At 33.2% G+C, this 117,123-nt stretch overlaps 7 protein-coding genes across 9 annotated transcripts; 3 read left to right on the top strand and 4 right to left on the bottom strand.

Annotated features, from left to right (window-relative positions):
* Nucleotides 1–1,805: 1,805 nt before the first annotated feature.
* On the top strand, nt 1,806–22,699 carry LOC130445671 (putative inorganic phosphate cotransporter). Of its 2 annotated transcripts, none has more exons than XM_056781437.1 (8): nt 1,806–1,942; nt 10,186–10,328; nt 13,221–13,533; nt 13,681–13,898; nt 15,307–15,456; nt 15,533–15,665; nt 18,639–18,883; nt 20,663–22,699. In XM_056781437.1, exons 1-8 carry the CDS (start codon nt 1,888–1,890, stop codon nt 20,795–20,797), a joined length of 1,392 nt encoding a protein of 463 aa, XP_056637415.1. In that variant the 5' UTR covers nt 1,806–1,887; the 3' UTR covers nt 20,798–22,699. The 2 variants fall into 2 exon arrangements, with proteins under 2 accessions (XP_056637415.1, XP_056637414.1); XM_056781436.1 differs by lacking the exon at nt 1,806–1,942 and adding an exon at nt 6,569–6,826.
* A 777-nt stretch (nt 22,700–23,476) lies between these two features.
* On the bottom strand, nt 23,477–24,355 carry LOC130445668 (fibrinogen silencer-binding protein-like). Of its 2 annotated transcripts, none has more exons than XM_056781432.1 (3): nt 24,179–24,355; nt 23,853–24,116; nt 23,477–23,802 (listed from the first exon to the last, which is right to left on the bottom strand). In XM_056781432.1, the coding sequence occupies exons 1-3, from the start codon at nt 24,332–24,334 to the stop codon at nt 23,515–23,517; spliced, it is 708 nt and encodes a 235-aa protein (XP_056637410.1). In that variant the 5' UTR covers nt 24,335–24,355; the 3' UTR covers nt 23,477–23,514. The 2 variants fall into 2 exon arrangements, with proteins under 2 accessions (XP_056637410.1, XP_056637411.1); XM_056781433.1 differs by having other exon boundaries at nt 24,230–24,355.
* Nucleotides 24,356–24,827: 472 nt separating this feature from the next.
* On the top strand, nt 24,828–28,822 carry LOC130445667 (protein wntless). Its single transcript, XM_056781431.1, has 2 exons — nt 24,828–25,293; nt 26,240–28,822. The coding sequence occupies exons 1-2, from the start codon at nt 25,036–25,038 to the stop codon at nt 27,608–27,610; spliced, it is 1,629 nt and encodes a 542-aa protein (XP_056637409.1). The 5' UTR covers nt 24,828–25,035; the 3' UTR covers nt 27,611–28,822.
* A 6,374-nt stretch (nt 28,823–35,196) lies between these two features.
* On the top strand, nt 35,197–37,329 carry LOC130445211 (putative ankyrin repeat protein RF_0381). Its single transcript, XM_056780760.1, has 2 exons — nt 35,197–35,340; nt 35,743–37,329. Exons 1-2 carry the CDS (start codon nt 35,197–35,199, stop codon nt 37,327–37,329), a joined length of 1,731 nt encoding a protein of 576 aa, XP_056636738.1.
* Nucleotides 37,330–43,100: 5,771 nt separating this feature from the next.
* On the bottom strand, nt 43,101–44,800 carry LOC130445666 (dolichol-phosphate mannosyltransferase subunit 3). Its single transcript, XM_056781430.1, has 3 exons — nt 44,504–44,800; nt 44,357–44,434; nt 43,101–43,242 (listed from the first exon to the last, which is right to left on the bottom strand). Exons 1-3 carry the CDS (start codon nt 44,642–44,644, stop codon nt 43,171–43,173), a joined length of 291 nt encoding a protein of 96 aa, XP_056637408.1. The 5' UTR covers nt 44,645–44,800; the 3' UTR covers nt 43,101–43,170.
* A 2,546-nt stretch (nt 44,801–47,346) lies between these two features.
* LOC130445665 (uncharacterized) lies at nt 47,347–74,784 on the bottom strand. The gene is made up of 12 exons (XM_056781429.1): nt 74,337–74,784; nt 73,470–74,273; nt 68,946–69,252; nt 68,556–68,801; nt 66,141–66,275; nt 64,612–65,892; nt 62,479–62,764; nt 62,119–62,417; nt 60,852–61,028; nt 56,853–57,376; nt 54,809–55,052; nt 47,347–52,080 (listed from the first exon to the last, which is right to left on the bottom strand). Exons 2-12 carry the CDS (start codon nt 73,901–73,903, stop codon nt 51,415–51,417), a joined length of 4,599 nt encoding a protein of 1,532 aa, XP_056637407.1. The 5' UTR covers nt 73,904–74,273; nt 74,337–74,784; the 3' UTR covers nt 47,347–51,414.
* Nucleotides 74,785–77,343: 2,559 nt separating this feature from the next.
* Nucleotides 77,344–115,104, bottom strand: LOC130445663 (neural/ectodermal development factor IMP-L2). Its single transcript, XM_056781428.1, has 5 exons — nt 115,067–115,104; nt 86,393–86,704; nt 83,279–83,498; nt 78,431–78,657; nt 77,344–77,512 (listed from the first exon to the last, which is right to left on the bottom strand). Exons 1-5 carry the CDS (start codon nt 115,067–115,069, stop codon nt 77,501–77,503), a joined length of 774 nt encoding a protein of 257 aa, XP_056637406.1. The 5' UTR covers nt 115,070–115,104; the 3' UTR covers nt 77,344–77,500.
* Between the last annotated feature and the right edge of the window lie 2,019 nt (nt 115,105–117,123).

The following is a 117,123-nucleotide window of genomic DNA, read 5'->3' as shown; positions in this document are numbered from 1 at the left end:
TTATTGTTCAAAGTTTGACATAAACGTTAGTCGTTTACGTTTGTATTTTTTATTTCTTGAAAGTAACAGAATAATGATTTGCTTGCATCCAAAGTTTATCGTCAATTTAAAGATGTCTTTCTCTATCTCCCTAAAATGTTATCGTCTTTTATTGCAAAAAAATTCTAACGATCTTGAAAATAAATAAAACAGCTGAAAGTGAAAAGGCTTTATTTTTTTTAATGTTTCATTTTTCACAAGATATGAAGAAACATTGTGTGATTATGTAGGTATAAGGGTCGACTTTTAAATAAGACAATCCAATTTTGTTGATTGATTTCCCCTGAAAGTGTTTTCGTAGCGCCTGTCATATCCGCAACCCGTTCTACGACTTGCATAGATAAAATAAAAATTGTATTTTTCAAAATGAAACCTCAATACTTTTACTTATTCTATGATATCACGACTTTATTTTAGTTATTCTATGATTTTACGATTTTACCGCCGTCTACCGAGCGATACCCGAAACTATAAATAGTCTTCTCCATATAATTCGACAACCACTTCTACTATATAGTGTATGATTGGTTGCCTCTCCTTAAGGGTAAGACTAAAAATTTATAATCAATTAAATTCAAATTTGATATTTGATAAAACAGCCATCTAATCAAATCAGTAATAAGGAAGTATCCAAAAAACAACACCGTATCATGTATTTTCTTATGGACATACCGAAAATCACATCAGTTTTTGAGCAATGGTTTTCGTAAAAATGCAATTTTCATGACTTTTCTCCTCTTGATTAACCCACCGCTATCTGTTCGTCAAGACACAAATTTTACGAATTATTGTACATGGTGTTTCTATATACGACCGACAACGCTCTAACAAAGAGAGATCTCAATAAATGATTCATTTTGATATAAGAATACGAACGAGATATAGGGTGTTCATAATTTTAAATCATATATTTGCCATAAATCAAAAACGCCTTTAAATTTTTTTTTCAAATGTCGTGACATATATGCTCCTTTATAAAGTAGTATTTTGACATGAGTAAACTTTGAGAAAATTTTACCAGCGGCGCGCTGTCAGGGTAAGTTGTCACTTTTATCCCCCTATTTCTTACGCCACTGGAGCAAATTCTTTTTTTAATTTTGATTAAAATTGCTTCAATATTCTTAGTTAAAAAACTAATACGCTTTTATGGAGCTAAAATGAACGGTGTTGTAGACATTTGCGTCTAAACAAAACTCTGCAAGTAAGTAATTTACTAATTAATTAATTATTCATTTAATTTCGAATAATGATTAAACGTAAGTAGTTCAAAACAAAAACTATTAATAATCTCAATTTCAAACAAAAATGTATTACAATAATAACAAAATTGGCAATGACAACTAACCCTGACAACGCGCCACTGGTTGAATTTTTCCAATTTTTGTTTATGTCAAAATATTATTTTATTAAGGAGCATATTGATCTCCAAATTTGAAAAAAAAATTTAAAGGCGTTCTTGATTTATGGCAAATTTTTTAATTAAAACACCCTATATTTCAGCAACTATATTTCTATATCAAAATGAATCATTTATTGAGATCTCTCTGTGGTAGAGTATTGTCTATAGAATATAGAAACACCCTGTATAAGTAATTAATAACTCATCCTGTTAGTTACTTTAAAAAAAAACAGTGAAAGCAATTAAATAATATCATGCATATTGTTAATAAAATTTTCTGAATAATGGTTAAACTATTTAATCAAATAGTTGGATAATAACAGTCACGTTTAGAGCAAAGCTTTCATTCTTTAAAAACGAATAAAACAATCATCACCTGAATGTCATTTCGATAGTAAGTTACGAGTTTCAACAATTTTTTGTGTTACGAAAAAAAAATATTATATAAAATGGTGATTAGGTCAGTTTCGATTGCTGTAAAAGAAATTCCAATTCTAAAAAATGGTGAGTAGCTTTTTAGTTTTTCATATTGTATGTACATATTGAATGTGAATATTTTTTGGTTTCCTGGAAATTTATCGTAATAGCAAATCATCTTTCACGCATGAGAAAGCGACTATTATCAATTTTCTAAAAACTTGACAATGATATTTTTTTAACGAAACAAAATTACACTAATTTTCTAATTTACCTATACTAGTTAATCTTTCTACATTTTTTTCATGTTTCGTTGCGTAACATTGATCAGTATTTTCCGTGTATACAGAGAGTCTATAATTTGGATTGAATTCGAATGCTATTAACACAAGGTGATCATTTTTTTACATTCAAGTCTTCTTTTGACTGTCCAGCTATTCACAACCACTCCTCGCTTTTTTCTGAGCTCTTGTCGGACCAGTGAGGTCCCGATGTCTCAGCGATGCGCTGACAATGAATCGCTCATCTCTCTCGAATGTGCACATTTTTCTTACGGAATCGCGGCTTCGATTAAAGTTACCAGTACCTTGGTAACAACGCTAAACTATGGAAACAGCAGACTGACTCATGTTCAGTGCACTCGCTACTTCTTGCTGACTCTGGCCTTGTCGCAATAGAATTATAGCTTGGGCAGCTTCATCAATATTGTTCTGTTCATTTTCAGATATATTCTTATTTGGTAATCACTTGGGAAAACAGGACGTTTTTGCCTTCTTTTTTCCTATTCCCACTATCATTTTGTATATACAGGTTGTCTCGCCTAAGAGACGAAATATATTTTACCTACTACCAATATGTAATATCAAACATTACGATACTAATATGAATACAATTGAAGAATTGTAGTTTTCAATTTTAGTTGAATTTTTTGTAGAAACGATTTCTCCTCCCATTATTTTAGTAGCTATATTTTTGTTGTTTTCTAAGGATGTTTCTATATATCCTTCAGCGACACTACTGGATTTCCATCCAGAATGTCTCTTCAAAATGTGCATATCAATACCAGCATCAGTAAGTAGAGATGCTGTTGACCTTCTAAAACCGTGACCTGTATATTGTGATGGATTTGGTAGCTCCAGAAACGTTGCTGTTTCTTTTGGAATGCGCCCAAAAGCATTGATACCAATTGGTTGGGAAAAACATTTTCCACTTTTATATAAAATAAAAAACCGGTCATGGACTATATTTTGAGGTCGAAGTCGTTATTCAAGCAGTCAAAACCAGCGATGTTTCCTCTAGTAATAGCAAATTCTCTTTGAATTTTAGTTTTAGTATTCAGTATTTTGATCGTTATGAACGTTACTTCGTCAACTACATCACCAATTTTTAACTTCATCAATTCTTCTCTTCGGCAGGCGCCAAACACACCCACGATTAAGGAAACCTATAAAAATAATATGCTACATGGAAATGTCACCATATTTATCTATAATCTTACCTTCATCATCAAGAATTGATCATCATAGCTGTGAATATTTACTTATGTCCACATTTTTCTTCACAGATATCATTGTTCTCGGCATACTATGATGTGTCCATAATGATGATCCCTTTTCATTTTCAGCTTTCCCAGCAAAAAAATCTAATAACATTTTCTCCGATATATCACGGACTTTTTTTGAACTGCACCAATCTTCGAATCGCTTATATTCTATTTCGTATCTATTACGGGATTTAGCGGGTACCAGGGTTTGTATTACGTTATTTGCAGCAAGTTCTATATCAGAATCCACACTTTCATAGTCGGAACTAGTTCGCAAAATAAATCAACAATCAACGCTTTCTTGTTACATGATTCTGATATTATTAATTTCAGGAATATTGACTAATTTTGAGTAAATAATTTGCAATATTGGTAGTAGGTGAAATAATGAACTATATTCGTATCGTAAATTCATTTTACAATATTCAATGGACAAATTTCCAATCTCATTTCGTAATATGAATCTTTACGACACTTATATCGTAAATATCTATTTTTATGTAAAAAGCAAGAACAAGATTGTAAACCTTTTTACATTCGAGTAATTCGAGTGTATGAATATTTATCTTGAACTTCTGTAGGTTATAGTGTCTTGATAACTGATTCCACAGGCTTGCACTTCCTCAAAGAAAACAGGATAAATTGACGTTCTGAGCATCTGCATGTGAACTCGATGCTCATGAGCTAAGTCTGACTGTCGAGTAGATCTTACAAAATCTGCTCTAGGTGGAATTAAGTTGGACAGCTCGGAAGAGCATTTGGTGTGGTAGTATCGGTCAAATATAGTCAGATTGGCGACTTTTCTCCTAGGAACCAAGCTGTCCAAGTTTCTGTACAATTCTAGATCGTCTACAAACTAAATTGCTCTATTCTATGCTTGGGAGCCTAAATCAAAATGAACGAATTTGGACCTTATAGGGGACTAGAAGTTGTTGGGGAGTATATGGCTCCAAGGGCCACTATGCCAGGACATATTACTCCGAACCTCAACACCCAACAAGCGAATTTGCGGTGTGGTGATATTTTATGTCCAGACAAGACCAAATCCTTAGCTGCTGTGCTAGTTTTCTTTGTAAAAACAGTAGCCTTTGCTCTATTAAACTCCATTAGATTGCTTCAACAGTTTTGTTGCCTTTGCTCTTCTTTCTCAATTTCGATGTTATATCTATTTACTTTCATTATAACCTCTAATATTCCAACTTCCAATTCGTATTTTTTACGATTTCTCCATCTAGTTTCCTAGGCTCTATTAGTAATACTTTGAGCATCTCTTTTACTGTGGATAGGTTGCTAGCCCTGTCCACCAACTCTCCTTCTTTCTCCGGGATTGAGATCGACTATAGGGCCCTTGAAGCTACTCAATCTACCTCAGGACACTGCAGGCGGAGTTTGGTTAAATTCTAAGGATATTAATTTCAGAAGGAGTGAAAATATGTAGGAAGTAGCTTTATTTATACTGTTGGGTTTTAAGAATTCGGGCATTATCCGAACATTCAATCCTTATCAAACTTATTCCATTTGCTTGGAAAGCAATAGATTGGATTTTGGGGGCCACGATGAAAGTTCCAGCTCATGCAACCGTGGCAATTATATTTTTTTCTACACTAAATGAACGTGTAGCAATTTTTAGTACTTCAACTAAAAAAACCAGTTTGTTGGATACTGGATACTTTATTTGAACATATTTTGGATGATGATGCAAACAATTGGGATCAAATAACATTACTCGATTCTGTAGGTTGTTTGTTAAGTTTATTTTTCTTCTGAGACTGTTTTTTTAAGGATTTGTAGAATTCGCTAAATTTTTTCATGACAATCTGCTAAACGGTCTGAAATTAGTTTATCCGAAGCATTTTGATTTTGTCCGCTATAAATCAGAATTAAATTTATTGATATATTGAATTAAAATCATCAAATCTAATGAGTTTTCCGAGCATTTGGAGGAACTAGGAGAAGGTTATAAAACAAGTTTTATTATTTTTATCTATTGCTGAGTTTTGTAAAAAAAAAACTAGAAGAATGGATTTTAATTTAAAATAAATCATATTTTTATAGAGGGCTGTTTGTTTTTTGGACGATTTTAAGCGATATTTATGCGAAAATTGAACCCAATGCGGAAAAAAAAACGCCTCCTGTGCGCTCGCGTTTTAATATATTATTACCCCGTAATGCATGCCCAAAGCAAATATCCACGCAACGCCACTGATTAAAACTATCATTTATGGACTTAGTGTTGTTTAAAATTCAAAACTTAAACCAGGAGCGCACGTGCATCGAGCGGACAGGTACATTAGCGCATACTACCTGCGTCGAATCCGAAAGATCGTTCGACGAGCGCACAAGAAAATTTGAGTTCTAGATATAGGGAAACTTACGAACTTTTGAATAATTATTATCTTCAAGACAAAACGAAAAACCATCAGCAACATCTAAGAATGAACAAAACGTGCAAATGTTCAATATTACGTATATAAAATATCGAACATAAATTGATTTTTTCTAATAATTAATGTATTTTTAGTATTAGGTCCAATATAATTAGAAAATTATGTATTTTGATTATGTATTTTGATTTTTCCACAAAAAGGCCTTTTAATTTGAGAATGGTTACGTTAAATTAGGTTAGGTTAGATTAAGTTAGGAAACCATGTCGAAAATCACATTGATGAGAAAGTATTAACTCTTTTAAAATTTTTTCTTCTTTTATTTACGATAATAGACATTTCAAGCTATGTGTGCTGTTTAGAAGTTATAAACAGATTAATTAAGTGAAAAAATAAATATATACCTGATATATTTATTAGTTATATTTATATAATTGTAATTGTAATTAATAATTGTAATTATTTTATTATTTTATTACTCTCGCATTCATAAAAATAGAAAAAAAAATTGTGGAAAACATGAATACACTTTTTAGTTCACTCTGTATATAGACAAAATTCGTTAACTTACTACATACGATATATAATCATTTATTATTTCGTAGTTATTCATATAAAGTCTCATTGCAATTGATTTAATTATGGTTAGTAATACTAAAAATATTTGAAAATCGATTTTTCGTACAATTTGTTTACATAATTTTCAATCTTATCTATTCCTTCTATTTTTAACCGATCAATTAGCTTATTATAACAGTTTTGAAAATAAAAGAAAAGTTTATTGTTAGTTTAGTTCCAAATGTTCGAGAAATTTGTTGATAAATTATTTACATTAAACCAAATTAACATTTTCTATGAGACAGATAAACAATATACTCTATTAAACAAAATTATTGTTATTGTTATCATTAAGTGGGTAATTTAATAAATTTTATTTATTAAATTATTATTTAACAGTGATATCCGTACTCATGGGTGAAGATCTAGATTATTTAATTCATCCTACAAGTTCCAATGTTGATAAAAGTAACGTTAACACATATCGTAAGTTTTTTTAATAATTTCACCGGATTTTTTTCCAAAAACAATATTTTTTCATACTTACAAATTTCAAATTTTAGATTATATTTAGTATTAACATTTCAAAAACGTATTTAAAGCGGGCTTAGCACCAACACTAACAAAGCATACGAGGGTGCTCCCGGAAATACCATAAAGAAAACACAAAAATGATTATTTTTAGTTCGATACACTTTTTATAATAAGAATCGTTAAGTTCCTCAAAATAACTGACATCACCTCTTCATTGTTGGATAATCGAGCCATTTTTTTCAAAGAAATAATCCGAATGAGCTGAATCTGGCGAATTGAGGTATCAATTCAAACTTTAATTCAATTATTTTGGTCATTGCGTAAGGGTTGTGTGACCTGGTGAATTATCTTGATGAAACAACAGTTTTTTCTTCCCTCAAACGCTACAATAAGTTTGCATAATACTCGTCGTTTATAGTTTTTCCTTTTTCAAGATAGTCAATGAAAATTATCCCACGCGTAACCCACGTCATGACCTTGCCTGTAGATGAAACGTTCTTTGCCTTCTTTGGAGCCGGTTATCCCTTTTCAGTCCATTGTTTCGATGGTTCTTTTGTGTCTGATGTGAAGTGATGGACGCAAAAATTTGGTTTTATTTCTGTGAAACATCTTCACGACGCTGGTTTTGTTCCATTCTGAGTAAACGCAGCACCCATCTTGCGCACAGCTTTCTCATTTCCAAATTTTCAGTTAATACTCACCCAGAGTAGAATCTAGTTCAACTTTTATATTACTTAGGCCAAAGCCCTCCAAATAAATGTATTGAATCAGATAGCAATGATCAATTTTTTCCATGTTTACACTGAAAACGTTCACTTTTAATGGCCGCCAAACAAATACTAAACAACGTGGCGTCTTCAAGCAACTACCGCCATCTCTATATCAGGCCAGGTACTTCTGATATCATACTAGTATTTCATCTATTCTTATTTGAAGGAAGTCTCAAAAAATTCCGCCCACAAAAATGATATAACGGGACGAGTTTTAAAGAAGCGCTAGTATGCCAATTCTTTCAACAAAAGTAGTAAACGAATAATGAAACAACAACGTCTCCTTTGTTTAGCCTTCTTTTTGGTAATGAGGTGATTTTTATTTAATTCTAATTTAACCATTAGGTGTAATACCAAACTTGGAAATCTCATTTGATACAAAAGTGAAGTTCCTTCACGAATTTTCGTGATGGCAGTTAGTACATCCACTAGGTGCCGCAAATCCTTTGAAAATCGTTGAAAAACCGATAATTTTTGCCGAATGCTACGCTATACAAAAATTTATAAGAGACGTAAACCCGGCTTTAGAAGCGTTCACATTTTTCCAACGAATTCGTCCCATTATTTATCTTAAATAAAAAATCTAGTACCGACCATTGACAGGGTTCACAATATTGTATTTAATGCATCTACTAATGATTTTGATTTGTTTTTATTATCCCTTAAACAACCACTCACGTTCGCTGCTGAAAATAGGCCTCCCATAATATTTGCCACTGTACACGGATCCTAGAAACCGCCATCTTCTTAATATCGTCAGATCACCATCTCAGTGATCATCCTCTACATCTTAAGGCATCTTCTCTCGGTATCCGCTCAGTTCCATTCTTCGTTCTATTACCTGGATTTTCTTTATGAAAGATTTTGTTAATGTTACAGTTTCAGCATCGTATGCTTCGAATCTGGTGACCTGATTAAGCTTACCAAAGGCAGCTCAAGTTGAACCTATCGTTTTGCTTATTTCATGGGTCTAGTTATTTCTGTCAATGAGAATTTCGAGTCCCAGAAGAGCTTACTTGCTTAATTCTGTCACTTTCTATACTTAGTGTTTCACTTGACACCAATTTTGTTATGTATTCAATCATCAATTATAATTCTGACTGATTGTTGTCGGCGAATCTGAGATGCTTAATTTTTTCGCCGACTATATCAATTTGTTATAAAATTTAAAATGCAGCCAAACATTCTTTAACAAATCAAAAATATAGTTTCAAAATTGGCAAAACTAAGGAACTATCGGCTGGAGCACGTCCACAAATCGCAAGTCTTCATCGTCTAAGCAAAAGTGGACTACATCTTCAAAAAATCCACTAGGAGCTATAAAGATAATCACGGCGGCCTTGAAAAACTAACACCACATAAACTAAACGTATTATATTGATAAGTAAACGTGGCCGAGGACTCACTGGCCCAGAGATAGCAGCTCAAATCAATGAGTCTGCCTTCGACTATTTCTACAGTGAAAAAGAGATTGAGAGAAGCTGGTCGTCTTGGAAGGGTGGCAGTAAGTAACCCCTTTAAGGACGTCAGAATAAAATTAAGAGGTTGTAGTGAGCTAAAGAATATACAAAGAGTTTTATGAAGTGTTGAGTCAAAGTTTGAGATTTTTGTGTCTAAGACAAGAGAAGTCAAGCGCAGGTCAAAGAAAGAACGGACGTTAGATCCATGAGTAAAAAACGACGGAGGATTGGTGAATATTTTGGGGTGTTTTGAAGAAAGAAAAGAAAAGGTTATGAAAAAATATTGAAGGAAAATCTAGTACGAGTAATCAGCATAACGATCCCAAGCATTCTTCGAAAATGCGCCAAGATTATTTGAAAGAATGTACTGGAAGTAATTATTTGGCCCTCTTAGTCACCCGACCTTAACCTGATTGAGTTATTGTGGAACAATTGGACAGAGAAGTCAGAAGGTAGCGTCTTTTTTTACTTTACATATTTGGAATATCCTGAAAAAGGATTGGAACCAAATAAGATATGTCAATAAAACCAAAAGGAGGTTTACATCGATATATTAAAAATTTAAACAATTACAGACTGAAGTATTTTTGCTATATTTTTATCTATATATATTCTTTAAAATATAGATATCACAATCGATCGTATTTTTTTTTATTTGTTGTGTATCACTCAAACTATAGTGTGGGCAAAAACTTTTGACCGGTAGTGTATATTCCAACATAGTAATAAACAACTCCGCTGAAATTTTTCCGTACTCCTCGTTCTATATTAAAGTAGGTTGTATTTTCGTGAAGTCTCATACACACTTTTGTCTATTCTACAGTCGGTCAAAGCTGTAAGAATTTTGTATAAATGCCTTTTCATAATCTACAATGAGGGGATTATTACATTCTACGTTACTCTTTATGAGCATTTTGATAATTTGGTATCTAAACCTAGCTTGTTCTTGGGGCTGATTCAATTTAAACCTGTTCGATAATAAGTTTAAACAACTTATATGAACATTGATTTGAATTCTATGTGTTTTTAATGATAATTTCAAAGCGCGAAAATTTATTATAATAAATTTATTCTTTTTTAGCACAACCTTTTCTTGGAATTCGACATGTTCAGGTGATGTTCTACTTCCTACTCATGACGTACACTTATTGCATGAGAACAGTTTTGTCCTTAGCAATTGTTGCTATGAACGATAGATCAGTTACTATTAATCCCAACGTAGAAGTAAGTACCGCATTTCTTTTCACTTTAAGTTCAAATATAAGATAGACAGAATAGACAAGAACTTCACTCACTCACTAGGAAGAACAACCGAATACATCCCGACCACCTACAAGATGGTATGAAAGCTGGTCTTCATCATCCCAGCTGCAGCTAGTCAACCATTGATGCAAACACAGGATTAGGTCCTAACGTACGATGAAGAAGAAGAAGTAGAATAGACAAGAACTTCACTCACTCACTAGGAAGAACAACCCAACCACCTAAAAGATGGTATGAAAGCTGGTATTCATCATCCCAGCTGCAACTAGGCAACCAATGATGCAAACACAGGACTAGGACCTAACGTACGACGAAGAAAAAGAAGAAGAAGAATAGACTAGAACTTCACTCACTCACTAGGAAGAAAAACCGAATACATCCCGACCACCTAAAAGATGGTATGAAAGCTGGTCTTCATCATTCCAGCTGCAGCTAGGCAACCAATGATGCAAACACAGGACTAGAACCTAATGTACGATGAAGATAAAGAAGAAGAAGGAGAATAGACACGAAATTCACTCACTCACTAGGAAGAAAAACCGAATACATCCCGACCACCTAAAAGATGGTATGAAAGCTGGTATTCATCATCCCAGCTGCAACTAGGCAACCAATGATGCAAACACAGGACTAGGACCTAACGTACGACGAAGAAAAAGAAGAAGAAGAATAGACTAGAACTTCACTCACTCACTAGGAAGAAAAACCGAATACATCCCGACCACCTAAAAGATGGTATGAAAGCTGGTCTTCATCATTCCAGCTGCAGCTAGGCAACCAATGATGCAAACACAGGACTAGAACCTAATGTACGATGAAGATAAAGAAGAAGAAGGAGAATAGACACGAAATTCACTCACTCACTAGGAAGAAAAACCGAATACATCCCGACCACCTAAAAGATGGTATGAAAGCTGGTATTCATCATCCCAGCTGCAGCTAGGCAACCAATGATGCAAACACTGGACTAGGACCTAACGTACGACGAAGAAAAAGAAGAATAGACAAGAACTTCACTTACTTACTAGGAAGAACAACCCAACCACCTAAAAGATGGTATGAAAGCTGGTATTCATCATCCCAGCTGCAACTAGGCAACCAATGATGCAAACACAGGACTAGGACCTAACGTACGACGAAGAAAAAGAAGAAGAAGAATAGACTAGAACTTCACTTACTTACTAGGAAGAACAACCCAACCACCTAAAAGATGGTATGAAAGCTGGTCTTCATCATTCCAGCTGCAGAACTAAGTCCTATCGTACGATGAAGAATAGACAAGAGCTTTACTTGGGACTACAACCAAAACAATCATAAGGCCTATTATGATATTCCGTTAATTAGAATGATGGAAATGTTTGAAGAAATAAACAAACAAAAATAATACCACGAAAATGCAGACAATAGCAGCACTGGGAATCACGGGAGGCATGAGAAGCCTATAGAATTATTCATAAGAAGTATAGCCTCATTAGATGCTCTCTGGTTGAGAGAGTGTAACCCTTGAAGGCAAAAGAATTAAGGATAATACAACTATCCTGCAGAAAATGGGTAAAATATAATAGAGGATCTATTAGCTCAGAAGATATGATCATAGAAACGGATTTTAATAATAGGATTGTCACAGATGGATCAGTAACGAAAAATGTAACAGTTGCTGGTGTGTTTTCCAAAGAACTGAACATCCAAAAGTCGTACAGATAAAAAACTGGATGTAATATCCTTCAAGCCAAAATTTGCGCAATAGATACGACTGCCAGACTGTGAAGAATCAAATAGAAACCTCACATCTACTTAAATACGAGGCTTGTGCATATAGTAACGTTCCTAACGATTTTTCATCGTGAACAACAGTGAATAATACATGTTTGGCAAGCTCAGACTTCCCCTTTATTTTTCGACTTGATCTCCGTTTAGATCAATGCATTTTGGCATGCAGTTTACCATCTCCTTTCAGCTCTTCGTCGATGAAATGCGTCCCTCCCAAGATGGTAATCACTGAAGGCTAAGTCTGGGCTGTAAGACAGTATTCCATCCAAATCTGTACGTCCGTATTTGAATTATCCACACCATGTTGCACTCATACACTTTTCCCCATACACCTCACACACTTGGAAATGAATGTCCATCGGAGGAGCTCCATCTTTCACGGCTACCAAGACGAGAATAAACTTTGTAGACAGGGAGAACCAGAAGAAAGTGGGACGAGCTACACCCCAGTCTCACTGAAAACCTTATTTTGTGGACAAAGCAATCGTATCAAAAATGATTCAAAAGTGATAATGAACAGTCTCGAGACAATGTCCTGAATTCATGACACTTAATAGGCGTCTCTTGGATACTTGCACTCAATAAAGTGGAAGGGAACTCGAAAAGCAAAGAAGCTTGCAAAAAGTAGGACAAGGAGATAGGATTCCGAAGAGAAAGAGAGGTGTAAATGGAATTATTAAATGTTGGTATTAAGATAAGAATGCAGTCAAACAGAAATGATTGGACCATTTCCAGAATAATTTGGACATGTTGGAACAAAAGTCTAGAAATGGTGACTGACAGCTGACTATTAGAATTACTAAGAGTGTAACGGAGAAGAAGAGATGGTGGAGCAACTGCTATGCTGATGGGGTCAAATACTGGGAAACGACACAGTAGATTGTCTTGAAGAAATAGTAGAATTCGAATAGGATGGAAAATGTTAATAAAGGGAAAAAATGGAAGAGTGATTATGTAGTACACTAAATTTATAAATTTTATAATATACAAGGTAACACAAAGGCACTCAGGCGTTAGAGGGAATCCAAGTTATTTTGCAATTATTGAAATGAGTTGTAAGAACTTTCTTTTAACATTTTTTAGACATATAACTGGACCAACCAAAGCGTCATCTTATCGGCTTTCTATTGGGGTTACGTGGTACTCCAAATCCCCATTGCGCAGTCGGCAAAAAAGTTTGGTGTAAAATGGATATTGGTGGTGTGCGTTTTAGTAGATTCCGGTTCTTGTATGGCGATACCAACAATGGCAAATATTTTTGGTTCGGGAGGTGTAATGGCGTGCAGAGTTCTTCAAGGTTTAGCTCAAGGAGGAATAGCACCTCTAACTCACACTCTATTGGGATGTTGGGCACCACCATCAGAGAGATCTGTTTTAGGCACCATCACCTATGCAGGTAAATTCGCCATTTTAATAACAAAAGATCTACCTAGTGAAGATGAAAATCTACTTATTTATAAGTGGGAAGTCCTCACCAAAAGCACTTCTTTTTTCAGTCTGTATAATATAACAACCTTCCAGTATCTAATTGTATTTTTTTTAGGTTCAATATTTGGTTTTATCTTATCGTTGCCATTAACTGGTTTAATATGCTCGAGTTGGATAGGATGGCCTGCAGCTTTTTATCTCTTCGGAGCTTTGGGGTTAAAATGGGTAGTACTGTGGTTATTATTTGGTGCTAATAAACCAAGTGAACACAAGACAATCACTACGGCAGAAAAAGACTATATTCAGCACAGCTTAGGATACGATGAACATATGGTTTGTTTATTACATTTAATAGCTTCTTCAAATTATTCAAAAATTAGTCAGTTATTAAAATTTTCATACGAGTTTCATCGAGTTTCACCCTGAAGAGTAGTCAATAATAAAAAACTTTCCCAAAAGAAAAATCGATCAATAAACGTGGAGGGTAGAGTAAGAAACCTATGTGGACAATTCTCTATCTCGTGCGCGTGTTTTTGAGTAGCCGAGAGAGCACTTGAGATTGCCAGCGCCCAGGTCGCCCTGCGACTGTTTCAATTCCGGAAACAGCGACCAAAATCAACCAAATTGTACTACAGATCGTCGAATGAGCATCCGGATTATTGCCGAGGCTGTAAACGCCGATAAAGAAACGGTTACAAAAATTTTACACCAGCAATTACACATGACAAAAGTTGGTGCCAAAAAAACTGACTCCTGACCAAAAGCTCTTGCGTCAACAGGTCTGCTGAGATTTCCTTGAAAGGTTAGAAAAAGATCTCCTTTGAAAACGACTCGATTTGAGTCGATGGAAGCGGTAAAGCAAAAACGGCAGAGCTCCTAAAGACGCTCACCAAAGAAGACTTCCAGAACTGCTTCGATCAATGAAAAATGTATGGAAAGGTTTTTGGCGAGGGGAGGGGAGTATATTGAAGGGAAGCATTCGAATGTAGAATAATTTTTATAATAAAACCTTTTTTCGTAACTAGTCTTGTTATTTAATAGCCAGATTAGTAAAGCTTTTTGAGTGCGGTTTTTCCTTGTTTTTATTCAAGGTATACACAACGTTAAAAAATATCGGTCGTTGTAGCTTAGCGAAAACAGGTCTTCAAAGCGTGGGAAACGACTGACATCACTGTCTCTTCTTTGTTGTTCTGAAATGGTCATAAAATGACAGATGGGTTCTTCGTTTAGTTCAAATTTCCGACATATTTTCTGAGTATGCTCTCCAATATGTCAATTACAGACAGAACAACTCAGATTTCTATATATTAAATATAAGACTGGGACTTATCTATAGAAATCCGGGATGGTTGCAGCCCTCAACTAAATTCCCAATTGATGGAGTTGAGTTTGTTTTTGATGTACCGGTTGAGTCCTTTATATGGTTGATCTACAACCTGGCAGCTGTAGAGCTGCGGAAGAAAAAAATAAAATAATAAAGGGAACGGATATTACTAGAAAAGGAACGAGTAGGTAGAATAGATTTGAATAAAAAAGAGATCCGACATATAAAAAAAACTGAATTTATATTTTTTTAAAAGATAACCAAACGAGAAGGATAGAATGAAATAATCAAATATAGATTTTTGTGATTGTAACCGAGTAAGAGACTACATTTTCTTCACGACAAGAAAATATGAATAGATTATCACATTAGCTAAAGGTTAACAAGATACTTATTGTATTTATTTTCAATTTGTAGGTTTACAAAACACCATGGAAGAAAATATTAACTTCTCCGCCTTTTTGGGCTGTAACTTTAGCGTTTGTTGGAGCGAACTGGAATAGTTCTGTAATATCAACTGAAACTCCGACGTATTTGTATAAAATTTTGGAATTTGACATAAAATCGGTTAGTATTGACCCATAATTTAAAAAAAAAATCAAAGGATGATGATGAAAATGGATATTTTCATCTTCTGTTTTAGAACAGTTTATTATCAGCTGCACCTTACGTTGCAATGGGTCTGTGTTCCGTAATTTTTAGCCCAACTTGCGACTGGCTGATTAACAAGAATATTGTTAGAAGAGGACACGCCAGGAAAATATTCAATAGTATAGGTATGTAGTTGAATTTCATTGTTTTGTTACAAAAAGGCGTACTGAACACACTGTTTACACTACCACTACACCCACACTCATAATTACACCGTGTAACGCGCGTTTCGATAACAAAGTTATCGTCTTCAGGGACTGAAGGTAAACTGAAATCTAATGTCTTCACTTACCTGTTTTGTCATAAATTTTCCCACCAATAAACCTTCTCCCGCGAAAATAAAATCCAGCGGGAAAAAACTCCTTGGCGGGAATCCAGAAATTCCAGCTTAGAACAAGATCATTTTCCAAAACGTCAAATCAAATCAATCTACCAAGAAAGGAGAGAAAATCATTTTTGTTCATATAATAAATCATTGCAGCCCTTGCAAGATCAAATACAGGATGATTCATCCAAATACTAAAGGGTGAGCTATCAATTTCTGCACTTTTGGAATTGTATTCAAAGAAATGTTTATTAATATCATTGAAATATATATAATCTAGTCCCTTTTCACCTTATGTGGGTATTAATTTTACTATTTAACTGATTCCTTATAAAAATTGTCCAGTCTTTTCTATACTGCGACAAATTTTCCACTTCAGTCCATAACGTTACTTAATTATTCCTAGTCATCCTTTGTTCCTTTCACATGGCATTTCACTTTACCAAATTTTCTTAACGGGCACTGAGCTATCCATCTTTGCAGATGGCACAACCATCCTAGTGACTATATGACTTGTATGGAATCAACCTTTAGATCTTCTCTTATATGCAAGTCTATCATTCCTTATTAATCATTTCGCTTTACTAAAGTATTTTATCTCTGCTGCTTCAATAACCTCTAAAATGCTATGTACAATGAACAATTTCATTTTGGTTTCCTTTTTCAACTCTAAATACTTCTTCTAGCATGATCCCTAGGTATTGAAAGCTACTAACTTGTTCTATAAGTCACTCTCAGCCCTGATTTCAATTCTATCTTGTACATTTGTGTATATTTACCACGACCATAGCTTTGGTTTTCTCGTTGTTCATTTCCATTCCTTTTTCTGTCAATATTTGGTTTTGTTTTCTGCTATGATCCTTATTTCATCTGCATTTTACTTGTCGATACCCAATATCCCTTCTAGCACTCTTCCTCTGATTTTGCTCATTATCTTATTTCTCATTTCTTGTTTGTAGGTTCTTTATCCTTCGTAGGACTTTATCGAAAACTTTTCACATATCTACAGTCCTTCCTGTTTTCGTTTGTGTACACTGGTGGTATCAAACCCAGTTTCCAATATTTTCTTCTATCCATACTCTATTGAAAATTCCTAACAGCAACTAGGTCGATTTTTCTCCCATGTTCTTTATCATCTCTGCGACGGGAACAGATGGAAATTACTAGAAAAGGAACGAGTAGGTAGAATAGATTTGAGTAAAAAAGAGATCTGACATATAAAAAAATTGAATTTATATTTTTTTAAAAGATGACCAAACGGGAAAGATAGAATGAAGAAATCGAATATAGATTTTTGTGATTCTAACCGAGTAACAGTCTACATTTTCTTTACGATAAGAAAATATGAATATACTATTAAATTCGCTAAAGGTTAACAAGATCAGCGTTGTGAACAGCCAAAATCTGCGCCAACTAGTGATATCTTCAAAAAATTTCATCAAATGGTTTTATACGATGGTCAGATTAAGGTTAGATAGATGGAAGAGGCTATCAAAAGAGCGCATTTGCTAAATGCGAATTGAAGGATTATGCGTAAGCTATCTGCAAACTAGATGCCGTGTTTGGTCAATGTGGTAGATTCGAAGGAACCTTTAACAAGCCTTATTGACGTAGTTTAAGCAAAATGAATGAGATACATAACTGTAGATAGAACCATCCACCAAAACATGAAACAAGAAAAACAGTCGATTGCATAGGGAGAATTTGCTTCGCCAAAGGCAAAGATGGTTGGATGGATAGGAAAGTTATAGGATAGTCTATTTCTAGTTTCTTAGCCTTAAACATTTAGTTACAGGAGAGGGATTTTCATCAGACGAAAACGTTACCGTGTATTTTGAAGAGACTTGGAAGGAGATTGTTAAAACATTAAAATAATAATGAAAAAAAGTGTTCTCATTTCATTCCTAGTGAGATATCCAATTTTTTTCAATTTTATATATTTATGAACCAAGGGGATCCTCAGAACGGATTTTTTATCGATCATCTTTTCGATTATTATCGATTATCTTTTCGATTATTATCGATCATCTTTTCGATTATTATCGATAATTACCTCTACCTTGAACCTACTTGATTAGAAAACGTGTTTCTGTGATCGATGACGATGCCGTGAACGTAAAAAGTTTATTTAATATTTTCCCGTATATACCAACTTGCCAGATCAGTTCTCACCTTATCATTAACGTATCCTTCAAATTTTTCAAAAGGGACGATACGAAAATGGGTTGTCAAATATACATTGTGTTCATCGATATTTTTTATTATAATAAATCGATTATTGGGGAACGATAATCGATACGCAAATATTAACGCAAATTGTTTGATGGTTGAGAAAGAAATCAAATAAAAAGTTTCTAGCAGGGGCGTTTGACGACATTTGACGAGCGCTGATCGCGCAGACGACGTTACGTTCCAGAGCATGCGCAAAGCGAGCAAGGAGGATTTACCAGTTTGTCATGTCTTAATAACCTACTAAATATTATTATTTTTTCCTCAATTTATGTGTGAAGCGAGATTCATTTATGATAATTTTATTTATTTTATTTTATTTTTGTAATCAGTTTTATACTTTCAGAACCAAAAATAAAATATTTCGAGAGAACATCTCATTAATTTATTTATCCAAAAAAATTTATATTTAAATAAAAAAAGGAGTAACTTCCTTTATAATAGGACCTTTGTTAGAGAACCCTTATATTAAAAAACCAATAATGAAATATTCTGAAGTTATTATTTAAAAATATGATAAGCATAGAACACGATCATTTTTCAGGTACTCTATTACCGGCTATTTGTTTAAGTTTACTGGGTTTCATTCCGAAAGGGCACGCAAAATGGTCGCTGGCTATATTAATTTTTAACGGTGGTGTTACTGCCGGAGGATTTTGTGGATTTCAAGTTAATCACGTGGATCTGTCTCCAAATCATTCGGGCATTTTAATGGGGATTACCAATAGCTGGACGAGTGTATTTGCAATAATGTCTCCACTTATTGTACAATTCATCGTTACTGAACAAGTAAGTTGTTTCATACCCTTAATGTTACATCTTAAGATGGTATACTTAGATTATTCTTTTGTTTTCTTCTTTCTTTTCGCGGAAGATATCGGAGAAATGTTAAACTTGTATTTTTTATTGAACAAATTGGACAAGCCAGGCAATGTCTACTTCATACTCTTAAAGGATTTGATCATATCTCTGCGTCGGTTCTTCATCCGAGATTGGTACAACTGTTTTAGATGTTCGTGATCATACGAGGGGGTTACCCAAAAGTAACCGGAATAACATTGCCATGAGTAGAGCTTTTGTAGTACTGATTTCTGCCGCTAGGGCAACTCGTCGCCAGTTCAGTGCCGCGCGGATTGTTGACCTGCCACGTTCTGTTCGTCACTAGTGACCGTTTTTGGTAGTGCTATTTCACTCATGCTTCGTTTTTTTATGATAGCAAATTTAAGTGAACAGCGTGCCGCTGTGAAATTTTGTTTTCTACTCGGTAAAAACGCTGCTGAAACTATTTCAATGTTGAAAACTGCTTATGAAGATGATGCTATGGGGAAAACTCAAGTGTATGAGTGGTATTCTCGATTTAAAAATGGCGACATGTCGATTGATAACAAATCTCGCTCTGGACATCCATCAACTGCCCAAATCGATGAAAAGGTTGAAAGAATTCGAGAGCTTGTGCGCACAGACCATCGACAGACAACTGATCAACTGTCTGAAATCAATGGAATATCTTGGAGCTCGGTTCGGCATACAGGTGACTGGTTCTTCCACAATGACGATGCACCTGCACACTCAGCCATCACTGTTGGCCAATTTTTGGTTAAAAATAACTGCCCCACGCACCTTACTCGATTGACCTGCGACTCCGTGCGACTTTTTCTTATTTCCATGCATGAAAAGGGGCATGAAAGGACGGCGATTTGAATACATTGAGGACATCAAGAAAAAAAGAACGAGACTGAAGCTTGCAGCCATCTCTAAAGATGTTTCGAACAGTAGAAGCACCGCTGGGACAAATGTATTACTTGTAATGGAGAGTATTTTGAAGGGGATAAGGTTGTTTTGTAAATATATAGCATTCAAAAAATAATTTTGGTTATTTTTGGATACTCTCTCGTATAGTTACTTTTAGTCATCAGGTTCTTCAAGAAGTATAGTCTAAAGTACTTCTAAAGCATTTTCTCGTATTGTAATAGTTCAGTGCACTGCTTTCTCCTTAACGGACCAATTACAAACTGTTCCACGACACCTTACAGTCAAGGGTTAGAAACTTGGTCAGGCAAAACTGCCAATGTCTTCAGTGTTGTATTTGTGATATGTTCGATCTCATTTTCTTCTGCTGGAGTGTCTTGTATTCTTAGATCTATCATTTTTTCTCAATTCCTCAATTTTCTCGTCCATTTTAGATATTATATTTTATTTTCAAAGTTAGCAGCAATGTCAATTTTCAAAGAAAAAATATCTTCCTTCTTGATCGAAATATTCTCATGTATATTAGCAGAAATATCATTTTTTATAGTAGAAATCTCTTCCTTCATGCTAGAAATTGTCTCCATAAAGAAATAGTGTCAAAAATGTGAGCAGGCACTTTAACTATAACGATAACATATTAGAACAGGCTTCACGGTCTATATCAGTGGACGAATTTGTATTGTTTTTAATAATTTTTTTCCTCGCTCGTGTCTTAAAACACCTGTACGTTTAATAAAGTATTACGTTTTACATTTATGCCTTAAATGAATAGTTATTATTAAATATTATCATTTTTGGAAACTAATCCGATTTTTCCAGACTAACCAAACGCAATGGAGAACAATCTTCTTAATTTCCGCTTGCGTGAATTTATTCACCGATTTATTCTTCATAATATTCGCGTCTGGAGATATACAGGATTGGAATGAACTTGCGTCAAGCAGAACAGACTGAGTGGTAAAAAAAAAAATTGAAGAAATCGGTCAGGAATGGTCGAGAAGTTCATTTTTGTATTTTTTTGTACATACCTAGGACCATACCCTTTTGCTCATAAGAAAAGAAACCCAAATATGCAAATGGAAAACTCGAAATATGCACAAAAATGACCTCCTTCTAAAATCCACAATTTTGTCCAATTACATTTTTGAAAAATTATGCCTTCCGATTTGCTTGTGACATTTTGAAAAGCTGCTTCATAATTGATTGTTTAAAATATGATTAAAAGTAAAATTTGAAAGTTCCATATTTTTCCCGTGTATGGAAGAAATTTTATTCAATGTCAAATGTTAAAAAAAATGAGTTTTTCGCGATTTTCAGCAAAACGGTGAGTTTTAACATAAAAATACCTCAAACAAAAATTGTAGATCATTAAATTGTCTACAAAAAACATGTTAATACTTTTTTTTCTACGAGCCACCGTTTCTGAGATATAACGATTCAAAAATATATAAATACCTATGTAATAATTTCTAGTTTAAAATTGAATCGAATCGAAGATGAAACACCCTGTACATTGTTTATTTATTTTTGTAATTCTCAAAAAAATAACATCTCGCACCAACCCACCCTTTTTATTAAATATAAATAAATTATACTTACCATTTTAACGTACGCAGAACTGTACACTTTTCCTATATCTACAGAGTGTTTAAAAAAAGTGATCCCGTCTCTAGGATAGATAGAAAACTGAAAAATATTTGGGGCTTGCTCAGTAAAAATTTTACTATACACATTTTGCCGCAACTACTGGCAACAATGTATTGGTTTTGTCTCACTCTCATAGAGGGCGCTAGTTATACGGTTCGTACCAACATAACTTTTTCAATATTAGATTTATTAAGTAAAATTTCTAGTAACATTCAATTTTACAGCAAAAACATACTCTTGAGACAACTCGATACTGTTTTCGGAATATTTTGATTTGAAAATTATAAAGTAAAAACTGATGCTGGTTATTTGATATTTTTGATTCGACGCCCTTTATCTTGAATACGGATGACGATACGAAAAATTTTTACTAAGTAAACCCGAAATATTTTTCAGTTTTCTATTTACGTTGGAGACTTTTTTGAAACACCCTGTATACGTAATTCTTTGTATTGCTTAATCTATACTGACGCCGAACTCACTTCAGGCAAAAATAACTTAATGTCAAACATTTTCTTCGGACCGTTTGAGGTTAGTTTCTTAGAAACTGCAATAAAATTAATTGCTACAAGATTGTTTTTGTCTTGAAATGCCAAAATATGTGATATATGCAGTTTGCATATTTGGGTTACCTTACGCAGTCAAAAAAATTATTTTCACTTCATATTTAGACGAAAACTATGATCCGGGATCAAGTAGATTATAGTTCTTCCAATATCAATTGCAGATTATGCGACGCCACTGCTTATCGCAGACTATCTAGCAGGTATATTTCAAAGAAATAATGTACATACGCCTTCCGACAGCTCCCACCAATATAAATGCGTTTACGTTTCCACGTTTTCATAGGTAAACAGTGGAGTTCACGTGGACTGACGGTTCGTTATATGTTTACCGAATTTTATATGGAGAGTAAACATTATTTTTCATTTGTTAATTTGGTATATGTGCATATTTATGAAATATTTATCATTCCTCGCATAACTGTCTTCTGTAATTGATTTTGAAAGAAATATACCTACATCTGATTGCGGATTCTAACCCAGACCAAGTTTTTTATTTCCATTTCGCTGGAAATTTCAAATTTAAAACATATAAAAATCTATTATTTTTATTACTTCAATTTTGTTCAGTTAATTTATAACTTTATAGTTTTTATGTGTTTATATACTTTCACACAATTATGTAATAAATGTTTAATTATTGTTACTGAGTGTTGAATTTATATTTAAAACTATAAAATTTGGTTATTTGCTCGTGAGATAGACAACCAACAATACGTTCTAAATCAATTTTTTTTATATTCGCGTTTGGCAGAGACTTTACCTTTAATTGTCGAACAAGCTGGAAACTCTTAAATCAGAATCAATCAGTAGATTTCGCACCTTAATTAAGAAAACTTTTATATATAAAAAACTATTTGGCATTTTATTAATTACCAACCAATTTCAAATATATTTTAGGGTAAATTCTTTAATCCTAAAGCTTAACTCTCCTCATACCCTAGGTAGAGATCCTTAACACCAGATCCTACACTGAGTAGTTATCAGCGATTTACCAACACACATTCTAACAGGATTTTCCAGGACTTTATGCAAAACATTCAGAAATGAGTAGATGACGTGGAAATAATGCTGTGACAAAAAAATTCCTCATTTCTGAGATATAGGCCTTTAAAGATGTGCAATCAGAACTTATATTCAAGTATATTTTCTTAATTAAGCATACAAACATTATGAATTTTTGATGGATGATTAAGTATGTCCATGTAGGGTTTTTGTCAGAATTTCTATAATTTTGGGTACTTTTTTTCAGTAAACAATTTTTTGAAAGTTTGTGCCAATTGTCAGCATGTTAGAAGATTTTTTCACCACATAATTTAATTATACTGTAATACAGAGAAAGATCAATGCTTTCTGAATGGTATATGAACCGGGCCTGAAAAATTAACCCCCTCTCTCGAAGCTAATAGTTAATAATTCAGAATATCTTTTATATTATTTATTTTATACAAGTTTTACCGGTCATTTTTGTAACCTTTGTTTAATTTCTTGAATTTCTAACATTAATTTTTCCTCTTGTAAGAGGAACAGTCTACGTTGCTGTTCAGATGCGTCTTTGACTTTTTGTATTTCTGTTTCTACTAATTGAATCCTTTTTTTGTGATATTCTTCTATGAAACTAGTTTTTTTGTAACTTTCTTGAAAAACATGTGGGTTGTCTCTTAATAGTATCTTTGCTTGATTAGTCAATATATCAGATTGTATTATTTTTTCAGTTTGATTTCCTGAAACGTCTATATTTTCACCACTCTGAAAAGTCAAGTGTAGATACATAATCAAAGTAATAACAATTTACTAACCTCTGCTTCTTTATACATTTTTTTTCTCTTTTTCTTCAAGTTTTCATAAAATGTTCTCAACTGTAGAGCAGTTCTATACTCGTCTTTTGTATTATCATTAAACTTTTGGGTAATTTCAGTCCAAGCTTTGTTTTTTAAAAAATTTGTTTTATGATCATTTCGTTTATTTTCAATTATTTCATAGTACTCTTCCAAAATGGCACATATTAAATTACATTCATTTTGTGAAAAATTCCTTGTCCTCTTGCGATGATAGTTTTTCATCTGAAATGAACAATAGATACTTTTATATTATATTGAATGGTTATGGGTTTAGATATTCTAACCAAGGTGAATGATGAATGTTCATAGTTCTCTTTAGTATAAACATCACCTACTTCTTCGTATTCTACATTTTCAAAATCTGAATACTGAATTCCGTCTTCTTCAGTAACTAAAATTGTATCATTTGATTCATTTTTCAATGAAGTCTCCATTTCCATATTTATATTTATATTGTTTGAAAACTGTGACATAGAAATGACAATTGACATTGGCATACGTCAAAATATAAGGCTGGGGTGTCCCCTGCATCTGAAAATATTTTACATTTCCCTTGTATTTTTCTTTCGTAGCCTTTTCACTCTAGCTCTTTTCTGTTAATATTTTTGTAAAGATAACACGACATACGAAAATAATCCATTATTTCCATAACGTATACAGTTTTAACGCAACTGCAGCTGTCGATAATCCATATTTATTTTAACATGTCAATTTTAACCACTAGTATCCCTACTCTGACAAATCCCAAACTAAACAAAAATATCAAAGATATGTTAAAAATTGGATCCAAAACTATACAATATTGTAAAAAGTCATCTAATAGATTGTTTAAAATATTGGAATGAAAATTAATGCTAAAATTTTCAACCAATAGAATCGCCGCTGGATCATCGAACCACCAAAAAATTGTTGCATGGGACATCGGCCTAAGGCGTACTCACTTTGATATCGGCTGCTGTCTTTGTATTAATGAATTTGGTGTAAATCCACTATAAAAAAAACCATACTTTGTACACTATCTCGGTTCGGTGTAGTCGCGAACAAAAGTTGAACATAGGAATGTAACTTGTTTGTTTACAATATACCGACAATAGACATCGACATTGTAGAAGGCAAGTCAAAGAAGAAAAACCTAGACGAAATGCCGGGCACGATTATAGAGAATTTAAGTGGTAGAAAATTGAGTGTTTTGATCACAGTTTTCCTGATATGCCAATTGGCATGCTTCTTATTGGGATTAATAGCTCCAAGTCCAGCTAAAACTCAAACAATCCTTTCAACAGTGTGTGCCGATCCGAATCCTGGATCAACTGATATAGACCGGTGGATTACAATACCTTGTTTAAAAGTTGAATTGTCTGATAAAAAAGCAACATCTAATCTAGACGCAAATGGATTGGTAAGTACCTACTTCATAAAATTAATAAGTTAATATACAGAAATCCATTTTATTATAACAATAATTCATCAGATGCTTAATAACATACACATTCATATATAATAACTGATCAGTAGTGGGTAGATGACTATTTCGTTAGTTATAATTTTTGGAAGTTGTGAAGAATCTTTTGGCAGATTACCCATAATTAGTAACACAGTTTCTAATTGTTTCCATCAAATAACTGTTTATAATATTCATTTAATAGGATTAATCATCTAGTATCTTAGAGTAATAAGAAAAGAATTTCTCAAATTTTCAACTAAACTTTTTATTTGAACTATTTGTTTAATTTTAAAAGCCAATTCACTATCAGTTTTGATATTTTTCGTAAATATGAAGACAAGGAAAGTTAAATATTTAAGTATATATTACAAAACTAATAAATACCCAATTGAATTAAATACGAGGGTTGTCCATAAAATAAAGTTCACAAGTAGCTGCAGACGCTAGGAACGCTGTTAGGAAGGATTTGGCGAGACTGACGTGTTGCTTGGGTTCCTGTCTCCTAGTTCTCGCCCCGGTAAACTTTCATTTTTCCATTCCATTCAAATCTTCTCGACCATTTTTATTAAAGAATATTCAAATTAAACAAGTTTTTTCAATCGTAGCTATCTAAATGTACAATATTTATTATAACTTTGGTGGAAATACTCTAAATGTAGCTATAACTCCGAAATTATAGTAATTAGGTAAATGAAAACTAATCAGTGTTTTTTAAAACACAAAATATATAGGGTGATCTATTTGAAATGACAAAGTTTATTATATTTCTGAAAAAAAAAAGATCTGACAACAATGAGGCGTTCCATACATAAAACTCACTCTGTATATATATATATATATATATATATATATATATATATATATATATATATATATATATATATATATATTCTTTTTGTAGGTGTTTGTTATGGAGATGCCTTTACAGAAATTGGATTATTCCCGTTGGCAACAGAACTTAGTCGGGATATTACAAATCGACGTGGTTTATCAAAATGAACGAAGAATTTTGAACCCTCTAATAGAATTAACTTTGGATTCCCGTTTGGCATATAGTGACAAAACACCTAACGGCGGACGAACTCCATGGAAATATTATTCGCACGCCGAAGAAAAGAGATACATGAATTGTACTTTCGACGACGATTCTATCAGAGAAAAACACGGTTATCCTTATAATTGTACAATGGTACCTCTATTCGAATTAGGATCTTTATATCACGATTATTATTTACTTAATTTACGATTACCTTATAATTATACGACTAAAAAGAATGTCGGTTTGGGTAAAGTTGAAGACATATACCTTCACACTATTTACATGAACGGCGGTTTTACTAAAATTTGGGTAAGTTTGAAGACGTTCTTCTTCCCCATTCTCTTGGCAATCATGATGTGGTTCTGGCAGAGGGTACATAAATTGAATCGCACCCCTGTTTTGTTAGAGTACATGCTCATTACTTTAGGTGGTACATTGGCGTTTCTAAATCTCCCAATCGAATTTTTCAGTTTATATTTTGACATGCCGTATATGTTGTTATTGAGCGATATACGTCAGGGTGTTTTTTACGCCGCTCTATTATCTTTTTGGTTGATTTTCGCTGGAGAACACATGCTGATTCAGGAAAACTTGGAAAAGAATTCGATAAAAAGATATTGGAAACATTTGAGTACGATTATCGTCGGTTGTACTTGTTTGTTGATATTCGATTTATGTGAAAGGGGTACCCAATTGATTAATCCGTTTTATTCCATATGGGTGACGCCTATCGGTACGAATCTGGCTTTGGGTTTCATCATTTTAGCCGGAATATCCGCGGGGCTTTACTTTTTCTTCCTTTGCTACATGGTGTGGAAGGTTTTCAAAAATATAAGTATAAAAAAGACCGTTCTTCCGAGTATGTCACAGGCGAGACGGTTACATTACGAAGGCATCATCTACCGGTTCAATTTCCTAATGTTGGCGACTTTAATTTGTGCCGCTATCACCATTATATCCTTCATATTATCCCAAGTCGACGAAGGGCAAAGCAAATGGGACGAAACTATGGATTTGGAATTATCTTCGGTATTACATACCGGGGTATACGGTATGTGGAACATATACATATGCGCCATGTTGATTTTATATGCACCAAGCCATAAACAATGGCCTGCAGATCCGATGTCTATCGATGGTGAAGAAATCGAATTTAATCGTTTACCAGTCGAATGTAGTTCTAACGAAATATCAGCGCTAACCAGTTTCGCAACAAAATCTAATATCGAGTAATTCATCTAATTACTTCAATTATATTTGTTATGTGGGTATAGGAAATGAATCTTCACATATTCACTTCTACGCGTTGAAAGTTTTTTAATAAATCGTCCATAACATCTTCATCATTTTCACTTTTTTTATTTTTTACAAAAACTTCTTCCAAGCAGCTTTTTTGTTGACATCTAAGAGACTTCCAAACTGAGGATCTCTTATAACTCAATGGATCTGTGGGCCTCTCTCCTCCATAATATTTGAGACTCCAAATAGCCTGAATGGACACGGATAGTTGGGTGAAAGGATCCTTACTAAGTGGAGAAAAAAATATAGGCCTATGAATAGGCCTATAAGACCAGTTGAGATGTTTATTTGGTTGCATTGTTGTCTATCAGGTTTCCAAGTCTGTTACTGTTATTTGAAAGCATCAGAATGCATCTCTATTCTTGTTTAGAGTTTTCACAGAGTCCCAGTTAAATGTTTTGTAGGATGTTACTTATCCTCAGAGTCATATCTATTTCTCTATTCATCTCGCACTTTCCCGCCTCCAAATATTTTCCTGATGACTTTTCTTTTGAATCTTCTTAATCTTTGTTTGTCCTACTCCATCAGCACCAAGAGTCTATTGGACGAAGAAGAAGTTTGTTCTTTAGTATTAGTTGGCACCAGCTTTTATTCACTTCTTGATGGCTATTGAGCAGGTTGCATTGTTGTCTATCAGATATCCAAAGTGAGACTTTGACCCAACGTTCATCCTAGATATTTGGCCTCTTTTTGTCCAATGGATTTCTTCTTTGATTTTTAAGTTCCGGGTTGGTGGATGGTTCTACATACTTCTTCAATTTCAGTTTAAATATTTTTTTGCAATAAAAATGATTTTGGTTAATATTGAAAGTGAACTGACTGCGCACACACAGATTGACGAGGCATTCATTATTATTTACATTATGTAGCTTTTATTTGAAGTGAATTGGACAACTATTTATATTTAATTAATATTAAAACCTTGCCAGTATTTATATTATTTGGTACTTAACTTTGTTCGCCGTTTAGGGTCAATATGTTGATGAGACTCGAACTTTATATAACTGCACAGGAGTCTCCCTCTTAACACATATCGCAGCGAATGAAAATAGTTTACTCAAGTATATTATATTTTTTTATTATTTATGTGTAATTTAACTTTTCTAACCGCAATTATTTAAATAAATGTAATGTCATAATGTGTCATTTTTCTATTTTTTCTTTAAACTTCAAAATATGCTAACAAACGAACAATTTTATCGAAGTTACTTCTACTTTTCAACGACGTCCACACATTTTTTACCAAAAATAGATTTTATTCTCCTTCAAGAGCAATAATATTATTCCAACGCTTCTCTAACTTCTTTTTGTCTTTCGCCTCAAAATAGATTTCAGTTTCATCAATTCCTTCTTCATTTGAGCTGAATTTTTGAAATCAGCGAATAGTCAGTAGTCACTGGTGGCCAGATCTGGACTATACGGTGGATGAGAAGGCGATTCGAAATGTAATTCGTTCAATTTAACTTTCGTTGCCATCGACTTGTGAATCGGTGTATTGTCTTGGTGAAATAGTGGTTTTTTTCTTCGACATATGAGACCTGTTCTCTGTTAATTGCCTTTTGAAGATAGTCGATTAACAAAATCCATGCACATCCCAAACTACTGAAGCCATAACCTTCCCAGCTGACGTGGTTCACCGACTGCAGTCCACTCAGATGATGATCGTTTTGATTCCTAAGTGAAGTGATGGATCCATTGTCACATATCGATGCAAAAAATTTGATGTATTACGTGTAAACGTGGCCAAACTCTGCTTTGAATCATCAACACGTTGTTGTTTTTGATCGACCGTGAGTAAACGCGAGCCCCACTTTGTAAAAAGCTTTCTTATGGTCAATAATTGTAAACACACTGCCTTGTGATTTCTTTACGGCCTTAGCTATCTCACGTAATTTCAATTTACGATTAGATATAACCAATTTGAGGAGTTTCTTGGAGTAACCAACTCAATTGGACGACCAGGACGTTTACCATCATATTTAAATTCAGCAAACCATTGGTTCTTTTCGAAAGAGAAGACATTTTTGGAGCCATGTGATGTATTAGCGATGCTATAACTTTTTTAATCCTCTCAAGATCGAAATTTTATGGCAGGAAAAAAAGAGAATCATTGTGAACAAGATTTGGACAATACCAAAGTATGGTTCTATGATTCAAAGAGTAGCTATTGATTTTTAGACATGGCGATAGCTGAAGTATGCTCAAGCACAGTTTCCAAATGGAAAAGCACTTTTTTAATACCATTAAACTAAAGTAGAAACGGCGGAAACCTTCCATCCATACGTAAGTACTAATATTCATACGAAAGATGGTTGTCTATGTTCAGGTGCAATAATTTTGATCTTTCTGACTCCAGGACAACGACACGGTAAAGGCAGAAGTGGAAGAAAATCAAAGCCAAACGATTGAGAAACTCTTAGTGACTCTTAACCAATTTTGGTGGGCCAACGAATAATATTTACAGCAGTTTGGGAAATTGAGTAGTGCTGGTGATCTAGTCTCCCAAATTTTTCCCGACCAACCAATATATTACTTCTACGGCACCTTACGGAACCGTTTTTTGATCGTTCAATCACTGAAGACGAAAAATGGGTCCTATATGAAAATCCAGATAAATCCGGGTTTATGTCCCAAAAAGACATTTCTGTAAGTTTGGTGGATCCAAAATCTAGATAATCTGTTGATTTAGATCTCTATTTTGAAAAGATTGGATCGAGTTACCCATTCTTTAATCGAAATCCAGAGACTGTGAGGCCGTTAGTCGGCCTTATACCATTTGTTTGTTGGAGTAGGTCATGATATAGGAGTTACTCCTCTGCAGGGTTGAGATTTTGGTGGTTGCGTGTTTATTAAAAGGGGCGGTCGGGTATAGCTGCGTTATTCCCTATCGTCGGCAATTTGGATGGAGAGTTCACCAGGTTGCAAGGAAACCGCAAAAAACATGCAACATCGATGAAAAATGTGAAGGGTGGGGTGTGGTAGGTAGAGTTTTATCCGATATGGGAGAATTATCAATGAAGTTAAAGTAGATTTCACGGAGGTCATCGTACGCTGTTGCTTGCAGCCGAAGGGGCGGATAGCGGAGTTTCCTCTTAGGTTTTGAGCTGAGGGGCCGTATATTGTTGACTCAGGGGATAAGAAGTGTTTCTTTGGCAGCGAAATGCTGCTTGCAGCCGAAGGGTCGCAAAACGGAGTTTCCTCTTGGGTTTTGAGCTGAGGGGCCGTATATTGTTGACCCAGGGAATGAAAAGGTTTTCTTTGGCAGCTTAGTTATGGTACGAATCAGTTAGATATCAGTAGATGTTTCCTCTCGCGGTAGATCGACACCTAATAAAAAAGATAAACAGTCTAGATAACACCATCTTGTTCTTTGGGAACTGTCCACTTCGACAAGTTGCTTTTGTGAGTGGTTTATGTTCTAGATGTATGAGAAAGTTCTTTATTGTTTGTCGCTTCACTTTTTCCTGTTATTCTTGCAAAATCGCAACTGGCGATTGACCATTCCCTGACTACGTTAAGGGTCAAAAATATACGTTTGAAATTTTATGATTAGTTACTCTTTTTCCGCTTTGTTGTGGACCGGCAGCAATAGGTCGTAACCGGAAATGTTTTGTGGCCAGATAGCATTAATCGATGGAAATACATGTGGTATGCGATGACGTCGGATGCTACATGTTGTCAATTGTTACATTTGTGGAAGGTCGGCAACTGAGAGGTACTGCTTCACCCACAATACTCTCCAGATATCGCACCATAGGATTTCCATGTATCCTGATAGTTAAAATATTTTCTTAGTGGAAAATAAAATTGAAACTTGAACATTTATTGAATTTACGATTGGTTTTTTGTTTATAAATTAATTAATCTTAATAATATAACTCACTAGATTAATATATAGTATTTTGAAATTAATAAGGTAAATAATTAGTAAACAAATGATACGTTCAAATACTTATCAGAAACTATTCAATTAAATATTATTGTTTACTTTTCTTTGCTATAAATCGATAAACAACATTATGGCAAATAGTTTGTAATACCTAGAAATTGGGTACCAATTCATCTTAACTTAAAATCTATTTACTATTGTCAGGTAGCAGAAAAATATATAAAACTGGTTTGGAAATGAGGAATTATAGTATTCAAAATTTGAAAGTTGATCGAGCTTCATGCTCAAATTTCGTGATTAAATTCGTCAAGTACATATTTAACTGAAAACGGTGTTTGAAGTGACTATAGTTGGTGAGATTTAGTTTTGTGTTGAATTTTTCGAGAGGTGAGTTTTTTCTTAATATATTTCCACTGATATTTTATAATTAATTAAACACCAATAATTATAACATGAATGGTTTATTTGAAAATGTATAATAGTACGATTTTTATTTTTTAGCATTAATCCTTCTTGAAAAAATACTAATTATTCCTTCTCCATACTTTTTTGCCCTTTCGAGCGTCAAATTTTCAACCATTTTTTCCACTTATCCAGATCGTTTGCTACTTCCTTCATCTACTGTATTCCTTTCCCTTGTTTGTTGCAGCCACGTTTTCGTGGGTCATCATTTCCTTCTTATTCTTTCTTATTAAGCTTTGTGGTGTTCCTCTCTTTTAACTATTTCGTTTCCTATTGATTCCTATTTGAGCTATTATACAAATACCTTAATCTTATTCTATCCACCCTCGTTTTCTCTGCAATTTTCACTTGTTGCTTCATCTTCATTACTAATATTCTACTCTGTATCTTTTTGTCCATTACCCAAGTTTCACTTTTCATCATTCATTAATCTACAATTATTGAGTTGTATACTTTTGTTTTTACGTTTTCTCCTACTTCTCTTTTTCTCCCGAAAATTGTGTTGTTCTACTTCTCTTCCTCTGTTTACTATGTCTATATCTATCTTCCCGTTTTCTGTGAATTCCAGATATTCAAAGGTAGTCATTCAATCTATTCGTTGTTCTTCCATTATTAAATCTTCCCCATGTCCTCTTTTTTTAATTTAGTACAATTCTTTTTTTATTGTTTTTATTATTCTATCCATGACAAGTATACCGAAATAGAAGAAGACTAAATATATCGGTCTATTTGAACTTTCGCATACCACTTATGTATCTTTTGGGTCGAATGCAGCTTTCAAATCCATAAATGTCATATTTAATTCTTCCCCCTGTTCTATTTTTCTTTATGTCAAGCTTCGTTTTCTTTTTCTTGCTCCATTTCCTTATCTTTGTTTTGATGGTTCTCGTACGTTTTAAGCCAACTAACGATGAACAGGTTGCTTTGTAGTTTTCGCATATTAGATCATCTCTATGTAGTGCTATTAATTGATTTTTTTCTAGTCTCTGGTTTTATTTGTATTCCATTTTGTATTGAATATCTTTAATATCCATCCCTTTCATGTTTGTCCTAAATATTTTATCAGTACCGCTTCTATGTTGTCTCCTTCACACGTTTTTCATTTTTTTATTTTCCCTATCGCTTCATCCATTTCCTCTTCGCGATTTCCTCTTTTGTCCTTTCCCTTTCTGTATCTTGTTGAGTTTTTCTTCGAAAAATATCTTCTTTCATGTTTCAAATATGTCTGCTATCTTGTTATCTTGTTCTTTTACATCTAATTCTTCGTATTTCCTTTGTTTTTCTTTCTACGGCTGCCTCTAATATATCATCCGTGTTTACTTTTATATTGTTTCTTTAATCTCTTAATTCTTTCTATCTCTTTCTCACGCTAGTCTGGTTTTATTCCAAAAGCTTCTGTTATTGTCTTAGTTATTTGATAATTAAAGTTTTGACAATTTAAGTATTCCTCAGAAATTTTTCAAAAAAACTTCGCCGACTTTAATCAAATTGAAAATATTTTTGTAGATATTATTAAAACTAACACTAATACAAAAAAAAACATATTTTTCTAATGTATATGATAAATACGGACATTTGAAATATTATTACAGAATAATCTAGATATTTCCAAAAATTTTAATATATCTACCTGGGCGAATACGGAGTTTTCGGACTTTTATTGGTCTTTTATAACCAGAACAATAGAAAGAGGTTTTGACACAACAAATAACCTCTATATTAAAGATAAAGATTATGTAGCCGTATCGTAAGATCTGTGAATACCTATTTGCTAATAAAATTTGGAAATTTTGTTTTATTTCAATTCCAAGAATCACTTTTTGACCAATTTCACCAAAAATACAATTTTGGGTTTTTCCATTTAGTAAAGAGCACAGAACAAACCCATACATTGTGTATGTTTCTTGATCAAAAGCGTGCTCAGATGAAGTCTAGCTGATAGTTTCATGCGAAATCTCGCACTTGCAACATTATCGTTATGGTGCAATTGTTATTGCGCGCAAGTTGCAATTCTAGGGATAAATTAGCTTCTGATCTGCTGATATTATGTCTCTCGCCAAGGAAATCTCAGTTATCTCATGTTTTATGCTTCCTTGCCTAATTCTATAGCTAAACTCATGTTTCCCATTGTTTTATCTAGTTAGGATCTGGTCAACTAACGCCTGGGTGTCCTTTTCTGACCATCAAACTTCAAAAGCAAGGCAGAAGCAGATATAATTAATATTATTAGTATTACCACTAACCAAACAAGATACAATGTCAGGCGTCAACCAATATTTTGATCTTGAAAGAAATTGAATGCAATTCTGTGATTATGTCAGTGACAAGTCTTAAAAAGCCTCACAGGAAGTTTCAAACTTGCTGCCTCGTTTAATTTTATTATAGTAGATGGACCAGTCAAGTTGCTTTGAAAAATGTCTCAATTGTGGCAGTTAACGATGATTTGTGTCGATCATTTTCAAAAAAATAATTGGCCGAAGTTGTTTTTCAGAGGACGAGAATCATTAGAAGATGGGGACGGTTATGTGGCGGTGACTACTCCAGAAAATATTAAATTAGTGAAAGAAATAGTTCTAAATGAACAGAACCTTAAAACAAAAGAGATTGCGGAACCTTATAAGGATCCTACATGAATATTTAATTATGACAAAAAATAACAAACATTTCTTGGAACATTAAAGAATATCTCATTCACCAGATTTTGAAGGGCTACCTTACACTCCAGCATTAGCCAAGAGCATACCTTTTCGGCTGTTATAGCTTGTATGGCAGCTGTGCTGTCTGAGCAGATCGAGATTTGCTGTGTTCCTATTGCGTCGATTGTGTATCGAGCGTCCGCATTCAATCACAGCGAATACCTCGGCTTGGAAGACAGTAGCGTGTTCCCCAAGCGAAATTATTTTGGGGTGTCCCCCACAGAAACCTGTACCGGCCAAGCCATTTCTCTTAGAACCGTCTGTCTACCAGGTTCAATACATCGGGCTTGGAGTCACCATTCTACTGCTCACGGTCGGTAATGTGTGCCTGCAAGCCCTTATTATCAATGGTAGCTGCCCATCGAAATGATTGGGTATCCACCTATGGCCTGCGCTCAGATTTTTGCATGGCCGATTGGACTAGTGGTGGGAGTTCTAGTAAGACCTAAAGAGCCCTAGTTGGGGCCGTACGCATGGATTCTGTGATGCCGAGGCATGCAAGACGTTGTCTGTCCAATCGCGATTTGGTGCTCGCTTTCTCCATGCAGGACCACAAAACGATTGCCCCATATGTGAGAAGAGATAAAAATCCAGTCGAGGGTCGTAGGTGGAGACTTGTACAGCCAAAGGCACTTATGCATGCCCAGAGAGCGCGCATGTTGCCTTTTTTGTTGTCCACATGTTCGTGCCAGAGCAGCTTTGTATCCAGAGCTATTCTCAGATATTTTACAGCTCTAGACTTTCTATAGATATTTGGGGGCGTCTGATTCGATAACTATGTACTATTTCTAAATGAACAATAATATATTGTATAGAATATTTGTTAGAATAAAATAATAGTGTTTCTAATAATGCTAAAAAAATTTCCAACACAAAAATATCGAGTAGTCATGGATAAAGTATAGTATTCTACTCGCGCATAATGAGTTATTGATTCGATCATTCATTCACTCGTGACAGCAAACTTCAACTCGTGTATAATAACCTCCATTATACACTATATTTTTTTTTATTTTCAGGAATCCTTATTAAAAGAAATGAAGGCGTGTAAATGTTTTCTACTTTATAAAGCAATAGAAAAGGATGACGAAAAACTAGTTTTGAATTTACTCAAGTCCTTCAACGTCAACCGAAAAAACTGCAAGGACTATTCTCTATTATCTTGGGCAGTTATAATGAATAATATAAAAATGGTTAATTTACTTTTAGACCAAGGAGCCAGTCCTGAAAATCCGGATAAAGAGTTTTATCCCATCCATCACGCCGTGTGTATCGGAGCATTAGACATTTTCAAGCTATTCGTGAGATATGGTGTTGATATAAACCAAAAAACAGTTTTCGGAAGTCATTCTATCCATTTAGCAGCTCGATATGGTCGGATTGAATTCTTGGAATTTCTAATAAAACATAAAGTAGATGTTAATCTTAAAGATAGATGCGAATCCACTCCTCTATTTTGCGCCATTATCAATAGACAAATAAACGCCGTTGAATTCCTCATTAAACACAATGCTGATGTTAATAAAATAGATAGATACGGTAATACCCATCTATATTTTTCGGTTGGTTTCGGTTTTAAAACAATCACGAAACTGTTAATTTCTAATGGTGCTCGATTAAACCGAAGAAATTTTTCTGGTTGGACGCCTCTTCATTTAGCCGCTCGTTTGGGCGTCTTAGAAATGTTAAAACTTCTATATGAAGCTGGCGCTGAATGTAAATTAACTGGAAAATGCAGACATTACAGCCCATTACATCTAGCGGCTGATTCAGGAAATATTGAAATACTAGATTATTTTATAAGCAAAGGGGCGGATGTGAATTTCCAAACTGAACAAGGGTATAGTCTTCTGCATGCTGCAGTTCGAAATAATCATCCTAAATTAGCGCTCTATTTGATCGATCATGGAGCTGACGTGAATGCTACTACTACAAATAAGAATTATAGCGTTTTGGATTTTGCCGCGCGCTCTGCAAATCCTTGTACTTTAAATATTCTAATACAAAATCTGGCGAAATTTGATGTGAAATCCAATGGGGATTGTCGTCTTTTGGATTTATTAGCAAAAGATTTTTCTTACTACGCTTCTACTTCCAATATGAAAAAGTGTAAAGCAGCTGCGGAGATTATTATTAGATTTCATACTTTACGGAATCGTTATGTACCGCTTTCCGTTCCGAAAACATTTCCTTTTTCGAAGGAACTGATTCAGTTTGGGTATCGATGCAAACGAGATTTGGAAGAAATGGATAAAAATTATTTGGGCGCTACATCGATTTCCCAATATAAACTTTTGAATGCTTTATTCGATGATACAAAACTCGCTAAATATTTATGTAATAGAGAAATATCAAATTTATGTCGAGATCTTGAAGCTTATATTGAAATACCTTCAAATTGTGAGAATATTAAGAGGTTGATAAAAAATGGAGTATCTAGGGGTAAGCTCAGACAAAAATTATTAGATCGAGTCTCTTCTATGTCAGCCGATAAACCACTTATAGTTTTACCTCCAGAAATTATAATGAAAATCTGTGATTATCTTAGTATAAAAGACTTAATTTCTTTTGTGAATTCGAATACTAGGTGTCTCGTTCAAAAATAGTTTATCAATAACACAAAATTTGACATTAAAGTATTAAATTTAGATTTTTTAGTATGTTTGTATACATCGCTCAATAAGTCGTATGACTGATACATAGATATCGCTGTCATTGTCAAGTCCATAAGACGTTCACGAAGTACCAACTTGAAATAACTTTGTGTCAAATGTCATGACATTTTGATTTGTCAGAAAAAAAGGACAACCATTTAAGTGAAGCTACTTTTGTTATTTTCAAAACAATTACGTGTGTTAATTTTATCATTGCTACTTGATGAAAAAAATACTCTACAATAGCTTCAAAAGTGTTATCCGGACTCTTTTCCATCGAAAAGAACTATCTTATATATTAAGAAAATTGATGATTTCCATTCCGAGTCCGTTCAGGCTTTCTACCCGATTTGCTTAATTTTTTTTTCAATGAAAGGTATTGATGCACAGATCAGCCATCAACCATCGGATTTCATCTAATTTTCACCATTCTCAAGTTATACTCAAATGCGATTTCCCCCTGTACATTACTTATGGGAGTTTTTCACATACACACGTTCTATTCTCAATATCTCAGGTTCAAGATAGAGACTTCGTTTTGGTTTAAGAACACTCGCTGAAACACCTTCTTTCTTTTGAGTTTTTGAACACTTAAATCGGTTGAGTTGGAGAGGAGCTAGGTGCGGACATTCAATGAGGAGTTATGGATTTTTGTAGGTTTTTGTAGATCGAGTCTCTTCTATGTCAGCCGATAAACCACTTATAGTTTTACCTCCAGAAATTATAATGAAAATCTGTGATTATCTTAGTATAAAAGACTTAATTTCTTTTGTGAATTCGAATACTAGGTGTCTCGTTCAAAAATAGTTTATCAATAACACAAAATTTGACATTAAAGTATTAAATTTAGATTTTTTAGTATGTTTGTATACATCGCTCAATAAGTCGTATGACTGATACATAGATATCGCTGTCATTGTCAAGTCCATAAGACGTTCACGAAGTACCAACTTGAAATAACTTTGTGTCAAATGTCATGACATTTTGATTTGTCAGAAAAAAAGGACAACCATTTAAGTGAAGCTACTTTTGTTATTTTCAAAACAATTACGTGTGTTAATTTTATCATTGCTACTTGATGAAAAAAATACTCTACAATAGCTTCAAAAGTGTTATCCGGACTCTTTTCCATCGAAAAGAACTATCTTATATATTAAGAAAATTGATGATTTCCATTCCGAGTCCGTTCAGGCTTTCTACCCGATTTGCTTAATTTTTTTTTTCAATGAAAGGTATTGATGCACAGATCAGCCATCAACCATCGGATTTCATCTAATTTTCACCATTCTCAAGTTATACTCAAATGCGATTTCCCCCTGTACATTACTTATGGGAGTTTTTCACATACACACGTTCTATTCTCAATATCTCAGGTTCAAGATAGAGACTTCGTTTTGGTTTAAGAACACTCGCTGAAACACCTTCTTTCTTTTGAGTTTTTGAACACTTAAATCGGTTGAGTTGGAGAGGAGCTAGGTGCGGACATTCAATGAGGAGTTATGGATTTTTGTAGGTTTTTGGCAATTTTTCTACATTCAAAGATCTATATCTCAGGTTCTAATATAGCTACAGAGTTCGTTTTAGTTTAAGAACACTCGCTGAAACATCCTCTTTCTTTTGAGTTTTTGAACACTTAAATCGGTTGAGTTAGAGAGGAGCTAAGCGCGGACATTCAATGAGGAGTTATGGATTTTTGTAGGTTTTTGGCAATTTTTCTACATTCAAAGATCTATATCTCAGGTTCTAATATAGCTACAGAGTTCGTTTTGGTTTAAGAACACTCGCTGAAACATCCTCTTTCTTTTGAGTTTTTTAACACTTAAATCGGTTGAGTTGGAGAGGAGCTAAGCGCGGACATTCAATGTGGAGTTATGGATTTTTGTAGGTTTTTGGCAATTTTTCTACATTCAAAGATCTATATCTCAGGTTCTAATATAGCTACAGAGTTCGTTTTGGTTTAAGAACACTCGCTGAAACATCCTCTTTCTTTTGAGTTTTTGAACACTTAAATAGGTTGAGTTGGAGAGGAGCTAGGCGCAGACATTCAATGAGGAGTTATGGATTTTTGTAGGTTTTTGGCAATTTTTCTACATTCAAAGATCTATATCTCAGGTTCTAATATAGCTACAGAGTTCGTTTTGGTTTAAGAACACTCGCTGAAACATCCTCTTTCTTTTGAGTTTTTGAACACTTAAATCGGTTGAGCTGGAGAGGAGCTAGGTGCGGACATTCAATGAGGAGTTATGGATTTTTGTAGGTTTTTGGCAATTTTTCTACATTCAAAGATCTATATCTCAGGTTCTAATATAGCTACAGAGTTCGTTTTGGTTTAAGAACACTCGCTGAAACACCTTCTTTCTTTTGAGTTTTTGAACACTTAAATCGGTTGAGTTAGAGAGGAGCTAAGCGCGGACATTCAATGAGGAGTTATGGATTTTTGTAGGTTTTTGGCAATTTTTCTACATTCAAAGATCTATATCTCAGGTTCTAATATAGCTACAGAGTTCGTTTTGGTTTAAGAACACTCGCTGAAACATCCTCTTTCTTTTGAGTTTTTTAACACTTAAATCGGTTGAGTTAGAGAGGAGCTAGGTGCGGACATTCAATGAGGAGTTATGGATTTTTGTAGGTTTTTGGCAATTTTTCTACATTCAAAGATCTATATCTCAGGTTCTAATATAGCTACAGAGTTCGTTTTGGTTTAAGAACACTCGCTGAAACATCCTCTTTCTTTTGAGTTTTTGAACACTTAAATAGGTTGAGTTGGAGAGGAGCTAGGCGCAGACATTCAATGAGGAGTTATGGATTTTTGTAGGTTTTTGGCAATTTTTCTACATTCAAAGATCTATATCTCAGGTTCTAATATAGCTACAGAGTTCGTTTTGGTTTAAGAACACTCGCTGAAACATCCTCTTTCTTTTGAGTTTTTGAACACTTAAATAGGTTCAGTTGGAGAGGAGCTAGGCGCGGACATTCAATGAGGAATTATGGATTTTTGTAAGTTTTTGGCAATTTTTCTACATTCAAAGATCTATATCTCAGGTTCTAATCTAGCTACAGAGTTCGTTCTTATCTATTATAATGATTTTTGATACTTACTTAATAGATTCGATGCGAGCGAAGCCGCGGGTAAAAGCTAGTTATGTTATTAGTTTACTGAATATAAACGATGATGGTGAACGTCCTGGTGGTCTAATTGGGTTGGTTACTCCAAAAAACTCCTCAAATTGGTTATATCTAATCGTATATTGAAATTGCGGCAGTAAATATATCAGAAGGCAGTGTGTTTACAATTATTGACCATGAGAAAGCTTTTAACAAAGTAGATGCGGCGTTTACTCACAGTCGATCAAAACCAACAATGTGTTGATGATTCAAAGCAGTCTTTGACCATGTTCACATGTGATAAATCAGATTTTTTCCGTCGATATGTGACAATGGATAAAACATCACTTTATGTCCGAAAAACTGACACGGAGGTCCACACTCTCGCATTCGCGTTCCCTCGTGGAGAATATGGATCGGGCATCTGAGAAGCAATTTGTATGTACTCAATCTTAATACTAGTCTACCACAGGCATTCGAATTATTTAACAAACCTTGTAAACATGTGTAATTCCAAAAATACTTGAAAACGATCTTTAATAGTTTCACCTACGCCCCTTTTTGACTCCGCTTTTGGTAGATATTAATAACAACCCCTAAAGATCACTAGATTATCAACTACGATCATCATCTGAGTGGACTACAGCCGGTGAACCACGTCCAAATGCACAACAATCACCTGGAAAGGTTATGGCTTCAGTAGTTTAGGATGTGCAAGGAATATTCTTCATCGACTACCTCCAAACCAATAGCCAATACTACATAGAGTTGTTGGATCGTTTCAATGCAAAAATCAAGGAAAAACTGCCTTATATGTAGAAGAAGAAACCACTGTTTCAACAAGACAATACACCGATTCACAAGTCGATGGCAACGATGGTTAAATTGAACGAATTACCTTCTCATCCACCGTATAATCCAGATCTGGCTGCTAGTGACTAACTGATCTCAAAAAAATGCTCGCCAAGCAGAAATATTTCTACAAGTACGGTAACGAGAAGTTAGAGAAGCGTTGAAATGATTGTATTGGTTTTGAAGGAAAATAAAATCGATTTTTGGCAAAAAATATGTTTTTTGGCTAGTTAGTCACACGACTTATGTATATAAAAAAATTAGATAACTGATTGAACGGTATGTTTTTACATTTTTGTTTTATTTACTTTATATACTAATAAATAATGTTGATTTTTGATGGTCACTTTATTTATTAAATAATCAAAATTTCACGATGCTATTAGTTTTTGACTGACTGACTGAAAAAAGACAAAAAACCTTTGCCAGAGAAGAAGTCAATTGAATTGGCAATAGAAGACAGAAGACCTAGAGAAAAATTCACTTAGTATTGCATAAAAGAAAACGTGGCTTTTGGAGGTTCCTAGATAGTTTGGGTGGGCATTTCAATAGAAGCAAAAACCTCATAAAAGAAAACTTGTCCATTGGAGGTTCCTAGATAGTTTTGGTGGGCATTTCAATGGAAGCCAAAACCAGGTTGGTTGAAAATGGCAGGGAAGCGGGAGATTAACGGCAAACAGATACAAGATATTTAGAGGATGTCGAAATTCTCGCTAAGGATTGGCCAGGTCTTTAATCCAATCAAACATTTTTGGAATGAACTTGCGGGAAAATTTCGGGTTAGAAATCCTGCACCTGCCACGAAATTGGATAACAAAACGGCCATCACTAAAGAATGGGACCAGAGGAGGAAACACTGAATATTAATAGTTTACTTTTAAATAAATTATAATTTCAAGTGAATTAAAATTGTATTTTCTTTACTGTTAATTGTTTAAGATTCCTTTCCGTTTGATATTTTTTCTTCATCAAAAAAATAACATGGACCACTCATTATAAAGCTAAGACTATGAGATGCTCAATCAGAAAAATAATTGAGATAAGGTCGACGGCCATTATTAGTTGCCCACCTGGTACTGTTTACCTCAATCATTCAATACCTAATAATGAATAGTTGAAACATTTGCAGATTTTATGAAAACTTTTCCAATTATAACTATTAACTGAAATATTTTGAAACTACAAAACAATTAAGAAAATTCTCTTCTAACAATTTCATGAAATGTTATGTTCTTTAAATATAAACAAATAGAATTGCTACGAAATGAGGAAATATTAATTTCCACTACCGTGCGTAAAGTACGAACTTTAGACACATTTTTGGGTGCGTAAAGAAACAGTTGTACTGTTAAAAAACGTATTATTAAGGTCTCCGTGGTGTAATGGCTAGAGTACGAAACTCACTTGCGGGAGGTCCCAGGTTTAAGTCGCGCTAATGCCAATTTTTATTTTCCTACTTATATAGCAACAATTATTTTTAGGTTGCATTTATACATGCCGAAGGCAAATTTAATCACACAAATTCGTCTGTTATTTTGTTTTAATCTTTAATCCAAATGTTTAAAATATCAAATATCAATAAACATGAATTTTATAAGCAAAATTACCATTAAAATTATTTATTTTGGCTAGTAAAAAAAATATTGTATGCAATTCGTGTGTAAATACAAATGTGATTGTGAGGCAATATTTAAGTTCGAGGAAAAAACACTTGTTAGTGATAAGATATACTTAGGGATGAATTAGAAGGAATAATGGAACTGTCATAAAATTTTGAATTTATTATAACATGCATTTATATAAAAACAAATTATGTATAAAGATTTACATAAATAATTACTTTTTATCAGGATTTTCTTGAGATTTGAATCCAAGTTTACTTAATTCAATGTTGGCCTCCTGTATTTCCTGTAATGAATCACCAAATACATTCACGAAGAAAATATTCCTTTTATCAATAGAAGGGTTGCAATTCATATTTTTGACCTCTATAACACTGTGATATAAACTATACAATGTCGAACATAACCTCAACAACAATAATTAGTCATTTTACTACGATTACTGTTTGCAGTTAATTGAAAAGTGCAATTTCTTGTTAACAATGAAATTATCCTGTTAATACATTATATACATAGCGATGTAAAACATTGTACTGTTGAAAACTGTTGAAATGAATTCAAACGAGGCCGATGTTCATTGCCCCATGTTTTTTGCTGAAAATAAAACATCGAAACGAGTTTTTATCGAGCCTGTAGGTGAAGTTGATAGTCCATTCATTATACAGCCCTGATTTGGCACCCATTGGTTTATTTTTCTTCCCGTACTTAAAGAATAAACTGTTTGGTCAACTATTTTCAAAGCAGAACATGTCGTATTCACCGCTGGGGGCGAAAATAAAGATGCTGTGCTTGGTTAAGACATCTTTGGGCGTTGGTATACCTGATATAAACTAGCGTTGGATCCCACATAACTTAACTATTAGTCTAAAGAAGACTATTAAGACTGTTAATTGGTGTAACATTCTAAACATGACAATGCTGCTCAAAAATTTAATTGTCATCAAGCCTGAAGGTGAAGTTGATGTCTATCCATTATACAGCCCTGATTTGGCACCCATTGACTTTTTTGTTCCCGCATTTCAAGAATAAACTAGACGATGATTTTCTTAACCAGAACAAGTCATTTTTATGTTCAAAATTCATATTTTGGAGCTACATCAATTGAAATGGAAAAGTTTTTTAAAACATTGGTTCAAATGCTTTATAAAGTGTATTAGTATTATCGGAAACTATTTGTGAAGCTCTACAAAATTCTAAAAAATAATTATTGTTCACATAGAGAAGACGAGTTTTGAATTGTTTACAAAAATTAAGGTAATTTAATAAAAATTGAAATATAAAACCATGTGCAGTATACTAAACATTTAAGTCTATACATTGTCTCTAATTTTGAAGTAAGATATCGAATTTCAAAGGTCAACTAAAGACAAATAAATTAAAATTTAAAAATAGTAACTTACTTTTTGCAATTCATGTGCTGCTTCCTCGCAATTATTGAAGGTATAAACTCTATATAAAATCACAAAAGCTGTGTAAACCTATACAAATATTAAAATCATAAAAATATTTCAATATTTTCCTAGCTTAAGAAGCAAAACGATTCTTACCCCAAAAATACCTGCCAATATAACTGGCGAAAATAATATTAATTGATATTCTTGAGATGTTTGATTTTTAGATGTAAGTAAATAAAACCAAACACCGATGAACATAAATAATCCACAAAGCCATTCCATAAGTTTAGTCATTGTCTTTTACTCTTAATCTTACAAAGGAAAATTAATATCAGTATCTATTATAAGTAAGTATTAAGAAAAAAATCAGAAAATATCTATTGAAATTAATATAAGTGAGGTTAAATCGACTTATTGATCGTTTAATAAGTCAATGGATAGATAGATACAACAGGGCTGCTAACTGTAAAAATTTAAAAATACAAACTACTCATTGTGTGTCAACATAGATAAACAAAGAGTATAGATTAAAATAACTTATTGAATCTCATAATCATGACGGGGTTCAGTGGTGTAGTGATTAGATTAGTTTTGAGGGATGGGGGTACATGGATTGGACATAATCTATATGCAAAAGATTGTGAATCACAACACCTGCGGTACAGGATGATTTGTGAACCCGCAGGCAGGTACTGAAACCCAAACCATTGAAGACAGCTGGAAGAATTTTAAATATGACCTGACTGATAGGGGCTACTACACGAAACGTAAAACGAAGAGAGGCCGACCCATTCGTCCAGCTATTTATATTAATATGATAAGTGAGTTTAGATCCACTTATGGAGGGTTCAATAAGTCAATGGATGGGTTACATGCAACAGGGTTGCTAACTGTAAAAATCTTAAAAAACAAACTACTCAACATGTCAACATAGATAAACAAAGAGCATAGATTAAACTAATTGAATCCTAATAATTATGACAACCGCTAAAAAAATTTTTAACGAGTTAGCTCTTGAGGGGTTTAGTGGTGTAGTGATTAGAGGGGGTGACTAGTTTTAAGGGATGGGGTACATACATTGTGAATTAGACATGATCCTGGAGATGAGCTATGTGCACAAGACTGTGAATCACAAATTGGAAATAGGAGATGTGACTATTGATTACAAGCCTGGTTATATAAAATATGTTAATTTTGATATTTTGTATATTTAATTAATAACAGTGTAGAAAATCTTTTTATGTAATTTCCTTTAGGGAGCGCGCCGCTTTTTCTTTTACAGTTTCAATAGAATCAAGTCTTGTTCGTTTTAATGGAGATTTGACCTTAGGAAAAAGGTAGAAGTCGCATGGTGCACAATCCGGGCGAATAATGAGGGTGGTCTAACCTGGGATATTGTATTTGGTTAGAAACCTTTGTTTGTTGACAGTGCGGAATTAGGCATTAGTTTAGCACACATTTTTCGAATGTTACAATTTGCTTGACACATTCTTTGTCAATTCTTATAGATTCAGCAATCGCACGAATACATAGGTGACGGTCAGTTCGAACAAGATTACTGACTTTTTCTTCCGTTTCTGACGTGAAAGTGCGTCCCGAACGTGAATCGTCCTCAAAATTTTCTTGAAAACGCTTAAACCACTTAAAAAACGTTACAGTGTAACTGCATCACAATTCGTTACTATAATTCGTCGATCATTTTATGGCAAAACCTATACGATGGAACGGCTACACTGATTTGTCTACAAGAACTCTAGACACCGCATTCGAAAGTGTAGATTTCAAACTAATCAACTGACAGTCATTGACGTTTGGCGCATGCGTACTTTTTCTCTAGCAGAGCTAGTCTCTTACCTAACAGCCACAACTAGTATGGTATAAATTTCATTATATTTACAAAATTTTTTCGAAAAGCTGAGAACCAATGGGCCATATATATGGACAGTTGCTAAACTGCAGAAAAGAAATTTTTTTTTCTAAATAAATCAACTGTAGATTATCACTTAATCCACCGTTCATTGAACATTACTTAATAGCATTAAACGCGTACGTACCAAAAATTGTTCGAAAATATTACATTCAAAAAATTTCGAGTTGATTTTGATTTCCTTAAGTCGGACCTGGGTCGATTTTAGCCCCAGTTCATACTAAGTGTAGAGATGGGAAAATCCCCTCCTTTTTTCAATTGATAATGGTAGAGATTGAAAAATCTCAACCAGTTCATTGTATTGAAAAGAGATGGAAAACTTGTTCATTTTGTAAATGTAGGGATGGGAAAACTTATTCATTTTTAATTGTAGAGTCGGGAAGGAACCTGTTCATACATGTAGAGATGGGAAACTTGATTATTTTATACAATAGAGATGGGCAAATCTGTTCTTCAATAGTAGAATTTGAAAGAAACCTATTCGTTTATAAGTGTAGAGATGAACAAACTTGTTCATTTCTACGTAGAAAATATTGTTCACTCTTCAAGTGTAGAGATGGAAAAACCTGCTCTTTTAGAAATTTGAAAAGAACAAAAAAACTTTCCAGTCTGTAACAGTAAAGATGAAAAACCTGTTCATTAATATATGAAGAAATAGAAAAACCTGTTCATTTTTTAATTGTACAGTTGGAAAGAAACCTGTTCATTGATAAGTGTGAGGATTAAAAAACTTGTTCATTCTTTAAATTTAGAGATGGAGAAATCTGTTCATTTGAAAGTGTAGATCAAAAATCTGTAACGGTAAAGATGGAAAAACTTGTTCATTTGTAGTTGTAAGACATGGAAAACTTGTTCATTTTCCAAATCTGTGATTGGATTAACCCGATCATAATCTGATTGTTTGGAAACTAACCCGAATCACGTTTATTTTTGTTATAAATGTAGAGATGGGAATTTTGTTAATTTTGAATTATAGAGATGGATCTAAGGATTTGAGCACTGCCTGTTACTATAGAAAATTCTATGAAGATCGCAAAAGGAAAAAATAGATTTATGATATTGAAATAAATTTGTTTTAGGTTTACTTGCCTCTTAGATGTCAATTTAATATAAATATACATACAGATATATACACAAATTGTTTTTTCGGTTCATTCTACTATAATAAGCTAATCAGCTTTATATTACAAAGTTTTATCGCATTGTTAAAACTATTTACACTTTTGTAGTATACTATTCACAAATATTAATTACATCGTTCTTCATAAATTATATCTAGTGTATTCCTCCAACACTCAAGGGAGTGCATAGGGGGGAAGTAGAAACAATTAACGCAACACAAATTTAATCCCAATACTTTAGGCCTCGAGTCATAAAATTATTGTCATATAAATGATCGAAATCCCCTTATTTGAGGATTAAAAGTAGAGGGCTGTAGCGAAATTTGATAAAAACAAAAATAGTTGTCGAAAAATCTTGCAAAAACAACAAGGTGATTGGAATTGAAAAAAAAAAAAGAACAGTTTTCCTAATTAAAAAAATAACAACTTCCGGATTTCATAAGCTAGAGTTTTAATGACCAAAACTTGAAATTTTTTCGATTTTTGATGTAGTTTAAAGATGATCCATTAAGCAAACATCATAATCAAGTCCGCAATAAATCAGAACCAGCGGATTTAACACATGCTGTTATATATAAAGTTACTGGATTATACAGGAAAAAAAACAAGAAAGAGGAAGCTCAAACAAATAATGTACAGATTTCGCAGACTATTTAGAACCTAATTTTCCGGCTCTGACTTATTAGTTGTGGGATATAAAAGACATTAGCTATAATGAAGCTTGATATTAAGATATATTCCAATCATGTACGAGAATTCAGAGATAATAATATCTACACTAAGAAAAAGATAATTAAGGGAACGAAGGATTTGCAAATAAGAAGAATAAACAATATAAGTGTACAAAAAAACATAATTCAGCTAGAACATTCCACCACAGATAACATCCATTCAATAATTGAAATAGATCAATTGAAAGACAATAAACTTATGATATAGCTAAAGCGTTTGACAAAGTATGATATCAATACCTGACAAATAAACCAAACAAACTATTTCCTGGATGAAATATTACACCAGAGAGTTAAAATAGAAAATTAGTACTTTGGACTCAACTAGATAATGTTATAGGGACAGTTGTACTATTAGTTTGTGAGTTATAGCCATAGACAAAGTAAAACTAGACTGCGAATTCAAAAAATTTGTCTTCACATATTAGAATGAGAAACTGTAAAGCTACCTCTGTCAAGTGTTCCTTTTAGTTTCTTGTACCATACTCTTTCCACTGTTATATATCACCAATCACCGCACAGTGGAACAAAGATAGCTCTACCTTTGACCAGTGGCTGTTTCTTTTTAAAATTGGTACAACTCTTCAATATAGCAATTGTATATTACAACAGTCTAGAATTACTATGTCTATGGTTATAGTATTTTAAGTGAAGCAATTTTTGTTAGTTTGAAAAAATTAATTAAGCATTAAATTTTGGCAAAAATTACTATTGAATAACAAGACTTGACTTTATAACATTATTTGGACTTTGTTCTAGGAAAATCAATATTTGAGAAGAAATATTTGAATTTAAAACAAGGCGAAATTAGCACCGAGGACGATGGATGCAAAGAAAAGTATAATGATTTCGAATTACCTTAAAGTGAAGTTGATTGAGATAGCTGAAGCCATAAAGATATCAAAGAAACATATTAGACATAGATGAAACATGTTTCCATCATTAGACACCGGAGCCTAAACGCACAAGTCTGCAGTTTCGCAGTAATGGATGTTTCGATGAAGGGGAATCCTGTGAATTTTTTTTATATAAAAAGGTGCCTTGGTAGCCAATTGCGAAGACTTGCACTTCTCCAAAAAAAAAAGGAATCCAGATAAATTGCAGATACTATTCTAGTTGGGATTATGTTGGACAGTAATATCAGTAAAACAGGGTAAGGTCATCGACCTTTCTTCTATGCTCTAAGCTATCAAGTTTCCGGAACACTCTGGATCGCCTATAAATCGAATTGCTCTCTTCTGTATTGAATCGACATCCTCATGGTCTCCAAATATAAATTAATTTGGGGCTTGTAAAGGATTAGAAGCTGTTGCGGAGTATATAGCTTTTTGAGCTTCAAGTTTTTGTAAATCTGCTTTAGCTAATTTAGCTATGTGACTATGCCAGGACATATTACTCCCAACCTCAACACCCCAAACAGGACCAAATCTGAGCCAAAGTACCAGTCTTCTTAGTAAAAACAACCACCTGGGTCTTTTCTGCTTTCAGCTCAGTCAGATTGCTCCCATTCTACTCCAGAATGTTTCCAAGATCGGTATTGATGGTGGCGATCTGTTCCTGCCTGCAGAGTTAGATGACGACGTCGACGACACTATTGAACTATCGCCGGTGAAGCTATTTATCTGGTTTGCAGTTTTGCCAAGTAGATCGTTGAGAAAGAGAGTAGATGACAAGATGCCTTCCTTGGGGAGCACCAGCTCAAATCTTTCTGAGGTGTATAAATCAATAGAAACTTACATGGTTCGATCCACGAGAAAACTACTAAGCCAGTCGATAAATGATTTGTTTAGAAGGTTAGCATGTCAAAACCCTTCAAAAGCGTTCGATATGTCCAGTGCGATTCTTCATATTTCTCTATAGCTTTCGTGACACACGCTAGGAAATCTCCGGTTGATTTATGTTTATGGTCATTTAGCAGACTCAAGATTTGTTGGTTAACGATTTTCTCCCTGACCTGAACAATGGCTAGGATTAAAACAATCTGACGAAGACTCGTATGAGAATTTTTTTTAAGTCACACCTCACACACGTCATGTACTCACTCCCGAATTTTTTGTATCAAGTCCCGGAACACCTTGAATTATTATTATTAATGTAAAGGTGGAAAGTGAAGATTCCGAGTTTGAAATACTGAAGAAATTATAGAAAACGCAAATGTGGCAGCATTAAATTTTTTTCCAGACAAATCCAAAGAAATCTATCTAAAGGAATATAACACTTTTATGAAATAGAGGAACCAGAATAATATTATTTTCAAGAAAAGTCTAAAAAATTCAGTCCTCTAAACTATTTTAAACTAAAAGTAACTTTAATTATATATGATAATGCAGAAAATTAAAAAAATCTAATATGTTCTAAAGAGAGAAAATAAATAAGTTTTTATTTAATGATCCAGACGACAAATATTTATTAACTGGAGGTTACCGAAGAGAAGAGTTGTATAAAATGAAAATTGATGACATTGAAAATAAGGGCGAGTTTCTACTCATCATGATTCCAGTTTCCTGAAGGTGGTTTTTTGGGGGCCGTATTTTTTTTTTTTTGGTTTAGGTTGAACCCGAGCAAATTTCCAAACTCCTCATAGAGCTCATATTCTACTCAAAAGTGATGTATGCCAAATGAATTGTATTCATTTGTATACAGTTGTATTCATTAAATGTCTATATTTATAACACTAGCAGCTGTTCATTAAATAAATTTTGAAAATTTCAAAAATTTGACCAAGTCTGTACCAAGAGAACACCTTTGCCAAATTTCAAGAAAATTTGTGATGACAAGATACAAACCCCTTGTTAAATTGATACGGAATGACACATACGTAACATCCAACATCAGGATTGATTTTTTTGGGTTGCGTTAATTGTACATTGGAAATATTTTTGAAAACCAATTATTTATTGTATAGTATATTAAGAGAAATAAATAAACAAAACCTTAAAAAGACTTTTTTGGTTAACAAATTCTAAGTTGCAACTGTTTTCTTTAAAATCCATAACTTTTTGGACAAATTCAATGGTCTACTAAAACGTGAATAAAAGAAAAATCATTAAAATTCATTTGGTATTTAATATTCACACTATCAGCTTTACGTATAATTAATCGTACTTGATCAAAGTCGCAACATAAATAAATATTGCTTCCCAAAATATCACAAAAAAATAGGCTCATCGACGCACATAAGAGCACGTTCACTAAGTCCGGCTTATAATGAACTATAATACCAAAACTCCCAACAAAAGAAGAAAAAAATCGTACACAATACTCCATTCATACTTAAAACTGACGTCATGATAAAATACTATCCAAATCTAGTGAAGGAGTTTGCTGCAAATTTAATATAGAATCGATGGCGGATTGTACTTGTTCGTCGATACTATTATTTTCTGGTTCGTTGTCTTCATGCGATGAGAAACTACAATTCTGAGCACTATCGTATGTAGACGAACCACTGGATGCTTTCGATTGCTGGTGATATATCGTACTTGGCGCACTATTACCGATACTATTTACACCGCACAAATTAACGTCTGTACTTTTTTTATGATGCTTATCGACGCGAAATCGCTTCAACGTTTCCAACCTGGAATCAGTGCTAGCAGAACGTTTCGGATGGTTGTGCTGGGATAATTTAGTCTCAATATGTTGCGGCAAACACCCCAATTCGCGTTGAATGCACGCCCATTCATCGTAGTCTTCAGACGATGGTTCCGATGACGAAACTGCAGCATTTTGCGTTGAAGTAGATAGTGATGTGTGTGTTGTTGATTGAGAAGGAGGAGGCGGCGGTTGAGGTGGTGGCGGCGGTAATGATTGAGGCATTTCTTGTTCAGAATTAGAAGGAATGTTGAGTAGTTCATTCTCGTAATCCTGTCGTAGCTTCATTAGGGATTGTTGCTCGTCGGTTAAAAACATACGATCCAACATCATCATCTCAGATGTTTGAACTTGGCGCTGTAAAATTACAATCATTAAAACATATTCGAAACAGTTTGGAAATGAATCAAATTTTACGTTTCTCCAATTAAAATCCAAATATTTCAAGAATCTATTTATTTGTAATTAATTTGACACCAATCTGAATGTCATCAATCGTGGAAAAAGCTCATTTGTTGTGAACGCCACTTTAAACAAAACAGTTTGCTTATCAAAAAGGCAAATCAACTACATCACTTAGTTGAAGACATAGAAAAGATTAATGACAACAAAGATATTGCTCTAGCAGCCTTCATTGACATAGAGAGCGCTTTTGACAAAAATTTCTAGTTTCAAATGATACACTAACGACAGAAGTAAAATTACTATTATTACTACAAGGAGTCCCTAAGTACTATAACCTTAAGTGTGGTTCTTGGTAGTGGACAAAATTATGATCTGCTAGTAGTAGTAAGGGGCGGGTATGAAGCATAATAAAATAAAGAGCAACTCTTAATCAACTGCGAGAAGACAAGCATATTTGCTTAGGGGTGTGTGTGAACAGAAACATTTACATTCTCTCCTATAGCCAAACGGCTTTGAGAGCGCCGAAAGCCGTTGAAAGCAGGTCTAATTTAGCATGAGAGTGTAAACAAACTCTAAAAGCTCTAGATAACAAAAACGATGTAACCTTAAGGTGGTTAACAGGGAATGAGGAAGCAGATAGCGTTGTTAAAAGAGGGGCAACGATCCCATATTCGGAACCAGAGCCTTACTATAGTCTTAAGAGATTCCACATCAACAACGAACTGAATAAATGGCTAAAGTCTTACAGATTAAGATTCACAATCATATCATTTTAACAGTTTCAATGAATTTCTCGAACAACCAAAAAAAAAAAACATCTGGTAGTCGGTCTTTTGACAGGTCACTGCAGATTCTAACAGCATAAGATCCACTCCGAATGTTTTTTCCATTTAAGTAGGTTTAGATACCTCGAAAGAGCAATGGAAGTGGAACAAAGAACCTCCAGAAAAATGGTCTCCTTTGGGAGAAGTATTTTAGATCCAGAGTTAACGGACACAATGTCTTTCAAAGTAAAGGTGCAAAGCAGATTGAAAGGTAAAACGACTTCCCAAACAATCTTCAATGTATTCGTTGAAATAATGTTAAAAGTATCACCAATTAACTATTTTTCTAAATAATTTGTTACAACAACGATAACATCATGCCATTTTCATTCTTTAATGATGGTGATGTTTTATGCTAAAAACATGGACTTTTGTGCAGCAGTGCTTAAAAATACAAAACTGTCTTCGTGTGTACTAATAATTTGACACTGAATAATAACTTTCAGTTGGGCCAACCTAGAAAGAAAAATGAGATATGTTTATATTGGAATATCAAAATAAAACAAATATATAAGATATATAAAGTCTTGATATTTTACAATGTTTTTTAACGTCCCATTTAGAATTATTGCCCATAAATTGTCCTCATCTGGTAGGGTATTGTTTTATAATTGCATTCTTAGATGTTTATGAGGGCTAATTTGGGTAAAGACACATACGAGATCTTTTTCCCTAAATAGTGTCTTGGGAAATATTTTTTTTTAAATTTTACTGAAATATTTAAAATTTTACAATAACTACTAAAGTATTAAATCTCATTACTAAAACCAAATGAATGAATAGTTTGAACGAAGACGGCGAGAAAGATATACTGTGTGTTTCTAAATTAATGCGACAAAAACATGTAGTTCAAAGATTTGAGGTGTATTTCTTATGGTGTCACACTATTTGAACACAATTCTTCAAATCGTTGATATCAACTACTATGATTGACGTGTAGACTAAGAAGTTAACCCCATAATCAAAAATCACAAGGATTTAACTCTGAAGATAGAAGATGGCCCCAAAATTGGCCCAAATCCAATGACTGGGATATGTTGCATCTAAATGTTACCTAGCAGTCCGACTGAAGTGTACTGGAGCACCCTCCTGCATGAATTAATGATATTAAGTGCGATGGGCACGAAAATAACAGAATTTCAAGTTTCTAGCTTTACTGAAATTTAAGGAAAAAAAAAATAAAAACCATATTGTAGTCACCACCTTTTAAGGGTAATATTTTGGAAAGAATGCGGTAAGGAAATTTAGTTATATATATTAATTTTATACGAACAATCACCACCCTTAGAAATACCCCTTATAATTAATGAACTCTAACATATATGCCGACACAAAAGAAGTTATATCCTCGTTTCTTGTTTTGGCTTCCTAGAATTAAATTGGAATTGCAGGACCATTGGTTAAATTTATAATAAACATAATATTCAGTACTACCACTACATTAACAACTAGTTTATCTTAGTTCTCTGAAGATCAGACAGTGGAATTATATAGTGGTAGTAATGAATAGTGTGATCAGTATTCACTAGAACTATGTGATACTCCTCCCCAAAGAACCTACACTACTTGATGTCCTGAAAGAAGGCCATCAAAGTGGTGTAGCTTCTTTATTAGTTATTTCCAAATAGTTTCCAGATCAAGCCTTCAAAGTGATCATTTCAGTGGATTTAAAAATATATCTCAAAATGTTATCACAAGCTGAAAAGAAACAATCTCCACATTCCCTCGATAAGCTCCTGTTAATTTTTTTCTGTTTTTAAAGTTCAAATTAACAACTGTTTTTGATTGGTAAAATACACAAACTGATCCAAGCATTAAAAATTTAAAGGAAATACCATGATTTGCGAAATACCTACCATACTTTCTTTCATTAATAAATATTTGTACTTGTCTTCCATTCTAGAAAATTTACTAATTAAATGTTGGGCAGTTAATTCAAAAATTTCATCTGCCTTATCAAGGTCCTTTTCCGATAAGACTGGTTGATCCAAGCAGTGGTATCGTATCAATCTTATACAAGCGTCTTTTTTATCTTTGAATGGTGTGTGAATGTCTGGTTTGGTAGCTCCGTTTTGGTCCATAGTCAACTGAGTTTCAATACTAGAATCAAAATAGAATTAATGTTTTCAAGATAAATATATCGAAGCACAAAGGATATCATTATCATTGATAAATTGAAATAAATCATAAAAAATAGAAACAATGTAATTTTACAGGGAACAACAACCAACTTTTGACTTTGAACAAGCTATTGACATAGCTAATTTAGAAATGACATGGAAAATCTAGCCATACTAGCATGATGGTGGTGAAAAAATCCAAACAGATATTAGGGTACAGTGTACACTGCGACCTAAAGGATAATGTCGTTGTTCTGGCAAAAGTCTAATTTTCAGTAATTTCATACATTCACACATTCATACATTCTCGATTTAAAATTAGCCGATCTACAGACTGAAAAAACTCACATGTAGTTATATTTACATCTACAGCACTACATCTCTACTACAAAAGTGGACTTAGTGACTTTTGTCAGAACAACGACTATATATTGTGTCCTCTTCTCTGCTGCGATACTAGGGATCCCAGTTGTAACAGCTGATCTATTAATCCCACTCCACTTATAAATTTCAGAATGTGGGATAGCTGTAGCTGCCAGAGGTCTTCGTTTCCTATGTCATACGCTCCAAGGTGTAGTACTCTGGAAGTAGTGTCTCACATTTGGAAAATCTTCATTATCTGTTAAATCTAGCGTCTTGAGATATCAATTGAGACTACAGTGTCCCGACAGGACTACTGTTCATAGGTTGTTCTTACTCAGGCTGATACATTCAGCAGATCTTCTCTGGTTATAGTTTAAACAGAAGAGTCTTTAACTGTATCAGTTCCAGTATCCTATCTAAGTTCTTTTTCTATTGTTCTATGGTTGATGCCTCTGAAGGGTCCATGTCCTATGAAGGGTTTGACTGCTCTTTAGCGAGTCTGTCAGCTATTTCGTAGGGTAACTATTTATCTTGTCTAACTTGTCCAATCATTCCCAAACTAGTTTGGATTCTATGATATTGGAGCTTAGAGCTCCAGTAACTGCTTGGTTATTGGACAGGAACAGATAATCTTATTAGAGTAGTTCATCATAAATTGATCAAAACCATCAACCAAAGAAAGACTAATTTCACTAAATCTCTTATGCTCGCATTGAGCTATAGTGAGGTGAAAGGAAAGGGAATGGATCTGATTATGAACCAGGAGAGAACCGAGTTCATGATTATATATATTTGTAATGTAGAGAAAAAAATTGAAACTTAAAATACCTTTTAGACTTCGGTAATAAGTGTGAAGAGCTAGTACTGCACTTGCTGTAGTACCTGGTTTATTTTCTATCTATCTACTTTTTACTGTACTCTCTATTGTCCTGCAACCGATTCCAGAAAAGAGATCAGGTCCTAGAAAGGATTTATTCCCTCCTACTTCATACAAGTCTATCTGGTATTTCATTTTTTTCACTCCAGTGTATCCCGGAACCCATTGGAGGGTTGTTTCTTTCTGCTAACTCTTTTAACATGTCCAGGTATTCCCAAACCACCTTGGATCTTATGACATTGGGACTTAGAGCTCTAATGGTCACTTGGATTTTAGAATGCCTGTGATAATTCATTCCCTAAGTTTTTACAGTGTTAGTTCTGGGGTAATTAGATTTCTATTTACGGTCTTTCTTCTGTTTTGGGTACCATTCGATGGCGTTTTTCATTTCTAATGTAGTGTTTTGAACCCTTCTACAGCTTGTTTTGGGGTACATTTTCTCTCAATTCAAAACTATAAAATGGTACGAAAACTATTCCTGAGTAAAGACAGGACCTAGTTCTAACGAAGAAGAAACATTATTTATTAAATAGTACTTACATATTGGCTTTTTTATGCATCAACTGTTGCCTTTGGATCTGCTGTTGCTGCATAGAAATTTGTTGTATTGGTTGTGGACAATTGAACCTCTGGTTGACAATATGATTGTAATGTAGATGATTTGGCGCATTACCGGATACTTGATGACTTGAAACGACATTATGGTTGGTACTTTGATGTATCCCAGATGAACAATGAGACGTAGGTAGATGATTCTGAGTAACCGTATCATTTGAATTGCTAATAGTTCCATGCTGCGGTTGATGTTGCTGTTGATGGGTTGTTATATTAGGATGACTGGATATAGGGGGATGTGAAGAAATCGAATGTAGAGAAGATAACGATATGGCAGGGATTTGATGTGAGGATACTGAATGAGATATATGAGTAAAATGAGATGTTGTTTGATGGATATTTTGAGGTAACGGAGACGGTAGATGATGAATCGTTTGAGTAGCTGTCGTTTCACTACATGGAACTGAAACGGATATTCTTGCTGCCGAATGTGCTGGTGTAGTAATTGGCTGAAAAATAAAATATCGTTTTAAATTTAAGTAAGTATATGTTTAAGGAAGCATTGATATAAGTTACTCACAAATAAATTGAGGTAATTGAAAATTTCTTCGTAATAATGATTCCATTTGTAAAAATTCATTTTATTATCTAATTAGTATTTATTTAATAAAAAAAACTGTCATTATTCAATTTAATAAAATGTTTATAAATATAATATCAAAAATTGATAAGAACAATGTTATCACATCAATTGATCTGATAAACAACAGTTTAGGTCATCGACATTATTAAAGTAATTTTAGATAATGTTAAACACAAAGATTTGATTTTTCCTATAAAAAAACCAAATCCCTCCAAAGAGTAAATTAGGTTATGTAAGGTCAGGTTATTTATTTTTATTCTATAGGTGATTAGATTATTTTCGTACCACTACATTTTGCCTTTCTTTAGATTAAATTTTTTTGATTTAATTGAGCAATCTAACAAATTTTCAAAATGACTGATACCCATTTAAAAATGGGCGACTTGGAGTAAACAAATACTTGTGCCGTAAGTTTCTGTTTGGTTTGTCAAGTTATTTGTTACATTTTAGACCTTATTAGACCAAAATGGCTTCTTGAAAAGTTGCTAGTTGATGAAGAACGAAATTTCCTCCCAGAAACATGGTTTTGTTGGGCTTAGTTTAGGTAAGCGATAAATATAATCTGACAAGGAAATATGTTGGAAAAAAAAGGAGGTTCAAAGCAAGGAGGCCCACTAACAACAGTGATCTTCAACGTTTTATTAGAAATTATCCTGAGAAGTAGTGGTATCAGAACCTAGGGGATGATTTACAACAGCTTATAAGTAAGAAGCTAGAGAAAACGTTTCTTCTCTTTGAAAATAAAGCAAAAGAATATGGACTACACATAAATGAAAGAAAGACCAAATATATGGATGCGGGAAGGGAATTGAATAACTTTAACCAATTAAAATACAAAGGAAAACACCTGGAAGTAAGAAGAAGATGGAACCAGAGAAGTTGACAAAAGACTGGGCACAGGGGACGAAAAGTTTGGAGCCCTAGGAGGTCTATTAAAATCAAAACAAATCTCAAAAGCTGCCAAGTTGCGTATTTACAAGACAGTTATACAATCAACGGTGCTGTCTGGCAGCAAATGTTTGACCGTGAACAAAAAAGAAGAAAACAAAATAAACATATGGAAGCGAATGGTACTAGGAAGAATTTTCGAAGGACTACAGGAGCAAAACTAGTGGAGGTAAAGAACGAGCGTTGAGATCAAACCATTTTATGATCCAGATGAGATGGAAAAGGTGATCAGGGCAAAAATACTCCGTTCGCCAGAATGGACGGAATAGTTAGGCGAAAAGATCTTTATTAAGGGGAGAAGGAACGAAAAGGAAAAGAGGGCGTCCACGAAAAAAATTGATAAAAGCATGTAGACAATATTTACAAAGAATAGAAATAGATAACTGCCATGCAGCAGCCAAGAACAAAACATAAATTAAGGAAAGCAGTAGAGCAATTGCATCCTGTTGAGCTATATATTGAATTACATCTGCTATGAACAGTGTTTGTATCCCGGTTATCGTTTTGAGTCGGCGAACAGCAGATAGTGAGAGCTCCCCTGCTGAAAATAGAGATTTTGTAACAAATTCTAAAACCAAGGTGGAGCAGCTTGGTTGCTGGTGATCTTCATCCGGTCAGAAATGAAAGTGAGAGATTAAGAACCTAAAAAAATTGGTTAGGTGTTGACAATTTTTTTATTTTCGATCAATTTCAAAACCAAATCTAGACCATTTGGGCATCCTTAGAACCAGTTACTGGGTTATCCCAATGCTGGGATCGGTTTACAGCCCGGGAAAGACGAACGTGAGAGGTTCTGAAGTTTATGGATTTTTGACTTATTTCATCATGTCCCCTTTTCAATTTTTGCAAAAGTGACAGGTGGCGGCTATCAATAAGAAAATAGGGATATCAATAGAATAAATTTTCAACCTTTTTATTGGGGTTCAATGGACGTTTCCATTATTCCATTAATTTAAATAAATAATTAATCGAAAAAAAAGTTGGCAACAAATCCATAGGGAAAAGTAAGATTAATTTTTATGAAATTCCTCAGAAAAGAAATTTCATAATAAAATTAAATTAAAATTAAAATAAATTATGTATATTCCTGTGAAATTTTGCGGTATTGATTTTGGCTTACGATCTTAATATATAAGTTTTAAAAATTTCGAAAATTTTCATTTTATGAACCAGAAATCACTAAAAATTCACCCATGGCTGCTTTCTCCATGATTGAAAAATTGTTTTTCGTGATTTTGTTTTTTAACCAGTCAGTCGTGACTAATCACCAGGTGAATTTCTTTCTTCATGGGACATATAGTTTCTGTGGCGTATGTAATAAATCTATTATATTTTAAGTACACTCTGATTCATCTCTTTTGATCTGTCATTTCATTTACTATGGTGCATAGCTACATGAAGCTCTCTATTTTTTTAAACTGCACTCTTCTATTTTTATTTTACTTTTTGTGCCTTTAATGTATTTGGTCTTTTGTTTGCTTATTTTCAATCTTTTTTCGGTTCTCTTCACATCCTATCGTTTCTTTTAGAACTTTTCATTTCTTGCCATTAATGCTATGTCATCTGTTCATGTCACTAACAACACAACTAATTTGGAATTTCTGAAACCGTTGGTGATATTCATACTGAATACACTGTTTACACTACCACTATACCAACACTCACAATTACACTGTCTGATGCGTTTTGATAACCAAGTTTTCGTCTTCAGAGTTTGGATGTCAGTTTACTAGACAGTGTAATTATTGTGTGAGTGTTGGTGTAGTGGTAGTGTAAACAGTGTGTTCAGTACTAACAGCACAGGTGTTTGTGCAAGGGTCCTTTTGATTGCAGCCTCTTTTATTGTTCTTTAGAGAGCTATATTAAATAGTGTTTTCGATGGTACATCTTCCTGCCTCTTCCCCGTTTCCAATTCTATCTTCTCTGCCAAAACTTATGTGACCAGTATTTTCCATTTTGATATTTCCATTGTTATGTTTAATACGTTTTGTTGACAATTCCGTGTCTTTCAGTCTTACATCCATTTTATTAGATTTCTTCTGTTTATACTATCGAATACTTTTTTAAAATAGATAAATAGTACGTGTAGCACTATGTCATGTATTATATCATCCATCTTAAACAAAATAAAATTAATTTAAACTGCGCTATTGATAATTTCTTATTACACAACTATGAATACCAATAAAAGCAAGATAAAAACACTTAAACGGAAAAGATGGAAACTTATCAGATTTATCAAAGGAAAAAGTTGTGTCAAAGCTTTTAATTTAGTTCGAAAAGAGTGGAAGGGAATCTTTTCCATACTATGGGCCAAAAGGCCTGCGTGAAGCACCTATATAGACATACATAAAAGTTGATATTTTTGGAAATCTTGTATCAACTGAACTTACTTGATATCGTGTAGTTGTTGGTGTTTCGACGGTTGTATTCCTCGATGTATTTTGACTATTATTTAAAGCAGGTCCAAAATTGAGAGCTTCAATTGATTCACTTTTGACTGGAGTAGGTGGCGATGGATTCAATGCGGACGGGTTCATGATGGTCAATTGATTATTGTGATAATGTACCTAAATAAAACATAAAAAAATCACTATCTCTAATCAAGAATACCAATCATGTTGTGCTTAAAAGTTGTTTTTCATAAATTAGTCTGAATGAAACATTAGTCATAAATATTCTTAAAGAGCAAGTAGAACTTTCCGTAAGGTATCCGCCTGGTCATCATTCGAAAATTATGGTTCATTTGATGTCACAAAACATCAATCCCTCAAACAAGAAAGAGAGAATAGAGTATCGGAAACTGTGATGATATACACTATATCGCACCGAAAATTAGGGTAATAGATGAAGATTAATTAATAATTCTGTTACGTTCACTTTTTCCTTTTTCACTAATGTTTTAATTGCTTTTACTACTACTTTATCACCAAATAAATCAATGACTATCTCTGTTATATTTTTTCTTACTGTGATGAAAATAACCATAATAAATACTGATGAAGGAAATGGATGATCAAAGCAAAACAAGAGGCAAGACGATAGGATTATTGATTGGAAAGGAAATAAAGTGGAATTAAATGAAAAATAGAAAAAAAGGGGAATTTAGCAAAGATAACAAAAAAGAATGGGAGAGTACAAATAACTCGTGAAGAAATAGAAAACAATAAGATTATTATTAGTCTTTATTGGAATAATAAATACTGTTGAAGAAAATGGATGACCAATGCCAAACATTGGGTAAAACGAGAGTAGGATTATTGATTGGAAAGGAAATAAAATTAAAAGAAACGAAGAATAGAAAAAAAGAAGAAAGTAGCAAAGATAACAACAAATAGAAGACTGGAAGGGAAGACCAAAGCGAAACAAAAGGCAAAATAATAAGAGGAAAATTGAATGGAAACATATCGCTCATGAAAATATTCATCACCAAAATAAATCAAGGAGTCTCTATCTTTGTTTATATTCATTCTTACTGTGACAAAAGGAACCAAATAATGAGTTTATGAAGTCTATAAACTGAGAAATTCTCAGACAAACTTAAACTGAAATGTCTACAGTTAGAGTAGATTAAACACTGTTGCTTATGTCTTAGTAAAAAAAATCACAATGGGTAGATATTTTTATATTTAATAGTGGAATAACCATTTTCAAACTGACCTTATCCATAGGTAACAATTTTCCAGATGCCAAAATTTTCTGTTGTTCAGTGAATAACATTTTCAAGGTATTCTGTAGTTCCATATCTCCTGGTGTTAACCTTGCAGACAAAGATTGTATCTGATGTTGGATATTTTTCAGTTGCTGTTGTTTCTGTGGTGTTAGTTGAATTGTTGTTATCCTTTGATGAGGCTGAGACGTCGGAGCTGTAGCACTTGTGCTATTGGGAACGTTACTCATATTGGATTCTTCAAGAATTTGGACTAGAATTTTATCTACGTCAGGATTTGCATCGACGCCTTAAAAAAGTGATATATACAAAATTTTTAATATTTTTTTTTAGAAATTCAACAAACTTACCATTCGAATCTTGTGATATAATGGTAGGTGCCACTTTCTGTTGTTTAGGAATCTGCGATATGGCGGGTGCAGCAAGAGATTTCGATCTATCAGGAATTGTCTTCGGTTGTACCTGTATGGAAGGTTGAACTAAAGCGTGGGGTTGAACTGGCTTAGTTTGTTGCAGCGGTTGAGGCTGAACGTGGTTTTGAGGTAGAGTTTGTTTAGGTGGTGGTGCGTTTAAGGCACTGTCTACAGATTTATTCACATTTTCCTTGATTGGATCCGAATTATTGCTTGCTTTTACCTAATATCAACACAAAAAGAATCAATAACTCTAAATTATAAATGAGTCGATATAAATTATTACAGTTACGGTTTACGGCTAAGGACTATAATACAAAATTCAAAGAGTTGTATTACATTTAATAACTTACTTCAAATATTTCGAAATTTTGTGAGAAAGATTTTCACAGATAATCTAAATAAAATATAATTGTGAATAAGTGCATGGATTATTAACATGAATGAAGGTTAGAAATATTTGATGGAGGCCTATGTCAAGTAGTGGATGTTTCTTCAAGCTGGTTGATGGTGAATGCCTTTAATAGCAAAAAAAATAACCCCCAAGACCAAGATGAAAGTCATTTGCAACAATATATAGAACAATCTTAAATAAAGGAAAAAAACGTAGAAGAATCTGAGAAAAGTATTTGGATTCACAAATATAGATAAAATGAGTAAAGTAAAAATAAAAAAACAATCATAAATAAACCAAAATAGAATATAGGATGTTTGGGACAATTTTTAAAGGAAACCCAAAACAAAGAAAAACAATAAAGGAAAAAATTATATAGAATAAACAAAAAAGAGGCCTAAACCAAACTATGGAACAAGATAATAGTGGAAAAAGAAACAAAATGGAAAGAAGTGAAAAAATAGGAGAGTGCAAAGGATAACAACAAAGAATGAAAAAGTAGAAATAACTATTGAGGATTATTATTAGTCTTCATTGGAACAATAAATACTGATTAAAGAAATATACGATCAAAGCAAAACAAGAAACAGGACAATAGAAGGATTATTAATTGGAAAGAAAACAAAATTAAAAGAATCAAAGAGTAGAGAAAAGATGAAAGTAGCAAAGACGAAAACAAAGAATAGGAGAGTGTTAAAGGAAATGGATGTCCAAAGATAAACATGGGGTAAGATGAGAGTAGAAAAGATGAGTGAAAAGAAAAAAAGAGTGGAAAGTCGCATAGATAAAAAAAATTATAAAAAGAGGAAAAACAGGAATAAATTGGATTATTATGAATCTGTTTGGAATAATAATTAAAGATAAAGGAAATGGAAGAAAATAGCAAAGCATAGGGCAAGACGACAAGAGGAAAATTGTGTGCAAAGGAAAATAGCAAAGATAACAAAAGATGGAGGAATAAGTAATGAGGAAAAAGAGATTTATAAGATTGATAATAATTTCCATTGGAATAATAAAATACTGATAAAGAAAAGGTAAGAAGCAAAACATGGGTCAGACGAAAGCAGAAAAGTAGAGTGAAACGAAGATAAGAATGGAAGGTAGCAAAGTTAACAAAAAGAATGGAAAGTTGGAAAAATAGGGATCGATTAGATTATTATGAATCTGTTTGGAATAATACTTATTGACACGGGAAATGGAAAAAAAGCAAAACATAGGGCAAGTCTATAAGAGGAAAATTTAGTGAAAAGGAAAGTAGTAAAGATCAAAACAAAAGATGTAGGAATAACTATTGAGTAAATAGAGGTCTATAAGATTATTTGTCTTTGTTGGGAAAACAAATACTGATGAAGGAAAGGGAAGACCAAAGCAAAACAAGAGGCAAGACACATTGAAACATTGAGTGGAAAGGAAACCAAGTAGAATGAACCTAGGTTAATTACAAATAAGGTGAAAGAGTGGTAAGGATTTATAAGAAACTAAAGAACAAGACGATAACTGGAGAAATGTCTGGAAAGAAACAAGTGAAACAAAGCAAAGATCATATTTTAGATTAGCAAAGAGGAGATAGAAGTTAGAATAGAATAAAAAACTTGTGTTGTTGAAATGAAAATTAGCCTTCATAACTACTGATAGTATTTGTTACAAGACACCATAAGATATATATGTGGACTTACCAGTTCGTTTTCAGTTTCATGCAAAATATTTTTGATGCTTTGAATTTTGTTCACCTTCTTGGTAGTTTTCGATTTTGGTGATATTTTTTTATCAAGTTGATCTTTATTAGGACGTTGCATAAAAATAGTTTGTCCGTTAACAGTTAGCTGACCATTCCTCTTCAATTGCTCCAATTGATCAGGAGTTAAATTTACAACATACGAAGCTGGTTGTGGCGCATTATTATTTTGATTCTGTTGATTTTCTCTCAAATTTTGTTGTTGGTGTTGTTGTTGCTGCTGTTGACTTTGTTGTTGATTGCTGATGTGATGTTGTATCGGTTGAACTGTTTGTACTGGCGGTTGGGACTTTTGGAAAGGTTGTACCTTCAACACTGGTTGATTCTGGGGATGCGAGTGATTCGTATGGAAATTTTGTACTGGCTGTTGGAGAGTTTGTTGAGGTATGCTTTGAATATTCTGCTGTAAGCTCTGAACGTTTTGTTGAACGCTGCGTACGTTTTGTTGTACGCTTTGAATATTTTGTTGCACACTTTGAACGTTCTGTTGAAGATTTTGTAAATTTTGTTGCATACTCTGAACATTTTGTACGCTCTGAACGGTTTGAGAATGTACATTTTGTGTTGGTACATTCGAATGTTGTACTGTGTGATTCTGTTGTTGCAACAAACTCTGTAATTGGCCTTGTATTTGTGACTGTAAGCTGTGTACTTGTGATTGGGATATTGAATGAAGAGGTTGAGCTTGAGAATGAATGCTTTGTATAGGTTGTGGTTGTACTATTTGCATAGGCTGTTGCAAAGCATTCACTGTTTGATGTTGAATTGTCTGTTGGACAGTCTGTTGTTGTATTTGAGGTTGCAACGATTGTATTGTGTGCTGTACAGTTTGCGGTTGGACAGTTTGCTGTTGAACAGTTTGTATTGTTTGACTTTGCACAGTTTGTTGTTGTATAGTTTGTACTGATTGTTGTTGAATTGTTTGGACAGTTTGCTGTACAGTTTGTTGATCCATCGATGGTTGTAACACTAATCCACCCAACAAACTTTGTAAGATAATTTGAGACTGTAGGTCAGTATTGATAGTAGGATCATGTTGAAGTATCAATCTTCCATCATCTCCCATTGTTAATTTGAAACCACCACTTCTTTGAAGCATTAGGCCGTTGTTTATAGTAAAATTTGGAGTTATGAATGAGTTAAATGGAATACTTGCTTGCGCTGTAGCTGCCTGTGAACTACTATTTGAGATCATGCCACTCTGAAAATTTTGATTTAAGACCTACAAAAAACATATTTCAATAAATTATTAAATATTTGTCTTGTTTATTACAAAATTATCAAAATGGACAATCTTTTGTAATAATGGAATCAACTATAAATCCAATATTCATATTTTTTTTAAATAAAAAATTTTATTCGAGGATAATTTACAATCATAAGTGACATTCACATGAATTGTGAAACAATAAAAAAATACTAGACGTAAAATTGTATGATATAGAGTAATTTTGAAAAATGGTAACTTACCTGAACAACTGGTGTTGTTGCATTAATTGTAGGTTGTGCCATGGCAGAAATTTGTATGTTCTGTATATTCTTTTTAGTATCGGTATGAACAAAATTCGTTTGAGCTTGAACTGTACTGTGAACTGTATGTTGGGGCTATAAAACAAGAAGAATATCTATTAATCACAATACAGCGTTTAAAAAACTTGAATTCCACCAAGTATTTGTCAAGCAGATATTTATCCAATAGAAAAATGTATCCAGTTCTATTTGTGAAGATATTTTATTAAACGGGAGATTAACATCTTATCTGATAGCCAAGCAGACAGAGCTCTGAGCTCTAATGGGTTACTGGACAGACTGGATTGGAGGTAAATGAAATGTAATATAGACAGACTCGGAGTTCTGGCTATAACTAAATTGAATCAGGAAGTGTCCAAAAACCAGAAATTAATCAGGAATGGAAACAAATAGCATCGTCACTGATAGAAAACACGTAAGAATGTCTAGGACAGGAGAAAAGAAGCACAGGAAAGGATCGGTTTGATGAAGAAGATGAAGCAAGAAAACAGGCAAAAGGAGAATGTCGAAAAAAGAAAATACACGGAGGAGAAACTGGAAGCAATAGAAGAAAAGTATGTGAATAAAAAAATCTTTACCAGAGAGCGGTAAAGCACTGTAGAGATAATGAGGTGCCCAATACTTGAGATTAAAAAAGTGGGCCGATAATCTACTGAAAGACAACAGAGAATAACCTTCAGACACAGACAAAAATAATAAAAGTGGAAGAGAAAATGGTATCACAGCGGAGATATTAAAAATAGACGGACGAGAGCTGTATAAAAGGATCTGTAAACTGACAAGACAAATTTGACAAGAAGAGTGGTTACCAGATAATTGGAACAGTGCTGTAATATGGCATATCTATAAGAAAGTGACAAGACTTGTTATGAGCACTACTGGATGTGACCTACAGAGTTATAAGAAACAAACTGGGAACAATTCAAAACCAAGAAGTTATCAAGATTAAAATCTGGAACTACATCTACTGTTCATAGATTATAAACAAGCTTACTATCCAATAGAAAGGACAAAGTTGTATGAGGCTTTAGAGTTTTCAAGGAAAAAGACGGTTAAAGCAGAGGGGCCCCTTATCCACTTTATTTTTTAACCTCACATTTAATGTAATCATAAGGAAAGCGCAAATACAGATACAAGGTTTAATCTATCAACAGAAGCATGAAATTTTGGTATATGCAGATGATATTGTGTTACTAGCCAGATCCCAGGGGAAATTGGAAAAAGTCTCTAGTAGATTGGAAAAGGAATAGTCTCAGGGTGAATAGCGAAAAACTAAACTCATGAAAATTCAACGGTAAAAGAAGAATCAGGGGGAAAACAGATCTTTCAGGACTGAAGACGAGAAATATCAATTTGAAAAAGTTGAGTCGACTATCTAAGAATAGAGATGATAATACAAAAGAGCCAGAAAATCAGATAGCAAAGGGTAGTAGAATAATGGGGTTCTCAAATAATATAGCAAAAGCAAAAATAACAAAGATAAGATTGTTTAAAACAATGATTAAGCCGACTGTAATGTATGGGTAAGTCCTGGGTACTAACCCAGAAAGGTACTGAAAAAACAGAAGTGTGGGTACGAAAAGTACTTGGGGGTATGAAAATGAACAATGAGTGATGGAGAAGAACAAATGCCAAGCTGAAAGAAATACATAACGATTCTAATATAACACAAGTAGTAATGTGTACAGAATTAATCCAAACAGAACTGCCAAGAGAGCACAAATGGAAGGAGAAGGAATTAGAAGAAGAGGCAAGCCGAAAAAGAAATGGATAGGAGGGGTAACATCAGATTTGAGAAAGCGCAAATAACTGAGCGGAGAGAAAGAAAAGAGGACAGAAACGGATGAAGAGTTTGAAACACATATTTTGTCATTTTTTTAGTTGTAGAAAAAATTAGTTTTCAAGGGCTGAAGTGCTGTAATATATACGTACATACAGACACAAAGTGCTAAAATAGGGGCGAATAAACCCTTCATAGGACCTGAACCATTTTTGGAATCAGCTACAGATCAATAGAGAAAACATTAGAAAGGAAATTAGCTGGGAAACTATAACCAAAATCTATGTACGAACAATCTACAAATACTAATAGGAGTCTTATTGAAGCATTAACCCCTGAGTAGTAACCTGAAGTCACTAAAGTTAGCAAAGAATGTAACTTATGAAATAGAAGATGAAGATATTTCACTGCTAGAACCATCCCACATCTTAAATATTCTCAAAGGAGTGCGATTAATAAATCAGCTGTAAACACTGAGCATTTTAAATAGATAAACTTGAAAATTAGTAAACTAAATTATAAGATTTCTAATAATTTTTATTGTAATAAGTTGAAATTTTATATAAAAATCATACCTGGGGAGTTGTAGGGACAGAATTATGTTCACTTTCGCTTTGCGATGTGTCACTTTCAAATTGTATATCGTCTTCATCACCGATACCAGACAATTTCATTATATTTGCCAGATCAAGCTTTTTTTTAACTTTGTTCTTGGGTTTTTTCTTCAATTGTTGGTGTTGAACCACATGTTGCGCTTGTGTGTTATTTACTAGGGTCTGTTGTGTGAGGTGACTAGCAGTATTAGGTTGCTGGGTACCAACCTTTAAAATAATATATTTTAATTAAATAATTTTTCACACTTTCACTTAATTTAATTCATATCATATTAATGAGATTGGAAATGTACCACTAAAAAAAAAGATAAATGGAAAAAATATAAAAGAAAATAAAAAAAATCTACTTACTTGTGTGACATAAGTAGTAGTAGAGGATGGGGTTAACTGCATTCCGTTAGTCAGTACTCTAACCATTGGCTGCGATCTAGGTGGTTGTATCTGTAATAGCTGCTGTCCACCTGGTTGTAAGATGAGTCCTTGTGGAGTTGCAGTAGCTGTCTGCATCTGGGGTTGTAGTTTTGTAGCCGTTTGTGGTCTAAGAATAAACTGAACTGACGGGGTGGTTAGCATAGGCATTTGATTAAGTAGCAATGGTTGGGCAGTTGGTACAATTGTAGCAGTTTGCTGATGATTCGTAGGTAGGACTATTTGGGGACTGAAAAAAAATAAAAAACATTCTTATCATAATTATACTAAATCCCCGATACTTTTAGGAAATTAGAGAGGTGCAGAGACTTACATATTAGAGCGCGGTCTTCACAAGAAAATTAATCATCCGTGTTTATGGCATGTAATCTATGTACAATACCCGTTAAACGGTTTATTAACTTATAGAATAATTTCCCGTAACGTCAAAGTGCAGACTTAAGGAATAATTATACCTATAGTCAGTTATGAAAGTTTGGCAATCAACAAAATAGAATACTGATTTATGGAGAGCAGATAAGTAATTAATAGAAACCAAATACTATTGGAGATAAATTGTCATGGATGGGACATCTAAGAATGACTGAAACAAAAAATCATAAAAAAATATTGTCGTTATCTAAAATATCCCTGTAAGGATTTAAAAATACTTTTACTGAGCTATTATGTGTTTTCGGTTATGGAGTCAAATCATGGATTTCAACTTAATCATAAATGAAGTAACCAAAATGTGGTTTTATAGAAGGGCGAACAGGTTCACCAATTCTGAAATACTAAAAGACTGAGCAATAAAATGTAAAATCAATAATAACATAAAAAATAGAATTGGAATATTTGGGTCAAATAACAAAAAATTAGAATCGATACAGCTTGCTGCAGCTACTATTTCCCGGCAAAATTTATAGTTATAGAAAACCATGACTGAAAGGAAATTCTTGGCTTCAAAAAACATCCGGTAATGGTTTGCTAGAGAATTATTCTAAATAGCAGCCCAAAAAGTGTTAAAAATGAACATGAAAAAATAGGATAGTGCTAATGGAAAAAAAGCAATAAATGGTCAATAACTCCTGCAAGGCAGCAAATAATTCTTTTTAAGAGGAGTGGAATTGATGGATCAGCTGTAAACACTGGGTTCTCCAGTATTGCAGCAAGAAAGGAGGACACGATAAATTCTTTGGGTTGCAGTATAGAAATTCCGATATAACCAACATATTGTAAAGACTCAGATAGACCCAATAAAATTAGGAAAATCATATGTATCCAGCAAAAAGATACTAAATAAGATCATAATATCCAATAAACTACCCTTATTCAATACAGAACCGTTTGTTTTTAATAATTTATTTAACAAATATAGTAACTTTGTCTGTTGAAATTAACAAGTAAAAATTAAACAATCTTTTGGTATTAATGGACCACTTACTTCACTATACATTCATAAAATGTGCATTACTCAACAAAATGTACTTGTTATCCTAAATTATTATGTTACCAGGCAATACACCTAACGAGTTTAAATCTTACGGGCCTATCTCTGTTACTGATTATAAAGGGTGTCTCATTATATACGTTATTCCTTCCTAAAAATGAATCAGGATACTGAAAAAAATTAAATTATGAAAATTAAAATTTTGTACTTTTTTTGTTTTGTTCTGGATCACGAGTTATTGGTGAATTTTGTTCAAAAGTGAAGTCAGCTTAATGATTGGTATAAATTACTACTGAGGAATTTATTATTAATTTTGTCATTGGAATAAATAATTTTTTATGGTTATTTGTTTTAGATCATCATTGTTGTAATATTCATACTTACCTATTACATAGGAATTCCTTAAATGACATGTATGGAACCCTGATGCAAGCAAACGTACTGATACCAATGGTGATATGAAAATGACAAACCCCTCATAAGATACTGCAAAACTAATCGACCATTGTAAAAATCATAAACTCAACACAAGAAAAACGTGAGGAGAATGCACTGAAAAAAGAAACTAAAACTACAGACAGAACAAGAGGAACTATTGGTTAAAAACCAGACTTAAATTCAAAACTGATGTCCTTATAAGTCTTGAGTAACATAGAGTAAGCTTGACGTCAGTGACCTACATAGGCTTTTTGACCGCCATTAGTTGAAGAAGAACTTGATTTGACGGTAAACCTAAAACTAACATATCTAAATATACAATACAGAAAATGTTCCAAGTAATAGACAAGCATCATCTTGAAGACAACCGTGGCATTCTAACATGTGTACTGTGTTTTATGCAAGTGCCTTTATTTGAATGAGATATTATAGTATGTAATTAATATGACAAACAAGATATTTCATACAAGTGTAGCAAGATGAGAGAGAGAAAAAATTTCTAAATAACAAAATTGGTAATGCATGTGAAGAAGACATATCAAAAATACTTGTTTTAAGAGAGCAATGATTAAAAATTTTGCAATATTTTGATGGTAATATTTATAGATAAACTTAATCAAACTAATTTCTTTTTAGAAATAACTTTTGTACACAATGTTTACAGAAAGAAAAAATGATAATCTGAGATATATAAACTCACTAGATTTATGGAAACCCAATGCCAACAGATATCTTGTCAAGGACATGCAGACGACATAGTCATCTACCCTTTTAGAATACACTCTGTGACATAGTGCAAAGAGGACTCGACTGCACAAGATGGTAGTGTCGATCAGTGGGACTAAATATTAACCGAATAAGACCTACCTTTTTACCTTTACTAGGAAGAATAATCTCAATATCAGCCCATCAAACTAGGCGGGCAAATCATTGAGTGGAAAACAGATAGGAAACATCTGGGACTCACAATAGATAGTAAACTTTTTTGGAACTAAAATGGAAAAAAGATGCCCTGTGGTGTACAGAAACTTCGCACTGAAGATTTGGGGTTGGAACCCAAAGATCCAACTGTGGATGTACATGGCAATTGTGACACCAACCTGAACACCACGAGGAAAAATCTCTCAAAGGTGCAATGATTGGCTTGCGTATGTGCAACTAGGGCCATGAGATCATGCCAACAGCTGCACCAGAAGTGACTCTAAATCTCCTACCTCTTCATGGAAAGTGTGGGGGGAAAACATCACTTAGAAAGTTCAGCTTTGAGAAAAAATTCACCTTAATACTAAGCTGTGGAAGCAAGTGGGACGAAAACACCATACAAGAAATGAACAGAAATGTCATCAAATGATACAAGGATGACTCAGACTCAGGCAATTGATAGGAGTGTATAGGCCTAGAACCAAACACTCTTAAAGCCTGGGCAACATACCAAGGATTTTTCCAGGCAATTGAAAAATGGGATATATCCAATATCGTTAAATAGAAACTAGTTTGGGAATACCTGGACAAGTTAAATGATCTAGGAAAGAAAAATAACGTTGTCCTACAATGGATTATTGAATACACCTTGGTGAATAGCTTACAGATTCACTAAAGTAGGAGTAGACAAATAATCAGCTACAGAACAATAGAAAAAGCAATGGAAAAGAAGGTAGATAGGAGCAAAACCAATTATTGGGATAACCTTCAAGGACTGAGACAGGCAAAGTCTCTTCTGGGAAATTATAACCAGAGTATATCTGCTGAATGTATCAGCCTAAGTAAGAACAACCTACGAATACTAACAGGAATCCTGTCAGGGGGCTGTAGCCTCAATGGATATCTGAAGATGCTAGCTAGCAAAAAAATGGAGCGTGCAGTTGTATAGAGGATGAAACCTCTATCCACAATCCACTATAGAACTCTAGAGAAATACACCTGGGAGCACTTGAAATAAAAGATGAAGATCTCTGACAGCTACAGCCATCCCACATTCTGTACTTCCTAAGAGGAGTAGATTGCCCAGTATCGCAGCAAGAGAGGAGGGTACAATAGATTTTTTGGGTTGAGGTGTACTTAGTATTCCGATATACATAAATACAAATACACAAGGTATCTAGAAAAACATGTGAAACCAAAGGAAGCCCCTTGAAATCAACAGAAAATGCCACAAGTTCCACAAACAAATAGAATATTCCCACATACAGCAAAGTAGAATACAGAGAAACTAGGAAAACGTTTAAGGAGTGAACTAAACAATAATAGAATGTGATAGGTTTATCATTTTGTCAAAAGCAAGTATGAAATACCAGTTTCTATGTGTATGGCACTTAATAGCACATAGATCAGCAGAAGTTGTACATTTTACACTGGTGTACAGTATTTAGTATTTTTTATATGCAATTAGAAGTAATCTATATTACTACATAGATTTTAGTAAATAAGTTTTAATATTAGCAAAATTATTAGTAAATAAGTGAAACGCCATTTAGTCAAATAAGCTATTTATAACAGTGAGGCAGTCGTAAATCTAAACTAATATATAGTGTAAATAGTATTGGAATAATAATAAAATGTTATTAGAAAAATATACATACCTCAGGCTTGGTTTGGGAGACGGCTGCGGACTAGCTGATGGTTTGGGCAAAATATTCAGATGTGGCTTCAATTTGATGATATTCTGAGGTTGTGATGTTTGTATAGGTCTTGCTAGTATGTTGTTTTGTATAATTTGCATGACTGGAAAATTCGGTTGTGGTGTTGGTGGTTTTAATGAAGGAGACGGAGATTTAAGACTAGCTGGAGAGGAATAGGGAGATGGTGGATAAACAGGACTAGGATTAGAATAAGCAGGAGATACACTTGTAACTATTTGAGGTTTCTTTACGAGATTCAAATTATTAGATCCCACAACGGTGCAATTGGTACTTAAATTTTCGTACTCAATCTTTTCTTGCTTGATGGTTTGATAGGTGGAAATTTTTGGAGATTTACACATTTTTTGTAGAGGTTTGTGAGGAGTCTGAGACATTTTTTCACGACACTTAATGTACCGGATTAAAGCGCACTAGTATTTAAGTACATTTTTGTTTCATATTATTAAGTCCACTTTGGAATGTTGTCCTAATACTAAATCAAACTTTTTCATTGTTCGTTCAATTTTCCGAATAACAAGGACTTATCCGAACTCAAATAATGCCATTTTATCGTTGTACACATAGAAAAAATATAGCATTAACCACAGCATTATTTCACTTTGAGTCTGAAAGACATTGTGTGGTTTTTAAACATTCAAATTAAAAATTTTCAACTGCTGCACTATAAATTATTACACGGTGTACGGCATCCTTAAAAATCACTTTGTTTTCTTTAGTAGATTTCGATGTTTTTTCATTCTAAATCTAAAACAAACGAAATAAAATTTATAATGCAAACATAACCTCTTCGAAAAAGTCAAACTTTACCCGCAAGCTGGTTTCTTTCAATTATAAATTTAAGCACCACTTCATTATCGTTAAATATATAATATTTTATGTCCATAGTAGAACAATTTAATTAATAAATTAATTGATTTGCCAATTTTGCGATCACAAATAAATTATCAATGTACCCGCCATCTTTATTGATGCACCTTTTCTGCTTCTTTTCTTTCCCAATACATCCCTCTCGATCATCTAAAATGGACCAGTCCGAGGCTCCAGATCTTATATTTTTTAATAAAATTTACTTTTATTTTCATTCATTTGTATTATAATTGCTTGGTATTGTTATCTTTCCTAATTCGTTAGATGTATCGAAATGCAATTAATTAATTAAACTTATACGACAATAGATGTGATCATTACAAATATCAAGTAAAGTTTCATAAAAGGTAATAATGATAAAGGACATTAAAAAATAGACCCTACCTATTAATAATAAGAGATAAATATTGTTATCACGTTATAAGGTAATTATTTTAAAATTTCATTTATTATATTTAAATGCCAGACAATAAAGATTTTTTAGAAATCAATAATAAAGTAAGGTTACAAAGAAACAAAGTAAAAATTTGAGTTATTCCAAATATGAGTGTTATTTATAAAAAAAACTAAAAGGATTATTTAAATAATATGTCATTTTCAGCTGGTTTCTAACAATAAACATCAAGTATCCAACCCACACGGTTTTCAACTTAAAATGAATAAAATTTCTACATACCTTTTAACAATTTCACTTGATGGGTAAAAACGGGGTTCATTTTAGTAGGAGCAGGGCAGCGGACAATTCTATTGGTCGACAGGAAGCGTCATTTGATACATAAAAAAATAACATTTACTTTGAGGTTAGATTAGCCGATTAACCATTTTGAACCTTGTTGTATTTTAAACTAGGGTCATACTGATTTTATTCCTTCTGTGAGGTATTAACTTGATTTGTCGTAAACAATCTTTAAAAATTGACATTACGTATATTTAATAAAAGTAGTTTCTTCGTTTTTCGATTCACATATTATCATATTAAATATCTGTTTACATAAAAACATGTGTTATAAAACTTTATTTGTATTTTATAAAGGAAGCAAGTATAGTAAATCGCTAAGTAATTCATTGGAAATTTTATTTTTGTATTATATATATAGTGATTTTTGGTAAAATTAAGGTTTGAAAAATTTATATTATCTGAATTGAAAAGTGGGCGTATTTGATATAGTCTAAAAGGATCGCCATCACCTGGTAGCGCATATAAATTTGATGGAGGGGGAAAATGTAGGGGAAACGCCTGACAACTATTTGATAAACGACAAGGAAAGAGAAAAACAGCGCTAGCGCATTAAATGTGCAGTAGTAGATTGTGAGTAGAACTGGGTCAGGAGTCGTTATCTTTTGCAATGTTTGTTTGAAATTCGACGTTTCACAATACTTATTAAAGATATATAAAAAGTTGTCATTGATAAAATTAAATTAGCCGAAATTACTGATCGTTTTTATTCATATCAATATTGATTACATAATATGCCAAACCCTATACAAAGTGACATTTGAGGTGGTATAAATATTAATGGCGCCGAAATAAATATGAAAGGTAATCGATATTGATTTGTTTTTTATTTTCTACATTCACAGAAAACTACAAATGTCATAATACAAGGTGTCTACAAGAAATTATGAAATATAAATATCTCTTTAGATAAAATGCCGGGGAGATAAAGGTTTAGGTTATTATTTAATATTTAAATTTCGCTCATACTGATTTTTCATGTTTTTGTTTATCATTTTATTATTTGCGTACTTGTTCATAATTATGAAAGTACAATAAATCGGGAAACAAAATTAAATATAATTAAGAGTATTTTTGAAAATCAAAATGAAAAATATACCAATCACAACAGGGATTTCAGTATTTTCAATACAATTTATAAATAATTTTCATAAATTATAGTACGATGGCGCCATCTAGCATCCGAAAATCATAGTGGGATATTCAAAATTACTGTTAACATCTCTGGTATTTTAGTTAATTCTCCTGTAGATGGAACTAGGGCTTCTAGTTGAGCTGTAAGTTGCGATTGTATTTTTTGTTATTCAAATGACGTCATTTGAAAACAATACTGCTGAATATGAGTCAAAAAATGTTTAGAATCTGGTCCATTTCCGGAAACCAATGAATTTAATGGCTTTGGTGGCGGTACCAATGGCGTCAATCACAATCCATAAGTGTCATTTTTAAAATTGCGATATTGACATACAACGTTCATTGGTCCAATAGTATCGATTCCGTTCTTACGTAAGAAATATGGTTGGAAATATATATTTAAGAGTTCAAATCACATTAAAATCTTATTATATAATGGACACTGCTAGGTTAGATGTATTAAATATGACTCTCAAGCCGCGCCGTCGTTGACGCTTGTTTTTATTGCGGCCGCGTTTCTGATTTTAAAAGCTTGAACTCGCGTTTTACACATTAAGCAAGCATTTGAATCGCAGGTATTAAATCTTTACGGAAAATAGCATATGTATTTAGTCAATGAGCTGACGCAAGAAAAAGTGAATTTCACTTATGTCAGGTTTCATAAGGAATATTTAACTCCACCCACCCCACAATGAGCGTTCCGTTGTATATCTTGGACTCGCAGCATTGCGAGCTCTGCGACTGTCATTACTGTCATTTTCAAAATCGAAAATTCTACAGTAAATTTAAGAAAATTATTTCATTCTTCTTTATAATCGAGTATATTACTTATTATGTTAGTAACGTTCATGTTGGTCTATCCAAACTTATTAACACTCCATATTAAATTTAACATATTTGTAATACTCCTATATGGACAGTCGGTATGGGAAAAAACGTACCCACGTTACGGTGCCGACAATATTCATTTTCTCTTTCGTTCGGAACACTTTGTATATACTGCGCATTCTTGAGAATGCGTAAAACCAAGCTTGAACCTCGGAGTATCGAAAAAAATTTAAAAAAATAAGATTTCTATTTCTTAAAATCTCTTTATTGGAATTTTTTACATCTATATAAATAAGTATATAAGTTATTAATCTATCAATACTTAAATTAATTTAAAAAAATATAGTCAATACGATTTTGAAGTCCTTAAGAAAATTTGACTAGAATTGTCGATCTCGTTTGTCGATTATTTGGAACCCTGTAACAAAAAAATCTTTAAATAATCAGAAACAATACTAATTACACGAATTAATATCATACTTTATACTTTAAATGGATTTTTTTTCTTAAAATCGTGATTTTTTTGAAAAATATTTGTCCTAAAACTGCTAGAATCCATCAAATTCTTTATATTAAAGTTAATTCTAGACGGAATATTAATTTTGGTGGAAATGGCACTTACGAAACCCGTTGATTTAAAAGAAAAAACCATTAAATGTTTGTTTTATTTACAGCTGATTTATTTTACGCGGCGAAGTCTTTTTAACAGTGCTCATTTTAAAGCTTATTTCATCTGCTCGCCGCTAGATGTCATTGAATACATCGATTAAATTTCAGACAAAATAAAAAACGGCTTTATCTTTAATATCTCGCTTAATATTGCACTTAGAACACTTTATAAAAAACTGATGTGTACAGTTTTTTACCAGCTACAATTTTTTTATCAGAGAATTATCGTTAAAACGGATATTTTTGGAGAGGTTCGCAAAAAAAACCGATGAAAAACATGAAAAAATTCCGAATTTTCAATTTGCAAATAACTTGAAAAGTATTGGGTTTTTTGAAAAACTTTATAGAACATTTTTTCTCAAAATTTAGCCTTCTATCGATATCCGAGGTTATTTTGAAAAAAAAATTTACACCAACGAGAAGGGGTGGCACTTTTGAAGTTAGAGGTTAAAGATGAGCTTAAAATTTCGTGTAAAACGGTTCACAGTAAAAAAATTCGGTATAATAACGCTTCAGTGACTGCAATATTAGATAATTCTGTAATAATAATGATCGTACTCAGTTTTTTTATTTATAATGTCAATGTTTACGAAAACTTTTCATTTTTTATGATTGTATACAGAGAAATTTTCATTAATTTTTTTATAACTTTTAGTAGTAAATTTACCTGCATTGGATATAAAAATGTTTCTATCGAGTCTTCACCAACTGAATTTTCTAACGCACACACGTAAGCGCCCATATCAGACCATTCTATAGATCTTATTCGAAGTTCTCCTTCTCGAGAAACTGAGTATTTCTCGTTGTTTTCGATCATTTTGCTGTTAGGATTTACCCAAATAACGCTGGGTTTTGGATTTCCGACGTATTTACAAGGCAAAACGACATCATTACCTGCAAATAAAATAAAATATTGCTAGCCAATCAAATTCACCCTGTACCTAAAGATAGATGTTGAATATTGACAAAAAAAAAGAAAAACATAAAATTTTCAAAGGTTTCCCATCTAATAAATGCACTAATGACGCCAAAGTTTCTGATTTTAACGAAATATGTACCTGTACCACAAATGGTCTCTGTTTAAACACCTGTTTTTATAAAGGAGCTTTACAACCTCTACAACTCAACAATGACTTAATACAATCCTCAAATTCGATCACACTTCTTGTTCTACATATTGAAAAAAATTATCCTCTGCTTGTTTTGCCTTTAAATGCCAAAAAACTATTGAATCATCTACATTCAGAATTAAAAATGACAAATGCAGTTAATAAGTTCCGAAGATTGACAAAGATATTTCTGCTTGAAAGACCTCTGTAAAACAATAAAGTTTATCTCTCTCTCACTCACTCTCTCTCAAGATTCAGTATTAGTTTATAACAAAGTAAAAGAGTTCCAACAAAAACTGTTCAAAAACCTTTTTCTTTTAACTCTCCCAACACTAACTCATAGTTCACATTCTGTTGGAACTTCAGTCATAATTAAAATTCCACCAAGAAGATTGAAAAACTTTAAAAAAGACTGGGAAATATACTTTAACGAAATTAACGAAGCAGTACACTTGAAGATATGGCTTGAGGAACCAGAAGAAATCGAAAGCACAATAGAACTATTTAGCTAACAACTTCAGCTGAATCTGCTCCGAGGGTTGCTAGTTAAATTTTGAGAACACATAAAAACAAATGTTCATAACTGGATAGTCTCCATTAAGATCCAATTCCATTTCGATTGAGGTACCTTCAAAACGTGAGACTTAAGGTGCCAATCGAAGACTGTACGCCGAATGACCCATCTATTCGATTTTTGGACCGTTTAAAAACGTTTTTGTTTGAACTGATGTGTGTGAGTTGGCATTGTCGTGATGGAGAATGATTCGTCTTCTGCGATTGGTTTCCTAAATTTTTTTAGCACGTCTGACAAAAACATGCTGGTATACCAATCAGATTTGATCATTCTGCGTTGCTACCAACTATAATCGACTTGAACCATGAGCTAGAAGCGTTGAAGAGAAAGTAAATTTATCTGTAGATCAGTACTACAGTTTTCTAACCGATAAGTCACTATTTAGATAAAAAAGTGAAACCAAACGTATCAAATCAAATCAGTGTAAGACTTTCCTTGAAAGACTGTACGCCGAATGACCCATCTATTCGATTTTTGGACTGTTTAAAAACGTTTTTGTTTGAACTGATATGTGTGAGTTGGCATTGTCGTGATGGAGAATGATTCGTATTCTGCGATTGGTTTTTAACACGCTTGGCAAAAAAATGCTGGTATACCAATCAGATTTGACCATTCTGCGTTACTACCAACTATAATCGACTTGAACCATGAGCTAGAAGCGTTGAAGAGAAAGTAAATTTATCTGTAGATCACTACTACAGTTTTCTAACCGATAAGTCACTATTTAGATAAAAAAGTGAAACCAAACGTATCAAATCAAATCAGTGTAAGACTTTCCTTGAAAGACTGTACGCCGAATGACCCATCTATTCGATTTTTGGACTGTTTAAAAACGTTTTTGTTTGAACTGATGTGTGTGAGTTGGCATTGTCGTGATGGAGAATGATTCGTATTCTACGATTGGTTTTTAACACGCCTGGCAAAAAAATGCTGGTATACCAATCAGATTTGACCATTCTGCGTTACTACCAACTATAATCGACTTGAACCGTGAGCTAGAAGCGTTGAAGAGAAAGTAAATTTATCTGTAGATCACTACTACAGTTTTCTAAGCGATAAGTCACTATTTAGATAAAAAAGTGAAACCAAACGTATCAAATCCAATCAGTGTAAGACTTTCCTTGAAAGACTGTACGCCGAATGACCCATCTATTCGATTTTTGGACCGTTTAAAAACGTTTTTGTTTGAACTGATGTGTGTGAGTTGGCATTGTCGTGATGGAGAATGATTCGTCTTCTGCGATTGGTTTCCTAAATTTTTTTAGCACGTCTGACAAAAACATGCTGGTATACCAATCAGATTTGATCATTCTGCGTTGCTACCAACTATAATCGACTTGAACCATGAGCTAGAAGCGTTGAAGAGAAAGTAAATTTATCTGTAGATCAGTACTACAGTTTTCTAACCGATAAGTCACTATTTAGATAAAAAAGTGAAACCAAACGTATCAAATCAAATCAGTGTAAGACTTTCCTTGAAAGACTGTACGCCGAATGACCCATCTATTCGATTTTTGGACTGTTTAAAAACGTTTTTGTTTGAACTGATATGTGTGAGTTGGCATTGTCGTGATGGAGAATGATTCGTATTCTGCGATTGGTTTTTAACACGCTTGGCAAAAAAATGCTGGTATACCAATCAGATTTGACCATTCTGCGTTACTACCAACTATAATCGACTTGAACCATGAGCTAGAAGCGTTGAAGAGAAAGTAAATTTATCTGTAGATCACTACTACAGTTTTCTAACCGATAAGTCACTATTTAGATAAAAAAGTGAAACCAAACGTATCAAATCAAATCAGTGTAAGACTTTCCTTGAAAGACTGTACGCCGAATGACCCATCTATTCGATTTTTGGACTGTTTAAAAACGTTTTTGTTTGAACTGATGTGTGTGAGTTGGCATTGTCGTGATGGAGAATGATTCGTATTCTACGATTGGTTTTTAACACGCCTGGCAAAAAAATGCTGGTATACCAATCAGATTTGACCATTCTGCGTTACTACCAACTATAATCGACTTGAACCGTGAGCTAGAAGCGTTGAAGAGAAAGTAAATTTATCTGTAGATCACTACTACAGTTTTCTAAGCGATAAGTCACTATTTAGATAAAAAAGTGAAACCAAACGTATCAAATCCAATCAGTGTAAGACTTTCCTTGAAAGACTGTACGCCGAATGACCCATCTATTCGATTTTTGGACCGTTTAAAAACGTTTTTGTTTGAACTGATGTGTGTGAGTTGGCATTGTCGTGATGGAGAATGATTCGTCTTCTGCGATTGGTTTCCTAAATTTTTTTAGCACGTCTGACAAAAACATGCTGGTATACCAATCAGATTTGATCATTCTGCGTTGCTACCAACTATAATCGACTTGAACCATGAGCTAGAAGCGTTGAAGAGAAAGTAAATTTATCTGTAGATCACTACTACAGTTTTCTAACCGATAAGTCACTATTTAGATAAAAAAGTGAAACCAAACGTATCAAATCCAATCAGTGTAAAACTTTCCTTGAAAGACTGTACGCCGAATGACCCATCTATTCGATTTTTGGAGTGTTTAAAAACGTTTTTGTTTGAACTGATGTGTGTGAGTTGGCATTGTCGGGATGGAGAATGATTCGTCTTCTGCGATTGGTTTCCTAAATTTTTTTAGCACGTCTGGCAAAAAAATGCTGGTATACCAATCAGAATTGACCATTCTGCGTTGCTACCAACTATAATCGACTTGAACCATGAGCTAGAAGCGTTGAAGAGAAAGTAAATTTATCTGTAGATCACTACTACAGTTTTCTAACCGATAAGTCACTATTTAGATAAAAAAGTGAAACCAAACGTATCAAATCAAATCAGTGTAAGACTTTCCTTGAAAGACTGTACGCCGAATGACCCATCTATTCGATTTTTGGACTGTTTAAAAACGTTTTTGTTTGAACTGATATGTGTGAGTTGGCATTGTCGTGATGGAGAATGATTCGTATTCTGCGATTGGTTTTTAACACGCCTGGCAAAAAAATGCTGGTATACCAATCAGATTTGACCATTCTGCGTTACTACCAACTATAATCGACTTGAACCATGAGCTAGAAGCGTTGAAGAGAAAGTAAATTTATCTGTAGATCACTACTACAGTTTTCTAACCGATAAGTCACTATTTAGATAAAAAAGTGAAACCAAACGTATCAAATCCACTCAATGCAAGACTTTCCATGAAAGCAATGACTCCCAAAGAAGTACATAATGAAAATAATCGACAAAATCACTGGGTATTAACCAAATAACCGTCAAAATGCTGAAAGAATTAACAAAAAGGGGTATTTATGCTTAAATACATTTAGAGCACAATTATAAGACTGTGCAACAATGTTCAAATTTTTGTCCACAGGAATGGATTTCCTGCCATTAATTTGGATTCCAATACAAACATTTGAGAGTACAACAAGTCTACTGACTCGCAGTGCTGAGAAGAACAAAGAATACTGCTCAAATGATCCAAAGTAATAAAAAATTTTTGATCGTAAATCAATGTTTTCGATAAAAGATATAACATCTCTTATGGGGAATAGTTAATAATGGTACTTTCCAGTACCACGTAATAAGTTCTTTGCGAAATTGTGGACGTGAACTTGAGAAGATCGCATTTTTCACTCTTCTCAGCCATAAATCTCCCCCTTTTTTATCTCCTAAGTATTTTTCTTTCAATTCTCTTCGTCTGCTTTGTTAAGAATCCACGTTTGGCCTCCGTAGTTCACTGTTGGTATCCTTTCTGGAGATTTTTTCGGATACTTAATATTGATAATAATTCGAAATTAAAATTCCGAAAACTTACCGATAACGTCCATGTATGTACTGGCCCAAAAAGTTACGCGAGGTAAATGATGCGCTCCGAGAATTTTTGCATTTAATAATTGCGTAAAATTCATTTCTCTACCATCTGTAACTATCAGTTTAGTCGCCGCCGTGTCTACCTTCGAACCAGACTCTGCTACACATCGATAAATATCCTGATGACGAGGTAGTAAGTAATTTATGACTAATCGAGACGTTACCTGAAATGGAAAATATCGTGAAAGAACATAATCAAACATAAAATCGGACTATCATTCAATTATAACACGTGCCCCAATAGTTTTGTCACAAAATATTCAACCGTATATTTAATAACTCGCAAAGTTAATAAATTAAACTAATTAGAGGGGCCCCTGATCCACAATTAGTCGTCTCTCGTTATATCTAAGACTTCTAGTATACGGTGTAGATATTAAGCGCTGCTACAGAAAAAGTACGCATACGCCAAAGGCTAACGAATGTCAGTTGTTTAGTCTGATACCTACTCAATCGAACGCGATGTCTACTGTGTCTGTAGACAAAGCAGTGTAGCCGTATAGTTAGTTTATATAGTGGCTGTTTTGTAACCTAACTGTAACCTGTAACCTAACCTAAACAAATTCGTATGATTCGTTGTGAGAATTTTCTTAAATGAAAAATGTAAATCTTTGATCACCAATCCATTTTTTCACGTCTGGGAACAGAAAATAATCCGAGGGGGCTAAATCTACCGAATAGGGTGCATGAGGTAACAATTCGAACTTCAATTCATTAATTTTGGGCGAGGTTTGTTAGACGAAATTTGTTTACAAAATTTCTGTGGTTATATATTTACGCATGCGTTGAGTGATTTTTAGTAAAATTTGTGTCTGTACACAAAGCAGTGTAGCCGTAGCCTTCGTTTTTATTTGTTTTGTAGTAAAAATGATCGAAGTAAAAATAAACCTAACCTAACTTAACCTAAACAGATTGTTCTGAAATTTCATACAGAATATTTGTTGCGTTCACGTGTTTTTGAGTGGCTTAAACGTGTCCAAGATTGCCAAGAATATGTTGAAGATGATTCACGTTCGGGTAATGGAAATTTTAACATGCGAAAAATGTGTGCCTATAATTCTCACATTTGAACAAGAAGAAGGTTGCAAAATATCGGTATTGACACTTTGATTGCGATTGAATCTTTCATAAAGTCAAATCTGTGTTACAAGGAACAAAATTTGAGTCTGTTGGATCTGCGAAAAAAAAGCGACGTTCGTCTTGGAGGAACTAACAAAAAAATATTTCCTGCACTGTTTAGAAGTGTCCAAAAATTTTGACTTGATCGACCTGTGGCAAATTGTTTCGGTACAAAAAGGTGTGCTATTCTGTTTTAACCAATATTGAGTTGTCATTGTTTAATACGAGAATGGTGCCAGAAGTAGACGGCCCAACAAAGGAATCCCAAAAATTTTTGAATCGTAATCTCCTTTTAGCTCCATACTTCCCATCCCAGCGATGTTCAATAAGTTTGATACCCTTTTTATAATAAGCCACCGATTCATTTTTTCAAATCTGAGAATAGAAAATAATCCGAGGTGTCTAAATCTGGCGAATAGGGTGCATGAGATGGCAATACAAATTTGATTCTTTAATTTTGGCCGAGGTTTGTTTACAAAGTTTCTGACATCAATATGAAGATGTCAGCACTCACCAAATATAAGTGGGGATACATTTACGCATGAGTTTGAGGGATTTTCATTAAAATTTGTAGCCATTTTGGACGGTTAGTTTCTGTTTTGATAATCGTATGATTCGTTCTGAAGATTTTCTTGAAAATGAATATTGATAGAAGAATATAGAAGATGTATAGTATATGAAAAATGTAAATCTTTGATCAAAAAGACATTTTTTCAAGTCTGGGAACAGAAAATAATCCGAGGTGTCTAAATCTGGCGAATAGGGTGCATGAGATGGCAATACAAATTTGATTCTTTAATTTTGGCCGAGGTTTGTTTACAAAGTTTCTGACATCAATATGAAGATGTCAGCACTCACCAAATATAAGTGGGGATACATTTACGCATGAGTTTGAGGGATTTTCATTAAAATTTGTAGCCATTTTGGACGGTTAGTTTCTGTTTTGATAATCGTATGATTCGTTCTGAAGATTTTCTTGAAAATGGATATTGATAGAAGAATATAGAAGATGTATAGTATATGAAAAATGTAAATCTTTGATCAAAAAGACATTTTTTCAAGTCTGGGAACAGAAAATAATCCGAGGTGTCTAAATCTGGCGAATAGGGTGCATGGGGTACAATTCCAACTTTGATTCATTAATTTTGGCTATTGCAATAACGGATGTGTGACCTGGTGCATTGTCTTGATGAAACAAAATTTTGTTCTTAGCTCAATTCGGTAGTTTTTGCTTGATTTATTCGCTCAAACGTTGCAATAAGTTCGCATAATACTCGACGTTGATAGTTTTTTTCTTTTCAATGAAATTATGCCACGCGTATCCCTAAAAACGCCGCCATCACCTTGCCTGCAGATGAAACGGACTTTGACTTAGTCCATAGTGACTCTCGTAAAATGTATCCGCGTTAGTTGACAAGAGCAACTCGGTATCCGTGCTGTCTTTTTCGGCATTTTAGACAATTTCTTCACGCCCTAATTTGCTAAAAAAAACCTGACTCTGCTTTCTGGTCTTCCTACAAGTTTTTCTGCTTTCCCTGTTCCGTTCCAACAACATCAAATCCATCATTCAATATATGCTAGGTGGGGAACGAATTTGAGTATTGAATAGACATACACGATAAAAATAACCCCATGTCCATATGATTATTAGTTCTGTAAATTCAAGGTTATTGTCGTTGTTATCATCGTGAGGACATGAAATTTCTGAAGCTACAAACTATTGGGGTACATTGGAACATTGCCTAAAGGGCTGCGAAGAAATAGACTTGAAAATTGGACCAGCAGTCATTTTTTATTAACAAGTCTTCTTGTCTTCTACATATCGTTTGGATCTTCCCTAAATATTCCCGGTGATCGATTTAACATTGAAATAAATTGTAGTACTTTGAATTTTATTTAAAACAATGATTCTCTCGTATAATATATAAAGGTTCCTTACCTGTGCCAAAGCTGGATTCCTAGCTACTATATTAGTTTCGAATGCCTCATTTTCGGTGATTTTTCTATTCGATTTGTACCATTCGATGGTGGGAGGCGGCGAGCCCATTGCTTCGCAATGAAGTTCCATATGAGATCCGACTTTTTTATTCATAACAACAACCGGAGGATTATTGATCTTCACCCATTCCCCCGTTGAAAAACTGAGGTTTTCCTCTGCGCTACTACCTACATCGTTACTAATATCGTCGACTATCCTTCTACATTCGAAGTGGTTGAAAGTGAAAGCAATAAATAATACTGATAGTAACATCTGCAACAAAACAATCAAAATTAATTCATCAAAAGAAATTACGAAAATTGTCCGCGAAGAGTTTCAAATTTTTTTACAAAAACGCGCTCCTCGAGAAGGTCCCACGGGAAGAAATCTCAAGGTGTCAGACCACTCAACGAATCCATTCTCCAAAATGAACATTAAGTACCGCGAAACTCCATCCTGCATGAAATGACGGATATTAGCGAGTGTTCATTTGCCCACGTAAATCTTTCCAGTTTGGCCTGTTACGTTGCCCTCAAAAAAGTACGGAACCACGAGACCTCCCGCATGGATATCTAGCCAAAAACGCAGCCCAGGAAGTTTTAATTCTTCTCCTATGAAACGTGAGGATCGAAATCATCCTCGGGAAGTGCGTGGAGGAAAACGTGGACGCCAGCGCCACTCTTTCCATATATTCGTTGTCCAGACCACTACGCGTCGGCAACAGAGCCCGTTTTTAAGAATTTCTGATACTTATTTCACATTGATGAACGATTTGGTAGCGGTGAATTCGGAAATTGTTGTTGACACTCAGTAAACATAGTTTCGTAATCCGCTGTTGATTGTATAATACCCAGCTTGGCAAGATGGGCGGGGTATTTACCAGGACCAATCTTCATTTTAAGTATATTTGCTGAGAGAGAGGTTAAAGTTTGGTATGATAAGGAGAATTTTTGTGAGGGGGGAGGGGTTTGTTGGAGTAGGTCCTGATATAGGAATAGCACCTCTGCGGAGCTGGGGTTATACTAGCTGAATAAAATTACGAAGTTATGTATTCAAAAATTAGTACAGTGAACCAAGCAAATCACCTCGAAAATGATACAAAAAACAAACTTGATTTGGTGCCAATATATGCTTCTACCCAGGGGTGAATACCACCCTTACTCGGGGATGGAAATTTAAACTTTCGAAATAATACCAGGAATTAATAGACAATTGAATTTTATGAAGAAAATGTGAAATGAAGTTTTTTATTGAACTCAATAATTTCTGAGTTATTCGCGATTGAAAATTTAAAAAAAAAACACGTTTTTCAACATTTTTTCACGAAAAACTCGAAAATTACACATTTTCTGGAAAAAATTATTCTCATCAAAATTGCAGTTTATAGAAAAACAAAAAAATTAGTCACTTTAGATTGAATTTTTTACATAATATTCACCAATTTGTGAGTCACTGAAAGCCAATTTTTTCTTTTTTGTAAATTTATGCAAAGGTTTGAGCTCAAATAACGGAAAAACTATCGATTTTTCATAAAAAATTGTAATATACTTTTTTAAAGTACTTTTCCAGACCTTTAAAATGAGCTTTTATAAAATCGTCTAGCATGAAAATTAAGCGAGTTATGATGAAAATAAGTTAAGTAACTCGAATTTGAAAAAAAAATGTCTGTAAATTATACCATACGCGGCAAAATTAAAATTAATCGTAGCCCATGTAAAATTATCTTTATTTAAGCCCTAACAACACGTTCCAAAAGTTTGAATGGTTTGGAACACATATATTTTGAAAAAAGTTGTTTAATGTGAAATTTTTTTTTCGACTTTTTAAAAGAAACGTTATTTTTTCAAAATATCTCAAAAACTATTGGATCAACGAAAGAATTTTTTGTAACTAAAATTTAGCTTTTATTTTACTGAACATTTTGCTTTTTTTTAAACTCACGTAGCTTGAAAATTAAACGAGATATAAGCGTTTAAAGTATTGATTTCAATGCCAAGGTAGAGTCTTTTTTACCCTTTAACATGAAAATTCTCTGAAGAAAAGGGTCTAGATTACAGGGTTACAACTCAAATGGTGTTGTAGCTTATGAAATTCCCTACAAAATGATGCATAGATGAATGCAAAAAGCTTAAAGGGAAGCCGAGTTATTATTAAAAAACCGAATAGACGAATTATAAAGTTAAATTATTGATGTATACTTTAAAAATCATGTTAATTTTATACTTAATTTAATGTTGTAAAATAAATATTTTTAATTATCTATAAAGTATGAAGTTTAAAAGGTTTAATATTTATAGGGGGTAAAAAATTGTAGAAACATTTCATTATATCAGAAGCAACAATTCATTTTCAGTAGTTTTTAGGAGTTGAATTAAATTAAAACGTTATTTATCACGTTTGTTATATAAATATTGAATATAAGAAACAAAAAATATTTGAGGAGTGCCTCAGAATTCGATTCAACATTGTTTTTTGTTGTTGTAGATTCCCACCCAAGCAAAAAATAACGAAGGAAACTAAAGAGAAAATTGTAATTGAATTTTAATATTCTAAGTATTTTTTAAACGTCACAATCTTTTTAGAAAAAAACTTAATAATATCCGTAGTGAATGGGTTGATCTAAAATACAACAATTTAAAACCTTGATAATTTGTAAAGAATTTTAATCATGTGACATAGCGAACGTTTGTAAGCTCACGTATTTCTTTCTGAGAAGTTGAGAGGCATAAACTGATACCTGATCTTTTTGCTTAAGGGACAGAAATGAACGCGACCCCAATCACGTACCAATTTTTTTTTTCGTATCATTATGAGAAGTAGCCAAGTTTAAAAATTTTATGTTTTTCTCTCAACAATGTAAAAGAAATTTTGAAATAAATGTTTAACTATCAAAAAAAACATATTGGAAGTATCTTTATGGATTGCGTAATGATATACAGACTGTCCCACGACGAGTTAAAACTATCTGTATATGAGAAAATTCTTATAGTAAAATCATGAAATCGACTGTAACTTTGTTATTTTGAATAGAACACCCTATATATTAATACATATTTGAAAACTACGTAAAATTTTAGTGTACTTTTGTTTAAAAACTTTTTTCGAAAAATGCATACTTTTTGTGTAATTAATTTTTTTGTAAAAAATTTGACTGTTGCAGACCCTTATAATATAAATTATTTTTGACGAAGATACCCTTACAGATATGAAAATAGTTTCTATTCGGTTGCTTTACGTAAAGTCAGTCAAAAAATTCTTAATTTTATACAGGGTGTGTATAAAAAGTGTTCAAAGTTTAACTTTATAAATATCAAATTTCTTCATTTTTTTAAATAGAACCACCTGGTTTTTTCTATTTTAATGCATTCAGAGGTCAAAAATAATACAAATTCATGTATACTTTCCTATACCTAAACTTTTAGTCGTTTCCGAGATATTTGAGTTTATAAATTATTATAAAAATAAAACACCTTCATCTCTAAAAATTTACAGAAAACATTTAATAACTGAATAACGGTACGGGTTAGCTATAGGAAAGTATACATGAATTGGCCTTATTTTTTACCTCTGAATGCATTAAAATGGAAAAATCCGGGTGGCTCTATTTAAAAAAATAAGGAAATTTGATATTTATGAAGTTAAACTTTGAACACTTTTTATACACACCCTGTATAAAGTTAAGAATTTTTCAACATAGATTCAAATACCTCTGAATTTACTTAAAGCAACCGAATAGAAACTATTTTCATATCTTTAAGGGTATCTTCGTAAAAAAATAATTTATAAGGGTCTGCGTTTAAATCACATGTTTTGGTGGTAGCTCAATCGGAATGGAAAAAATGCTTCGAAATTTGATTCAAACGCATGCAAAAGTTTATTGACCTTAGTGGAGAATTATTTGAAAAACAATAAAGCCATTTCCAATTATTAATAATCGTTTTTATTTGTTGATCTCAAAACTTAAGTGACAACCCTCGTAAATTTTCAGAAAGAGCATTCAAAAGTCGATTTTTGTCGGCATTATTTAATTAAAATATAACTTATTTACCTTTCTAGTTAGTTTAATATTATTATATGGGAAGTTTTGGCTCAGGCTTTTATAAATAGACAAAAATTTTAATAAACAAAAATGAAAAAAAAAACACGTAATGTATATAGGTAATTTAAAAACAGAATAAATTTAATTTTTTTCTATCTAAACAAATTAAAAATGGAAAAAACCATTTCTTATACAACATTATTCTTAAACAACATAATGAATAATAAAAAAATTAAAAATAAAAACGTGTTTTAAGTTCTTGTTCTTTTTGGGTATCTTATTTTTATATTCATAAAACATGCTTCTAATAAACAGTTTATCAACATCTGAAATGAATTTATATAATGGATAATATATACCATATCTTCGGCAATTGACACGTTTTAACATCAGACAAGCTAAAACTTGTTTTGTGACTCTTGTTACAATAAACAAAGCTAGATTAGCATATACAAAATCATGGTAATTTGATTTTTTTTGTAAAATATTCAAGGACCTTCAGTAATACATAAAAAATTTATATTTTTTGAGGAGTTTTGAAAATCCATTTGAATATCAGACTATATCAAACACTCGAAACGGTTTGTTCTGGTTTACAGTGGAGAGTTGATGGACTGAAGACTTCTGTTCCTCTCAGGACTTCCGGAAATTGACTGTATCGTGGCCTCAAAAGTTTTTATCTGTGGAAATTCTTCCATAAAAATCTTCAAGGCAAACTAATTAACTAAATTTCCATTATTTCTGGAGAGTTCGGACATTCACCATAACTTTTTACAGAATCAGAAGTAATGTTCTTTTCATGTTCTGTTTGAAGCTCGCCACATTTTATCGTGGATTCCCTAACACAACTTACGATGTGCCAACTCGTGATCGTGGTTGTCATGAAGATTAGACAACTCGTGATTGAAAATTATGTACCTGGGGATTTTAATTGTCAAATAAACATAACCTAACCTAATTACCTCTATCGGTATGGAACTTTGCTTTACATCATTCTACTGGGGAACTCCAAAGAATTTTGCCACTTTTTTGTAATCTCAGTTTTTTAAATTTTAAATCATTGATTACAAGCAATTTGTTTCATCGCTGACTTTCATCGTGGATTCCCCAACTCCAAGCAAACTACTAACTAATTCCATTGCGACATCAACACTTTTACAAGATGACAATTTTTAAGAAGGCCACAACACAAAATAGAATTGGTTGGGAGTCAGCTATGTGTACATTAAAGTGAATTCTGTCTTCCAATTCTTGAGGTAAATTTCCCTCTGTAGCATAAACTTTTTCTTTAAGATACGATCCATTATCTCACGCAAGATCGTGATCGATTTTCAAGCGTCAAGTCTCCAGTATTACAACGATTAAACCAACGCTGTAACCTCCGCTCGTTTCCGGTTTTTCTACTATTTCTAACCTCAATATCTTACGAAAGATCGTGAACGATTTTCAAGCGTCAAACCTCCAGTATTTCAACAATTAAACCAACGCTGTAACCTCCGCTCGTTTCCGGTTTTTCTACTATTTCTAGCCTCAATATCTTACGCAAGATCGTGATCGATTTTCAAGCGTCAAGTCTCCAGTATTACAACGATTAAACCAACGCTGTAACCTCCGCTCGTTTCCGGTTTTTCTACTATTTCTAACTTCAATATCTTAGGCAAGATCGTGAACGATTTTCAAGCGTCAAATCTCCAGTATTTCAACGATTAAACCAACGCTGTAACCTCCGCTCGTTTTCGGTTTTTCTACTATTTCTAACCTCAATATCTTACGCAAGATCGTGAACGATATTCAAGCGTCAAATCTCCAGTATTACAACGATGAAACCAACGCTGTAACCTCCGCTCGTTTTCGGTTTTTCTACTATTTCTAACCTCAATATCTCACGCAAGATCGTGAACGATTTTCAAGCGTCAAATCTCCAGTATTACAACGATTAAACCAACGCTGTAACCTCCGCTCGTTTCCGGTTTTTCTACTATTTCTAACCTCAACATCTCACGCAAGATCGTGAACGATTTTCAAGCGTCAAATCTCCAGTATTACAACGATTAAACCAACGCTGTAACATCCGCTCGTTTCCGGTTTTTCTACTATTTCTAATCTCAATATCTCACGCAAGATCGTGAACGATTTTCAAGCGTCAAATCTCCAGTATTTCAACGATTAAACCAACGCTGTAACCTCCGCTCGTTTTCGGTTTTTCTACTATTTCTAACCTCAATATCTCACGCAAGATCGTGAACGATATTCAAGCGTCAAATCTCCAGTATTACAACGATTAAACCAACGCTGTAACCTCCGCTCGTTTCCGGTTTTTCTACTATTTCTAACCACAATATCTCACGCAAGATCGTAACCGTTTTTCAACCGTCAAATCTCCAGTATTTCAACGATTAAACCAACGCTGTAACCTCCGCTTGTTTCCGGTTTTCTACTATTTCTAACCTCAATATCTCAAGCAAGATCGTGAACGATTTTCAAGCGTCAAATCTCCAGTATTTCAACGATTAAACCAACGCTGTAACCTCCGCTTGTTTCCGGTTTTCTACTATTTCTAACCTCAATATCTCAAGCAAGATCGTGAACGATTTTCAAGCGTCAAATCTCCAGTATTACAACGATTAAACCAACGCTGTAACCTCCGCTCGTTTCCGGTTTTTCTACTATTTCTAACCTCAACATCTCACGCAAGATCGTGATCGATTTTCAAGCGTCAAGTCTCCAGTATTACAACGATTAAACCAACGCTGTAACCTCCGCTCGTTTCCGGTTTTTCTACTATTTCTAACTTCAATATCTTAGGCAAGATCGTGAACGATTTTCAAGCGTCAAATCTCCAGTATTTCAACGATTAAACCAACGCTGTAACCTCCGCTCGTTTTCGGTTTTTCTACTATTTCTAACCTCAATATCTTACGCAAGATCGTGAACGATATTCAAGCGTCAAATCTCCAGTATTACAACGATGAAACCAACGCTGTAACCTCCGCTCGTTTTCGGTTTTTCTACTATTTCTAACCTCAATATCTCACGCAAGATCGTGAACGATTTTCAAGCGTCAAATCTCCAGTATTACAACGATTAAACCAACGCTGTAACCTCCGCTCGTTTCCGGTTTTTCTACTATTTCTAACCTCAACATCTCACGCAAGATCGTGAACGATTTTCAAGCGTCAAATCTCCAGTATTACAACGATTAAACCAACGCTGTAACATCCGCTCGTTTCCGGTTTTTCTACTATTTCTAATCTCAATATCTCACGCAAGATCGTGAACGATTTTCAAGCGTCAAATCTCCAGTATTTCAACGATTAAACCAACGCTGTAACCTCCGCTCGTTTTCGGTTTTTCTACTATTTCTAACCTCAATATCTCACGCAAGATCGTGAACGATATTCAAGCGTCAAATCTCCAGTATTACAACGATTAAACCAACGCTGTAACCTCCGCTCGTTTCCGGTTTTTCTACTATTTCTAACCACAATATCTCACGCAAGATCGTAACCGTTTTTCAACCGTCAAATCTCCAGTATTTCAACGATTAAACCAACGCTGTAACCTCCGCTTGTTTCCGGTTTTCTACTATTTCTAACCTCAATATCTCAAGCAAGATCGTGAACGATTTTCAAGCGTCAAATCTCCAGTATTTCAACGATTAAACCAACGCTGTAACCTCCGCTTGTTTCCGGTTTTCTACTATTTCTAACCTCAATATCTCAAGCAAGATCGTGAACGATTTTCAAGCGTCAAATCTCCAGTATTACAACGATGAAACCAACGCTGTAACCTCCGCTCGTTTTCGGTTTTTCTACTATTTCTAACCTCAATATCTCACGCAAGATCGTGAACGATTTTCAAGCTTCAAATCTCCAGTATTACAACGATTAAACCAACGCTGTAACCTCCGCTCGTTTCCGGTTTTTCTACTATTTCTAACCTCAACATCTCACGCAAGATCGTGAACGATTTTCAAGCGTCAAATCTCCAGTATTACAACGATTAAACCAACGCTGTAACATCCGCTCGTTTCCGGTTTTTCTACTATTTCTAATCTCAATATCTCACGCAAGATCGTGAACGATTTTCAAGCGTCAAATCTCCAGTATTTCAACGATTAAACCAACGCTGTAACCTCCGCTCGTTTTCGGTTTTTCTACTATTTCTAACCTCAATATCTCACGCAAGATCGTGAACGATATTCAAGCGTCAAATCTCCAGTATTACAACGATTAAACCAACGCTGTAACCTCCGCTCGTTTCCGGTTTTTCTACTATTTCTAACCACAATATCTCACGCAAGATCGTAACCGTTTTTCAACCGTCAAATCTCCAGTATTTCAACGATTAAACCAACGCTGTAACCTCCGCTTGTTTCCGGTTTTCTACTATTTCTAACCTCAATATCTCAAGCAAGATCGTGAACGATTTTCAAGCGTCAAATCTCCAGTATTTCAACGATTAAACCAACGCTGTAACCTCCGCTTGTTTGCGGTTTTCTACTATTTCTAACCTCAATATCTCAAGCAAGATCGTGAACGATTTTCAAGCGTCAAATCTCCAGTATTTCAACGATTAAACCAACGCTGTAACCTCCGCTTGTTTCCGGTTTTCTACTATTTCTAACCTCAATATCTCAAGCAAGATCGTGAACGATTTTCAAGCGTCAAATCTCCAGTATTTCAACGATTAAACCAACGCTGTAACCTCCGCTTGTTTCCGGTTTTCTACTATTTCTAACCTCAATATCTCACGCAATATCGTGAACGATTTTCAAGCGTCAAATCTCCAGTATTTCAACGATTAAACCAACGCTGTAACCTCCGCTTGTTTCCGGTTTTCTACTATTTCTAACCTCAATATCTCAAGCAAGATCGTGAACGATTTTCAAGCGTCAAATCTCCAGTATTTCAACGATTAAACCAACGCTGTAACCTCCGCTCGTTTCCGGTTTTTCTACTATTTCTAACCTCAATATCTCACGCAATATCGTGAACGATTTTCAAGCGTCAAATCTCCAGTATTACAACGATTAAACCAACGCTGTAACCTCCGCTCGTTTCCGGTTTTTCTACTATTTCTAACCTCAACATCTCACGCAAGATCGTGAACGATTTTCAAGCGTCAAATCTCCAGTATTTCAACGATTAAACCAACGCTGTAACCTCCGCTCGTTTCCGGTTTTTCTACTATTTCTAACCACAATATCTCACGCAAGATCGTAACCGTTTTTCAACCGTCAAATCTCCAGTATTTCAACGATTAAACCAACGCTGTAACCTCCGCTTGTTTCCGGTTTTCTACTATTTCTAACCTCAATATCTCAAGCAAGATCGTGAACGATTTTCAAGCGTCAAATCTCCAGTATTTCAACGATTAAACCAACGCTGTAACCTCCGCTTGTTTCCGGTTTTCTACTATTTCTAACCTCAATATCTCAAGCAAGATCGTGAACGATTTTCAAGCGTCAAATCTCCAGTATTACAACGATGAAACCAACGCTGTAACCTCCGCTCGTTTTCGGTTTTTCTACTATTTCTAACCTCAATATCTCACGCAAGATCGTGAACGATTTTCAAGCTTCAAATCTCCAGTATTACAACGATTAAACCAACGCTGTAACCTCCGCTCGTTTCCGGTTTTTCTACTATTTCTAACCTCAACATCTCACGCAAGATCGTGAACGATTTTCAAGCGTCAAATCTCCAGTATTACAACGATTAAACCAACGCTGTAACATCCGCTCGTTTCCGGTTTTTCTACTATTTCTAATCTCAATATCTCACGCAAAATCGTGAACGATTTTCAAGCGTCAAATCTCCAGTATTTCAACGATTAAACCAACGCTGTAACCTCCGCTCGTTTTCGGTTTTTCTACTATTTCTAACCTCAATATCTCACGCAAGATCGTGAACGATATTCAAGCGTCAAATCTCCAGTATTACAACGATTAAACCAACGCTGTAACCTCCGCTCGTTTCCGGTTTTTCTACTATTTCTAACCACAATATCTCACGCAAGATCGTAACCGTTTTTCAACCGTCAAATCTCCAGTATTTCAACGATTAAACCAACGCTGTAACCTCCGCTTGTTTCCGGTTTTCTACTATTTCTAACCTCAATATCTCAAGCAAGATCGTGAACGATTTTCAAGCGTCAAATCTCCAGTATTACAACGATTAAACCAACGCTGTAACCTCCGCTCGTTTCCGGTTTTTCTACTATTTCTAATCTCAATATCTCACGCAAGATCGTGAACGATTTTCAAGCGTCAAATCTCCAGTATTTCAACGATTAAACCAACGCTGTAACCTCCGCTCGTTTTCGGTTTTTCTACTATTTCTAACCTCAATATCTCACGCAAGATCGTGAACGATTTTCAAGTGTCAAATCTCCAGTATTTCAACGATTAAACCAACGCTGTAACCTCCGCTCGTTTTCGGTTTTCTACTATTTCTAACCTCAATATCTCAAGTAAGATCGTGAACGATTTTCAAGCGTCAAATCTCCAGTATTTCAACGATTAAACCAACGCTGTAACCTCCGCTTGTTTCCGGTTTTCTACTATTTCTAACCTCAATATCTCAAGCAAGATCGTGAACGATTTTCAAGCGTCAAATCTCCAGTATTTCAACGATTAAACCAACGCTGTAACCTCCGCTTGTTTCCGGTTTTCTACTATTTCTAACCTCAATATCTCAAGCAAGATCGTGAACGATTTTCAAGCGTCAAATCTCCAGTATTTCAACGATTAAACCAACGCTGTAACCTCCGCTCGTTTTCGGTTTTCTACTATTTCTAACCTCAATATCTCAAGTAAGATCGTGAACGATTTTCAAGTGTCAAATCTCCAGTATTTCAACGATTAAACCAACGCTGTAACCTCCGCTTGTTTCCGGTTTTCTACTATTTCTAACCTCAATATCTCAAGCAAGATCGTGAACGATTTTCAAGCGTCAAATCTCCAGTATTACAACGATGAAACCAACGCTGTAACCTCCGCTCGTTTTCGGTTTTTCTACTATTTCTAACCTCAATATCTCACGCAAGATCGTGAACGATTTTCAAGCTTCAAATCTCCAGTATTACAACGATTAAACCAACGCTGTAACCTCCGCTCGTTTCCGGTTTTTCTACTATTTCTAACCTCAACATCTCACGCAAGATCGTGAACGATTTTCAAGCGTCAAATCTCCAGTATTACAACGATTAAACCAACGCTGTAACATCCGCTCGTTTCCGGTTTTTCTACTATTTCTAATCTCAATATCTCACGCAAAATCGTGAACGATTTTCAAGCGTCAAATCTCCAGTATTTCAACGATTAAACCAACGCTGTAACCTCCGCTCGTTTTCGGTTTTTCTACTATTTCTAACCTCAATATCTCACGCAAGATCGTGAACGATATTCAAGCGTCAAATCTCCAGTATTACAACGATTAAACCAACGCTGTAACCTCCGCTCGTTTCCGGTTTTTCTACTATTTCTAACCACAATATCTCACGCAAGATCGTAACCGTTTTTCAACCGTCAAATCTCCAGTATTTCAACGATTAAACCAACGCTGTAACCTCCGCTTGTTTCCGGTTTTCTACTATTTCTAACCTCAATATCTCAAGCAAGATCGTGAACGATTTTCAAGCGTCAAATCTCCAGTATTTCAACGATTAAACCAACGCTGTAACCTCCGCTTGTTTGCGGTTTTCTACTATTTCTAACCTCAATATCTCAAGCAAGATCGTGAACGATTTTCAAGCGTCAAATCTCCAGTATTTCAACGATTAAACCAACGCTGTAACCTCCGCTTGTTTCCGGTTTTCTACTATTTCTAACCTCAATATCTCAAGCAAGATCGTGAACGATTTTCAAGCGTCAAATCTCCAGTATTTCAACGATTAAACCAACGCTGTAACCTCCGCTTGTTTCCGGTTTTCTACTATTTCTAACCTCAATATCTCAAGTAAGATCGTGAACGATTTTCAAGCGTCAAATCTCCAGTATTTCAACGATTAAACCAACGCTGTAACCTCCGCTTGTTTCCGGTTTTCTACTATTTCTAACCTCAATATCTCAAGCAAGATCGTGAACGATTTTCAAGCGTCAAATCTCCAGTATTTCAACGATTAAACCAACGCTGTAACCTCCGCTCGTTTCCGGTTTTTCTACTATTTCTAACCTCAACATCTCACGCAAGATCGTGAACGATTTTCAAGCGTCAAATCTCCAGTATTACAACGATTAAACCAACGCTGTAACCTCCGCTCGTTTCCGGTTTTTCTACTATTTCTAATCTCAATATCTCACGCAAGATCGTGAACGATCGCTGCTACGGCTGCTTTAAACTTTTGTTTCCAATAATGTTAATAATGTAACAATACACGAATTTTATATTTATCACACTTCATACTATTTATTATGTAAAACGTACTGCGTCGTCAATAAATAAACAAATATCATCAAAAGGAAGTAAATGATTGTATCTACTCTTCATAATATTATATACTAGTTGTTACAAGAAACTACGTGATTAAATTGAGGCGTAGGAATTTTCACGTAAAATAAAAACTGAAATTACTTTGAGACACCCTTTATATAATATACCCTGTGTTTACAAAGATATTTTATTATTGTATTAAACAAAAATAAATTGATATTGAAATACGTTTAATTTTCTGACGCAATCAATGACGACTTAAAGTTTTCGCTAAAATCGTGTTGACGTATCCAAACAACGACATCTTTTTATAATAAATGCTGGTCAATACTTTAAGTGTCAATGACGTGTAAATAAAAATTTGAAAAAAAAATCATATAATCGAGACGTCAGGTCGAGAAAAAAATTAATTACAAAAATTTTTATAAGAAATTAATAAATACTTACGTTTAATAAATAAAAAAATTCTAATGCGATTACACTAAATAAAACAGTATTGCATCAGTTAATAAATACTATAGTATTAAAATTCCGTACCACTACCCGTGTAAAATACTTAGCTACGCACTCACAAACAGTTTTAATCTTAGGTGAGATCCCATTGACTAAACCACGTATTTATACTAATCTTTCAGACATACCTCCTATTTCAACCAATCACATCATTCCGAAAGCTCCTTAGATTTACATTCATAATTCTCATTGTGATTCATTTCGATTTTGACCTTTATTTCAGGGCCGTTTCCAGAGGATTTTCCATTAACTGTTTGAGATTTATTAGATGCAATGTTTCGTTTGAATCGTTAAATCCTTTAATGTGAAATTCGAATATTATAAAACTTGATTTCTTCGAATTAATTATATACAATATCGTATGATTTCTTTATATGAATATTTTATTATGTGAAAATTGTGACACAACGTTTTTGATTATTAATTGATATTTATTAAACCCTTTTATACAGAGTGAGTTTTATATATGGAACGCCTCGATTATCCCAGAAAAGGTCTTATATGCCAGGTATTCAAGAATTTCCCCTCCGAATTCTTTAATGAGCACCGATTTACCCCCAAGGGGTAGACACCTCTTTTCGGGGGTGGAAAATTTTTCACCCAAAATAAACCCAGAAATCGAAACATCAGCAAATTTAAAATAAAAAATGTCATATAAAGCTTTTTCGCCAGATCGATAGTTTTTGAGTTATTCGTAATTGAATAGTACGATTTTTTGTAAAAAAAACGCATATGTCAATAGTTTTTTACGTATAACTCTGTAATTATGCATTTTATCGAAAAAATTGTAATGAACAAAAATTAAGCTTATAAAAAAATAAAGAAATTAAGCTATATTTTAAGGTCTTAATTTTCTACCTAAAGCAAGTTATAGATACTTGAATAGCTTTTGTTTTACGTACTTGAGCATTTAACCTCAAATAACGGGAAAAGGGTACATTATTCAACAAAAAGTCATTGAATACTTTTTAAAGAGCTTAAAAAGACCTTCCAAATGATCACTTATAAAAGTCGTTTCGACTGAAATTTCAGTGAGATCTCATGTAAAATAGTTGAAGCTAAAAAAATTACACTAAAACTAATGCCAAAAATCAAAATTGAACTTATTCCTTGTACCAAATACTTTATTTGAATGTAATTTGCGACATCTGAAAGTTTGGTTGATAAGAAAGGCATAATTTTGAAAAAAAAGCATTAAATAATACTTTTTTTTCTGATTTTTAAAAAAATTTTTTTCATTTTTTCCCAAAACTATAAGAGATACAAAAACAAATAAACAGTTAAATTAAAGCATTTTTGATGAAGATTATTTTACTTTTTTTTATTTTTTTTGTAGCATAAAATTTGACGGAGTTATAACCAAATTAATCTGTCACTATAGTGCACGGAATGATTATCCCTTTGACCCTTTATTAATAAAATGTGGAGGATCTCAAGCCCTTCTAACATACTTAGGCTTGTAGCCTTGAAAATTACCTTCAAAATGGTTTTTTAAAGGATGTAATAGCTTCGAAATTGATGGAGTTACATAAAAAATAAGAATTTGAAATTTGAAAAATATGAAAAAGTTTTAAAAATCAAAACATTAACAGTCATCAAAAATTTTTTATTTTATATCAAGGGGGTGGTTCTTGACGGTTGATAACACAAATCTAACGCATTGATATTATTTTTTAATTCTCCGGATTCCTTAAGGGGACCCTGTCGTTATTTTAGCCCCATAAATCTAAATCCGGCCCTGGCAACAGTACATTCCAACAGTTTCATCTTTCCATTTGAAAGCATCGCAATAGTGACATTTTTTATTCATTAAGCAAATAACAATGAAAGGATGATTACGATATTAAATTGAAGGATCATATTGAAACCTAGTACCATTAAATACCGATTAATCTTTACGCGTGGTCTGCATTTCTGCTTTATCATCGCCTGCGATTATTCTGGAGTTTCTATCGCTCGTCTTTCTTAACGAACTCGTACCTGAAGAGTAGTTTCAGTTGCTTCCGAGATATTTTTAAAGAACAGACTGAGAATTAAAACCAAAGTGTAAAATCTAAAATAATGAATAGCATGTAACATGTAATTGACACCTAACCTCTAAAATTCAATTCTATACTGCATGTATAATGACAAAAAAAATTAACAATAAATGAAGAATAATTCCAAACAGCTGAAACTATAGTCAATTGAATTAGATATTGACGTGAATGTTATATGAGATGAGATTTATAAACAAATGTGTTTCATACACATATATGCGTAATACTCCTATTGTTGACAGTTGACAGTGGGTATGGGAAAAGGCGTCTCTCGTTCGAGACGCTCTATCTATACTGCGCATGCTTAACAATGCGCAGAACCCAGCTGGAACCTCGGTGGATAAAGAAATGGTTGCCATTTTGTTATATAGTTCTTCAATTGTAATTAAAATAAATAGACAAATGCGTTATTCCAAAAGAATACTGGGAAAATCTAAAACTTTGATCAGTTCGTAGGTACAATCGGCGCCAGGTTTTATGTCTGTTAACACGCGTGTTTGTAAATCAAATAATATTTTTAATAAAATAAACTGTGGAGCTTTTGCCACTGATAAGATAAATTATTTCAGGTGTTGACGATGACGTATTATTCCAAGAACAGAGAAGTGTATTATATAAGTAAAGCCCGGTCTACATATTACAGGAAGTGACTAAAATTGATCATTCAAGGGTGAAATAAAAATTTATGGCCTATTTTTTCTTGTAAATAGTCTTTGTTAAATTACAATTTGGTGATTTTACCTGCTCCGAACTGAAAAAAGCGACTTGATTTTTTTTTTGGAGATTGTTGTCTACTTGATCTATTTTTATTTTAAGGACTCTGAAAAGTATCAAAGAATTCTGACCGCAAAATATACAGGGGCGAGTTTATAAGAAGTCATTTTCACGACAAAGTAGTGGTAAAAAAACTAAGTTTTCCAAACAAAATTGACGTTATTTAAAAAGTAAAAAGTCATCAAACTCTCTCAATTTATAAAACGAAGTATCAATCAAATATGAAATAATAAAAATACCAATAATTAATTTGGCAAAGAAGATTATGCACTTGGGGATTTTAATTGCTAAATAAACATAACCTAACTTAACCTAATAACCTCTATCGGTATGGAAGTTTGCTTTCAATCATTTTACTGAGGAATTCCAAAGAATTTTGCCACTTTTCAGTAATCTCAGTTTTTTAAATTTAAAATCAAAAACAGTTGGTTCTTTTTGTTGGATCAGAGTGCGGATAACACTTTTCAGCATTGTAGAGCTTGTAAGGTAGGTTTTTTCATCAATAAACAGTGATAAGTTAACAAACGAAATTATTTTGAAAATAATAAACGTAGCTCCACTTAAATGGCTGTCACTTTTATCTGACTAATCGAAATGTCCTGAAATTTGACACATAGCCTTTTGGAAGTTAGTACTTCGTAAAAGTCATATGGATTAGACAATAGCAGCGCCATCTATGTGTCAGTCACAAGATTTATTGAGCGATGTATACATACAGGTAGGTATAACTTGAAAAAACATTCAACTATCTATTAAAAGAAGTAATACGTCTATGGATTACGATCATTCTATTATTTTAACACTCTTTGCTTTATAAAAATAGACTATAATTAATTCCATTGAAAATATAGTATTTTTTAAAGGGTCTGTTTATAGAGGAACAGATATTTCCTACTACAAACACAAGAAAAACATTAATGTTATTAGAAAATTACCGGTTCGGCGATCGACTTTATTTATGACTTATCTGACAGCCACGCACGCGCACAAGGCGCCATTAATAAAGTACTTTTAATAAATTTACTGCCGTTTTTTAATAAAAGAAAACATTAACTTTATTAGAATCGGCTTTATGATTCATTTTTTTTTCTTCTTTACTTGATGGCTAGTTGCATATATGACTCAAGTGTTTTAAAAAAAGAAGACAAAAGAATATTGGTTCTAATACATAACCTAATTCCTAGTGTTTGCTGAATAGTTTAGTTTTTATTTGTATATGATGGAAAATATTTCGTTTTCGCTGAGTTTTTTTAAAAAAAATGGTGTCTAATAACCCCATTGTTTAAAACTACCACAACTTTATAAAAAAGAAGAAATTTCAGGTTAGAAATACCAGGTATGTGTCGAATGCCACGATATTCCGATAACTCTAACTTTAGATTTGATTTTATTAAAAGTAAAAGCAAAAAGTCAGCTTTAATAAAATGACAATTATTCGGATAATTTCCCAATATTCAAAAAAAACAGGAACCGAGTCGAACTAATTGATAAGCTTCAATTTAAGATTGTGACTTGAACGTATCTTCGAATATTACATCATTGATGAAAGGGGAATCCACAAAAGCATATGTGGTAAAATTATTATACATCGGGTTCTCATATTTCAAAATTACATAATACCCAAACAGCGCTGTTTTAATTAAATAGAAACAATTTCTATGAAATGCTAATTTATAACCGGTGGATATAAAATCGAAATTCTCGGAATCTTTTCTCTTACAACCGATACCATTACAGAGAAGTAATAAATCAAATTATGTTTAATTTGATACGAAATAAGTATACAGATTTTTTTCAATTCGAAATCGTATTATACAGAGCCGGGCACAATGAGGGGAGCACCGACTAAATTTTAACTTTTATGGAAAATGATCAAGAAATAAAAAGAGATGAAAGCACAGTATTAAGAAGAATAAATAAATATCGGTAAAGAAGAACTAAGCGATAACGGAAATGAAAGGAAGATCAAGCCATAATAGTCCGGTCATTTTAGACATTCGAAGTTACATAAATTCCCATCAAGCTGAAAATCAGTAAAATTCTTTAAAATACAATTGAACAGAGAATTTGAATGTTCCCCATCGTTTCCGTGAATGGAAAAAAATTTATTCAAGGTCAAAGGTCAAAAAAAAATGAGTTTTTTGCAATTTTCAGCGAAACGGTCAGTTTTATCATAAAAGTATTTCAGACAAAAATTGTAGATCATAAAATTATCTACAAAAAATGTATTAATACTTTTTTTCTTAAGAGCCATCGTTTCTGAGATATAGCGATTCAAAAAGTTGTAAAAGTTGAAATGTTTCAGATTTACTGTCATAATTTCTTCAAATAAAATATAAATTAAAGAAGATGCTGCTAAAATTCGACGATGCCTTGGTATTTCTCGTGCAATCATTATAGCCATTAAATACGACAGTAAATCTGAACCATTATAATTTTTACAACTTTTTGAATCGCTATATCTCAGAAACGATGGCTCGTAGGAAAAGAAGTATTAATACATTTTTTGTAGATAATTTTATGATCTACAATTTTTGTCTGAAGTACTTTTATGATAAAACTGACCGTTTCGCTGAAAATTGCAAAAAACTCATTTTTTTGACCTTTAACCTTGAATAAAATTTTTTCCATTCACGGAAATGATGGGGAGCATTCAAATTTTATTTTTAGCTGTATTTTAAACAATTTTACTGATTTCATGTTAATTTATGTAGCTTCACTCTTAGTTTTTGGTCTAATTTGACCGGAATATAACGGTACAAATAAAAGAGAAATTAGTAAAATGCCGAAAACATATGAAGAGTGTAGGAAACAACAATTTTCCAACAAAAATTTTGAAATATGGAGGCGACAAGAAAAGATTCTGAATTTTGGAACAAGATATTTAGCGTACCGATCTCAATAACTACCCGATTTCGCACTGTTGGATGTAACATAGTTCTGGCAAAAATACTTATAATCGGCAGAACTCCTATTATTATTAGATTAGACAAATACAAAGAGAATGTAAAAGAAAACCAAGGAGGTTTTAAAGCAGGGACATTGACAATACGAGGTCTGGTTATTAAATAACGAGACTGGTTACGAAAAAGGGTTTTATTATAAATATTATTCTAAATTCGAATGCTTCCCTTCAATATACTCCCTTCCCCTCGCCAGTTAAGAAACGACAAAGGCTGAGTCACAATAAAATAAATGATTACCTTGTATTTTCATAAAATGTATAAAAAGAATTACGTTATATAAAAAAAACTAAAAAACTAAGATTGTTTGTTTGTTATTTAGTGAATAAACGTCTCCATTGTGATTTTTCGTTTTTTAAAAAGTATTTTTCGGAGTGACATAACATCATTGGCGCAGTCAGTAGGATTTTCGGGATTCAATGTATAGCACGTTAATTTTTCGTATTAACGATTAACCGAAAATATCTAACTTTTGTCCGATTTAATTCGAGTGTATATCGATCTTTTAGCTACCTATATTGTTCGAGGGAATATCGGAAATAACCAGATAGTTCAGAACCGATCAACCACTTCGAAGAATAAAAGAAAAACGAAGATTACATCTTGTGCTCAATACTTCATCGATTGAACCTATAAGAATTAGAATTAGAAGATGATAAAAGTTTTCCTCCAGTTCATTTTACAAAAATAGTATTTTTAACCATGATTTTAGTAATCCTTATAGTACATAGAAATAAACAAAAGTAGATTAATAAAGAAGATGAGAAAAAACAAGATACCAGAGATTTCAAGAGTTTTCCTATTATTTCAAACTCTGGAGAAACCCCATAGTTTTCTTTTCTGCCGGAGGAGCTAAGAAACGACAAAGCTAATTCACAATAAAATAAATGATTACCTTGTATTTTCATAAAATGTCACAATACTTTTTTTAAAAAAATCGATTGAAAAATTCATTTTTGCTTTAGATTGTACAGTTTGTCCCTGTAAAAGCTACGGATTGTTAACCATTGGGTATGAGCCGCCCCTGGCCTTTAAATAGTCGTATACAATTATTTATTCCGTCAAACACACTAAATAGACATACGTAATCATCCATTAAAAATATTCCGTGCTTGAAATATGGCCGACGTCCATTCCTAGTTACCTACTCGGTACTGCGGATATTATGTATGACTTTTTTCCATCCAATGCGGATTATTATTCGACCAAACCGGCAAATGGAGATTTATAATTCGTTTGAAGGAAACTGTTGTTTGAACGCTTTAAGACTTTAAGATTCATAAACTTGACTTCCCGTTTGTCGTTGCTGTTCGAGGGTGACGTTTGACGTTTGATGTTTAGTGACCCTAGTCATAAACTTGACTTAAGAGTCGTTAACCTAAAAATTTCGTTATTCTTTTTGACGTGTGTACTGCTTTTTGTTTTCGTGATATTTTTATGTTTTTGTTTGTAATCCGGTATTTACGGACGATATTACGATAAATAACGAAGAGTTTTTTTTATTGGAAGCATTAGGCAAACGCAAATGAATATGATTGATTTTTCTATTACTACGAAAGTTTCTACGAACGACCGCAGGGAAATAATAAAATTAGTTTATTTTAAAAGTCGCCAACTATGAATTGTCTTGACAACCAACGTCAACGGAAACGGCAAACGGAAAATCAAATTTATGAATTGGCCTTTACACAATGTTATTCATAAATATATTAATCACGTCAGTTTCATTTATAATTGCTTTACAAAAACTACAATCGTTTAACAGGATAATCTTCATTCAATGCTTAATGTAATAAATTTACTTTCTGAATGCCCCTCGTGTATTCGAAATCCGGTCAGTTGCGGTTTCGAAATAATTGCTTCAGAAAATCTTACTTAAATTAATCAAAGTACTACTTTACACCAAATTTGAAAGGAAAGGCGGGATAGTTCATTCCAGTTTTAACTGCCTCGATGCATACAACGAGAATATTAGGCTTTCATTAATTCCGTAAGTTTGTTGGGTATAACAACCTAATGAAGGTCAAATTGATGAAGTATAGATCATTGGGAAGCCAAAAAATTTCTTGAATTGAATTAATACATATTCTGTTTGTTGATATACATTTGACGTTATAATTATTTTGTTTAATTAAATGAAGACGTACGCCAATGCATCATCGTTGTTTTTTGTTCTATTTTGGAGACTTGAACTTTTATTATTCAAGATAAATAAGGGTTATACTATTAATTCATGAAAATCCACTTATTTTCCTTATTTTAAACAAATGACAAATGACATAAAGCTACGGGAAAAATAAAAAATTATTCTATGAGAAACTAAAACAATTAAAATGGAAATAGGTATATAATATGATGAATAGGAAAGACAAGGAAGGAAATACGTCCACTGATTTTCCTTATTTTAAACAAATGACAAATGACATAAAGCTACGGGAAAAATAAAAAATTATTCTATGAGAAACTAAAACAATTAAAATGGAAATAGGTATATAATATGATGAATAGGAAAGACAAGGAAGGAAATACGTCCACTGATTTTCCTTATTTTAAACAAATGACAAATGACATAAAGCTACGGGAAAAATAAAAAATTATTCTATGAGAAACTAAAACAATTAAAATGGAAATAGGTATATAATATTATGAATAGGAAAAACAAGGAAGGAAATACGTCCACTGATTTTCCGTATTTTAAACAAATGACAAATGACATAAAGCTACGGGAAAAATAAAAAATTATTCTATAAGAAACTAAAACAATTAAAATGGAAATAGGTATATAATATGATGAATAGGAAAGACAAGGAAGGAAATACGTCCACTGATTTTCCTTATTTTAAACAAATGACAAATGACATAAAGCTACGGGAAAAATAAAAAATTATTCTATAAGAAACTAAAACAATTAAAATGGAGATAGGTATATAATATGATGAATAGGAAAGACAAGGAAGGAAATACGTCCACTGATTTTCCTTATTTTAAACAAATGACAAATGACATAAAGCTACGGGAAAAATAAAAAATTATTCTATGAGAAACTAAAACAATTAAAATGGAAATAGGTATATAATATGATGAATAGGAAAGACAAGGAAGGAAATACGTCCACTTATTTTCCTTATTTTAAGCAAATGACAGAAAGCTACGGGAAAAATAAAAAAATATTCTATGACAGAAGCTCAAAAATGATGCAAATAACAAACCTGATTTGGTGCCAATGTATGCTTCTACCCTAGTGGTGAATGCCACCCTTACTCGGGGGTGAAATTAAAATTTCAAAATAACAAGGAATCGATAGAGAATTGAATTTTATGAAGAAAATGTGAAATGAAGTTTTTTATTTAAATCAATAATTTCTGAGTTATACGCGATTGTAGTTTAAAAAAACATGAATTCCAACATTTTTTCAAGAAAAACTCGAAAACTACGCATTTTCTGGAAAAAATTATTCTTATCAAAATTGTAGTTTATAGAAAAATAAAGAAATTAGTCAGTTTAAATACATAATTACATAATATTGAGCAATTTATGAGTTACTGAAAGCCAATTTTTTCTTTTTCGTAAATTTATGCAGAGGTTTGAGCTCAAATAAAGGAAAAACGATCGATTTTTAAAAAAAAATGGTGATAAACATTTTTAAAGTACTTTTTCAGACCTTTAAAGTCAGCTTTTATAAAATCGTCTAGCATGACAATTAAGCGAGTTATGATGAAAATAAGTTAAGTAACTCGAATTTAAAAAAAAAAATGGTAAATTTAACACCAAATGCGGCAAAATTAAAATTAAACGTAGCCCATGTAAAATTATCTTTATTTAAGCCCTAACAACAAGTTCCAAATGTTTGAATGGTTTGGAACACGTATATTTTGAAAAACGTTTAATATGAAATTTTTTTTTTCGATTTTTTAAAAAAAATTTATTTTTTCAAAATATCTCAAAAACTATTGGATCAACGAAAGAATTTTTTGCTTGAAAATTAAACGAGATATAAGCGTTTAAAGTATTGATTTCAATGCTAAGGGATAGTTCTTTTTTACTCTTTAGCATTAAACTTCTCTGAAGAAAAGGGCCTAGAAGGGTTGCAACTCTCATGGTTGTGTAGCTTATGAAATTCCCTACAGAATGATGCATGGATGAATGCAAAAAGCTTAAAGGGAAGCCGAGTTATTATTAAAAAACCGAATACATTATATAATAATATTATGCTGGAAAATCACTAAACGTCTAAGTTTCCTTTGCTTTCATTTAGTAATTTACAATTTTTTCCATTCTGAGGGGTTGTTTTTGGTAGTTACATTATTAAAAATATTGAAAGTCAGATTTTTTAGACTTGAAAAAAAATTCTCCTATTACGATCCAAAATAAAAAAAAATTCATATTTTTTACTACATTTTTTAAATAATCTTTGTATGAGGGGTTGTTTTTAAGGGTAGGTGAGCTGTAAAATATCATAATATTAAACTCATGATACAAAACAATCAACATTTATTATATTTGAACATAACTATAGCCGATTAGCGCTTTAATTCATTAATTTTCAATTTATTGGAGTAAGGGGTGGTTTTCACCCCATAAAACTAAAAAGCATACTTTGCGACCAAGTCAGGTTTGAAGAGGAGGGTGAGATGAACTTAATTCCAAATTTTCAAGAAAATCGATGAACGTCTTTAAAATTGCGAGGTTTCGATAGATTTTAAGCTTAAAACGAGACAATGACTGTTCACCTGCGAAGTCAACAGGTACGAGCAGTATCTCAAAATTAAGTCGTAGTGTAAAATTAATAAAACAATCCGAGGCAGCTTTACAAAATATCACAGGCAAACCGGGAGGGGTCATTTTTCAAAAATTCAAAAATATGATCGAAAAAAATTATGGATTTCAATTCCTCAGCCAAGTAACTAACATTTTAGAAGGGGAATTTACTGAATCTATTGATTTGGATTTATAAATTTTTTATATTTAGACATGACACAAAATTTTTAGACTTAGAACTTCGGAAACTGTTCTTATAAGTACCTATATAAAAATAATTAAAATATCTTTTTATTTTAAACTGAATCAATTTATTGATGTATGAGACTATTCTTTTGCATATTTTCAACATTTTTGTGCATATTTTGACTAAATGATTCGCATATTTTGTGAGTTGCATATTTAACTAATTACTGGTCGACATTTTCCTTATTTTGAGAAAAAAATTCGGCTCCTCATCAATCAAATGTTTATTGTTTTGTAGCGTACTAAAATATTTTAAGAAATTGCAAATCTTGTAGTGAAGCGTTTTATTTTCGTTCAGTTGACGGACAATATTCTCATATCTTCGAGAGAATCATTTCCAAGAACGAACAATTACTTCCACTTCATTTCTATAATGAAAGTGGTTTCGATTATTGGTCAATGGTAAAAAAAATGTGGACGTGTCCTTTAACACATAGACGAACAATCTTTTCATACAGTTCGGTTTAAAAGAATTTGACGCACACGTAGAATCTCTTTTTAGTTATTATGTACTATATCAAAAAAATCTCAAACAAATCGATTTTTATTCTTAAATTAATAATTTATAGTATGAAAATATTATCCAGTACCCCCTCGTAAATTATAAATAACAAAAGGGGGTCGTGTGGTAACTTATTGAAAAGGGATTTTAGTCCTTTGTTCAACAATGTAAAATTTTTCAAATTTGGTGCAATCATTCGTTTAATTTGAAGACACTAAAATATTGATTTGAATTTGATTGATATGAATCTAGTAGGCTGCTGTCATTTAGGTATTTAAAATTACTAAAAGATGTCAGTACTTCAGTTATCAAAATTGAAAAATAGGTACGCGAAATTGGACATGTAAAAAATATTGAAAATCCAGTTAGAAATGTTCAATTTAATGATGGAATAAAGTTCTATAGAGATTGAGGAAAATCCGTATAAAACAAACGACATTTCATTTAAACGGAACGTTTAACAAAGAAAACTGTAGATATTGGAGCAGAGAAAATCCTCACTGGATGTTTGAGGATCACACTCAAGATCAACCAGTGATTTTAACCCACCAAATGATCCTTCAGGTTTAGTAAAACGTTGACCTCGCAATTTATATTTGATCTATGATATTAAGGAGAAATCATTGGAATCTAAACAAGAATGATCCATCAATTCGATGTTTTTGTTCGAACTGTCGAGGTGCCCAGTTATTTCGAAAAAACGGGCCACCATTGCTTCAAAGCGTTTCGTAGGCAAACTTTTGTTGGATTTGGCTCATATATTGATCTTAATTGATATTTTGAAAAACAATAAAGCCATATCCAATAATAAATATTTGTTTATATTGAAACTTAAATAGCAACCCTCGTATATCACAGCAGAGGAAACTTGGTACACCATTATACCACAAAACAAACAAAAATAGTAACGGAAGGAAAAATAAGTTCAGAAAAAAAGAAAAATTCGTTTTTTGGCCATAAGTAAGATCATGAACTCATTTTTTTGGAAAATACTTGTGCCCATTCGTCTGCTATTATTCCAGAGAAATTAATCACGTTTTATCGCTTCATCCGCCATAATCAACTGATCAGGTTCCCTTCGATTACCTTCTGTTCCTAGATTAGAACAAATGGCTCGGTAGAAAACACTTTGAGACAAATGAAGAGGTGATGTTGGAAAATGAAATATTTTCATTGAAAAGTCACTTTACCGTCAAACCGCCCTCGTATACAATCAGCTATTTATACATTAACTCGTTAGCTGACGCGCAAGAACTAAATTAGAAACTACCAGGTGGATGAACACGAAGACATAAACGTAAAGTTTGTGTCCTCTATAATTTCTATCATTTCCCCATATATCCTCAAGTTAATGATAAATCTTATTTAATAAATTTTGATAAAAAAAAATTGATTTCGTAAACCACGATCATTTCTCCTTCTTTCATTTCCTCCTGTTCCGAATTTTACTAGATCGTGTTTTGATTGTGATCAGCATCCCGAAAATGGTTCATTTCCTAAAATATAGAATTATATACCCTCGAAATGTAAAAAGGGGTCAAAACCAGTTACTTAAAGTGATTTAGAGCTTATACATTTTATATAATGTGTCTCCAGAGAAGTTAAATGACTCTTGTAAGGGATAAAAAAATTTCGATTCCAATTTGATAATTTTTTAAAATTTTTCTGTAAGTATCTTCTAAGTGACAAGAACTAAAAAAAGTTGGTGGAAAATTTGTTTATAATCAACATTTAGGCACTAACACCAACATCCAGAGAAACAAGTGAAAATTACTTTCAAAATTTTAAGTTCACCACTAGAAGGCGTATTTGAAAATGTAAAATTAAAAAAACAAATTTTTTCACAATTTACCTAATTAAGTAGCACTTTATATACGATAATCAATTTCATCAACACAAATTCTGTACATTATCCATTCCACAAGTTTTAGTCAATGTTTTAAATAAGAGATGGGGGAGATCGGGACCTTGTTATGAAAAAATAAATCCAATTTTGATTAGAAGATATTTATATTGATTTTATTTGAACGAGCTCTTATACAGCAATACAAAATGAATAATAGTTTAAGTGGGTCTCTTAAAGCTAAACCAAATTATCATTAAAATAGCCAAAACCGATGTCAATATCATTTTTCTGTCCCAAGATATCTTAAAAATGTATAAACAGCGAAAATATTATCTTCAAATGTCTATTAGACTTATTCGCCCAAGTTCTGGATAGAAAGCTCTTACATTAGCCCACCCGCAGTAATTTAAACTGTTCTCAAGTTTTAGTCAATGTTTTAAATAACAGATGGGGGAAATCGGGAACCTTGTTATGAAAAAATAAATCCAATTTTGATTAGAAGATATTTATATTGATTTTATTTGAACGAGCTCTTATACAGCAATACAAAATGAATAAAAGTTTAAGTGGGTCTCTTAAAACTAAACAGAATTATCATTAAAATAGCCAAAACCGATGTCGATATCATTTTTCTGTCCCAAGATATCTTAAAAATGTATAAAATGAAAATATTATCTTCAAATGTCTTTTAGACTTATTCGCCCAAGTTCTGGATAGAAAGCTCTTACATTAGCCCACCCGCAGTAATTTAAACTGTTCTAATAATAATATTATTATTGCCACTAGATGGCGTAATCTAAATGAAAAGCTAATATCACTAAAATTTAGAGCAACAACTTAGATAAGTAACTACGTAATTCATGACCCCCTAGGTGTTTAAAACGTCAATTCCAATAATTTGTCCGCCTAGAATCCCGTGCCACAAATTCATATACCAACGACTCTGATGTTGGATCTCCTTCATTCAACGGGGATTATTATAACGATTCACCATTACTATGGAACGTATTAATATTTCCGGATCGTCTTGTATCATATTTAATAGCCAGTTGCAATAATCCAGCCCGACATTAAAATCTCGAACATTCATATTTCTTAGCTCCTTTTTATTCAAATCTATTCTACCTACTCATTCTTTTTTATCAATTTGGATCAGTATTCCAGTTTCCTTCCTCATTATATTTTTTTCCCGCAATTCTACAGCTGCCAGGTTGGGAGTTTCCACAACAAACTCAAACTCAACTCCAACATCTGGGAATCCAGTTTAGAGCTGGTTTAAAGAAATTTTGTTATAGAAAATATAGATTTTGTTATTTTAAATGGGACACTCTGTATATTAACACATTTTTGAAAACTACGTAAAATTCTAGTATACTTTTGTTTAAAAACTTTTTTCGAATAATGCATACTTTTTGAGTCACTTTTTTGTAAAAAATTTGACCATTGAAGACCCTTATAAATTATTTTTTACGAGTATATCCTTAAAGATATTAAAATGGTTTCTGTTCGGTTGCTTTTAGTAAGGTCAGACGTATTTGAATCTATGTTGAAAATTTTTTCATTTTTCACAGAGTGTGTATAAAAAATGTTCAAAGTTTAACTTCATAAATATCAAATTTCTTTATTTTTTTAAATAGAACCATCGGGCTTTTTCTATTTCAATACATTACAATACTTTCATATACCTAAGCCATACCGTTATCCAGATATTAAATGTTTTCTGTAAATGTTTAGAGATGCGAGACGAATAAATAAAATTTAGACCGCACCTGCATCTCTAAACATTTTCAGAAAACATTTAATATTTGAATAACGGTAAGGTTTAGGTATAGGAAAGTATGAATGAATTTGCCTTATTTTTTATTCCCAAATGCATTAAAATAGAAAAAACCGGGTAGTTAGGTAGGTAAAAAAATGAAGAAATATTATATTTACGCAGTTAAACTTTGAACACATTTTATACACACCCTGTATAAAATGAAAAAATTTATAACATAGATACAAATATATCTGACTTTGCTAAAAGCAACCGAATAGAAACAATTTTCATATCTTTAAGGGTATACTCGTAAAAAAATAATTTATAGGGGTCTGCATGGGTCAAATTTTTTATAAAAACAACTCAAAAAGTATGCATTTTTCGAAAAAAGTTTTCAAACAAAAGTATACTAAAATTTTACGTAAATTTCAGAAATGTATTAATATACAGGGTTTTTTTTTTAAATAACAAAGTTACATTCGACTTCCGGTTCTACCGGAAGTCGACCATCTTTGAAAATATTTTAGTTAAAAAGATAGTATCCGAAAAACCCAAACGTAGAAATTTTAATGATTTTACTATCTAAGTATTTTATGTATTTATGTATTTCGATTACTCTATTAGTATTGCACATAATTTTTGAGTTTAACAAATTTCAATTTCATAAAAAAACTGAGCACTCGTATCCCCGCACTAATTAACATAAACAATTTTTGAATTAAAATATTTTTCTAGGTATCTACAGAAGGAATTTTACTCACCATCGTATCAGAAGAGTTTTTCACTGAAAGTGATAAGAAACACTTCAACTTATCATTTATATATGGTTGAGAGGCGACTTCTGAGCCTCTATTAAAGGATAAGCAATGCGCAGAAGGATAATAATCACTGGTCGACAAAAAAAATTTTTTGTAGTAACACAAAAATGATTTGTGATACAAAATATTTAATATTTATTAAAAAAATAGTTTCGCGTTTTTTAAATCGTATATATTGACAATATTTATAGTATATACATGGCTCACATCTATTAAAAACAAAAACTTTAAAAAAAATCACTTCAAATATCAATTAGCTCTACTTTTATGAGGAATTGCACTTTTTCTTTTTTAAAACCAAAAGTAATCCCCCATCATGGTCGAATTTCCATTGTTCTAATATCTTGGTGGAACTTTTCATCCTGCTCATCACTGAAAGCTCCCAAATTTTCGGAAAAAAAGTCAAATTGAAATGAATTTTCAATGACATTCGAGCACCGAGGGATTTGTAGGCGTCTAGAAGATCCTCAACTAACTGTTGGTAGTTTGGATCCATATTGCTGCTCAAAAATCCCCTTCACTACACTACAACAAATGCCTTCCATGCTCCAAGTTCCTGTCTGGTGAGCTTTTTTGCAAAATTGTCATCGTCCCACAATTTTCTTATTTGAGGCCAAATAAAAATACCTTCCTTTAATTTGGCATCACTCAACTGGAGAAAGACTTCTCTAAGTTATTTGAGTCCATCGACCTCTTTATCCATAACCCTTACAAAACCCAGTTTAATGTAAAGGGGGGGGCAGAAGGACATTTTTGGGATCTGCAAGGGGTATAAACTTAACATTTTAAGATCCCGGTTGAAACTCACTTCTTGCTTGTCAATTTTTTTTACATAGTGTTGATCTACTGCATTTTTTATTTCTTCTCATTCATCCACTGCACCAATGACACAAAATTACCTAATGTAAACAGGAATAATTGAGTTATTGAAAAGTGGTACGTGTTAAGGCTTAATAAATATTTTTTCTATTACTGGCAGGGCCGGATTAAGCTAGGGGCTTGGGGGGGCTATAGCACCGGGCCCCAGGTCCAAGAGGGACCCATCATTTGGAAATCATTCTTTATTTTTTGATGTGTTGATACCACAAATCTAACGTAATGATATTATTTTGTGAATTTTTCCGGGTTTTCGAATTCCTTAAGGGGGCCCCGTCATTATTTTAGCCCCGGGCCTTATAAATCTTAATCCGGCCCTGATTACTGGACGGGTATAAACCTGTTAGGTTATGAAATTGTCATACCATTATTGTACAGAGGGTTTAATTTCTTAAGATTCGTCTCTAATTCTATAAAAAGTACAATAAGGAATATGCAAATAATTTAAATTCACTTGATAATTTTTTTATAATACCAATATTATCATAACATCATTATTTCCCCATTAAATTTCTTCTCCATTGTATAAAATGATTAAAATCTCAAAATAAGCTACCGAAATTCAAATTTAATAAACGCCTTATCATTGGTCGTGACGTCAAATGACAAATGACGTCCTGGATTTAATGGAGTCCAAACAGGACAGTTCCTTGTGTTTGGAACAAAATCCTTTCTATTTTTGAGTTCCTGAACCGTTTTTAGATTATGATTAATTGCATCTAATCAAGATTTTTCATCGGATAAGATCAAAGGAGTAAAAGCTTGTCTTTGAACTCTATCGGATTTTCTTCTAATAGAGTTTCCACACTCAGGTACAATATAAAACCTATAGAACGATTTTTTATTTTTTTTTTAATGACTTTTATCGATGTCATAACCTATAAAGTAGTTGTAACACTTTAAGTAAACAAATAGGTTATTTCAAGTCACGTGATTTTTACGTCTCAGCCATTTTGTGCGTGAGGCAAATAAATATCATTTTACCATAAAGTTCTAATTGTTGTTCGTGATTTCAAAAAGAAAAATTAATAATCTAAGACTGATATATAGTGTTAAGTACGTTTTATTTTGGAAATTATTACCACGTTATGGCTTTAAGCTTAAAGGAGTCGTTAAATCGCGGT

Source organism: Diorhabda sublineata, chromosome 6 (genome assembly GCF_026230105.1).
Source record: "Diorhabda sublineata isolate icDioSubl1.1 chromosome 6, icDioSubl1.1, whole genome shotgun sequence".
NCBI lineage: Eukaryota > Metazoa > Arthropoda > Insecta > Coleoptera > Chrysomelidae > Diorhabda > Diorhabda sublineata.
This window is presented reverse-complemented; position numbering and strand designations above follow the sequence as displayed.

Bases quoted from the DNA above. Each gene is read 5' to 3' on its own strand.
- LOC130445671 (XM_056781436.1), top strand. From the start codon at position 6,754: ATGGGTGAAGATCTAGATTATTTAATTCATCCTACAAGTTCCAATGTT. The intron at 13,899-15,306 runs GTTTGTTTATTA...TTCAATTTGTAG, and splicing joins TAGGATACGATGAACATATG to GTTTACAAAACACCATGGAA. The intron at 15,666-18,638 runs GTATGTAGTTGA...ATCATTTTTCAG, and splicing joins GAAAATATTCAATAGTATAG to GTACTCTATTACCGGCTATT.
- LOC130445667 (XM_056781431.1), top strand. From the start codon at position 25,036: ATGCCGGGCACGATTATAGAGAATTTAAGTGGTAGAAAATTGAGTGTT. The intron at 25,294-26,239 runs GTAAGTACCTAC...TTCTTTTTGTAG, and splicing joins ATCTAGACGCAAATGGATTG to GTGTTTGTTATGGAGATGCC.
- LOC130445665 (XM_056781429.1), bottom strand. From the start codon at position 73,903: ATGTCTCAGACTCCTCACAAACCTCTACAAAAAATGTGTAAATCTCCA. The intron at 57,377-60,851 runs GTAAGTTCAGTT...TTTATTTTTCAG, and splicing joins CAACAACTACACGATATCAA to CCAATTACTACACCAGCACA. The intron at 52,081-54,808 runs GTAGGTATTTCG...GTAATTTTACAG, and splicing joins TATTAATGAAAGAAAGTATG to CGCCAAGTTCAAACATCTGA.
- LOC130445211 (XM_056780760.1), top strand. From the start codon at position 35,197: ATGGATTCTGTGATGCCGAGGCATGCAAGACGTTGTCTGTCCAATCGC. The intron at 35,341-35,742 runs GTACAGCCAAAG...TTTTATTTTCAG, and splicing joins AGGGTCGTAGGTGGAGACTT to GAATCCTTATTAAAAGAAAT.
- LOC130445668 (XM_056781432.1), bottom strand. From the start codon at position 24,334: ATGGAAATGGAGACTTCATTGAAAAATGAATCAAATGATACAATTTTA. The intron at 24,117-24,178 runs GTTAGAATATCT...TGTTCATTTCAG, and splicing joins AACATTCATCATTCACCTTG to ATGAAAAACTATCATCGCAA. The intron at 23,803-23,852 runs GTTAGTAAATTG...TTGACTTTTCAG, and splicing joins AAATGTATAAAGAAGCAGAG to AGTGGTGAAAATATAGACGT.
- LOC130445666 (XM_056781430.1), bottom strand. From the start codon at position 44,644: ATGACTAAACTTATGGAATGGCTTTGTGGATTATTTATGTTCATCGGT. The intron at 44,435-44,503 runs GTAAGAATCGTT...ATATTTGTATAG, and splicing joins TATTGGCAGGTATTTTTGGG to GTTTACACAGCTTTTGTGAT. The intron at 43,243-44,356 runs GTAAGTTACTAT...GATTCATTACAG, and splicing joins CAGCACATGAATTGCAAAAA to GAAATACAGGAGGCCAACAT.
- LOC130445663 (XM_056781428.1), bottom strand. The intron at 83,499-86,392 runs GTAAGGAACCTT...TTTCCATTTCAG, and splicing joins GGAATCCAGCTTTGGCACAG to GTAACGTCTCGATTAGTCAT. The intron at 78,658-83,278 runs GTAAGTTTTCGG...TTTTATTTGCAG, and splicing joins TACATACATGGACGTTATCG to GTAATGATGTCGTTTTGCCT.